We start from the raw sequence: 144,179 nt of genomic DNA, 5'->3' as shown, positions 1-144,179 counted from the left end.
ATTTCCTTGAAAATGATGCGTAAATGACAGAGAATTGCTCTGTGTAACAGCTCATGTTAAAAACGCATTGCAATCGGATGTAAATCGGATGCTAGGTGTGAAAAATCTTATTGTACTCGCATGACATTCAAGCGACTCACGGCGGTGAGAATCGGACTGATTTCTTATACGTTTAGTGTGACTCCAGCGGTAGATAATACTGAGTTTATTATTTTATTTCTACACAGAAAAGTCATCTGTAATTGCAATCTACCTGGAGAACCTTCTCAACTGCTTCTCAGCTGAGACAGTATGAGCTCCTCCGTGGTACTATGGTGGTCTCACACTTTCTACTGTATTGTGTGAGGGGGAGCTGCTCATCTCTTGTAATTTCACTCACTGATTTACTTCTCTTTTGGGATCTAGTAAAGCTGCATTTACACTAAAAGATTATCATTAAATGAATGTTTTCAAGAAAGCTTGTGTCACAATAATCTTTCAGTGTAAACATGCTGCCGATGTTGCAAAGCAAAACTTTGTCATTATTGGCAGTGGATTGTCCTATGTGAACAGCACTTGCACCACCAAGAACAATGGCAGCCTATACGCATTGGTTACTAGGTCTGCCTGGCTGCTAATGGCTACTGGCTTCCCAATCGACAGTAGTTCGGTTCTGGTTGGTCCATATATATACAGACCCTAAGGCCACATTCTCACGGTCAGTATCTGTTCAGTTTTTTACATCAGTATTTGTAATTCAAAACCAGGAGTGGGTGATAAATACAGAAGTGGTGCATATGTTTCTATTATACTTTTCCTCTGACTGTTCCTCTCCTGGTTTGGGCTTACAGATAATGAGGTAAAATACTGACCAAATACTCAATCTGTGAACATGGCCTAACTCTCAAAATTATATGTTATCTCGAACATTCATGCCATGTGTACCTGATTCAGCCAGTGTGGAAATGGTAATTATACTATGTGAGAAGACCAGTAAGCAATTGTTTTTATGCCAGAAACAAATGCCCTTTACTGACTGAAACTCACAGTCAACTTATGAAAGTGACATACAGTAAATCTGGGAGAGATGTGCAGTGCCCCAGAGTCCTGGTTGCTGCAGTAATGTCATTCCTCCACCAGGAGGGGTGATATTACGTCTGATGGCACTAAAGGAGTTCATCTTTCCAGGTATCACGGCATCACAACACACTTCACACTCCAATCCACCAGGGGGAGCCTTGCTCCTATCTAGTAGGGCACTCCTCCCAGAAGGGTAAAACTGGTGGGTTGGATAGAAAGTTAGAGAGAAGCTGGCTGGGCTTTGCCCAGGCAACACCTGTCAGGCAGACAGGGGGAAAGGAGGAACATCTGAGCTGCAGACAGAGGGTCCCTGTCAGGGGTGGGATCCTGACAGAGGCCTAGCACGAGACAGAAAGACACGGAGCTGCGCCTGCCCCACGTGTGGCAGTCTCCTAAGAAAGGACACGAAGAGAACTGTATTGTAGAGAGTGAGAAACGAAGTCACAGCACAAGAAGATAATACCGGGAGGAGTTCTACCCCAAGATCGTCAGCCTCCTTCTGAGGCACGTAGCCGGTGGCCGGAACACCGAGGGAGTAATTGACTCTACGCATTACTTCAGAGACTGGCAGGACAGTCAATTCCAAGTTGGCTGCCCGACCTAAATACCTAAGAAGACACGGTGGCAAATTGTGGGGGTCGGGGTGTCTCTAGGGTCCCTATAAACAAGCCTCAGGCCATCCCAGTCATACGGGTTCGTCCTATCCATACCATCTGGGGGACAAGAGAGAGAACATCAGAAACATCCACGAAAGTTGTGAGGACTATCCCGTGGTGCTCAGCAGGGAGGTACTACAACACACAGGCGCTAGAGGAAGGCTACTGATTTCCACCTGGTTAAGAGAACTCTGGATTTGCCTTCGGACCAGCCGGACTCTGCCTGCCCTGTGAACGGTACTCTGGACTGTGGACACTGAAGTCTTTAGTAAAAGGTAAAGAGACTGCAACCTTTGTGTCCTCGTTATTCATTGCGCCTTACATCGTCCACCATCACCACCTACACATCTGGGAAGCCCTGGGGACATACTTCACCTGTGGGAAGGTATACCATCTAGCTGCCATTTCATCACCCCAGTGGACCCCTAAGCAGCGTCGGTCCGCTTACCACAGGTGGCGTCACGAACACCGTACAAACTACTCCCTTTTAATTGGGCGCCCCTCAAAGGGCCACGGACCGGGTCGGGCCACCGTGACATCCCCAGAACTGAGACAGAGGGACCCGGTACCGAGTACCCCATTGCCCTTACGCGTGGGGGCGCTCCAGATGCTTTGAATCTTACCATGGCTATGTATGTGGATTTGATTAATAAAATAGCCAGATGCCATTTTTTAATCTATCCTTTTCTCAAAAAAAAAAAAAAAATATATATATATATATATATATATATATATATATATATATATATATATATATATATATATATACATATATATATATATATATATATATATATATATATTCATCTTTAATGCACTGGCTATAGGAAGGAAGCAGTGCAAGATTTGTTCATTAAACCCAATTGCAAAAATTATTTTTAGTCTCAAATACATGCATTTAAGTAAAACAAAATGTTACCAATGTCGACCAGTCAGCGTTAATGCAAATTTTAATGTTAATCTAAATTACAAAGTGAGGTCATACCATTTCCAGTGTCATGTGTTTTTTTTTGTTCTCACTGTGATATCCCTTCAGTCAGGACGTCTCAAGATCTCTGACCCAGCAGAGTACAGCATTCAGTGGGAATTTTTATAACCATTCTAGAAGCACAGATCTACATTTTTCATGTCCACGACTCTATTAGGACAAATACACATATGTCCCTAGGGAAAAAGTTTCATTTCTCACAGCAGGGCCATTTCCTGGAACCCGCTAACTTGGATTTGAAAAGCATTCTCATGAAAAGGCTATTTACCAGCTGCACAAGGTGCACTGAGTTATATCAGTGTTTCTCTGAATCCTTCCAGCAACGGAACACTGTGTTCTCAATCTTGTGCATTTCAACTTTCTAATATGTATTGTAGAGGTGAGTGAAGAAAATGCAATGTCCGTGACTACTGTGCATGTTCTACAGGAAAGTAACATTTCCCTCCCTGTTTATAGCTTAATAGATGAATATGCAGCATTTTAATTAGTACATTTACTAATGTGACCTTTAGTGACTATAAATACCTAGGAAAAAATACTTGGATTGTAAGGCCGGGGTCACACATGCGTGTTTTACGGACGTAAGAGCGCAGAAACTACGTCCGTAAAACTCGCATTAAATACGGCACAATTATTCTCAATGGGGCTGCTCCTATTAGCCGTATATTACGGTTCAGTATTATATGGCTTTCTACGGCCGTACAAAATCGCAGCATGCTGCGTTTGTCAGCGTATTGCGCAAAAAAATCGCTAATGAAAGTCTATGGGGGCGAGAAAAATACGGATTCCACACGGACCAGCAGTGTGACTTGCGAGAAATACGCAGCGCTGTTAGTGAAAAGTCGGTAATTCAATTGCCGGCTTTTCATTTCTCCTGCACAAACCCGACAGGATATGAGACATGGTTTACATACAGTAAACCATCTCATATCCCCTTTTTTTTTGCATATTCCACACTACTAATGTTAGTAGTGTGTATGTGCAAAATTTCAGCGCTGTAGCTGCTGAAATAAAGGGTTAAATGGCGGAAAAATTTGGCGTGGGCTCCCGCGCAATTTTCTCCGCCAGAATGGTAAAGCCAGTGACTGAGGGCAGATATTAATAGCCAGGAGAGGGTCCATGGTTATTGGCCCCCCCGTGGCTAAAAACATCTGCCCCCAGCCACCCCAGAAAAGGCACATCTGGAAGATGCGCCTATTCTGGCACTTGGCCACTCTCTTCCCACTCCCTGTAGCAGTGGGATATGGGGTAATGAAGGGTTAATGCCACCTTGCTATTGGAAGGTGACATTAAGCCAGATTAATAATGGGGAGGCGTCAATTATGACACCTATCCATTATTAATCCAATTGTTGGAAAGGGTTAAAAAACACACACACACATGATTTAAAAGTAGTTTAATGAAATAAACACAGCTGTTGTTGTAATAATTTATTGTTCTCTCAATCCATCAGGAACACCCTCGCTTGGAAAAATAATAAACGCACAAGATACATACCTTCTGCTGACCCGTCTCGTCCCACGAAGTAATCCATCTGAAGGGGTTAACAAATATTACAGGCACGAGCTGCGATAAACCACTCGCTCGTGCCTGTAATCCCCGGGTGCTGAAAGGAAAGCAGGATCTGTACTTACATTGAGTCGCGGTGAGGCGCCCTCTGGTGGATGTTCTCATGAACTGCAGCCTGGGAACTTTTTCCCACGCTCCAGGTCATATGAGGACATCCACCAGGGGGCGCATCACCACGACTGAAGGAAATGTAGGTCAATGACCTACATTTCATTCATTCGCCAGGGAATTACAAGCACGAGCACCGCTGCATTTAGCAGGGCTCGTGCCTGTAATATTAGTTAACCCCTTCAGATGGATTACATCGTGGGACGTGACGGTTCACCAGAAGGTATGTATCTTGTGCGTTTATTATTTTTCCAAGCGAGGGTGTTCCTGATGGATTGAGAGAACAATAAATTATTACAACAACCGCTGTGTTTATTTCATTAAACTACTTTTAAATCATGTGTGTGTGTGTTTTTTAACCCTTTCCAACAATTGGATTAATAATGGATAGGTGTCATAATTGACGCCTCTCCATTATTAATCTGGCTTAATGTCACCTTCCAATAGCAAGGTGGCATTAACCCTTCATTACCCCATATCCCACCGCTACAGGGAGTGGGAAGAGAGTGGCCAAGTGCCAGAATAGGCGCATCTTCCAGATGTGCCTTTTCTGGGGTGGCTGGGGGCAGATGTTTGTAGCCGGGGGGGCCAATAACCATGGACCCTCTCCTGGCTATTAATATCTGCCCTCAGTCACTGGCTTTACCATTCTGGCGGAGAAAATTGCGCGGGAGCCCACACCAATTCTTTCCGCCATTTAACCCTTTATTTTAGCAGCTACAGGGCTGAAATTTTGCACATACACAATACTAATATTAGTAGTGTGGAATATGCAAAAAAAAGGGGATATGAGATGGTTTACTGTATGTAAACCATGTCTCATATCCTGTCGGGTTTGTGCAGGAGAAATGAAAAGCCGGCAATTGAATTACCGGCTGTTCACAGATATCGCGCTGAATGAAATCTAAATACAGAATATATATATATGTGTCTCAATGACATATATATATATATATATATATATATATATATACTGTATATATGTTTTCCCGAACATTTGAGCACATAAATCCATTAGATGTCGGTTTTGCAAGCCTGCGCGAAAATCTCGCAGTACGGATGCCATACGGATTACATACGGAGGATGCCATGCGCAAAATACGCTGAAACACCCTGACTACGGATCAATATTTTGGGAACATTTCTCCGTATTACGGCCGTAGTACGAACGTATAATACGTGGCGTATTGTCTTACGCCAAGTGTGACCCCAGCCTAAGCCACCATGAAGCTGACATATTGGAAGCCACCATGGGAGTAATTGGCAAAGTTGTAGGCAAAGCAACAGCTATGGGGTCAAGCAACTAAATGCACCCATCACCACTTGGAAGAGAGGTACAATAAGTGATTATCAATGAAGATTACTAGAGACCATGAAAAAATAACCCTGTCTTGGAGTGGCCCAAGTTCAAAGTTTTACTAAAGTACCCCATGTTTGAGAGAAGAGCATGTGAGCTTATGCACCTACATCCCCGAGCCACACTCCTAGTAGTGGCATAACTTGCAGGAGCGGGACCATAGTGCAAAATCTCCAATATGGCCCCCAACTGTCACAGATTTTTAATAGTACTGATCTTCTCATATGGGCCAAAGGGACCTTTTGGGAAACCATAATGGGGTTGTCCACTACTACGACAACCCTTTCTCATACCCGACGTTCAGCCCCGATAAAATAAAATAACCTATACTCCCCTCCCGTGCCGACACCGTTCCTGCAGTGTCGACACGCTGTCCCAGAGCTCCCGTGCAGTTGTTGTGGCATGTGAGCCAGGTGCCCAATTAGTGCTGGAACCACTGTCCCCGCCTCCTGTCGAATTGAACATGAAGAGGAAGTCCAGGCTGCAGCCAATCTCTGACTTCCTCTTAATGTTCAATTTGTCCGAAGGCTGGGACAGTAACGCCAGTGCTGATTGGGTTCCTGGCTCACATGCCACAAAAACTGCTTGGGAGCTCTGGGACTGCAAGTTCTGACACTGCTGAAATGGTGCTGTCACAGGAGGTGAATATAGGCCATTTTATTTCATCGGGCCAAGCTTTTTTTATTTTCACAGCTCTATGTTATAAACTTCTGTGAATCACCTGTGGGTTCAAGGTGCTTAATACACATCTACAGTTTTCCTCCACATATTGGGTATCATTGCACTCAGGAGAAATTGCACAGCAAATTGTATGGAGAAGTTCCTTCTGTTACCTTTATGAAAATGCAAAATTTGGAGCTAAATATATTTATCTGGGAAAAATGTGTTTTTCTTTTATTTTCATGGTTCTACGTTATAAACTTCTATGAAGCACCTGTGGGTTCAAGCTGCTCAATATACATCTTGATAAGTTCCCTAAGAAGTCTAGTTTCCAAAATGGTGTAACTTGTGGGGGTTTCCACTGTTTAGGCACACCAGGGACTCTCCAAACGCGACAAGGCATCAGCTAATTATTCCAGCAAATTTTACATTCAAAGAGTCAAATGTTGCTCCTTTCCTTACGAGCCCTGCCATGCACCCGAACAGTTGTTTTCCTCCACATATTGGGTCTCTGCGCACTCATGAGAAATTGCACAACAAATTGAATGAAGCAATTTCTCCTGCTACCCTTATGAAAACGCAAAATTTTCTGCTAAAAATGATTTATCTAGAAAAAATGTTATTTTTTTTCTATTTTCACGGCTCTACGTTATAAACATCTGTAAAGCACCTGTGGTTTCAAGGTACCCATCTAGATAAGTTCACCAAGGGATCTAGTTTCCAAAATGGTGTCACTTGTTGGCGGTTTCGGCTGTTTAGGCACATCAGGGGTTCTCTAAACATGACGGGGCATCCGCTAATTATTCCAGCAAATTTTACATTCAATAGGTGAAATGGCGCTCCTTCCCTTCAGAGTCCTGCCGTGTGCCCAAACAGTAGATTTTCCCCACAAAAGGGGTATCAACATGCTCAGGAGAAATTGCACAACAAATTGTATGGTCCACTTTCTCCTGTTACCCTTGTAAAAGTTAAAAAAAGGTCTAAAAGGAATATTTTTGTGAAAGAAAAGTAAATCTTTATCTTTCCTTCCACATTCAAAAAATTCCTGTGACGCACCTGAAGGGTTAATAAACTTCTTAAATGTGGTTTTCAGTACCTTGAGGGGTGCAGTTTTTAGAATGGTGTCACTTTTGAGTATTTTCAGTCATATAGGCCCCTCAAAGTCACTTAAAACGTGAGGTGGTCCCTTAAAAAAATGGTTTAGCAAATTTTGTTGTAAAAATTAGAAATTGCTGGTCATCTTTTAACCCTTATAACGTCCTAACAAAAAAAAATATATATTTTCAAAAATTATTCTGACGTAAAGGAGACATGTGGGAAATGTTATTTATTAACTATTTTATGCAATATAACTCTCTGATTTAACGGCATAAAAATTTAATTAAAAGTTTGTAAAGTGCACAAATCATATCATAGAAATTTTATCATTGTCATGAAGTTCAATATGTCATGAGAAAACATTCTCAGAATCAGTGGGATCCATTTAAGCGTTCTAGAGTTATGACCTCATAAAGTGGTCAAAATTGTGAAAATTGGCCTGGTCAGGAAGTTGAAAACAGGCTTTGGGGTGAAGGGGTTAATGAGGTGTGGAACTGCAAGGCTAAACATAGAAAGAACCTAGTTACAGAGGTGGCAGGACATCACAGGCAATTGAGGACCACTTCCGAGAAGAAAAGCTTATAAGACCAGGGAAATTACGGTTCAATGGAAAAAAAGGACCATAGGAAAAGGTAGCAGCACCCTGATGTGAGTACTAAAACATGGAGTTTAGTCTCAACGTGTGGCCCCTGGGACTGACCTAACTGAAGACTCCGAGCACTGATATCATGGCATTACACATGGGCCTATTCCTAAGAAAACGCAGGCAATTCAAACATCTCCCCCTGTCCCATGCGGTACCCTTTGCCGCAAACAAAGAACAGACTTTAATTCTGAGAATGGAGCTTGTGTATTGTGTGAAAGATGGAGAAAGTGAATGCATAACCTGTTCACCAGATTGGTCTAATATATAAGACATTGTTTTTAAAGACCGGTCTGGCTTATTGAATGAAACGATTAAGTGGACCGGGATTGCACCAAGTGCAATGGAACCGATGATGGAGGCAGTAGATACAGGTATAATGTTTCGCAAACCCACCAACAACACTCAATTTCCTGTAGCTGACGCCAACATGGCAATGATGGAACACTCACATGACTACCACCGAGAAACAGTTTAAACATCAAGGAAAAAGTTCTAACACCTAAGCCAGCATGTCAAAAAGTATTCTGAATGCATGGTGGTACTATAGTGATGTTCTATAATCTCTTCCTTCTTCTTGTCTGCACCCTGTTTAAATTTTGGTATTGCTCTAGTATTGTAGTGTGTAAAACTAATCAATCAACAAGGAGTATTTTATATCTATAGCATACCAATATATATAATTACCAATAATATATCTTTACACCGCTGTATATGACTACAGAGTGAATAAACTGGACAACTAAACTGTTACAAAATAAAAACACTGTAAAAAGACCAATATTATAGTACATATAGTAGTATATACCAGTTTTGCTGTGCAGATATTTATATTGATGTAGAGGTCACATTTTTTGTGTTTTTTATGATTGGAGTAATTTACTTTTGACGTATTTTCCAATTGGCCCAGACAACCATGGACACTTCTTGACAACTTGTATCAGCAGAGTGTGTAACACATTTTACTTCATACAATTCGAACACAGTCTTCATGTATTCCCAAACTAATTCTGTGGCTCAAGTTATAATGCCCCCTAAGTGTTTCTCCAGTAACTATGCCCCCCTCTAGTAGTAATGTCCTCTTATTGTCCCTCCATTAATAATGCTCCCCTCCCCCCTAGAGTGCACCTCTAAGTAATGCCCCCATAATGTCTCCCCACTGTAATAATACACGCTTTCTCTTCAGCAATAATGCTTATTGTCTAGAGTGCTCCCGTCAGTACTAATCAGTAGTGTTGAGCATTCCGATACCGCAAGTATCGGGTATCGGCCGATATTTGCTGTATCGGAATTCCGATACCGGTATTCCGATACTTTTGTGGTATCGGGTATCGGTATCGAAACAACATTAATGTGTAAAATAAAGAATTAAAATAAAAAATATTGCTATACTCACCTCTCCGACGCAGCCTGCACCTTACCGAGGGAACCGGCAGCGTTGTTTGCTTAAAATAAGCGCTTTAACTTCCTTACGCGAAGTCCCGGCTTGTGATTGGTCGCGCGCCGCCCATGTGGCCGGGACGCAACCAATCACAGCAAGCCGTGACGTAATTTCAGGTCCTTCAGGATTTTAAAATTACGTTCCGGCGTTGTGATTGGTTGCGTCGCGGTCACATGGGCGACGCAACCAATCACAAGCCGTGACGTCACGGGAGGCTGGACACGCGCGCATTTTAAAATGCGCGCGTCTCCTGCCTCCCGTGACGTCACGGCTTGTGATTGGTTGCGTCGCCCATGTGACCGCGACGCAACCAATCAAAACGCCGGAACGTAATTTTAAAATCCTGAAGGACCTGAAATTACGTCACGGCTTGCTGTGATTGGTTGCGTCCCGGCCACATGGGCGGCGCGCGACCAATCACAAGCCGGGACTTCGCGTAAGGAAGTTAAAGCGCAAATTTTAAGCAAACAACGCTGCCGGTTCCCTCGGTAAGGTGCAGGCTGCGTCGGAGAGGTGAGTATAGCAATATTTTTTATTTTAATTCTTTATTTTACACATTAATATGGTTCCCAGGGCCTGAAGGAGAGTTTCCTCTCCTTCAGACCCTGGGAACCATCAGGGATACCGTCCGATACATGAGTCCCATTGACTTGTATTGGTATCGGGTATCGGTATCGGATTGGATCCGATACTTTGCCGGTATCGGCCGATACTTTCCGATACCGATACTTTCAAGTATCGGACGGTATCGCTCAACACTACTAATCAGACCCACATTCAAAAAATATAAAGTTTCTACTTACCTGATCTTGCCCACCCTAAGTGCCCCTCTGCACTGCAGTCAAGAGTAGGTTGGTGTAGTGTGGTAATTGTGCTGCCTGCACTGGGACATCAAAATCTTATAAGCTGACAGCCTACATCTACCTTTGGTCTTCGAGACAGAGAGTGGTAAGGCAAGAAGTCTTGCTCTTTGCTTCTTAACAGGATGGAACTGTATCAGCATCATGATACAGGTCAAGGTGGCGCTTGCCTAAGATCTGGGGCATCGGACAAGAAGTCTGGGGGCTCTGCACTGGATATTTAGCTTCAGTGGCACAATGACACAACAGACAAAGAGTAATAATGGCATGCAGTGGTAAGAAACCACTGGCATGCAAGATTTTTTTTTACAGGAATGAAGACAAATTCCCTAATATAGTGAGATCTAAAGTTTCAATGACTTTGATGTTTCAGAACTTTTCCAAATATTTTTTTTCTCTCTATACATTACTTGTAGAAACTGTGTTTCAGAAAAAAAGTGCAAATTGTAGTAATTCGTTGTCTCTTTTCAAAATAAAAATATATTTAAAAAAAAGATACTCCATGAGTATTTGTTATATTCAGTACCTGGTAGTCACTGTCATCTCTACAACACCAAAACTTGTTCTACTAATATCGGTGTATTAGAGGAGTGTGGTATATTGCAAATGGACTTAAAATAGATAGCTAGAGGTGTGTGAAGAGCCGATTATGTGTGAAAGGGCTCAAGAGAAGGCTGCCCGCATTGCTTCTATGGCATTATATGTAGGACAAGGGCAAGGCAATGGAGGCGTCACATAAGGCTAAATTTATAGACTAAAACAGAAAAAAAGTACAAATCTTACTAAAATAAAAACAACACTCGCCATTAGCAAGAAAAGGTGCAAAAGTTTGCAACTATGTGCCAAATTATCAATAAGACAATGATCAGGCTTAAGTAGAACCTGTCAGCACGATTTTGTAATGTACAGTAGAGACTTGGCAGTAATGGGGCACTAATACTGATTACATTGGTAGCTTTGGGGAAGAAATTTGCTTTGTTGTTCATTAATCATCATTTGAAGGTTTCTACTAACTAGATTTGGGTGCACAGGGGCCGGACTGTACACGGGGTCTTCTCCCCCCTATCAGGGATTAATCGGCCCCTTCACCTGCCTCCAAACTGTGAAAGACCTGCATCTTCTGTCTGAAATCTCAGCAATGACCTGTCATTCAAAGAAAAGAAGCAGGTGGAGGGGCCGGAGCATCATAAATAACTATCTTATATTTTTGTCACTTTGCCCAGTTCTGTGCAGCACAGTTCTTTTTATACTGCTGCGTTCTTATGTCTCTGTTCAGACAAATTGTGAATGGTGCAGCTGATCCGGTACTCCCGTGACAGCCTTGCCAGATGATGCAGGCTAAGTATAGAGGAACAGGGCCAGTCCGGGAGGGGACTACTGGGTTTTTGTTTTTTCAGTTTTTCATCTCCCTGTGCAGATTTACAAGGGGTTGTCAATGGGGCATGACTGATGACCTTTTTTTTCACTGACAGAATCTGTTACTAAAAAAATAGTGGCCTGCTGCAATTTCAATCTGAAATCGGATGCCACTCACCCATTCACATCTATGAGCGCGTGAAAACATCAGACTGCACTCGGATGACGCATCGGAGAACATGGACAAATGTGGCTCTCCATCTTCTCCTCGCAGTGTGTTCCGATTGTCTCATCCAAGAGAATCAGATCACACTATGCTCACACTGAGCAGTTTCAGATCTGAGTTTGATCAGAGTGTCATTAGCATAATCGACCCGATTCTCTCAGATGAGAGAATTTACGGTGCTGTGACCCCGGCCTAAATGTTAATCTTCTGCAGTAACCATTGTCAGCCAGGATTCCTACAACGAACAGCATTAAAAGAAACAAATAATGTGGTGGTGGTCCAAAATTCAGAAGATGTGTTGCCTTTGAGAGCATAACAATTTCTGACAAAGTAGTAAATGCATATCCATAAAGTACTACTTGCAGTCCATTGGGAATTATAACTAGTGTGCTTGTGTTTTAGTACTAGAAATGTGGCCAAATATAAGACAAGTTCCACAATGTTTATCTATATATGCAAAATAAATGATTCATCCATTAGAATAGTCCCAAAATAGCTAACTAAACGGTGTGACATCACTACTTATGTCATAGTTTGCAGATTTAATTGAGGTTTATTGTTGTAATTATCTAAAACAGTAAATGCTGTCATTTCAGATTTGTTTTGAATAATTAATGAAATGTGTCACTGCAATAACTCCTTGTTTCCTCTTTCAGGCTGGCAAAGTAAACGTGTGTGTAATACCTGCCAGCAGTGTTCATCACTAGTTATAACTGCTCATTATGAAATCATTATTTTTCCATTCTTGTATCAGAGCAGAGTTAGTTTATATGTTGATATTGATAAACCTTCAATAGATAACTAATACTGCCCTGGTTGATCCTGCAAATTGCAGTCTCTCTCTCAGCGGGCATCATGCCAACATAGCTGTGCTGTGTTTAGAACTGAGCTTCTGCTGTGAAGGATGAAGGATTGTCTTCAATACTTTGTGGACACTCATAAGAGAAAGCAATGGTGCCTTGCAGGGCTGCCATCAGGGCATTACAGCCGTAACTGGCGTATGGGGCCCGGTGGGCAGAGGGGGCCCGCATTAGGCCCTGTCTCATCTGCTCACTGGGCCCCTACCAGCAGCCGCAGGCTGAACCGGGCCCTTAGCGGCGGCCGGCGCTGCAGCAGTTTAACGCTATTGACGTGCGGGCCCGCGCCCGCACGTCAATAGTTAACAGCCGCCAGCCAATCTGAGGCTGGCAGCTGACGTCGGTCGCAGCGTGCATGTCGCCGTAGTCTGACGTCATTGTCAGTCGCCGGCGAGTGCACGCTTCAGCTGCGTGGAGAAAGCAGGAGCGCGGCCAGGTAAGCAGAACTTGTTTTTTTTTTATTGAGAGCTGCGATCCGGGGGGCCCAGGGCAGAACGCTGGACACAGGGGCAGAATGCTGGACACAGGGGCAGAACGCTGGACACAGGGGCAGAGAAGCTGGACACAGGGGCAGAGAAGCTGGACACAGGGGCAGAGAAGCTGGACACAGGGGCAGAGAAGCTGGACACAGGGGCAGAGAAGCTGGACACAGGGGCAGAGAAGCTGGACACAGGGGCATAGAAGCTGGACACAGGGGCAGAGATGCTGGACACAGGGGCAGAGATGCTGGACACAGGGGCAGAGATGCTGGACACAGGGGCAGAGATGCTGGACACAGGGGCAGAACGCTGGACACAGGGGCAGAACGCTGGACACAGGGGCAGAACGCTGGACACAGGGGCAGAGAGATGCTGGACACAGGGGCAGAACGCTGGACACAGGGGGGGCAGAAAGCTGGACACAGGGGGGGCAGAAAGCTGGACACAGGGGGGCAGAAAGCTGGACACAGGGGGGCAGAAAGCTGGACACAGGGGGGGCACAAAGCTGGACACAGGGGGGGCAGAAAGCTGGACATTGGGGCAGAGCGCTGGACACTGGGGCAGAGCGCTGGACACTGGGGCAGAGCGCTGGACACTGGGGCAGAGCGCTGGACACTGGGGCAGAATGGAGAAACGGGGCACAATTGGAGACACAGGGGGCAGGATGACAGACATGGCGGCATGACTGGAGACACTGGGGCATGACTGGAGACAGATGGGGCAGGATTGGAAACAGATGGGGCAGAATTGAGACACAGGGGGCATGATTGCAGAAATGGGGGCATGATTGGAGACGGGGCAGAATGGAGATACGGGCATGATTGGAGACACTGGAGGCAGGAATGGAGACAGATGGGGCAGGATCATGGGGCAGGATGGATACGATGGAGAAAGATGGGGCAGGATGAGGAGATCATATGGGGCAGGATGGATACTCATGAGGGCAGGATGGGAGAACATATGGCTGACGCCAGGAATGAGACTCACGGGCTAGGATGGTGAATATTATTATCATAGGGGCTAATTAAGGGATATTATTACTGCAATGATGTATTTATTTTATTTTTTGAGTATACTGTTTTAAATGGAGGGGCGGTCCTATTAGAGTGATACTATGTTGCCTTCTTCATGTGGTGTAATGTAGAAGTTGGGAAAATTAAGTAATGTGTTCTGCAAGCGGAACTCAAGATAACGGTGTTATTTCCTGCAGAGATGAGCCCTGGCTGGATGAAGTGATGGTGATCTGTGCTGGATGAAAGATGAAGGACTTCACCTAGAGACGTCACTGGTGAGTCAGTGTGTTACCTATACACTGACACTATACACTGTATACTATATACAGAGGTCCTGTGTATAATGTCACCAGTGATCACTGATCACTGTATTACCTATACACTATATACAGAGCTCCTGTGTGTAATGTCACCTGTGATCACTGTATTACCCGTACACAGACACTGCATACTAAGTACAGATCTCCTGCGTATAATGGCACTTATGGTGATAGTATTGTGGGGTTTTTTATTATTGATCAGTATTGTAGTATTCAGTCACTATGTGGTGGTAATATGTGGTCTGGTCATGATGTTGTGGTATTTGTTCCTTGTATTTGATATTATTCGATCACTGTGGTGGTAATATGTCTTCTGGTCATGGTGCTGTGGTATTTGTTCCTTGTATGTGGTATTATAGGTCATTTTAAAAATTGAAAAATAAATAAAAATATACCTAAATTGTATTGCATATTTTAACAAATATTTAATAGGTTACAGTAGAGTAGGGCCTGGCCAAAAGTGTCTACCTTGTCATTTTGGTGGCTTAAAAAATCTTTTGGCCAAAAGCTGCCGGCTATATGTGTGATCTGGTGATGGGAACTGTCAATGTGTGATAGGTGAGAAGTGGAGATTTTCCAAGAGAGAGCGGTGGGACTGTGGACAGTTTGAGGGGTGGAGTGTGGAGGCAGGGCTGGGGTGGAGCCTGGGCGGAGAATCAAGAGGGTACCGAAAATTTTGCCAGTATGGGGCCCCGAAATTTCTAGTGGCAGCCCTGGTGCCTTGTATGCTGGTAGCTAAGAGGAGAAATGTAATGCAGGATGAGCTGTATATAGAGAGACAGAAAGGAGAGATATACAGAAGAATTATCTTTATATACAGAGAAAATGAATGATATCCTGCAGGATGGGCTGTATATACAGGTGACAGAAAGGAATGATGTACTTCATGATGGGATGTATAGCGAGGGGGCAGAAAAGAGTGATATACTACAGAATGAGCTATATGTAGAAGGAACAGAAAGGAGCAATGTACTGTAGGAAGGGCTGTATATAGAGGGAACAGAAAAGGGAGATATACTGCAAGAAGGGTTGCATATAGAGGGGACAAAAAGGACAGATACACTGCTGATTGTGGTTTTGCGTAGACAGGCAGAGATTAGTTAATCTGTGTTTTTTTAACGCTACTGAGAAATCGGTGATGTGAGACTGCAAATATTGCTCTAATGCTGCATAATACACAGGATTATCTTCTGCTATATTCATCAACAGTGCAGCATTTCCAGTTTTACATTCACATATATTTCTGCAGCAGACAATGCAACTCTGCACTGGCTTTGTGGAAAAGTGCAAAACATTAGCTAGAACTAGCTAATGATGTAAAACCTTACAGGCACCTACACTAACGTAGTTCAGACAGTATAAAATTAGCTAGGCAGGGTAATGTACATTCTGTTATGTGAGGCTACAGTAGATGAGCCAAAGAGCAGAGGGAGATGAAAAAAGACAAAGGTGCGGGAAGGGAACTTTATGTTAGGGTTAGACTCTATGTTAAACGGGTGTTCTCCAGTTCAGAAGTTATTACCTGTTCATTGGATTGGGGACAAATTCCCGATTGCAGGGAAGTCGTCCCCAGTCTGACCGCTGGGACCTCCACCAATCCCAAGAACCATGACTCTGCCACTCCATTCATTCTTAATGGGTCCGGAGGTGATAGCCAAGCACTGCTTTCAGAGCCCCGGTTCTCAGGATTAGTGGGGTTCTCAGTGGATCTAGAAGTTATCCCCAATCCTAACAATAGGGGATGAGTTTCAGGCTATGTGCACACGTTCAGTATTTTTCGCGTTTTATTCGCTATAAAAACGTGATAAAAACGCCCAAAAAAACGCATCGCGAAAAAAAAAGCAGCATGTTCAATTATTTTGCGGAATCGCTTATTTTCCGCACACATAGACTTGCATTGCAACGCTAGAAATCCGCAAACATATAAAAACTTGAAAATACCTCATTTAACAATACCTTTGTTTTTACTGTACTTACTTTACTGTAAAAAATATGATTCTAGGATTAACCTTTAGCATTTCTGACTAAAAGTTGTTGCCATGCCAGAAATTGAAAATGTTGCGCAATTTGCTTCCTTTTGGATGTTTTCATGTTTTTGGGGGGCTTAGTTTATGCCAAAAACTGGCATGAACGGTTTGATAAATGTGGACCTATTGATGTTCTACAGCTTGAAGCCAGGGCTGGGACGAGGGGGAGGACCTCGACTAGGTTACCACCTCATACCAGTTAGGGGGGAGCTCATTTTTCTTAAAACAATCAATAACTTTTGTGAGACTGGTTGCTCTGCTGCTCCTTGAGCAGGCAGTAAAAAAGGAGCATGTTGTGCTGAACAAGAACATTGGCCAATGAATGCTTCTTCCATCAGACTGATTGAAGCGCTCTTAGTCCAGTGTTCCTGTCCTCCTGCATGGCACACCTCTTGGATGGGTAGGGGGAACAGGGAGAGCTACAGACAGGATGATCTGGTACCTACCAACTTAGCTGCATGTTACAATGTACTTACACACCTATATGTACTGCAGCTGTATCCCTGGTGATCCCTGAAATTGTTTGGCACAAGAGCGCAGCAGCCTACCACCATCAGACAGTAAAATTAAGCCTGCAGACCATCAGTGGCCTCTGATAGACTGCAGCGCTCACGAAGCATAAACGATGTCATGAGATTTCCAGTTGATGCAGTGCTCAGAGCAGGATAAAATTGCACTTTGACAAAGATTCACAATCTTTTGAAAGCTGCACAGATTCAATGCAGAAGTATATTTGTAGAGGGTCCCTATAGGCTTGCAGACCCTTTGCAAAGGATAATTTAAAGGGAATCTGTCACCTGATTCATGTAAATAAAAAATAGGCAACATGAATCAGATCCCAGCTGCACGACTGTAACTAGATTTATTTTTTGCTGAAATACTTCAGCATTTCAAAGAAAATATGGCTAGTATATCCAGCCAGGGACCAAAGCTGGAAACAAGACTAGTCCGGGGCTGTCCGAAGCTGGCTCTTCCCGGCGCTGCTCTAGGTGATTGATAGTTCTCTGCCACAGCAAGAGACCTGTCAATCACTTCTACTCTAGCATCACTGGGAAGAGCCGACCAAGATTGTAGCCAGACTAGTCTGTCTTCAGCTATTGTTCCTGAACTGACTTTAACCATATTTTATGTGAAATCCCAATAAACGCTGGAAAAATAATAAAATAACCTAGCTAAAATTGTGCAGCCAGAATCTGGTTTATGCTGCCCGTGGTTTAGGCCCAGGAGGATCCCACTGCTGACACAGAGACATAGAAAAAATGTATGTGATTAAGCCAATATCCTCCTTGGAAAGCATCTTGTGGACAGATGAGACCAAGATAGAGCTTTTTGGTACAAGCACATCATTTTACAGTTTATTGAAAACAGAATGAGGCCTACAAAGAAAAGAACATTGTACTTACAATCAAATATGGTGTAGCTTCAAAGATGTTTTGGGGTTGATTTACTGCCTCTGGTGCTGTATGTCTTGACTATGTGCAAGGCATCATGAAATCTAAAAAATACCAAAAGATTTTGGGTGGCAATGTACTGCCCAGTGTCAGAAAGCTGGGTTTGTATCTGAGGTCATGGGTCTTCCAGCAGCACAATGACCCTAAACACATTTCAAGAAGCACCCAGTCTGGTTCTAAATCCAATTGAAAACCTGTGGTGAGATCTTAAAGCTGCTGTTGGGAGAATGCACCATTCACATATGAGAGACCTGGAGCAGTTTGCAGAAGAGTTGTCAAAAAAATCCAGTAGAGATGTACAATAAGCTTGCTGATGGTTTTAGAAAATATTGATTGCAGTTATTCATTCTAAATGGTGTGCAACTAAATCTTAAGTTGAGAGTGCCAACAATTTTGTCTGGCCCATTTTGGGGGTTTTGTGTGAAATTATGTCCACAGGCTCAGACTGGCCCACCGGGAAATCGGTGGATCCCCTGGTGGGCCCCTGACTGACAGTGTCTGGCTTCTCAGCATCGCTGTATGCACGATTTAAGCCACGCCCATCCTCACTCAACAGAAGAGGAGAGAAAAGCTGAGCCCCTGTATTGCCGTGTATAATGTAGGGTGGGAATCAGAGGCTCAGCTACAGCATAGAAGTGTGCGGGCTGGATCTCTTCCCTCTCTGGCTAGCTAGGATGTAGGGGGGAGGCTCAGCACAGCCATTCCCCCATCTGCACTCACTAGCTGTTCCTGGACGGACTGGGTCAGGCTGATGGAGCATGCGTGCAATCACTGCTCCTGAAGAAAGTGCTAATGGAAGTGAATGATGGCCTCTGTCTGAGGCACTGCTGTCAGCCAAGCTCTAAGCTCTGTCGTCGGCACTGTCAGGAGGGGGGAGGGGAGGCTCAGGAGGAACACAGTGCTGGCCTGAAGTGAGTACTGGAGCTTCCTGTTTATGTCTCTATCCTGACTCTCTCCTGTCCTCCATCCCAACAAAAGCTGCTTTTTCCTGTTTGCCCCACACAGCTGTGCTCACCCTGCCCCCTCTACCCTGCCTTATAATTGATGATATCACAATACCTTCCTCCACTGCTATTCTGTGATGGTGACTGGGGGTCCATCTTACTTCTGTGTGTAGAAGGGTATATTTCCACGCTCAGTATTGGTAGCACTTTTGTACGCACGGTGATTCCACATGTGTTCATTGAACCGTGCGGAATCGCCGCATCTCCGCAAGATAAATAGACATGCTGCAGTCTGGAAAGACGCGCCGCATGTCCGTTTACGCAGGGAAGCCAGAGGAGTCCGTACATGCATAGTGGAGATGGGATTTCATAAAATCCCCACCACTATGCTGTAACATCTGGAGGCTTCGGATGTATGCAGCGTCCAACCCGCAGCGTTTCCTGACCGTGGAAACATACCCTAAGGTGTACAAATCGCATGTATACATTATAAAACTAAGTACAGTGTGTATGTCTGCAATGCATTTATGTGAATAAGTGAATGTGAACACTTGTGACATTTCTAGTGATAGTCAGACATTAAAAAGCATACATGGTTTAGTTAAAAGCGCCACAAAAAAATGTACCTTTAAAAAAATACCTGCCATTTTTATATGCAGAATAAATAATTAATATATCTATAATGTTATTTATAGCAAAAATATAATCATAAAAAAAGTTGCCACCACCCATGCCCCAAGAAGTTAATAAAAGTAGATAATTAAAAGGGTCGTCACATTTCAAAAATTACTCCATAAGCTCAGGGGAATAAAAAAAAAACAAAAAAAAAACACAGACAACTGAGGCTATGTGCACACACTGCGGATTTGACACTGCGGATTTGCAGCAGTTTTCTCTGAGTTTACAGTACAATGCAAACCTATGGAAAACAAAATCCGCAGTGCACATGCTGCTGAAAAAACTGCGTGGAAACGCAGCGGTTTATATTCCGCAGCATGTCAATTCTTTGTGCGGATTCCGCAGCGGTTTACACCTGCTCCTCAATAGGAATCCGCAGGTGTAAAACCGCAGGTGGAATCCGCGGAAAAAAACGTGGTAAATCCGCAGTGCGGTTTACCTGCGGATTTACCAAAATCAGAGCGGAAAAATCCACACACCATTCCACAGCGTGTGCACATAACCTGAGATTTAGGGTATGTGCACACGCTGCCGAAAGGTGTGCGGATTTTTCCACACTGATTTTGGTAAATCCGCAGCTAAACCGCACTGCGGATTTACAGCGGATTTTCTGTGTTTTTTTTGTGCGGATTCCACCTGTGTTTTTACACCTGCGGATTCCTATTATGGAGCAGGTGTAAACCGCTGCGGAACCAACACAAAGAATTGACATGCTGCGGAATATAAACCGCAGCGTTTCCGCGCAGTTTTTTTCTGCAGCATGGGCACTGCGGATTTTGTTTTCCATAGGTTTACATGGTACTGTAAACTCATGGAAAACTGCTGCGAATCCGCAGCCACCAATCTGCAACGTGTGCACATAGCCTAAAAGACTGCGCACACCCACCCTAGGAGCTCAGTTTTTTTTTTGTGTCCCTGAACCTACAGAGTAATAATCTTTTAAACAGGACAACCGCGTTGTCACAATCAAGCCCTTATATAAACTTAAAAATAAAAGAGTGGTCTCTGGGAAACTAAAAAAATACTGAATCTTGACGGCCTAAAAGTGAACAGGGGTAGCTAGGATTACATCAGTATTTGTAAGCCAAAATCGGGAAAGAATCAATCAGAGGAGAAGTATAATAGAAACACGTCACCACTTCTGTAGTTATCACCCACTCCTGGTTTCGGCTGCCAAATTCTGATGTAAAATACTGACAAAACACTGAACGTGTGAACGTGGCCTTAAAGGAATGGATCTGTCACATAACAGAGAAAAATGGTGACTGACAGAACCAATTAAGTACAGTACTCAGGTCTTTGTTGTTTCTGTTACAGTGTCCATCTTCTAAGAGGAAAAAATGTGCAGCATGTTGTACCTGTTTTTGTATTGAATATAAATGAAACTTACTACTGAGCCTCCTAACAAATACTACAACACAAAGGTGTACCTAGCCTGAGCATTGAAATGTAGAGTGGACCCCTGTAGTCAGTTCCACTGGTGGGCCCTAGGCACCCCAGTCCGACACTGCATGCAATCTACCGTATATTTGCATATTCATTAACATAATGGGTGAGTTTGCTCCAAAATACAGACTAAAGTAGTGCACAGCTGCAATTTTTTTTTACACGCAGACCATTGGTCCATGTGAAAAAAACAGACATATTTGAACCCAGGAACACAGCAATGCAATGCCTCAACTACTCAACTAGTGCAAAACCACTGCAACTGCTGCTCAGTTCCACTTGTTTGTCAATTAATTGTCAGCCTTCATCACCAGCAGGGGTGTACATAAAAATCATAGGGACCCATAGCAGATTTCCAAATTGGGCACCACTCCCCCTCCTCCTTAAAAAAAATAATAATAATATGTGGAGTCGCAGTAGAGCATATCTCACAACTTTGCAGCCCTTAGAAATTTTGCTCTTATTGCAGTCCCTTAGTGTTCCCACACACTAATATACCCCTTTCATGACCCCACAAAGTATGATGCCAACAAAAGTGCCTGCCCAAAGACAGTATGACAGTGAATTCCTCCACCGTACCCTCCTACAGTAACCCCCCCAGAGACCTCAACACAATATGATGGCCCCCACACACAATACAATGGCCGAGACACTGTCCTCCCACGCAGTATGAGGCTCCCATGCAATCTGACAGCCCCCAAACAACCCTCCATACAGGATAATGGCTCCCACACAGAATTATGGACCCTACACAGTCCTCCAAACAGTATAATGGTCCCCACACAACCCTCCAAAGAGTATAATGATCCCACAAAGGCCACTATACAATAAGATGCCCCCACATAGCCCTCCAAATAGAATAATGTTCTGAAATTCTGCACTGCAGGCACAATTTAATGACATCAGCTTTTCGACTGTCCTGAGATGTCAGATGCAAAAGGAGAATGATGAAGGAAGGAGCTGAATGATGCTTGGCGGGGGAGGGGGAGTGTCATCGCTGAGCCCTCCGACTCACTGGTCACCAACTAATAATCAGGAACAAGTATTTTTATAAACATTGGCTTGTCAATTATTGGCTCCTCTAAATGGGGCTTTAGTCTATCTTTTCACTGTTGTATTTCGGGGCACCTTTTGTGCCTTTCCTGACTAGGCAACCAAAATACCTTGTCTGGCTCTGCTTGAAGCTGCTGTAAGGGCAGAAAGGGCCTTCGAACTCTTGATGTAAAAGATGATAATGGTAAGCCCAAATCTTCACTATGGTAAGGACTTAATACACAAGAATGTTTTACATTGTTCAATGGAAAATAGTGAAATTGTCAAGGTGAAAATATACTTTCTTATATACCTTTTGTACTTTTATATATCTTATACTGTGAAACAATAAGTTTTCCCTATCTGCTAGCTAATGCAAATGTAATTGTATTTAAAGATGGCTGCCAGTGTTCATTCTTGATTTCAGTTTAGAATGTGAAGGGTTAAGTATTATTCTCCTGAAAAGATAACTCTGGAATGTGAAGAAAGAAGTAACCATCAGAGATGTCCTGACGAATCAGAGAGAGAGACTGAGCACTAGATGTATGCTGCTTAAACTCCGCCTAATGCATTCCTTTTTCCTAAACAATAGTACTGTGTATTCAAAAATAAAGTAGTTGCTGTAACTGCTCTGGACACAAGTGAACGCAAGAGCATCAGCAAAGATTGAATCAGCTACGTGTCTGAATCATTTCTTTTTTCCGGTACCAGATGTTCTGCGCTCACATTATAATTTGGAATGACTGGTGAATGAGGATTAATTGTCGTTACGACCCCGACAATTTTGGCAGCCCAACGTGGGGCGTGGACAGCGATCCGAGACTCTCTGGACCCATGCCTGGATGTCTGTGGATGATACCTGTAGTGGCTGACCTCGAGGACTGATCACCCTCCGCACACGGTAAGTGGCGATCATATACACTGTATGTGTCACACTTGCTAGTGTCTCAGCCGTTATTAGTTTGTCTGTGGTCTCCTTGGGTCTGGAGAGCGACCGGTCGAGTGGTGAGATCGAATGTGATCCTGTGCCACGCTCTGAACCAGCAACTGAGAGACGTCGCATCCTGTGCGACCTCTGTACACCACACCTCCTCCATCGGTCATTGTACTCCATTCAACCATCCTACCCGTGACTATTGTCTAGTAGTGAGGTGGACTGAAAAATTGAGCCAGTTGTAGATTGTGGGGCAGCTTAGAGGAAGGGATAGGAGACGCAGCCTCTGTGATATTGTACCAACTAGGTAATTTAAGACGTCCCGGAGGGGGACCACCTGTATTTCTGTGGAGGGCTCTCACTAGGAGACCACCTCCCAACGGTTTGGAATATCGTGGCAGGATAGTCTGTTAATCACTGGTGTTCAGGTTAGGGACAGAAAATATTGAGCGCGAGGCTCTTTTTCTTATACGTTGAGCGAGAGGCTCCGTGTTTTTAGAAAACCAGTGTTGAAGATCGCTGCCAGTGGCCTACTGCAGGAGGACACAGTATTCTGTAAGAGTCATGCTGCGTATCTTAAAGCAGAAGAAGTCTGTGCCCCACAAGTTAGATGAGGATGCCGTGGAAGTCAGGGCAATAGTTGAGTCACGGGAGGGCAAGAAGGCAGTCAGGAATGTTGAGAGATTGTATAAGCATGTAAGATTGCCCTCGTCAGGGAGATCGCAGCCGGCTATGTGGCCCAATCTCATAGAAAATAAAAGGGGCATGCTGAAAGATAAAGGATTGTTAGAACAAGCGCAAGCTCATCTGCGAGTTGCGCGAAGCTTAAAGAACAAAGGATGAAAATAGGTTGATGGAGAGGAAGGATCAGACAATATAGAACCCGTGTTTGGTTATAAAATGCCTTTGAACTGTGATCTTACAGATTGTAAAATGGCCGCCGTGCCACTGATGATGAAAATGCAGTCTCAGCCAGCGCCCTGTAATGGCGGCGGAAAGAGATCTCCAGAAGCGTAGGTGTGTCCTGTTTGTGTTGTGCAGAATCCAACCTGGGCGGAGACCTGCCTTGTGTGTGCGTACGGACCGTCCTTGGGGCTCCGCCCAGACCACGGAGGATTATAGGAAAGTTTTGTAGAAATTAAGTCTGAAACCTGCTGTAATTTGTGACTTTGTAGAGGATACAGAGCTTTGTATCAGTGCTGTGTAGTGTAGGGGAGGGGCGAAGCAGACCGCTGCGAGATTTCTTTGTCAGTTCTTCTCTTTTCTCCTTATCTGCGCTACGTGCCGGAGAAAGGGGGGGGGGCAGTTAGCTGGGCTTCGCTTCTCCCTCTTGCGCTGAAGAATGCAGTGAAAGTTCTTATCTCCGCGTTACTAGATGGGAGGGGGTGAGTGAATCCCTGCGCGATCTGCTTGAAATTTTTCCCTTCGGTGCTGTGGGCTACAGACAGGGAAACCATGTATTGCATTCCAAAGTTTTCTCTGTCCTTGGTTTAATACACACTGAGAGATTTGTATTTAAAGCAATAAGTACTGTATGAAATTGAAAGTGAAATATGTTGTGGATTCTGCTTGTGGGCTCCCTCTGGTGGTTACTGCTGGTACTGGGTGACTTTGGTGGGTTGCGGCCTTTGGTTTCCACCTGTCCATCAGAGGCTGGGTGTTTCCTATTTTACCTGGCCTTTCTGTCATTCCCTTGCCGGCTATCAATGTATTCAGATGTGCTCTGTTTGGTTCCTGCCTACCTGCTCCCAGATCTTTCAGGATAAGCTAAGTGCTGATTTTCAGTTGTTTGGTTTTTTGTCCAGCTTGCTTATTATGTCTCTATGCTAGCTGGTAGCTCTAGTGGACTGAGGTTCTCCCCATGTGCCATGAGTTGGCACATGGGTTCTTGTAATCTCAGGATGGTTTTTTTGATTAGGGTTTTTTGCTGACCGCTCAGTCCCCTTTTGTATCGTTCTGCTTTCTAGTTTACAGCGGGCCTCAATTTGCTAAAACTATATATATCATCTCTATGTGTGTGCCTTCCTCTCATTTCACCGTCAATACATGTGAGGGGGCAACTATATCTTTTGGGGTTCATTCCTCTGGAGGCAAGTGAGGTCTTTATTTTCTCTGCAGTACTAGTTAGCTCTTAGGCTGGTGCGTGGCGTCTAGAACCAACGTAGGCACGCTCCCTGGCTATCTCTAGTTGCGTTTGTCAGGCGTAGGGCAGCGGTCAGCCCAGGTTCCATCACCCTAGAGCTCGTCCGTTATCTATTTGTACTTTGCTTGTCCTGTGCTATCCCTAGCCATTGGGGATTCATGACAGAAATAGATCTGTGCCTAATCTTAGAGGCAAACTTGTAAGTAATTGAAAGATTGGTAATTACCTGTATCGAGTTGAGTGGTTGATATATAGCAAATTGAGGATCAACAGAGAAAATGAATTCTGATTGTTTTTTGCTACGTTGAAAAATGAAAGCTGTCTACTCCTATGATAAAGTCTGGATGTTTTGTGGTGCAGGAAGGTATTGAGAAAGCGTTTGAGAATAATGTGTCAGAAAGACAAACAATTAAAAATGATGATCTGGAACAGGGGGTCTCCCTGCTTGATGATAAGGTCCCTCCCCAGGAAATCAAGCCTCTTCTCCCGACCGTAAGCTCTGTGCCCCTCAATCCCAAGGCACCAATATATATACTGGGTTGCCAAAACTTAGTGCGCCTCCACCCTATGATCCGGCTGCGTGGATCTGTGATGTATGCGGAGTTACTAATTCTCAGTGTAGAGAGGTCTGTTACAATTGTGAAGCAAGAAGACCCGGAGTTGTAGCCCCCACCTTTCCCTTGCTAAACGCTGACAGCAATTCCCCGCTCCAAATACAGCCCCCCTTTCACAGCTGCAAGGACAGCAGCGTTTCTTATCAGCTCCAGCCCTCCCACCTTACACAAATCCAGTCTCATGCTAAAATATCCCTTTTAACCCTGTCTGGGAATCTCTCTCCCCAGCCCCACCATGCAAATTCTCAGATCAAGAGCTTGTTTTAATTAGAGTAGATGACAGACCCAATAAATATACTCTTATAAAACCTATCCCTGTGGGACCTTTCCCTGAAGTTACTGCTCAGTTTGTAATCTCTCCCTCATGTCCGGTAAATTTACTGGGGGCAGATTTATTATCACAGTTCTGCTCCAGAATACAATTCCAAGATGATGGTCAGATGGTCCTTACGTTATATAACCCCTATGCAGATGAATATAATGAGATCTGTATCCTACATGCCCTTCCCACAGTTATGATGGTCCTGATAGACCCAGATTCTCCCCCAATAATGCCTGTAGAACCAGTAAAAGTGTTTCTCAAACCTGGTGCCCCTTTTTCTAAAGTCCATCAATACCCTTTGAAATATGATCAGGAGCAGTGTCTCAAGGGGCAAATACAAATGTTATTCGATAATGGTGCCCTGATACCCTGTGTTTCCCCATGTAACACACCCTTGTTTCCCGTTAAGAAAAAGACCCCACCTGGCCAACCCCCTGTGTACCGGCTGGTACAAGATCTACAGGCATTTAATGCAGTTACTGTTCCAGAAACTCCGGTGGTGCCTAAGCCACATACTCTTTTGTCCCAGATATCTCAGGATGCTGCTTGGTTCATAGTTATCGATCTTGCCAATGTCTTCTTCAGCATTCCATTACACCCAGATTGCCAGTTCTGTTTGCATTCATTTATCAGGGATGACAATTGACGTGGACAGTTATGCCAAAGGGGGGCCAGTCATAGCCCAAGAGTGTCAGGCCTACCTTGCCACTTATGGCCCCTTGCAACCAGGAGAGGCTATGGCCACCCCACACGATGTATATAGTATCCTTAACCAAGTACAACCTAGCCACATGTCCATGGCTGGACAGCTGCGACTTCAGTGTGCTATTTTAAAAAGGTGCGCTGTCCTGAACCCCGCTACTCTTCCCCTAGTTCCCCTGGATCCAAAGGGGGGAGGAGTAGGTGACATGAGCAAGGACACTTTTTCTTTCTAGAATGGATCCAGAGGAACAAGATTAGGTTTCCAAACCATATGATTGTCTAGAATTGATGTCTCAGGAAACGGCTGGTCTCTAGTGTGCCTATTCTAATGCTGATTTTGAGCTTTTTGTAGATGGATCCCGTCACCAAGATGACCAAGGACGCTTCTGTACCAGATATGCTGTGGTCTCAGAACATGAGGTAATCAAGGCAGAGTCAATGCCAGCTCATATGTGTGCACAAGAAGCAGAAGGTAAGACTGTAAATATCTACACTGATTCCAGGTATGCTTTTGGCATTACACACTATTATGGGCCTATCTGGAGAGCCAGGGCTTTCCTGACAGCAAAATGGCCACCCCTTTAAACGTGCTGAGGCAGTCCAGCAACTTATGAATGCACTACAGCTTCCCACCCAAGCAGGCATCATAAAGGTAAAGGCACATACCAAAGGCACTGATGGACGGACAAAAAGGGTAACGCATTGGCAGACTAGGCTGGCAAGAAAGCAGCAAGCACTCCTGTAGCCTCTAAAGTACATCACCTAGACACCCCACCATCTCCATTTGTGTTGAAAGACATCTTAGCCCGGTTACAAGAACAGGCAAGTAAGGAGGAGAAAAATAGGTGGCAAAAGATAGGGGCTTGCTCTGATACCGTCACTGGACTATGGGGGGAGGGGTGAAAAGGTCTGCCTACCACAGGTACTGTACCCAATGATGGCACAGGTTCTGCACGGGAATGTGCACCACTCGAAGACGGCCATGTGTGACACCCTACAGAGACAATGGATTGCCCCCGGGTTTTCCACCTGCGCAGAAAGGCAGGTACAGAGCTGCATGATATGTGCCACGCATAATCAGAGTAGGACAGTGAAAACCCCATCCAAACACACTCCCCGGCCCTTTAACCAATTCCAGAGACTGCAGATTGATTATATTCAGTTACCTAGGGTAGGGACGTATGAGTATGTGTTGGTCTGCATTGATTTATTTTCAGGTTGGCCAGAAGCCTACCCAGTTGCCAAAGCTACGGCTAAGACAACGGTGAAGAAACTGATGGCTGAGATCATAAGCAGGTATGGAGTTCCTGAAGTCATTGAAAGCGGTCAGGGTTCCCATTTTACTGGAGAGATCATGTCAGAGGTAATGGCAGCACTGGGGGTAAGTCAAGCATTGCATAGTCCATCCACAGAGCAGTGGAAGAGTGGAGAGACTAAATGGAACTCTTAAGCTTAAAATCCAGAGGGCAATGACAGAGACTGGTAAACCATGGACAGAATGTTTCTCTCTAGCTTTGTTTTTAATAAGATATACCCCAAACAGGAAGACAGGACTGTCACCGTATGAGATTCTGTTTGGCAGGGGCCCCAATTTTGAATGTTTCTTTCCACAACAGTTGCAGATCAAGTACCAGGACTTGACTAGCTATGTGCAGGCCTTACATGGACACCTTGCCAAAGTGCATTTAACTGTCTTCAGTTCTTTTCCAGACCCAGACAAGGTTCCTGGACACCATCCCTTTGTGCCAGGAGACCTGGTGTATGTGAAAAAGTTTGTGCGCAGAGATTGTCTCCAGCCGAGATTTTAAGGACCTCACATGGTGATTCTTGTCACCCCCACTGCAGTAAAACTCGAAGGAAAGAGCACCTGGATCCATGCCTCACACTGTAAAAGAGACTGTTGTTTTTGATCCTGGAACTGAGGGCCATCCTCGCCCCTACCTCTTTGGTCCCTTTTGTAAAAATAAGAATTCTGGTCCCATTATTCTCTGGGTAAACCTGACAGCCCCGGCAAATATCTGGCGATTTGATTTCTGTAATGTAGTCAAGTGCCCCGAGACTGAACGGGTGGTAGAGGGGATCATCCAGTTTTATATGTGTGTTACCAGAAATGACAACAATAACCGTTATTATTGGTCAGATGCTGCCTGGAATACGGGAGATGATTGGGGATATAAATCTAGTGAAGCCATGTTCCCAAGGATGGGACGGGTAGGAGTTTTCGTGAGAGAATGCATCTAACAGCCCTTCCGCAACCACTTAGGGGCTGTAAATGGGGTAAAAGTTGTCACCCCCTCCTCCTAAATCTCGAAAGCCCCCAATCTGCTGACCTGCAGACATTTGTACTGGGAAGGCATTATAATTATGTATTTAGTAGTGGATACCATGAGAATTTAGGCCATATACAGCTCCAGGATATTAGTTTCAGACCAACCATGACCCCTGTTACCAGTACAGCTAAGACAGGCCCAGGTGAGCGTTTGAAAAATGTAGTCAATGAAGTGATCCCCATTCCAGGTCTCAGTTGGCAAGAAGTTCTCCATAGAAACACAAACAACCCCAAGGAAAAACCTATGGTTCGAATGGGTGAGATACAATGTAAGAGTCCAAAATATCTCTGTAGGATGTATTGCTTGTGCTGCTGCGAATACACACTTATACATATATGCATTGCTTTTCCCTGATGACAACACCACTGCCTGTGTCATGAATCTGTTGAAAGGTTTGAAGTCCACTGATTGCCCAGATTATGTCCCACTAATTCATGAGGAACCTAAACTAAAGGTTCCAGGAGAAGTAACCGTATTAGCTGACAATTACACCTGCTATAATTCCCACGACACCACAGGTACACTAGTAGGGATCTTCGAGACAGGTTTCTGCAAAGGGAGCAGTTCTCTAGATACTGATTTGCTAATCAAACATACAGAATATATGTACGACATTTATTGGTTATGTGGAGATGGTAAGCTCCGTCCCAGGTTGCCTAATGCCTGGATAGGTCAATGCACCCTTGTTAAACTAGCCATGCAGTTCAAGATTTTATTTTTGGGATCCAAAGATACCTGATGAACCTACCAGAAAGAGGAGAAGTCTCGATCAGCTCCACATGAGTTATGAAGAAGATCCACTAGTATATATTGATGCTATTGGGGTGCCAAGGGGGGTGCCTGACCAGTTTAAAGCCCAGAACCAGATTTATGCTGGCTTTGCTTCTATAATCCCACAGGTGCAGATTAATAAAAATGTTGAATGGATCAAATATATATATTACAGTGAACAAAGATTTGTTAATTATAGCTGTGATGCCTTTTAGGGTATAGTTGAGGATTTGGGCCCTAACACTTGTATGACTCGTGCTGTAACCCGACCTAAGAGAATTACACTGAATCCTGTCCAGACAAGATCACATGCAGTGACATAAGCTGACACAGGATTGTGGTTGGTGGATACTGGAGACACTAACTTTTGGGAGTAGGCTGACAGTAATCCTTTTGGGAAGGAGCTGTAGACCAGCATGTCATGTCGCCCCCACCACCAGAGAACCAACCACATCAGGTAGGGTAAGACAGATACAGGAGCATTATCCCTGGAGGCCCTCTGACTAGCTATGCAAAAACAATTGGCTGACCCTGAGAACCAACCTTTCTCATTTTACAAATAAATAATGATAATATGATGGACGTATAAGTGCACCTAGGCAGGCCTAGGTAGTTAGTGAAAGCAACTCCGACTGGCACCTTCCTCAATCAAGAAGTAGACCCACCAGAGTACGATGGTACTGATCCAGGGGAGATCCCTAAGTATGTCCCCCTCAAGAGAGTAGACAGAACCCCCCATTCTCAGATGATGCCAAGAGATTTAGTTTAGGGACAGTGGGAGAACTCCATGTGAGGTTAGTGAAGGGTTCAGCTGCCTGGAGGCCTCTCGCTAGGGGAGAGTTTCTGAGGTGTCTGGATGAAGAAGTCCACCTCCCCTTTTCCCATCACATGGACAGTCTCGAAGGATCTTTCATTAAGGGAAAAACTTAGTGTTTAGGGGGGATTGTCAAGGTGAAAATATACTTTCTTATATACCTTTTGTACTTTTATATATCTTATACTGTGAAACAATAAGTTTTCCCTATCTGCTAGCTAATGCAAATGTAATTGTATTTAAAGATGGCTGCCAGTGTTCATTCTTCATTTCAGTTTAGAATGTGAAGGGTTAAGTATTATTCTCCTGAAAAGATAACTCTGGAATGTGAAGAAAGAAGTAACCATCAGAGATGTCCTGACGAATCAGAGAGAGAGACTGAGCACTAGATGTATGCTGCTTAAACTCCGCCTCATGCATTCCTTTTTCCTAAACAATAGTACTGTGTATTCAAAAATAAAGTAGTTGCTGTAACTGCTCTGGACACAAGTGAACGCAAGAGCATCAGCAAAGATTGAATCAGCTACGTGTCTGAATCATTTCTTTTTTCCGGTACCAGATGTTCTGCGCTCACATTATAATTTGGAATGACTGGTGAATGAGGATTAATTGTCGTTACGACCCCGACAAAATAAACCCATTTTCGTATTTACTATTATTGAATTCTGAGTTAATATGGGGGGACCCTCTTTACTGTAAAAAAAGGGGGAGATGTCAGCGCTGCTTCTGGTCAGAAAGCAATACATAAAGTGCGCATGCACATATTGATTTCTAACTGTATTTCAAAATGAGACATTTAGCAAACGATCAATTCTTTGAGCCACCCCACCACGTCATCCTCTTTACTGCTCTCCTCTCTTTAAATGAGGATCCTGAACAGTATCTCTCACAGTAGAGGACCTGTCCTCTTCAGCATTACACACACCTAATTGATGTGATCGAGCACTGTCTAATGTTTCATTTCCCCTGCGGTGGTACTGCAGAGAAGTTGAACGCTTCCTCACAGACTACAGCTCATGGCTTGGGGTCCCAGCAGGGGCGGCGCTTTGTGATTTTCTTATGGTAAAGCGACTATTCTAACAAATAGGGATTGTCAAAAGTTGACATCCCCTTCAAGTTTAATTTACAAGTTTGAACAACCTCTTTTATATAAAACAAGATTATTGTTAGTTGTTGGTTAGAAAGCAATTTAAGATCAATTAAGCAGATAAATAAATAGAAAATCGTATATACTAAAAATATTATTGTAATGCTAGAGGCGTTTATAACTGTTATTCCCAAGGAGGGCAGGGATGGCAGCCTTTGCAGTAATTATAGGCCTATCTCTTTGCTCAATACCAACCTAAAGTTATGGGCAAAGATCCTAGCCGCCAGAATGAATAGTGTTCTAGAAACACTAATCCATCTTGACCAAGTTGGCTTCGTTAAGGGAAGGGAGGGCAAGGATAACTCTATTAAAACCCTCCTGGCTATTTCTCACGCTAGGCGCTCTGGCATCCCCCTTACCATTCTATCAACAGATGCCAAGAAGGCCTTCGATAGAATCAGCTGGCACTATTTGATTTGCACCTTACAAAAGTTTGAGTTTCCCCCTCCGTTTATAGAGGCTATTATGACCCTCTATACGATTCCAACTGCTAAGGTCAGAGTAAATGGTTTATTTTCAAATTCCTTCATGATTACAAACGGCACAAGACAGGGCTGCCCTCTCTCCCCTTCCCTTTTCGTGTTAGTGATGGAGACTTTGATTCAGAAAATTAGACAGGACCCCGATATTAGACGCTTAATGGTGGGCCAGTATGAAATCAAGACAGCTGCTTTTGCTGGCGATCTTTTACTCTTGATCTCGAACCCCAAAACAGCTTTCTCTAATCTCTTAGACTTATTTAATGAGTTTGGTATTGTCTCAAACTTTAAAATCAATATGAGCAAAATCTGAAGTTCTTTATATCTCGGTACCAGACAGACAGAGGCCACGATTCTCAAACAAACTACCCCTTTTAATTGGCCTCCTGAGAAATTAAAGTTCCTAGGGATTTATCTGTCTGCAGATCCCACTGCACTCTACAAATTTAACTTTCTCCCTTTATTGGCCAAGATACAAGCTTTGCTCAGATCTTATGATCTGCCTTATCTCTCCTGGATAGGGTGGATTAATGTTATTAAATTCTATATTCTTCCCCCCAATTTTTTTTTTTTAAGTAATGAACGTGGTCCACATTCCTCTCCCTAGTTCTTTCTTTACTTCCGCGAATAAATTAGTCGAATGTATGTATGGAGATCTAAAAGAGCCAGACTCCCCCCTAAAATCCTTTCTTTAACAAAAAACAAAGGTGGACTTGGCCTTCCCAACTTCAAGACTTACTACCACTCAATTCATCTTGCTAGATGGTTATTACTTTTAGTTAAGACTAATCCAGATCTTAAAACCTCTAATCTCGAAATTAACCTGATGGCAAATAAGGCAGAGATCTTTCTCTGGTCCTCCTGTGCTCCCCCCACTCACTCGATGTAATAACTTACAACACCCTAGCTATTCGGCGCTCTCTGGTTCCTAATAAAGTACCTCATTGCTTTTTCTTAGATAATATCCCATTGAAAATCATCCCTTGGCTTATTGACCCCAATTATGTTGATGCTTTTGGTCTGTGGGATTCCTTACCTAACTTATCAGTTTCACACCTTTCTCACCAAATCCCCTGCATAGATGCTTGGCCAAGGGAAGCCAGGAAACGACCCCGCGACCCTTTACAAAAGCACCATGTAAACTATTATTTCCAAATTTAAGTCAGGACTAAAGCATAACTCTGATTGGCTTTGGCTAGAATTTCTAGGGGGCCTTAGATCCCCACCTCCCAAACTCATTTCTAAAATGTATGCTAATCTCATCAATCCACCCACCCTGTTCAAGGCGCTCTACTTATCTTCATGGGAATCGGAATTAAATCTGTCTTTATCTCCCCAAGAAATGAACCAAATTCTGAGTAACACCCATGGCCTCTCAAGATTTATCTTGCTACAAGAAAATCCCTTTAAAATCCTCTCACGTTGGTATAGAACCCCGAAAGATTATTCCACATGGGTTTAACGTCCTCTCCTCTCTGTTGGAGATGTTCAAAATCGGTAGGCTCCTTAGCTCATATTTTTTGGTTGTGTCCTATTATCTCTAAATACTGGTCAGATATTAACATATATCTCCGTCGTTTAGGATTGATTACACAGGATCTAACACCTCAAGAAGTTTTGCTTTCGCTCCCTACAAACATGTTTAAACCCCAAAAACATGATTTACTCCCTCTTTTGTTAGCAGCGGCAAAGCAACTGGTTTCAACTCATTGGAGACAATCGTCCCCCCCACTTTGAATGAGTGGATAAACAAAGTACAAGATATTCATAGAATGGAAGAACTGTCAAGCTGGGATTCCCGCACACACGGAAAATTTCTACTCACTTGGCAGCCTTGGGTTAAAAACTACCACCCCCTCCCATGAATGTCCCATACACCCATCTATTGGTCACCCATCTTCCGAGCTTGCCACTGTTGCGGAGACCCTGGTTTACCACTAGAGCCAAAGTGCAGAGCCCGACCTCAACTAAAAATAATTATTCTAATTCAGTTATAGTTCATTGTCTACTCATGTCTTCTCGCCTGCTTTCTCTCTGCCTTTAACTATCTTTTGTGTCCTACTGACTCACTTTTACAGGTTTCCAGAGGACACGGTTTCGGTCTTTTGGAGACGCTACTATAAGCACTTGGATTTTAATACCTGAAAACTGTTCTCCCCCTTGTTTATACAGTTCTATGGTTTATCCCCGGGCCGTTTACAAGATGCTGATCCGGTTGTTTTTCTTTTTTTGCTTTAGTGTCGCACTTGTCATTTTCTGGATCAACTGTGTAGTACAATTTTTCAATGTTTACCTTGTGATTGGCCGTTGTGGGCCACTAACCTTGATTTTTGTTATGCTGTGTTATGAAAAATTTCTTAAACAAAGAATTAAAAAAAAATAATAAAAAAAATTAAAATATTATTGTAATGTATTATTCAAAGTTAAAAAAAAACTATTTTTCAATCCCTGCACACCTCTACTGGCTTGTCTATCAAGAAATGTTCTTATACATGGTGTACTTACATCCACGCAGTACTCCTTCTTCTATGTTCAGCTTCCACATCTTCATTCCTAGGTCTCATCCTACACCTTATTTCTCCCATCATGCATCTGTTGAGCAACACATGGGCAGCTAGATTCAAGGAGACTGATGTGTCATCTCCTTCTTACAGCTGCGTGACAGGAGTTGTCAAATTATCATCAATAACTGTGATTAAAGTTTCTGTTTCCCCTGGGGAGTACTGTAATTGTTACAATTTACAGTGCGTCCAGTAAAATAACTTTATAATCTACAAAAAAATGATCTGTAGATAACAGTCGCAATGTGTTTATGGAAACTTTCAGAAAAATACACTGGCATTGGTTTGTAAACATATACAGGCTGGGCCATTTACATGGATACACCTAAATAAAATGGGAATGGTTGGTGATATCAACTTCCTGTTTGTGGCACATTAGTATATGGGAGGGGGAAAACTTTTCAAGATGGGTGGTGACCATGGAGGCCATTTTGAAGTCAGCCATTTTGGATTCAACTTTATTTTTTTCACTGGGAAGAGGGTCATGTGACACATCAAACTTATTGAGAATTTCACATCCTTGGTTATTGAGTTGCCACACAGAAAGGACCTATGAGATGCATGCTTGGCAGTGAAAGAGTTCATTTAATTTGCACATCAAGCAAAAAGTGTCAAACATGGTTGTCCACCATTGAAATTCTTATTCATCAAGTTCCCAGCGTGGAATTAAATAAAAAAAAAACAAAACAAGTATACTCACCTTACTGATCCCTGCCATACTCCATATAATGCTGCTTGGGTCTCCTAATAGATTCTTTACTTCCTTTTTTGGCCAAGACAAACAAGTAACCGCTGCAGTCAATAGCTTCACATTTTCACTGTGGATAGTGATAGGCTACAGCAGTCACGCGTGATTGGAAAAGTATCTACAGAGCCAAACGTCACAAGACTTGATAAGCAGATCTGTAAAACCCTGTGTCCGGCGTCACACTTGGCGTAAGACAATACGCCACGTATTATACGTCCGTACTACGGCCGTAATACGGAGAAATGTTCCCAAAATATTGATCCGTAGTCAGGGTGTGTCAGCGTGTTTTGCGCATGGCATCCTCCGTATGTAATCCGTATGGCATCCGTACTGCGAGATTTTCGCGCAGGCTTGCAAAACCGACATCTAATGGATTTATGTGCTCAAATGTTCGGGAAAACATATATGCAGTATATATATATATATATATATATATATATATATATATATATATATATATATATATATATATATATATATATATATATATATATATATATATATATATATATGTCATTGAGACACATATATATATATTCTGTATTTAGATTTCATTCAGCGCGATATCTGTGAACAGCCGGTAATTCAATAGCCGGCTTTTCATTTCTCCTGCACAAACCCGACAGGATATGAGACATGGTTTACATATAGTAAACCATCTCATATCCCCATTTTTTTTTGCATATTCCACACTACTAATGTTAGTAGTGTGTATGTGCAAAATTTCAGCGCTGTAGCTGCTAAAATAAAGGGTTAAATGGCGGAAAAAATTGGCGTGGGCTCCCGCGCAATTTTCTCCGCCAGAGTGGTAAAGCCAGTGACTGAGGGCAGATATTAATAGCCAGGAGAGGGTCCATGGTTATTGGCCCCCCCGTGGCTAAAAACATCTGCCCCCAGCCACCCCAGAAAAGGCACATCTGGAAGATGCGCCTATTCTGGCACTTGGCCACTCTCTTCCCACTCCCTGTAGCGGTGGGATATGGGGTAATGAAGGGTTAATGTCACCTTGCTATTGTAAGGTGACATTAAGCCAGATTAATAATGGAGAGGCGTCAATTATGTCACCTATCCATTATTAATCCAATTGTTTGAAAGGGTTAAAAAACACACACACACGATTTAAAAGTATTTTAATGAAATAAACACAGCGGTTGTTTTAATAATTTATTGCTCTCTCAATCCATTTGCAGGCCCTCGCTTGGCAAAATAATAAACGCACAAGATACATATCCTCAGCTGAACCGTCACGTCCCACGAGGTAATCCATCTGAAGGGGTTAATTATTTTACAAGCAGGAGCCCTGTTAATGCAGCTGTGTGCTCGTGCTTGTAATTCCCCGGCGAGTGAATGAAATGTATGTCATTGACCTACATTTCCTTCAGTCGCGGTGATGCGCCCCCTGGTGGATGTCCTCATATGACCTGGAGCGTGGGAAAAAGTTCCCAGGCTGCAGTTCATGAGAACATCCAGCAGGGGCGCATCACCGCGACTCAATGTAAGTACAGATCCAGCTTTCCTTTCAGCACCCGGGGGATTACAGGCACGAGCGAGTGGTTTATCGCAGCTCGTGCCTGTAATATTAGTTAACCCCTTCAGATGGATTACCTTGTTGGACGTGATAGGTCATCTGAAGGTATGTATCTTGTGCGTTTATTATTTTGCCAAGCGAGGGCCTGCAAATGGATTGAGAGAGCAATAAATTATTAAAACAACCGCTGCGTTTATTTCATTAAAATACTTTTAAATCGTGTGTGTGTGTTTTTTAACCCTTTCAAACAATTGGATTAATAATGGATAGGTGTCATAATTGACGCCTCTCCATTATTAATCTGGCTTAATGTCACCTTACAATAGCAAGGTGGCATTAACCCTTCATTACCCCATATCCCACCGCTACAGGGAGTGGGAAGAGAGTGGCCAAGTGCCAGAATAGGCGCATCTTCCAGATGTGCCTTTTCTGGGGTGGCTGGGGGCAGATGTTTGTAGCCAGGGGGGGCCAATAACCATGGACCCTCTCCTGGCTATTAATATCTGCCCTCAGTCACTGGCTTTACCATTCTGGCGGAGAAAATTGCGCGGGAGCCCACGCCAATTTTTTCCGCCATTTAACCCTTTATTTTAGCAGCTACAGCGCTGAAATTTTGCACATACACACTACTAACATTAGTAGTGTGGAATATGCAAAAAAAATAGGGGATATGAGATGGTTTACTGTATGTAAACCATGTCTCATATCCTGTCGGGTTTGTGCAGGAGAAATGAAAAGCCGACAATTGAATTCCCGACTTTTCACTAACACCGCTGCGTATTTCTCGCAAGTCACACTGCTGGTCCATGTGGAATCCGTATTTTTCTTGCCCCCATAGACTTTCATTGGCGATTTTTTTGCGCAATACGCTGACAAACGCAGCATGCTGCGATTTTGTACGGCCGTAGAAAGCCGTATATTACGGATCCGTAATATACGGCTGATAGGAGCAGCCCCATTGAGAATAATTGTGCCGTATGTTATGCGAGTTTTACGGACGTAGTTTCTGCGCTCTTACGTCCGTAAAACTCGCCAGTGTGACCCCGGCCTGTAAGTTGAGAAGTGAGGCCACTATGGATTTGACTTATTTTTCCAACATATCCAACAGAACTTGGAGGCCTAGTAAAACATTGAACACTTTGTTCATCATGTTACTTAAAAGGGAACCTGTCACCCCCCTCAGGCGTTTGTAACTAAAAGAGCCACCATGTGCAGCACAAATGCTGCATTCTGACAAGGTGGCTCTTTTAGTTATGATGCCTGCACACGCTGAAATAAACGTTTATAAAATGTGCCCCCTCATACCCCCCTAAAATCGCCAGGGAGGCGGGACTTTCCTTTCTAATCAGACGCAGCACAGCCATTACTCTGGGCCTGTGCGTGCCGGGCACCGCCTCCTCTTCCTGCATTATCGTCCCCGGCGCCTTCGCATTAAGTTTTTTTTTTTTTCAGGCATGCGCAGTTGCGCTGCCCTTTGTACTTACAGCGCAAGCGCCGGAGACGATAATGCAGCAAGAGGAGGCGGCACCTGGCGCGCACAGCTCCGGAGTGACGGCTGTGCTGCGTCTGATAAGGAAGGAAAGTCCCGCCTCCTTGGCGATTTAAGGGTATGAGGGGGCACATTTTCAGTGATTATTTCAGCGTGTGCAGGAGCATAACTGAAAGAGCCACCTTGTCAGAATGCAGCATTTGTGCTGCACAAGGTGGCTCTTTTAGTTACAAACGCCTGGGGGGGGGGGGTGACAGGTTCCCTTTATAAAATTCCTAGGCAATATTTGGCAGGGTGGCAGGGTCATTATCCTACTGAAAAAAACCCACTGCCCTTAGTTATATCATTGCCATAATGGGTGTACTTGGTCTGCAACATTTTTTCAACATTGTTTCAGCAGTTGGTACACGTCAAAGCAGAGATGTATCTAAGTTTTTCGGCATCCGGGGTAAGAATTCAGTTTGGTACGCTCCCCGATTCCCTGCACATATGCGATTTGCACATTTACAATCGTGTGCCGATGAGCTGCTCTTCCTAATTCTCAGTGTTCAGTGTAAACAGAGAAGCAGGAAGAAAAGCTAGTTGCCATGTGACCATAAGTATGACAATTGTCGCATTTGAGTGAAGTGGCCAAATGATGGCAGCTGGAACCTGCAAGCAGAGATGAACCCTGACAGTGAGTATACTACACGCTGTTAGGATTGGCAATCTACAGGACTTCATTTTATAATTAAAGGGTTTATCCAGGGTTTTAGATGAAAGTCTGCAGTCACTATGAGGCTGCAGGCTTCTGAATTTTGATAGTTCATGCACTGTACACTTTCAGAATTCTGCCTTGCTGTTGACAAGAGTTGACGGTCATGTAAGCACATGTATATGATTTGTATACTTCTGGCCACATTCCGACTAGACGTGTACAACCTCACTCATTCATTTTCCTTGAATGAGGCCACACATGTCTAGTCGACACATGACCACATACAGTCCTGCTCACCATTATTGGCACCCCTTCATTTTTTTAATAGACTGTACAATATCTTCAGTAATAAATGGAAATGTACCAAAGTTATATCCTTAGGATTTTTTAAATAGTGGTCCAAAGTAATACAACAAAAAAAGCATTATTTTTCAACTTAGATGTTGCAATTTCAAAGAAGAAACAGAATAAACATCATGCAGCAATTAAAAGCATCCATAATTAATTAATTAATACTTGGTTGTACACCCTTTGGCATTGATGACAGCCTCCAAATGTTTCTTGTAGCCATCTATAAGCTTCTTGCACTTCTCAGCTGGTATTGTCTCCCACTCGTCCTATGCAGTTTGTTTAAGCTCTTGAATGTTTGCAGAGTTCTTTTTCCCAATGGCAAATTTCAGCTCACCCCAAAGATTTTCAATGGGATTGAGGTCGGTACTCATTGCTGGCCATTTTAAAACAGTCCATATTTTCTGTTTCAACCATTCCTGCGTACTTTTGGATGTGTGCTTAGGGTCATTGTCTTGCTGGAGGACTTATGATCTTTGACTCAAACCAAGTTTTCTTACACTGGGTAGGACATTTAAAATCCATTGGTAATTCTCTGATTTCATGATTCCTGTGATATGGTCAAGGCCTCCAGTACCAGATGCAACGAAGCAACCCCACAGCATTATCGATCCTCCACCATGCTTAACTATTAGTAGGGTGTGGTTTTCCTCATAAGCTTCATTGTGTCATCTGTAAATAAACTGCTGCTTTGCATTGCCAAAAAGCTCTATTTTTGTTTCATGTGTCCACAGAACAGTTTCCCAGAAGGATTGTGGTTTGTTAAGGTACTCTTTGGCAAAGATCAGTCACTGCTTTTAGGGCTCTACAGCAATGGTTTTGTCCTTGGCCTTCACCCATAAAGCTTTGCTTGGAATAGTGTTCAGCGTATGATACTTGTTGAAACCATGACCCCAAACTGTTCCAGGTTGGCATTCAGGTCTTTGGATATTTGACATGGTGTTTTTTCTACCATTCGCACCAACCTTCGAAGACATCTCTTGTCAATTTTCCTCTTTCCCCCACGTCCAGGGAGGTTGACAATTCCACGTTTGACAAACTTCTTAACATTGTGCACTGTTGAAACTGGGATACCAAGGTCTTTGAAGATGCCTTTATACCCTTTGGAAGTCTGGTGTTTGCTAATAATAGCAGTACGGATGTCCTCAGACAGCTCCATTGTCTTCACCATTGGGACAAAGGAACAAGGCCTATCATATGGCTTTTTAAAACACTGAAATCATCATTCATTGGCTAACTCATGTCACATGGGCAACGACAGTTAATCACAGATAACTCATTTGTGATTTACCGCAGGCGAGTCACAATGTGTTTCCATACTCATTTAATGTAAAGTGTGCCAATACTAGTGTCACAGCAAGCTTTAGGTTTTTTTTCCTATTTTTCACTCCCATTGTTTTTTTTTAATTATTGTTTATCATTTGTGCTTTTTTATTTAAGTGCTCAATGCAACTTTCACTTGATTCAGTTTTTCTGGAGATATTCCACATTATGTACTTAAACTTCACGTATGCCAATAACAATGAGCAGTACTGTATATGAAAATTGCCTGCACGAGAGAATCCTGACAGCGTGCAGTGCGCACTGTGATAATTCAGAAGTCTGCAGTTACATAGAAACACTGCAGACTCATCACAAACTTGGACAACCACTTTAATGCTCCTAACAAATAAAAACATGAGAATTAGTATAAAAAATTTTTACAACCAGGTACCTTATAGATGATGTTATATCCGATTGAAGTCATTCACTTTCTTTTCTTCTTCATCTTGTCCAGATGCCATGATGACTTTTCACAGCCACAGCTCATCTCTGCAGTTTTATCTTCTCTAGTCTCCTGCAGCACATCCCTACATACCTTTTAAAATAGCAGTCATTATAATGCTTCTGAATAAAAATATCTGCCCTACAGTGAGCCCCTGAAAAATTAATTGCCCACACTGCATCTTATGGCACATGGCCTTCACACTGCATCCTCCTTTCCATATTGGGCCGCTCTTCACGTTGTCCTCTTACACGTGCCCCCCTATAGGGCCCAGTCTCTATACCATACACCCTCATCACACTCCCCTCATTGGCTTACTGTCCCCCCTCATGCTATCTCCCACACTAGTCTCTATACTGTGCCCACTCACACTTTTCTCCCTCCATACTATCTCCTCACACTATTCCCCTCATGTTTCCTCCTCATATGGTCTCACATCACTCCTGGTAAGCATACTGTCTCTTCATATTTACCAACTTGCTCTACATACTGCCTCCTCACACATCCCCTCAACTCTCCATATCCTTGACCGCACCCATCCCATCACACTTGCTCCTCATACTGTGTCTGCACCCATCTCCGCAATCACCATACTGTTTGCACCCTTCCCCCCACTCGCCATACTGTGTCTGCACCCATCCCCTTAAAATGTTTCCTCACACATGCCCCCATCTCTCCCCCTGCTCCTCAAACTGCATCATCAAATTTCTCGCACCTCCCTATATTGTGTCTTCACCATTTCCTTCCTTGCTTCCCAGTGCCCTTAAATCTTCTCCACCCCCTTCCTGTTACACTAAATCTTCGGGGTCTTCACCTCCACTGGAGCACTTACTACCAATGTTGTTCGCACCTCTGCAGCACCAAGTGACATCAGCAGTGATCACATGACTTGATCACCCTGCTGACGTCTCCCTGACCAGGCGGTCAGAGCTTCAATTGTACTCATCTTTCAAACTTGAGTACAATTGATCACTGGGAGCCGGTGTATTGCACCTTCTCTGAATCAGCTGCCTCAGAACCTAGTCGACTCCCAGTTTGGAGTAGACACCTTGGACTGCTGGATCAGGCGGCCCAACAGCGACCCCAAGCTGGCTGCACCTGGGGCATATGCCCCTCGTCAAAGTAACATCCTTAAGAATGCCAGAACCAAATTTTAGTCTGCAGAACATTGCTCAGAGAATCATACTTGACTTTTTCTTATAGTACAACCTGGTGCCATTTCTTACACCAGATGTACCTACTTTGAAAATACTCATCTTAAAATGAGTAATTTAACCTTTTAGTCCATCATGTATTTGATCTCGGATGCGGGCTCAGCAGCTGAGCCTCTGTCTTTACTGGCAGATGATGACTGTATTATTCAGCTATCATCTGCTGCGAGTGAAGCAGAGCTGTCCCTGCGGCTGTTAATCTGTTAAATGCAGTTATCAATCTCTGTTAGTGGCATTTATGGGTGGGAGGAGTCATTCTAATCTCTTATCCACAGACCCCGCAACACAATTTCAGGGTGCCAATGGGTTTCAGTAACACTACAGCGCTGGATATGAAGCGTCATCTTGACTATCTTTAAGATAAATTATAAGGTGTAAATGTATTTTACACTTTCTGTAGCAGCAAATTACTTCAACTATTAAAAGTAATTCCGCTTCTATTTGCAGCTCTCTCCGTGCTATTCTAAAGTTAGCAAGAGCACTAAATTCTTAGTAGTTTGTCTAGCGGGATTTCAGATTATTCCAGAGACCATAGTAGTTAATGTGACCATATTACAGAACACAAAATCATTGCACTTAGTAAAAGCCATTGGAAATGGCCAAATTTGGATTTGCCAATTTTCTTTGATGTTGGAAAAAAGCGGGGTGACCGATAAAATAAATCTTTATTAGGGAAGGACAAGCCTAGACAAGGAGCTGCTTGGTATGTGTTGCTTTAGTGAACTCCTGACAACTTCTAGAACTGATCAGAAGCTATGCTCTATGTAATGCTTCTAGGGTAGAAGATGCTCATCACAGGTTCGGGAATGGGAACATTGTCCTCTGTGAACCGAACGTTGCCTGAACCACGGGCAGAATGAATCAGAGTTTGGCTACACGATTGCAACCAGGTACGTTTTCACTATCAAACACTAGAAAGTTTCAGGGAAAATCTAGTTTAAAAAAAAAAAAAAAAAAAAAAAACAGGGACAAAAGGGAGATACCGGACTAGCGGGTTCTCCCTGCTCCGCGCCGGTTATTTGACAGGTCTCTTCCATGTGTAATAGGGAGAGACCTGCAATCACTTGGAGCAGTGCGGGAAGAAGCCGGCGGGGGATGGCATTGAGGTCAGGTCTCTCCCTATAATCCTTGGCCAACTTTTTAAACTATGTTTTCTATGAAACCATGCAACATTTCAGAGTAAAACATACCAGGCTGCAATCCCGCCACCCGGCTTCGGCTCATGCTGCTTATATATGGAGCAGCATGAATTTAACAATGGGTCTCCTTTATAGGCTTCACTATTAGCCAACTAGCACCCTGCCCTAATGAGGGGCAACCACAGTAGTCTGGTGTAATAAAATGCAATTAGTTATGTTTCTATAGGTCAGAAATGTACTTGATGGATGGCCAATGTAGCTACACTGGCTGTCACTTACATAAATGGCCACAACAAAAAAGAAAAATTACCAGTCTGACTGCCACTTTTACTTCTCATTTTCTAATATGCTGTCAGTTCTTAGTAGAAATGCTTCTTAAATACACATTATATTTAAAGGGAACCAGTCACCAGGCGTTTCCCATATAAAGTGGGGCCCGCATACTAGAATGCTGTCTATGTGCCCCCAATGTGCTGTGTATAACACAACACAGAAAAGTATTGTAGTGCACCTGCAACGGCGCTTTGGCCTTTTCCTACACATGTGCATTACAGTACTTTGCTCTGCCATCGGCAGGGAAGGGAGAAGTACACCTGTACAGGAGCGTAAAGGAGGAAACTCTGTGGATGACGTAGGACAAGTCATCCACACATAGTAGGGAAGGAGAATGGTGATCACAAGAAAGGAGGTGTCAAATCAAGACCAGAGATGCCCATCAGACCGGACCGCCCCTTTGGAGAGTATAATAAAGCTCTTTTTTGTGCCTTGCACAGTGGATTGGGGACACATGCAGCATATTAGAATGCTGTTACAGGCGTTGGCCGTACTATAAAGGGAACCCATCACCAGGTTTCCCAATATAATCACCACATTACAATAATGCTTGCCATGGTCTATTCCAATCGTCAGTCGATGGCATATTACTATACTGTATTGCAGAGACAAGTCTTGCCGTTTGGTGCCACCATGTGGTTCTTTTCCGCATTTCCTTTTCTATCTCAAGTATGGCAGTTTTAAAAAACTGATTTCGCCCCTCACCTACTATTCAGGGATATAGCTATTAATCCTTACAAATATAGTTTAATACATAAATAATAACTCCAGGGAAAATATATAATGCTTTTGTTATGTTTTTGAGCCTTGATTTAACCAAGAAAGTGTGTTAATAAAAAAAAAACATTGATGATCCAATTTCAAAGACAATCCTCTCATGAAATGGTAAAATATCTGTATTTCAGTCGCATGACACATCATACATGGAGTATTAGTACAACATTTGCACTGAATTTACATATGACCATTCTGCCCAAGCCAATAAAATGACCAGACATCATCACGCTACTTTTTTTTTCTCAAGCGAAACGTGCCATTACCTGATCACAATACTAATGCACTGCGAGGACTTGTTTTCTTGTGGGACAAGTTGTAGTTTGAAAGACACCAGGCCATTTACCCATAAAATATACTGAAAAAGATTGGGGGGGAGAAAAAAAAAAAAAGTCCTGTGGGATGAAATTGTGAAAAAAATGCAATTCCACCATTAATTTCTGACCTTTGTTTTAACAGTGTTTATTGTATAGTAAAATCGAAAATGACCAGTTTCAATTTTTTTTTCTTCTTCTTTTAGGCATTTAATATATGCTTCAATTTTATATTTTGATAGATCAGACATAACATTTCCAAATATTTTTATTCCATTTTTTAATTTTTGAATGGGGAAAAGTGCGGAAACTAAACAATTTTGTTTATATATTTTTTAAATGTTTAACCTTAAATTTTAAATGGCTTAAACTACTCTCCTGAACATTTAAATTGAAACATCATATAAATGTATATGGAATTGTTGAAATCACAGGATGGATAGACAGGTTTAATGATGAAAAATGGAAAGAAGATTTTTGAAAACATCTCAGTTTATTCAGATTGAGTGCCACATGCAGAAATACAATCAGTTGCATGCCTTGGCTGCTATCAGTGAAGTTACTAATGGTTGCCTGAGGAATGTCCTGCCACAATTAATGCACTTAAGCACACAAGTCATCAAGATCCACTGCTGGCAGCGCCCTTTTGTGTTGCTTCCAAAGGACATCCCATAAGTGGTCGAATGTATACAAGTCCAGAGATGTGGTAGGCCATGGAAGTATGTTTAGGACATGCAAGCTACTCACAGTAGCGTGAGCAACATGCAACCCTCATTGATCTGAGCCAAAAATGTCCAAAAAAACAAAACAAAAAAAACTCTGTTATACAATTACAAAATAAAGAAAATGCACCCTAGTTTCTCCAGTGGAGGCAACTATGATTTTCCATTAACAGATTTTTTTTTTATTTTTTTTTAACAAAACCTCTGGATTTTTTTTTTCAAAGTCACCACAAAAAAAAAAAAAAAAAAAAAAAAAACTACTACACTAATTTGGTATTGCTGTAATCATACTGACCTGACAAATCATGTGTTACCAGGTCAGTTTTACCATACAACGAATGCAGTAAAAAAAGAATCCCAAAAAACAATGGAGAGATTGAGTTTATTCCCTGCATGATGATATTGTATTTCATGGAGAGTAACCATTTCAATTTAATCCTGAGCTATCGGAAAGCTAGAATCAGCCCTGCTAGTGTCACATTGCAGTCACCAACAAAATGTCTCCGCACTGTGATATTAAACTTCGTCTTCTCCCATCCTTTTGCAAACACCCAGAAGGTGAGGGGACGGGTCACATGAGACACATGCGAGCAGATCCTGCCCACATTTACTGCAGTCGTAATGTGAGCTACAACGCGTTTTAACAGTTTTATACTGTAGGAAAAGGGACTTTGGGAAGAATGACACAAAATTCAGTACGTATCATAGAATGAATGTTTATTAGAAAGTATTATACCAAAGTAAAAGACACATTGTGTTTATAGTGAAAAGGCAGTGTGCAGCGTCTAGGGCAAAATCCAATCTGAATACCAGATAAAGGACGTTTTCATCAGGTTGACAAAACCAGTTATCCACAGTATCTTAAGTGCAGAGATGGAGTCCAATAATTTAAAATTAAATTAACATTAAAAGGCTGTACATCATAGATCTTCGTGCACGTCCACAGAATCTTCTTCCTCTTCATCATCTGTGGGGTAAACACATAGTTAATAACGAAGCTCCAATCTTTTCTTCTAGATTTAGGATGATGTGAATGGGTTTATAAGCATGTCTTATGGTGACCATCTGCCTTTACAAAACAGTTTATAGATTACATTATTGAGTTGCATAAATCGAGCACTTACCATAATTACATTATATACAGGTCCTTCTCAAAAAATTAGCATATAGTGTTAAATTTCATTATTTACCATAATGTAATGATTACAATTAAACTTTCATATATTATAGATTCATTATCCACCAACTGAAATTTGTCAGGTCTTTTATTGTTTTAATACTGATGATTTTGGCATACAACTCCTGATAACCGAAAAAACCTGTCTCAATAAATTAGCATATCAAGAAAAGGTTCTCTAAACGACCTATTACCCTAATCTTCTGAATCAACTAATTAACTCTAAACACATGCAAAAGATACCTGAGGCTTTTAAAAACTCCCTGCCTGGTTCATTACTCAAAACCCCCATCATGGGTAAGACTAGCGACCTGACAGATGTCAAGAAGGCCATCATTGACACCCTCAAGCAAGAGGGTAAGACCCAGAAAGAAATTTCTCAACAAATCGGCTGTTCCCAGAGTGCTGTATCAAGGCACCTCAATGGTAAGTCTGTTGGAAGGAAACAATGTGGCAGAAAACGCTGTACAACGAGAAGAGGTGACCGGACCCTGAGGAAGATTGTGGAGAAGGACCGATTCCAGACCTTGGGGAACCTGAGGAAGCAGTGGACTGAGTCTGGTGTGGAAACATCCAGAGCCACTGTGCACAGGCGTGTGCAGGAAATGGGCTACAGGTGCCGCATTCCCCAGGTAAAGCCACTTTTGAACCAGAAACAGCGGCAGAAGCGCCTGACCTGGGCTACAGAGAAGCAGCACTGGACTGTTGCTAAGTGGTCCCAAGTACTTTTTTCTGATGAAAGCAAATTATGCATGTCATTCGGAAATCAAGGTGCCAGAGTCTGGAGGAAGACTGGGGAGAAGGAAATGCCAAAATGCCTGAAGTCCAGTGTCAAGTACCCACAGTCAGTGATGGTGTGGGGTGCCATGTCAGCTGCTGGTGTTGGTCCACTGTGTTTCATCAAGGGCAGGGTCAATGCAGCTAGCTATCAGGAGATTTTGGAGCACTTCATGCTTCCATCGGCTGAAATGCTTTATGGAGATGAAGATTTCATTTTTCAGCACGACCTGGCACCTGCTCACAGTGCCAAAACCACTGGTAAATGGTTTACTGACCATGGTATTACTGTGCTCAATTGGCCTGCCAACTCTCCTGACCTGAACCCCATAGAGAATCTGTGGGATATTGTGAAGAGAAAGTTGAGAGACGCAATATCCAACACTCTGGATGAGCTTAAGGCCGCTATTGAAGCATCCTGGGCCTCCATAACATCTCAGCAGTGTCACAGGCTGATTGCCCCCATGCCACGCCGCATTGAAGCAGTCATTTCTGCCAAAGGATTCCCGACCAAGTATTGAGTGCATAACTGAACATTATTATTTGATGGTTTTTTTGTTTGTTATTAAAAAACACTTTTATTTGATTGGACGGGTGAAATATGCTAATTTATTGAGACAGGTTTTTTGGGTTATCAGGAGTTGTATGCCAAAATCATCAGTATTAAAACAATAAAAGACCTGACAAATTTCAGTTGGTGGATAATGAATCTATAATATATGAAAGTTTAATTGTAATCATTACATTATGGTAAATAATGAAATTTAACACTATATGCTAATTTTTTGAGAAGGACCTGTAAGTGAACTGACTGAGGAAACCATCTCTCATATATATGTGTACAAGAAGGTAGAAAGCGTGTTATCCAGGGATTGTGCCAGAACTACGACTTCAGCCACCTTCAGTATTTGGTCCGCAGTTCACCTCCGTATTTGTAAGCCACAACTGGGTGATAAATACAGAAGTGGTGACGTGTTTTTATTATACTTTTCCTCTGATTGTTCCTCTCCTGGATTTGGCTTACATATACTGATGTGGAATACGGACCAAATACTGAACGTGTGAGCATGGCCTAAGGGCGATAGTCAAGTCTAGAATACATAAGCAGTACTTGGAGGAACACTAAACCTACAAATAGCTGCAACAATGAAAACAGAAGATAAGGAATGGTAAGCAATGTGACCAAGATTATCATTTTCTGCATGTATCAGAAACAAGACATGTACAAATCCGAGGGTAAGTGCTTCTGTACAAAATTATTACATATTACAGTCATTTTCAATACGCATTAAAAGAGGTCTTTTTTTTGTGACCTGTTGATTTCCAGTACAGAAAAGTAACAAACACTGCTGTAATTACCCTGCAATCCCCATTAACATCCAGTAACCACTGCAGCCAACTGCTCGGCAGATGACACAATACCTCCACCACACTGTAAAACACACTAATAAATTTGGGGCACAATCTGACCCATGGGCTTATGCTTATCGGGTGATGATTCACACAATAACCATCAAACACCAGCTCTTCTGAGGAACTAGGCAATGCAAAGCTGGAAGGGTCTAAGGACTTATTCACACAGTGCATTTTTTTTTTTTTTTTACAGTAACCAAAAAATTAATGAGATTTTAAAATCTTTCTCATGATTCATTTTTCCTTTCATTTTTGACATGTGATGCTTTTTTTTTTTTTTTTTACCAAATGCAACATGTTAATTTTTTTCAGTGTTTTTTCTACAATTAGATTTTAATGCATTATCTGCAATAAAACACACCAAAAACATGCCCAATTATTTTTCACAACAAAAAATAAATGAAAAAAGGCTGTGTGTGAACTTCACCTAAAATAAGAGAATCTACTTGATGCCCATTGTAATCAAGTATAGGGCAGCAGCTTTCATTCTCTTAAAGTACTCAACCAATCACAGAATAGCTTTCAGAGATTCTTTTCTGACAGTTTTCCCATAGTTTATGACATGTGACATCACTGCATTATCTGAAGCCAAACAAATTATTTTTCATTCTTTGATGAGTAAATATCCTATATGTGCATCCTGGACAGGGCCAGTTGTCCGGTATTAGGCCTGGCTGCAGAAGAGGATACGTGGAGGCAACACTCCATGTGCTCGTCTGTTGATGGTGTGGGGAGATTGGTGCCCTTCAAGGGACCCCTCGCCCCTAAGAATCAGCTCAGGCATGATATCCTACGTCGCAGGAGAGGATACGGGGAGGCAACACTCTCCGTGCTTGCCTGTTGATGGTTCGGGGAGATCGGAGCCTTGAAAGGATCCGTCGCCCCATTCGTGCATGGAAAGATTAAAAATCAAAAAGAGTTTTTGGTCTGAATAGCAGACCCATCTGTGTGCCTCCTAAGGAGGCTAAGCAAGAACTAGTTCTCTGGGAGCCAGAATGAGGGTGTACACTGCAGAGGAAGAGCTAACTTTCTTTGTATCACTTAGTGTCAGCCTCCTAGTGGCAGCAGCAGCACACACCCACGGTCTGTGTCCCCCAATGAGGCGAAGGAGAAAAATTATTTTTCATTCTTTGATGAGTAAATATCCTATATTATTAATTTTACCTGTCTCTACTGTTTCTTCGCATTTTCCATCCTTGTCTTCAAATCCTTCTGAACAAACGCATTTATAGCTTCCTGGAGTGTTCACGCAATTCTCATTGTCCCTTCTGCAAACCTTCTCAGAAGTATCACACTCATTGATATCTGGAAGGGAAAGAAATGCTAAGTGTGCATAGGTACAAAGAAAGATCAATCTACTTTCCCATTGCCACTCTCCAATTCCCAAACCAATTTTCGGTGAAGTTAAAGTCAAAAGCTTTATTAAAATGAATGGATCAAACAATATTGTAAAAGTGTAGTTATGTGTGCTCAGGTTTATGGTTACACAAAGTTATAAAAAGATTCCCGATTCATTATGAAACACATGCCTATTAATGAATTAGGCTCCTTTCACACATCAGTTTTTTGCTATCAGTCGCAATCCGTCGAATTTTGAAAAAACGAATCTGGTGACTGATGCCACAGGATCCGTTTTTTTCTCATAGACTTGTATTAGCGACGGATTGCCTCGCGTTTCATCCGTTGTTCGCCGGATCTGACGAAAATTGTTTGTTTGTCCGGCGGCCGGAGACAACGGACAAAGTAACGTTTTTTGTGTACATCGAAAAAAAAAACGGACAGCGACGGATCCATCGCCGTCCGTGGTTTGCTCGAATGGAAGCCTATGGGCGCTGGATCCGTCAAATGACAGAATCCGACGACAGATTCAGTTTTTTTTTAACTGAGCATACTCCTATTTAGCCAGATCCGCTAGTCGGATCGGTTGAAAAAACGAATCCGTCGCATCAGTTTTTCCACAATCTGCGACGGATCTGCCGAGCCAACGGATTATGATGGACGGCAAAAAACTGATGTGTGAAAGGGGCCTTAGGAGCGTCCAGTAACGAGGCACAAGCCAATTTTTAAATCTTACTCGAGTCAGTGAACGAAATAAGATTTCTGGTGCAATGTATGCCGCAGTTGGTTATGAAGTAGACAAGCTGTGGCGTCATGACTACCCAGATTCATCAATTTTGGCAAAACTCGTGTAAGAATACCAAAAGTAGCTTTTTTTTTTGCTATCTCAATTGGCCCAAAAGTATTGCAACTTATCAAAGTGTTTAATTCCAGAAATCTAGCAAAAACACTTTGAATCTGTGTCTAAATTAGTCTCTTCAAATATGCCACTCCATATTTATCAAATGTCACACCTTAAAACGAATCTATGAGCAAGATCAATATGGGAATACAGGTTTTTGAAATGCAAATCCTTCGACACCTTTCTTCTACCTAGAGTTGTGGTCATGGGGGATTCTCTGTTGAGAGGAACAGAGGCCGCTATCTGCAGACTGGATATAACCTCAAGAGAAATGTGCTGTCTTCCAGGCGCAAAAATTTAAGACGTGTCTGACAGGATATCAAGACTCTTCAGACCTACAGACGACCACCCATCTCTACTAATACATGTGGGGACAAATGACACCATAAGAAAAGACCAGGAAACCAGCTGCAGTGACTTTGAAAACTTAGGTAAGAAAGTGAAAGAACTGGGAGAGCAGGTGGTCTTTTCTTCCATCCTCCCAGTGGATGGCTATGGAACAAGGAGGTGGAATAAGATTCTGCAGGTGAACAACTGGCTATGTCAATGGTGCCATCAGCAAGGATTTGGATTTCTTGATCATGGAGTGAATTACCATACGATGGACTGCTTGCTAGAAAATGGGTGCACCTTACGAAGACTGGAAAACATGTATTTGGAAGTCGCCTTGCTACACTCATCTGGAAAGCTTTAAACTAGAACAATGTGGAAAGGGAAGCAAAAGGCCAGAAAAAGCCAAAAACCTGATAAATACTATTGAAAACTTTGCTATTAGAAGTGGAAAAGAAGAACAAAGACAAAAAAAATCTAAATAATAAAAATATTGGAGGAAGAGAAACCAATCACAAACTAAAATGTTTCTATACGAATGCACAAAGCATGGGCAACAAACAAGGAAAATTGGAACTACTAACACAGGAGAAGAAATATGATGTCATTGGAATCACTGAAACTTGGGACGATACACAGGATTGGAATACAAGGCTAGCAGGATACAACTTATTTGCAAGAAACAGACTTGATAAACGAGGAAGAGGTGTTGCATTGCATGTTAGAAAAGCATATATCTGCACAGAGATTGAAGCTTCAGAGACTGGGAGTTCTGTGGAAACTGTTTGGGTAAGAATACAAGGAGAGAACGGAAAGGACACCATTGTAGGCATTTACTTCAGGCCGCCTGTGCAAGCTGAAGATATAGATGAACTCTTCATGCATCAAATGGCCAAGATCTCCAAAAAATATGACAGTGGTCATGGGAGATTTCAACTATCCAGACATTTGTTGGGAATTTCCCTCAGGCTAAACTAACAGGTCAAGCAAAGTCTTATGCTCTCTTGCTGACAATTTTATCTTCCAAAAAGGTAGGGGAGAAAACAAGGGGATCCGCTACCTTGGATCTAATCCTTATAAACAGGGAGGAAATGGTTGAGGAGGTAAAAGTGGCTGGGACCCTAGGAGCTAGCAACCATGCTATTTTAGAATTTTGGATTACTAGAGGAGGAAGACCTCTGAAGACTGACTTCAAGGTTAGATTTCAGAAAGGCAGAAAGAGAATCAGAGGGATCCAATGGCTGGATATCCTTAAGGACAAAAATGTCCAGAAAGGATGGCAAATCTTGAAAAATGAGTTTCTCAAAGCACAATCATTAGCAATTCCAAAAACCCGGGAGGAATATGAAGCATTTAAGGAAGCCAGGATGGATTAACACAGAACTTAAACACATGCTAAAAAGGAAGAAAAATGTTTATCAAATGGAAAAAGGGTGGCACATCTAAAGAAGAATATAATGCTGTCTGTAGAACCTGCAGGGCACGAATCAGATTTACTAAAGCTGACAATGAATTAAGGCTTGCAAGAGACGTCAAAAGCAATAAAAAATGATTTTAGGGATATGCCAAAAGTGAAAGAAAAAAGTCAAAGATGCTGTAGGATTTTTACAGGATGAAAATTATGAAATGATATGAAAGGATGTTGAGAAGTCCGAACTTTCAAATTCCTATTTTGCATCCATTTTCTCTCAGAAAGGAAATGTGACATCAACTGATCTTCACTGTCCTATTAAAGGAATAGAAGAATCCAGGATATCTATAAACCGAAAGATAGTGAGGAAACACTTAGCTAACATAAATGAATTCAAGTCTCCAGGTCTAGATGAATTACATCCCAGAGTACTGAAGGATATAGCAGAAGAAATTTTTGAACCACTCTCCATAATCTTTGAAAATTCTTGGAAAACAGGAGAAGTCCCAGAAGACTGGAAAAGAGCAAATGTTACTATCTTCAAAAAGGGGAAGAAGGTGGATCCAGGGAACTATAGGCCGGTGAGTCTGACTTCTATACCAGGAAAGATCTTAAAATTATAATACAAATTATTAGACATGTATGCAAGTACCTGGATAAGAATGAAGTGATTAACCAGAGTCAGCATGGGTTTGTAACTAATAAGTCAGGTAGGACTAACTAAATTTCCTTCTATGACAGAATCACTGACTGGGTGGACCAGGGAAATGAGGTAGACATAGTATATCTTGACTTCAGCAAAGCATTTGACAAAGTATCTCACACCATCCTTATTGAAAAAATGACTGAGTATGGAATAGACAAGACAACTGTTAGGCGGATTCATAACTGGCTTAGGCTACTTTCACACTAGCGTCGGGAACAACCCGTCGCTGTGCGTCGGGCCGAGGTTCCCGACGCTAGCGTGGTCTCCGCCGCACAACGGGGGCAGCGGATGCATTTTTCCCACGCATCCGCTGCCCCATTGTGAGGTGCGGGGAAGTGCGGGGAGGTGGGGGCGGAGTTCCGGCCGCGCATGCGCGGTCGGAAAAAGCGGACCGTCGGGAGCAAAAAACGTTACATGTAAAGTTTTTTTCTCCCGACGGTCCGCTACCACACGCCCAAGCGTCGCAAAACGGACGCAACGTTTGGCAATGCGTCGCAAATGCGTCGCTAATGTTAGTCTATGACGAAAAACGTATCCAGCAAGAACTTTTGCTGGATGCGTATTTTCGGCAAAACGACGCATTTGCGACGTATTGCAGTTAACGCTAGTGTGAAAGTAGCCTAAGTGATCGGACTCAAAGAGTGGTCGTAAATGGCTACACATACAGTTGGAAGAATGTCTCAAGTGGGGTACCACAGGTTTCTGTCCTGGGCCCTGTATTGTTCAACATCTTTATCAATGATTTAGATGAAGGAATTGAGGGTACACGGATTAAATTTGCTTATGACATAAAGCTAGGAGGTTTGAAAAAACTGACCGTCACATCCAAACATAGACTAAGTGTGAACAGGTGCTGAACCTAGAGTCACCAACTCGTATATAGTCAAGCAAATAAGGCAGCACACTGCAGCGCTGAAACATGCAAACATGAAACACGAAAATTGAACTGCATTACTGTACTAGAAATATGAAAAATGAGAGCGTTTAGCGCATAAAAATGGCCAATTTTATGTGTACCTGGTAGCCACTTTACGGCATCTCTCTTATACCAGGTCCTACGCTTTCCTTTCCTCGCTGAGAATAAACGACTCCATCTGAATGGGTACCTATGAAAACCTCTTCTTAGACTAACATTCTCTCTCTCTGTGGAGGGGTAACGGACCTGTTGCAATTAAAACACCTGCGGCTAGGAGACGGAGTGCTCGGTCAGAAGGCTAAATAATACATTTGAAAAAACTGACCGTCACATCCAAACATAGACTAAGTGTGAACAGGTGCTGAACCTAGAGTCACCAACTCTTATACAGTCAAGCAAATAAGGCAGCTCACTGCAGCGCTGAAACATGCAAACATGAAACACGAAAATTGAACTGCATTAGTGCACTAGAAATATGAAAAATGAGAGCGTTTAGCGCATAAAAATGGCCAATTTTATGTGCACCTGGTAGCCACTTTACGGGATCTCTCTTATACCAGGTCCTACGCTTTCCTTTCCTTGCGGAGAATAAACGTCTCCATCTGAATGGGTACCTATGAAAACCTCTTCTTAGACTAACATTCTCTCTCTCTGTGGAGGGGTAATGGACCTGTTGCAATTAAAACACCTGTGGCTAGGACGTTAGGAAAAACAATTGTCATTTGGATTGTGAATGCAGAATTAAAAACCTGAGACTGTCAAAGAAGCGTCACATTAAATCAGCTGTATTTGAACATTTCACCATCACTCAAGATAGAAAACATTATGTCTGTCAGTGTATGACAAATGATCCAGACGAAAACAAATGCTGTGAAGCCAAGATCAGTGCATATTCAGGCAAAGATAAAAATGCTCTTACCAGAGCTTCTAATCTAAAGAGACATTTACAGCGCTTTCATCCAGAAGTACTGAAAGCAGTGGATGAGAAAGACTGCATCCAAACCAATGAACCAGTGCCCAGTTCTTCCAGCCAAACAAAGGAGCAGAGAACTTTGCAGCCATCAGTTGCAAGATATTTTGTCAGTGACAAAGTTACTGTGACAATGACAGTAGATACATTTAAAAAACAGATCATAGAGCTTGTTGTAAAGGATAGTGTGCCCATTTCATTATTTTCACGACCAGCTTTTGTGTGTCTGAATGTGGAAATGGCCCGCAAGCTTGGTGTTTCTCTGGAGAGAGAGAGTATTAGAAAATTAGTAATCAAAGAAGCTTTTAAACAAGAGGAAGAACTTAAAAAAAACTCTCAAGGGACGCTTTCTGTTTCTTAAAATGGATGCCTGCACACGTCACAGAGTGAACTATTTTGCCATCAATGTCCGATTTGTTTGTGACAAAAATGAAATAGTTGCCAAGACATTGGCAGTAAAAGACACCAAAGCTCATCACACCAGTGAGTTTCTCCAGGTCTTGGTGGAAAAGGTTCTGCAAGACTATGAACTTAAAAAAGAGCAAGTTCTTTCTGTCGTAACTGACAATGCTTCAAATATGATAAGTACTGTTAAGCTGATGAATGAGAGTAATGATGGTGACCAGCAGCTAGAAGAACATTCTGGGTCCACAGACACAGAAATGTTTGAAATAGAGGAACACAGTATTGTAACTGAGGAGCAAACTGAAGTTGCTTCAGATGAACAGCAACATGATAGTTTAGATGATCTTGTTGAAACTGTGTCAATACGTTCTTTCATTCATCACATGCGCTGTGTTGTGCATACGCTACAGCTGGCTGTAAGAAACAGTCTGCAAGAAGGACATGCTGCTGCACTGATTGGCAAGGTGAGAAAATTGGCTACTCTTGCCAGAACCCCTAAAGTTGACTCAATTTTGAAGAGACGTGCTGGAAAAGGGGCAATTATTGATCAAGCCACACGATGGGACAGTACTTACTTAATGATTCAGCGCTTGGTTGAACTGAAAACCTTTCTCGTAGACATGGCTAACCCTCAACTGACGCTAAATGAAAGTCAGTGGAATCAGGTGGCTGAGCTGGAAAAATTGCTAGAGCACCCATTTACAGTGACTAAAAAATTACAAGCAGAGGACTTAACTCCAGGTATTTTCTTAAAGGAGTGGAAGAACCTGATGTTTCGCCTATCCCAAAGAGGAGGGTTAATTGCAAGTGGCATTGCTACATCAATGAAACGGAGAGAGGAGCTACTATTACAAAATAACATTCTTTTGGCAGCTGTTAGATGATCAACAGCTAACTAAAGGAAAAGAAGCTCTGTTTGAAATAGCAGTAAGGATGAAAGGGTTGCAGAACAGTCAGGAGGAACAAGAAGAATTTAGTCATCCTGCCACATCTTCACCCTCATCAACTGATGAAGAATTTAATTTAGAAAAATATTTGGATCACAAGAACCGTGCAAAGTGTTCCCGCATAGAAGAAGAGTCATCCAAATCAAAGAACACAGCCAGTACATTTCAGCAGAATTTTTCATGTGCACTAAAAGAAATTGAGAAATTTGACTGTTCATCAAAAATAACAGTGCAACAAGCGATTCCTCTGTATCCTGACATTGTCAGAGATGTTGCCCGAGTGGTTACTGCTTTGCCACCAACCCAAGTTAGTGTACAGAGGTTGTTCTCTGCTCTCAAAATAATTAGATCAGATTTGAGGGCATCCATGAAGGAGGATCTGACAGAGGCAATACTTTTTCTGAGGACAAATTTATAGATTTCTTCTTATTAACTGCATAACAGTGTTTATTGCATATTTACTTACAAGAGTTTAGAAAAGTTTATAAAAGTTATTTGCTATATTCTAATTGAGAAACTGAATAAGCACGATGTTAATATTTTACAACAGTAAATTTATTGTTACGATTTGGCCATTTATGAAGGAATCGGAGTCGGAACCTGATAAAATCCAGGAGTCGGAGTCGCAACTGTGGCTTACCGACTCCACAGCCCTGGTTAGAACTTAGAAATGTTGTTACACTGATTAGAGGGACCAAGAGGGTGAAGAAGTGAGGTCACATATACCTAATAATCAGACATTGGTCCCTATAGATATGGGGTTCGCAAAGACACCGCATAATACCCACAATGAGGACTGTGCGCAGCAGCCACTAGCCGTTGCTTAAAGTCATTTTAATAATAATGACAATCATGGCAATAGTGATAGAGCAATGAAGCAATTGTCAGCGTTTACCCACCGCAGTGTAAGCAGACGCGCGTTTCGGGAAACAACCTTCGTCAGGGGTTTTTGCAGTTTTAAAGGTGAGAAAAGGTTAGATTCTGGAGATGTTTTTAGATGCAGGTACCATGAGCTAAGAGATTTCTGCAGTTTTAAAGGTGAGAAAAGGTTGGATTCTGGAGATGTTTTTAGATGCAGGTAACATGAGCAAGTGAGTGATTGGATATACTGTAGAATAAAGGAAAGTTCTGGGTCAAATATGACCCCAAAACAGCGAGAGTGCCGCTTGGGAGTTATGGTTGAACCACCCAAGGTAGTTGCAATATCGGGTATAGATACGTTAGTAGATGGAGGAAACACGAGAAGTTCAGTTTTGGAAAGATTCAGTTTCACAAAAGAGTAAGAGTAGGTAGTTCGACAGGTGGTGACAGCTGTGGATAAGTACTGGAGGAGATGTGAGGGGATAGGGTCAATAGGGCAGGTTGTAGGACAAGAAGAAGCAAGGAGCTTGTTCACTTATTCTTCTGTGAAAAGCTCGAAGATGGAAAGTGAACTTGAAGTGTGGGAGGGAAGGGGCTGAGGGAATTGTGCAAAAATGTCCTGACAGACGTGGTTGATTTTTTTTTTTTTTTATAGGAAATAAGTTACCAGATCATCAGCACTGAGGTTGGTGACCAGCAGTTACCACCATTAGGGCATTTCTACCCTTACCTGTGTATGGACCCAGTCTGCCCCCCCTTCCGTTTGCTTCTGCTCACCGGGCTCCAGGTGCAGGGGTGGGTTGCGGCAAACATCTCCAAAGGTAGCTTTCCTGGAACTCCATGGCCATTAAAAAAGAATGGCAGCACAACTCCAGTGGAGCCCTTTCCACCTTTTTTGTGATGTGCTGGTGATGGAGCCTGCGCGATTATGTCATCGGCAGGCGCCAACATGTATGCACGCTGGATACCAGAAGTGAAGCTGCAGGGGATCGTATAAAATTAAATTAAATGGAGGCAGGAAACAGCGAATGACGATGAAAAGCGGGTGAAGGATGGAGGATAGTAAATGATGATTATTGAGGTGGGGGGAGAGCAAATGATGTTGTATTTAAGGTGGGGTGGTGGGAGACAGCAAATGATGAATTGAGGGTGGGGGTCGGGGAACAGCATTATGATGAATTGAAGATGGGGGTTGTTAGAGCAAATGATGATGAATTGGGGTGGGGGAAAAAGCAAATAATGAATTGTGGGTGGGGTAGAGCAAATGATTATGAATTGAGGGTGGGGAGATTAAATAATGAATTGGGGGTGAGGTAGAGCAAATGATTATGAATTGAAACTGGGGTTGTGGGGAACAGCAAAGGATGATGAATTGAGGGTGGGGGAGAGCAAATTATGTTTACTTGAGGGTGGGGGAAAAGAAATGATGAAGAGGAAAGCAAAATTGTGCCACCCTGCACAGTAACAGGAACCCCCAAATTCAAGAAGTTGTGGAAAAATTGGGGAATGTGATCTTTAAGCAGTACTCTAGATAACTTATTTTCTGAAAAGAAGAATCCTAGTAATTAATACATTACTGTGGGCTTTTCCGGGGGTGTAATGGTGACATCTGCTGGGAACATGGAGCACTGGTGCTGGCTGAAAGATAAAGGGATCCAGTATTGCAGGTGGGGAGTATTATTCAATCCACAATGTATTTAATAGGGTTGGGAAGTCCTATACATGACATGCTACAGGGTGGTGGTTAGATCTTTTTGCTGCCATTGGGCACAACCATTGTATCCAGAGCATGCACCAGGCACTTTTATTACATGGCCATCTACTTTTCTATGAGCTAAGCAATTTAAAATTTTGCCATTTTTGATGAAATGCAGAGTATGTACTCCTGATGAGCATATTTGAGGAGAAAAACGTCGAGTGTTGAATATGCTGTATTTTGTTGCGAGCAATTTTTGCACATTTCTTGCATAGTTTGTGCGTCCTACACCCTCATGAGCAACATTGGGTGCAGTTCTGATTTTGGGCTGCCACTTGCTGATGACACTTGCATTGTTAGCCTGCTAAAAATGTGACTTATGGACATATGCAATCATACATATTTTGTATTTCAAGCCAAAAGGTTAACCCCATCCCTTTGTAATTTTGATTTTTTGCACCAAAAGATTGTCTAAAAAAAGTTGTAAAACAATGGTAAAATTTAATTTGCCAATAATAAACATGAAATGTTGCAAATTTTGCAAGTATTACGTCGCCCAACTGTGTTGCTAAATTAGTAAATTCAATCTTACCTGTACATTTGTCGGCTTCCAACACGTAGCCAGTAGCACAGGCTTTACATGTTTCTGGACCCTCACCGGTGCATCCGGCACAACTGTTATCGCATCCTGGCACGACAAACCGACTCATTGTTATATGTTGTTCTAAGACAATCTCCCTCACTGGCTTTGAAGCACCATGCTCCTCAACTACCCCCAGGTAGAACAGCTATCCTTCTCACCTTCATTACACAGTGACACGTCATATACAAGACCAGACAAGTCACTCATCCCACTAGGGTAGTGAATACCTTGCTTTGGCCCAGTTTTCAACTATTTTTCTATGCTACTATTGAACATCTATATGCCAGGATTGCTGAAACATAACTCTGATGGATGCCTTTGATATATACCACTCCATATGCATACACCAACATCAATATATATACACCAATATATATATTACACTGATCCACATTGTATGAGAATGAAATGTGCGCTTGGTCGATTTAATAAATGAGTAAATCAGACAAGCAGCTGATAAAGTATTCAAAAAACACTGAGGTGCCATAATCCTAAAAAATACAGTCTAACTAAAAGGGACATTACTAGGAATAACATATTAGAATATAAAAGATACTCACTTTTACATGAAAAAGATCCTTCTGTGTTTAGGCAATACTGATTCTCTTTACATGGAGGTTGTTCTGTTGAACATTCATCAACATCTAAAGAATGAAGTGATGAAATACATCAAAATATGTAATAAACACATAAGTCTAACATTCAACATTGCATGTGATTTATGTTCGATTGTGAATAAAATATGGCTAAAAGATTTACAAATCATTGCATTCCTGTTTTCTTATGCTTTAGTGGTTTCCTGATGAAGGAGTCATAGTACTCCAAAACACGTTGAATAAAGCCACTTTTTCATCTGAATATCAATTTGGACTTCAATCTTTCAAGCAGCGCAGAGTTAATCCACCTTTTTATCCCATTTTTTTTTTCTTACTCTGGCTAGTCACAAGGAGACCGGTGGATCTGCAGCAGGTAATATTTCTATAAGCCGGTGTCTGGGCTCTATCTGGTGAGTAAAATCTGATTAGAGGTATCTCTTAATACCCAGATAAGAACTTATTGCGCTTCTACTTTCCTTCCAGCTTTTTATTGATTCTTGTTTTCTTCATATTTTACACAGCGGCATAAGTATTTATGACTTGCAGGGCAGCCATTTAGGACATTACTACCCTTAGGCTAAGTGCACACGTTGCAGAATTGCCGCGGTAATTTCCGCGGTAATTCTGCAACTCCTGCCGCGGGTATATCGCATGCGGAATTGGCATGCGTTTTCCCGCTAAACACTAGCGTTTTCCAAGCGACCTGTAATATCGCTTGGAAAACTGATTGACAGGTTGGCCACACTTGTCAAACCTAGTGTTTGACAAGTGTGACCAACTTTTTACTATTGATCCTGCCTATGCAGCATCAATAGTAAAAGATAGAATGTTAAAAATGATAATAAAATTTAAAAAAAAATGGTTATTCTCACCTTCCGAAGGCAGCCGATCTCCTCAGCGGCTTCCGTTCCTATAGATGCTTTGTGTGCAGGACCTGCGATGACGTCATCGCAGGTCCTTCGTACACAGCATCCCTGGGAACGGAAGCCGCGTGCACCGCTGAGAGGCGGGAGGACTCCAGGGCCATCAGAAGGTGAGTATATCACTATTTTTTATTTTAAATTCTTTTTTTTTTTTTTTTTTTTTTACCCATTATACGGTGCCCAGTCCGTGGAGGAGAGTCTCCTCTCCTCCACCCTGGGTACCAACTGCACATGATCTGCTTACTTCCCGCATGGTGGGCACAGCCCCATGCGGGAAGTAAGCAGATCAATGCATTCCTAGGTGTGCGGAATAACCGCGATTCCGCAAATTTAATGAACATGCTGCGTTTTTTTCTGGAATGCGATTCCTCTCAGGAAAACAACGCAGCATGTGCACAAAAAAATGCAGATTGCATTCTATTAAATAGGATGCTTAATGTGAGCGTTTTTATAACGAAAAACCGCAAAAAAACACGAAAAATCTGCTACGTGTGCACACAGCCTTACTGGTGTATTGTGCACATCTCCGCGAAGGGAGCTTTCCTGGAACTCAAAGGCCGTCAAAACAGAACGGCAGTGCAGCTCCAGTGGAGCTTCTTCCGCCTTTTTTGTGACGTGCTGGTGAAGGAGCCCATGCAATTATGTTATCGGGAGGTCTCCACATGTATGCACGCTGGATACCAGAAGTGGAGCTCTAGTAGATCGCATGAGAGGAAAGTATGAAAAACTTATTTTACTAATAAAATTAATTAAATGGAGTGGGGAACAGCAAATGATGATGAAAAGTGGGTGAAGGACGGGGGATAGTAAATTATATATTGAGGGTGAGGGACAGGCGATTGTAAATTATGTATTGAGGGTGAGGGATAGTAAATGATCATGTATTGAAGAAAGGGAGGACAAATGATGCTGTACTGAAGGTGGGATGGTGGGAAATAAATGATGAATTGAGGGTGGGGGATAGGAGACAGCAAATTGAAGATGGGGGAGAGCAAATGATGAACTGAGGGTGGGGGAGAGCAAATGATGAATTGAGGGTGGGGGAGAGTCAATGATGAAGAATTGAGGGTGAGGCTGGGGAACAGCAAACCAAATGATGACTTGAGGGTGTGGTGTCGGGGAGAACAAATGATGATGACTTGAGGGTTGGGTAGAGTAAATGATTATTATTTGAATCTGCGGGTGGTTTACAGCAAATTATGATGACAATTGTTGGGTATGGGGGAGAGCAAATGATGAATATACTAGCTGTTTCCAGCCAGCTAACGCTCGGCACGCTCATTGCTATCTAGTTTAATCACTAGCAGCCATATATATTATATATATATATATATATATATATATATATATATATATATATATATATATATATATATATATATACATATATACACACACACATACACACACACACACAAAGGCTGATGGCTGTGTGTGTGTGTGTGATATGGTGTTTGATGGGAACTGGTTGGATTTGATTGGCGAAGAAATTATGAAGAAGTAGTTTTTCCAAGAGCGGGCAGTGGTACTGTGGAAGGTTCGAGGGGAGGAGGCCAAGCAGGTGTGTAGTCTCGGTAGAGTCTCAAGGGAGCCCGAAAATGGTGCCAGTATGGGGACCTGAAACGCCTAGTGGCATCCCTGGTGACTGGGGCCTGTACTTTAAGGCTCAGGAGGGAGTGTAATGTTTCAAAGAGTAGTTTTGGATTATTAGATAGTGATTTGATGAAGGTGGTAAAGTAGACTTGTTTGGCCAGATGGAGGGCAGGGTTATAGGTTTTAGCGATTTTCTCCACCGACACTAGGCACACCTCGAGCAGTGCTGGAGAAAACGTATTTGCAGCGTGTGCCAGGGATGCCACTGTCTGCGTGGGGTCTTTCTGAGTGTTGCAGGTGTGGCTTCATCCAAGGGGTTCCGAAATGTATAATTATAATGTGACAATGCAGAGTCTGCACTGGAGATGGGAGCTAAAGCTGACTGTACATTGTACATAAGCTGCTGGGTATTGATGACACGTAGATTTGTGTGTGTGTATGGTAAGTGGGAATGTCCTGAGGGTGGAAACAGTTCTTGACAGAGAAGGAAAGAAGATTGTGGTCAGAAAGTGAGAAAGGGGAGTTAGTATAGTCGTACTCTGAACAGAGTCGTGAGGCAACCAGGTCCAGAGTATTCCCATCTTCATGTGTAAGAAAGTTCGTAAGCTGTGAAAGGCTGAAGGAGGAAGTTAGAGAAAGAAGATGAGTGGCAGATGGGGAGAGCAGATCATCAATGGAGATATTAAAATTCCCCTTGATGGGAGTGGGAATGTCACAAGATGGTAAAAGTGTAAGACAGGTGGCAAAGTGACACAGAAACTGACGAAAGGAGCCAGGAGGGCGATACATAACCGCCACTTGCAGGGAGATGGGTTTGTAGACTGTGTGGACTTCAAAAGGAAGGAAACATAAGTGAGGGTACATTGTGATGAAAGGTGCAAACCTACACCTCCACCTCCTCTGTTCTCAGGTCAAGGGGTACATAAGGGATTGTAGCCCACCATACAAGAGAGCAGCAGCGGCAGTGTCAGACTGCTGGGATCCAGGTTTCAGTGAGAGTCAGAAGATCAAGCAAATTGGAAAGGAACAAATCTTTGATGTAGAGGAGTTTGTTGCACGATGACTGTATTTTCTCCATGGTTTTTTAAAAATAGTGTTGGCCTGCTAGAAATGTGACTTTTATGGACAAATGCAATCATAAATATTTTGTATATCAAGCCAAAAGGTTAACCCCATCCCTTTTTAATTTTGAATTTTTGCAATAGGTACCAAAAGATGGTCTAAAAAAAAAATGTTGTGAAACAATGGTAAAATTTAATTTGCCAATAATAAACATGAAATGTTGCAAATTTTGCAAGTATTACGTCGTCCAACAGTGTGGCTAAATTAGTAATCAATGCAGTCTTACCTGAACATTTGTCAGCTTCCAACACGTAGCCAGTAGCACAGGCTTTACATGTTTCTGGACCCTCACCGGTGCATCCGGCACAACTGTTATCGCATCCTGGCACGACAAACCGACTCATATTGTTATATGTTGTTCTAAGACAATCTCCCTCACTGGCTTTGAAGCACCATGCTCCTCAACTACCCCTAGGTAGAACAGCTATGCTTCTCACCTTCATTACACAGCGACACGTCATATACAAGACCAGACAAGTCACTCATCCCACTAGGGTAGTGAATACCTTGCTTTGGCCCAGATCCCAACTATTTTTCTATGCTACTATTGAACATCTATATGCCAGTATTGCTGAAGTAAATCAGACAAGCAGCTGATAAAGTACTCAAAAAACACTGAGGTGCCATAATCCTAACAAAATGCAGTCCAACTACAAGGGACATTACTAGGAATAACATATTAGAATATAGAAGATACTCACTTTTACATGAAAAAGATCCTTCTGTGTTTAGGCAATACTGATTCTCTTTACATGGAGGTTGTTCTGTTGCACATTCATCAACATCTACAGAATGAAGTGATGAAATATATCAAAATATGTAATAACACACAAGTCTAAAATTCAACTTTACATGTGATTTATGTTCTATTGTGAATAAAATATGGCTAGACGATTTACGAATCATTGCATTCTTGTTTTCTTCATATTTTACACAGCGGCACAAGTATTTTCGGAATGTGTACATATCAGTGTTGAATACAAACATTTAGTTATGAAGTCCTATAAAGGACTTTAAGCCCTTCTAGACATGTGTGGCGCTACAGGAACCATGTTCCCACAGAACGCTGTACGTATACTTTGCGACGATCACGTGATCAAATGGGGTGTTAAGTCTATAAGAGAGCTGGCACCTGCAGGAAAGCCCACAAAAAGATGGCCACAGGGTACCCAAGGATGGTGGCCCGTAAGCTCCAGCTCAAAGCAAGAGCTAACACGCCTCCTCCCTGCCTGCGAGATGCTGATCTGATGCCCTGCAATGTAAAAGTATAGCAGAGTATTAGATCAGCGATGAGGGCAGGAAAAGTTGATATCCTATACTGGGACAAGGCAAAAAAGATGATAGAAGAGAAAAAAGTTTTTAAATATTGTAAAAATATAAAAAAAATTAAATAAAATAAATAAATAAAAATCACAAAATGAAGAACGAAAAAAAAGAAAAAAAAAAAAAAAATCTAATAAATGCATTAAAAGTCAAAGCAAAACTAAACCAATAAAGTACACATATTTGGAATCACAGCTTCCGGAATGACCCCACCTTTAAAACTGCCCCACTAGTTAACCCCTTCAGTGAACACCATAAGACAAAGTATGGCAAAAAAAACTTTTTTCCATCATACCGCTGAACAAAATGTGTAAATAAAAAAAATGGAAGCGCTGAAAACATCATATTGTCCTGCAAAAATGCAAAAAATAAATACAGCTCCATCAATGCAAAAATAAAAAAGTTATAGTTCTCAGAGATGCAAAAACAGTTTTTTTTATAAAATAGTTTTTGTGTTAAAGTGCCTTAGGGCACGATAATCTCATTAACTCAAAATTGAAATTAAAGATTAAGAAACAACCACAAGACGGATTTCATCAACCCAAGGTATCATTTTATTCAGTATAACGGCGCCAACCTGACACTGTCTGTAGGTTACTGTGCACAATCCTGCTGACAGGTTCCCTTTAAGAAGAGAGCTGGAGGAGGCTAATCAGCCAAGCAGTGGAAAAACTGGGCTACAGCCCTATACTATTGTGTGATGGCCCATGGTACAGTACAGTGATATAGCATAGACTTCTTCCATTATGCCACTTTGGAGAACTGCCAATAGTAAGTGAACCTTGAGATAAATCATCTAAGTCAATATCCTATGCATGTCACAATTTGTCAAACTGCATAGTACAAAGTAACACTAACCTGCACAACCTTCATCTTCTCTGGTCCATCCTTCTTTACATACTATACAGCCATTACTAGATGGACCATAACATGTTTTACACGATTCATGGCATGCTGTATAAAGAAAAAGTGATGACTGTTACTTTTACAAAACAGTTTTAAAAAGGTAGAATTGCCCTTCCTATCGATAACCACAAATAAATATGTATTTGCTTGGACATTGTCAATTCAAAAATATTAAAGGGATCGTCAGGTTAAAATGAGTTATCACCTACAGCAGGTGAATTAAGTATTGAGTACGTCACCAATTTTCTAAGTGAATATATTTCTAAAAAGGTGCTATTAACAAGAACCCATCCTGCCTACACAGACAATGAAACCAAACTATCGATGTACATAAAATATAGTTATGTGTAATAATGAGAAATCACACAGGGAAAGAGTATTGAACACATGAAGAAAGTGCAAAACGCCATAGAAAGTCATGACACCGTCTGAAATCTATCAGCAATTAGAAAGCAATCCTGCCACTTAGTGAGAAATAATATAATCTGGTATAATATAACTGACTGCCTATAAAAAGGTGTCCCATTACCAAGGTGCTACACAAGAAACATCTCATGATGGGTAAAACCAGTGAATTGTCTCAAGACCTTGACAACCTTATTGTTGCAAAGCATACAGCATACTGATGGCATTGGTTACAAAAGAATTTGTAAACTACTGAAGATTCCAATGAGCACTGTTGGTCCCATAATCCAGAAGTGGAAAGAACAATTTCACCACAAACCAGTCATATGGTGCTCCCCGCAAGATTTCAGACAGAGGAGTACTGTATATACTCGAGTATAAGCTGACCCGAGTATAAGCCGAGACCCCTAATTTTGCCACAAAAAAACTGGGAAAACTTAATGACTCGAGTATAAGCCTAGGGTGGAAAATGCAGCAGCTACCGGTAAATGTCAAAAATAAAAATAGGTACCGATAAAAGTAAAATTAATTGAGACATCAGTAGGTTAAGTGTTTTTGAATATTGATATTGAATCAAGAGCCCCATATAATGCTCCATACAGTTCATGATGGGCCCCATATAATAACATAGTAACATAGTTATTAAGGTTGATTGAAAACTAAGTCCATCTAGTTCAACCCATAGCCTAACCTAACATGCCCTAACATGTTGATCCAGAGGAAGGCAAAAAAAAACCCATGTGGCAAAGAGTAAGCTCCACATTGGGGAAAAAAATTCCTTCCCGACTCCACATACGGCAATCAGACTAGTTCCCTGGATCAACGCCCTATCAAGGAATCTAGTGTATATACCCTGTAACATTATACTTTTCAAGAAAGGCATCCAGTCCCCTCTTAAATTTAAGTAATGAATCACTCATTACAACATCATACGGCAGAGAGTTCCATAGTCTCACTGCTCTTACAGTAAAGAATCCGCGTCTGTTATTATGCTTAAACCTTCTTTCCTCCAGATGTAGAGGATGCCCCCTTGTCCCTGTCTCAGGTCTATGATTAAAAAGATCATCAGAAAGGTCTTTGTACTGTCCCCTCATATATTTATACATTAACATAAGATCACCCCTTAGCCTTCGCTTTTCCAAACTAAACAGCCCCAAGTGTAATAACCTATCTTGGTATTGCAGACCCCCCAGTCCTCTAATAACCTTGGTCGCTCTTCTCTGCACCCGCTCCAGTTCAGCTATGTCTTTCTAATACACCGGAGACCAGAACTGTACACAGTATTCTAAGTGTGGTCAAACTAGTGACTTGTATAGAGGTAAAATTATGTTCTCCTCATGGGCATCTATGCCTCTTTTAACACCTTCCCGACCTCCGCCGTACTATTACTGCGGAGGTCGGGTTCCCCTGCTTTGATGTGGGCTCCGGCGCGATTCACCCGCCGCTATTAACCAGTTAAATGCCGCTGTCAAACGCTGACCGGAAATGATCACGTCGCCGACCCCCGTCACATGATCGGAGGTCGGCGATGCGTCAGAACGGTAACCATAGAGGTCCTTGAGACCACTATGGTTACTGATGCTGGCCTGCTGTGAGCGCCACCCTGTAATTCAGCTACATAGGAGCAATCTGATGATCGCTGCTAATTAGCCGAGCCGAACCAGTTGTGCCAGCTTCTAGCCTCCCATGGAGGCTATTGAAGCAAAATCAAAAGTTTAAAAAAAATGTTTTAAAAAACATGAAAAAAATAAAAAAAATATAAACGTTTAAATCACCCCCTTTCGCCCCATTCAAAATAAAACAATAACAAAAACTCAAACCTACACATATTTGGTATCGCCGAGTTCAGAATCGCCCGATCTATCAATAAAAAAAAAAAAAAAAAAAAAGGATTAACCTGATCGCTAAGCTGCGTAGCGAGAAAAAAAAAAATTCGAAAAGCCAGAATTATGTTTTTTTGGTCGCCGCTACATTGCATAAAAATGTAATAACGGGCGATTAAAAGAACTTACCTGCACCAAAATGGTATAATTAAAAATGCCAGCTTGGCACGCAAAAAATAAGCCCTCACCTCAGATCACGAAAAATGGAGACGCTACGGGTATTGGAAAATTGCGCAATTTTTTTTTTTTTTTTTAGCAAAGTTTGGAATTTTTTTTTACCACTTAGATAAAATGTAACCTAGACATGTTTGGTGTCTATGAACTTGTAATGATCTGGAGAATCATAATGGCAGGTCAGTTTTAGCATTTAGTGAACCTAGCAAAAAGAGCCAAACAAAAAACAAGTGTGGGATTGCACTTTTTTTGCAATTTCACCACACTTGGAATTTTTTTCCCGTGTTCTAGTACACGACATGCTAAAACCAATGAGGTTGTTGAAAAGTGCAACTTTTCCCGCAAAACACAAGCCCTCACATGGCCATATGGATGGAAAAAAAAAAAAAAAGTTATGGCTCTGGGAAGGAGGGGAGCGAAAAATGAGAACGCAAAAACAGAAAAGGGCAAGTTCGTGAAGGGGTTAATGCATCCCATTATTTTATTTGCTTTTGTAGCAGCTGCCTGACACTGGCCACTAAATGTGAGTTTGTCATCCAACCATACTCCCAGGTCTTTTTCATTGACGGTTTCGCCCAGAGTTTTAGAATTAAGCACATAGTTATACATCTTATTACTTTTACCCAAGTGCATGACCTTACATTTATCCCCATTAAAGCTCATTTGCCATTTATCAGCCCAAGCTTCTAGTTTACATAAATCATCCTGTAATATAAAATTGTCCTCCTCTGTACTGATTACCCTGCAGAGTTTAGGGTCATCTGCAAATATTGAAATTCTGCTCTGTATGCCCCCTACAAGGTCATTAATAAATATGATAAAAAGAGGGCCCAATACTGACCCCTGTGGTACCCCACTGCTAACCGCGACCGAGTCCGAGTGTGCTCCATTAATAACCACCCTTTGTTTCCTGTCCCTGAGCCAGCTCTCAACCCACTTGCACATATTTTCCCCTATCCCCATTATTCTCATTTTATGTATCAACCTTTTGTGTGGCACCGTATCAAAGGCTTTTGAAAAGTCCATATACACTACATCCACTGCGTTCCCTTGGTCCAGTGCGGAACTTACCTCTTCATAGAAACTGATCAGATTAGTCTGACAGGAACGGTCCCTAGTAAACCCATGCTGATACTGGGTCATGAGGTTATTCCTCTTCAGATACTCCAGTATAGCATCCCTTAGAATGCCCTCCAGGATTTTACCCACAGTAGAGGTTAAGCTTACTGGCCTATAATTTCCGAGTTCAGTTTTTGTCCCCTTTTTGAATATTGGCACCACATTTGCTATACGCCAGTCCTGTGGTACAGACCCTGTTATTATGGAGTCTTTAAAGATTAAAAATAATGGTCTATTAATGACTGTACTTAATCCTGCAGTACTCGGGGTGTATCCCATCCGGGCCCAGTGATTTGTCAATTTTAGTGATTTTTAGACGCCGCCGTACTTCCTGCTGGGTTAAGCAGGTGACACTTAATGGGGAATTTTTGTTATCACTGATCATATTGTCTGCCATGGGATTTTCTTGTGTAAATACTGATGAAAAAAAAAGTAATTTAGCATATTGGCTTTTTCCTCATCCTCATCCACCATTTCACCCAGACTATTTTTAAGGGGGCCAACACTCATTTTTTAGTTTCTTACTATTTACGTAGTTAAATAATATTTTGGGATTATTTTTTACTCTCTCTGGCAATGTGTCTCTCTGTCTCAATCTTTGCTGCCTTGATTTGCTTTTTACAGAATATAATGCTTCATACAAAATACGCCCCATATAGCTCCATACAGTTTATGATGGGCCCCATAAGATGTTCCATATTAAAATATGCCCCATATAATGCTGCACAAATGTTGATTAGGGCCCCATAAGATGCTCCATAGACACATTTGCCCCATACAATGCTGCACAAATGCTGATTATGGCCCCATAAGATGCTCCATAGAGATATTTGCCCCCATATAAAGCTGCACATGGCCCCATAAGTTGCTCCATAGAGATATTTGCCCCCATATAACGCTGCACATGGCCCCATAAGATGCTCCATAGAGATATTTGCCCCATATAACGCTGCACATGGCCCCGTAAGATGCTCCATAGAGATATTTGCCCCATATGCTGTTGCTGTGATAAAAAAAAAAAAGTAAAAAAAATAAATAAAAAAAATAAAAATAAAAATAAAAAATAATAAAAAAAAAAAAAATCGGAGCAACAGCCGTCACTCAGGCCCCCGGCACTTGCTATATTCACCTGTCCCACCGCCGAGCACCGCTGTGTCTTCCCCGTCCTCTGCACTGACTGTTCAGGCAGAGGGCAGCACGCACACTAATCGCGTCATCGCGCCCTCTGACCTGAGCGTCACTGCAGAGGACGCAGAAGACGGAACGGCACCGACGGTGGAACAGGTGACTATGCCCCCATTATACTCACCTGCTCCTGGCGCGGTCCCTGCAGGTCCCTGGTTCTCTGGGTGCCGGCAGCTTCTTCCTGTATTGAGCGGTCACATGGTACTGCTCATTACAGTAATGAATATGCGGCTCCACCCTACCATGTGACCGCTCAATACAGGAAGAAGCTGCCGGCGCCCAAAGAACCAGGGACCTGCAGGAACCGCGCCAGGAGTAGGTGAGTATTATTACACAGCTCCCCCTCCCCTGCCGACCCTTGGGAATGACTCGAGTATAAGCTGAGGGGGGCAATTTCAGCCTTAATTAAATGGGCTGAAATTCTTGGCTTATACTCGAGTATATACGGTAAGTTGTCCAAGAGCCAGGGACCACCTGTAGAGAGCTACAGAAAGACTTGGAAATAACAGACACAATTGTTTCAAAGAAAATAGAAAAGTAATGCACTCAACCGCCATGGCACGCTCACCACGCAAAACTCCATTGCTGAACAAAAAGCATGTTCAAGCGCGTTCAAAGTTTGCTCAACAACACTTACACACGCCTATGAAATACTGGGAGACTATACCCTGGTCAGAGAAGACCAAAATTGAACTCTTTGGATGAAATAATACACACCATGTTTGGGTTTATCATCAAAAAAACACCATACCAACAGTGAAGCTTGAGGTGGGAACATAACGATGTGGGGCTGTTTTTCAGCATATGGCATTGGCAAACTTTATATGAATGAAGGAAGGATGAATTGACAAATGTACAGAGATGTTATTGATAAAAATCTGCTGCCATCTGCCAGGATGATGAAGATGAAACAAGGGTGGACAGTTCAGTAAGACAATGATCCCAAACACACAGCCAAGAAAAATCTCAGTTGGTTTCAGAGAAAGAAAATAAAGCTGCTAGGATGTCCCAGCCAATCGCCTGACCTGAATAGAAGAAGCGCACAGAACCTACAGGATTTGAAGAGTATGTGTGTGGAAGAATGGGCCAAAATCACACCTGAGCAATGCATGCGACTAGTTTCATCATACAGGAGGCGTCTTATCACCAACAAAGGCTTTGTACAAAGTATTATATAAATGTCAGTAACGGTGTTCAATACTTTTTCCCTGTGTCATTTCTCATTTTTACACACTAGATGGTGGCCCGATTCTAACGCATCGGGTATTCTAGAATATGTATGTAGTATATAGCACAGCCCACGCAGTATATAACACAGCCCACGCAGTATACAGCAGTGTGGGCACCATATCCCTGTTAAAAAAAACAAATAAAATAAAAAATAGTTATATACTCATCTTCCGGCGGCCCCCGGATCCAGCTCAGGCCTTTAGCGATGCTCGTCGCGATGCTCCGGTACCAGTAATGCCTTGCGGTAATAACTCGTGATCATGTAACGGTCTCGCGAGACCACTACGTCATCATCTCGCGAGACCGCTACGTGATCTCGAGTCATTGCCGCAATGCATTCTTGGGACCGGAGCGTCGCGAGGAACGGGAAAGTGTGCCGCGGACGCCGGAAGGTGAGAATGGGTTTTTTAATTATTATTTTTAACATTATATGTTTTTACTATTGATGCTGCATAGGCAGCATCAATAGTATAAAGTGAAGCGGTGTTTAAATCCCGCCCCAATATCGCTGATTGGTCGTAGTATATAACACAGGCCACGTAGTATATTGCACAGCCCTCGCCGTATATAACACAGCCCTCGCCGTATCTAACACAGCCCACGCAGTATATAACACAGCCCACGCAGTATATAACACAGCCCACGCAGTATATAACACAGCCCACGCAGTATATAACACAGCCCACGCAGTATATAACACAGCCCACGCAGTATATAACACAGCCCACGCAGTATATAACACAGCCCACGCAGTATATTACACAGCCCACGCAGTATATAACACAGCCCACGCAGTATATAACACAGCCCACGCAGTATATAACACAGCCCACGCAGTATATAACACAGCCCACGCAGTATATAACACAGCCCACGCAGTATATAACACAGCCCACGCAGTATATAACACAGCCCACGCAGTATATAACACAGCCCACGCAGTATATTACACAGCCCACGCAGTATATAACACAGCCCACGCAGTATATAACACAGCCCACGCAGTATATAACACAGCCCACGCAGTATATAACACAGCCCACGCAGTATATAACACAGCCCACGCAGTATATAACACAGCCCACGCAGTATATTACACAGCCCACGCAGTATATTACACAGCCCACGCAGTATATTACACAGCCCACGCAGTATATAACACAGCCCACGCAGTATATAACACAGCCCACGCAGTATATAACACAGCCCACGCAGTATATAACACAGCCACGTAGTATATAGCACAGCCCACACAATATATAACACATACCACAAAGTATCTTACACAGACCACGCAGTATCTAACACAACCCATGTAGTATATAGCAATGTGGGCACCATATCCCTGTTAAAAAAAAGAATTAGAATAAAAAATAGTTATATACTCACCTTACGGCGGCCCCCGGATCCAGCCGGCCGCGACCAATCAGCGACGCGGGATTTCCGTGACAGATAAACAGACGGAAGTGACCCTTAGACAATTATATAGATAGATAACTTATTTATGGCCATCTATTATGGTATTTCATGTTTGTGCCTGTGTGGATTGGATGGGTTGTTACTGACCTGGTTCAGGTGATAATTTTGTGTAATAGTACCTTTAGAAATATATTTACTTAAAACAATGGTTACGTGTTCAATACTACTTTCACCCATAGCACCTATAAATGATATGCTTCTGCCATATGCAAGTTTTAATTGTAAAATACATGTTTGAGGGAGTACAGCACATAAAAGGTAAAAGGTGTGTACACTTTTACAAACCATTTTGCACATATGTATAGATGTCACCTAGAATGATTTATTTTGCATTGATCCCTGGTTACAGACTTCAAATACTACAGTCACGGTTCTGCTGGTGGCCTCTGGAACCTGCTAGCATTCTACCCTGTCAAATATACAGGATCCAGACAGCACTTGTAATGTAAACATATTTTAGGCCAAGTTCACACAGGGCGTTTTTGCTGCGTTTTTCTTCTGCAGCAAAATCTGATCATCTTGGCAAGAAAGAAGCTGCACCAAAAATGCAGGTTCAGGTGCATTTTTGGTGCCTTTTTGCCGCTATTTTTTCCTGAGTTTTGTTTTTATCTTTGTGCATGCCAATAAAGTTGAGTACAAACAAAAAAAAACAACTTCCTGTAGATAGGAAAGAATAGATAGAATGAATAGATAGATTGATAGAATAGATACAAGAGATAGATTGATACAAGAGACAGATTGATACAAGAGATACTGTATATTGATACAATAGATAAGATTGATAGAACAGATCGATAGATAGATACATTACCTGCATTATCCTCTTCCCTGGCATTTTCCCACGGTGCAGAGGTTATCCCCGTCAGGCTGTGAGGAGTGCAGGCTCGGTGACGTCACCGCTAGTTACGGAGCCTGCGCCCGCTCCCTCTCATTCATTCCGAAGTACTTACAGCGGGGGGTGGTCGCATTAGCAGCACTTCCAGGTGTAAGCTTTATCTCCCCCAGATACTGTGTGGGACACTCGTTATATCGGACTACGACCGATCAGGGAGTATACTTTTGGCTTTCTATTTTATTTTATTACAGAAGATTGATGGCTTCGCTTTGGAATGGCAGAACAATAAAAAGATGGTCAAAACTGGGTGGTGTTTTATTTCATTAAAACGTGTGTGTGTGATGCACCTTTTCTGGGCAGCTGCGGGCTGCTATTTTTAGGCTGGGGGGGGGGGCCTATATCAATGGCCTCTTACCAGCCTGAGAATACCAGCCCCCAGCTGTGTGCTTTAGCAAGGCTGGTTGTCAAAAATGGGGGGGACCCCACACCGTTTTTTTAAATTATTTATTTAAATAATTATTTTTTAAAAAAAAAGCGCAAGGACCCCTCTATTCTTGATAACTAGCCTTGCTGAAGCTCACAGCTGGGTTTGCAGCCCCCAGCTGTGAGTTTTGTCTGGCTGGTTATCAAAATTAGGGGGGACCCCATGCCTTTTTTTTTTTTTTTTTTTTTTTAATTTATTTATTTATTTATAGCGCAGGAGCGGCAGATGAAAACTCCCCTCCGCCGCTCCTGCTCTCACAGTAATTAGTGTTAGCAGGTGTGAGATGATGGGAGCAGTAGTCCCATCAGCTGACACCAGTGATCGGAGGTAAAGTTTACACCTCCAATCACAGCTGAGCGCTCCCGCTGTCTTCTGACAGCGGGGAGCCGCGGCTCTCTGACCGGCGGGGAGGATTTCCCCACCAATCAGAAGCCGTGTTTGCTGCACTGTCATGCATACGACAGCGTGTCAAACACTGTATTGTCGGACCCCCCCATTCAAGTGAATGGGGGGGTGCTGCTTAATGACAGGCTGCATGAACGCATCATGCAGCCTGCCATCTAGATGTAGCAGAGCTGGGTGTGATGTTGTCACATCCGGCTCTCCTTGACTTTTCTGCAGCAAATACGCTGCAAGAAAAGTCAACCTAGAGTATTTGCAGCGTTTTTTCACCACCCATTCAAGTCAATGGGTGAAAAACACTGAAAAAACGCTGAAAGAAGTGACATGCTCTATGTCAAAAAAACGCCGTAAAGCACAAAATACTGATCACATAAAAACCCAATGTGTGTGCATGAGATTTCTGAAATCTCATAGGCTTTGCTGGTACTGTAAAAAGCAGCTGAAAATTAGCATAAAGAAAGCAGCAAAAATGCCCAGTGTGAACTTACCCTTACTATGAGAAAAATAAAAAGTGCATCGTATCCATCATTTTATCCCTCTGCCAAACAAATTCATCTATGGGGCATATTTCTGTGGATCACACAATTTTTTTTTTAAAGACAGAAAACTTCAGACAATGTGAAAGAAAATAATGCTAATAAATCAGAAGAAACAAATGTGACTCCAGAATAGAAATAGCAATTACCAGAACAAGTACAGTGGGTGTCATTTTTCTCTACATTGAAGTATCCATCTGCACATTCAAGGCAAAATGTCCCAGTATACTCCGCATTACAACGACATGATCCATCTCCACTTCTGGTGCCGTCACCACTACAAAGTCCATTACCATGACACGGTCGCTCTGAGCCACCTAGACAACCTGGAAAAATGAGAGTAAATCAAAGAGGTATGATCTTAGTTTGTTAGTATTAGAAGACGAGCAGACTGGAGTTTAATCAATGTATATGAAGGCTTGGAGCAGCTGGATTTTCAATATGGATATGTGTACAGAAAATCCAAAGCAGAATATAGTTGTGAAGTTACTTGACCAACAGCTTAGGCTACTTTCACACTAGCGTCGGGCTCGGCCCGTCGCTGTGCGTCGGGCCGACGTTCCCGACGCTAACGTTGGCTCCGCCGCACAACGAGAGCAGCGGATGCATTTTTCCAGCGCATCCGCTGCCCCATTGTGAGGTGCGGGGAGGTAGGGGCGGAGTTCCGGCCGCTCATGCGCGGTCGGAAAAGACGTTTACGACGGAGCAAAAAACGTTGCAAACAACGTTTTTTGCTCCCAACGGTCCGCCACTGCACGACGCATCCGTCGCACGACGGGTGCGACATGTGGCAATCCGTCACAATGCGTCGCTTAATGTTAATCAATGGTGAAAAAACGCATCCTGCAAACACTTTTGCAGGATGCGTTTTTTCGGCAAAACGACGCATTGTGACGGAATGCAGTTAACGCTAGTGTGAAAGTAGCCTTATTCCACAGATCCTCACATACATGTGCACACTCGGCCAAATGTCCACTCAACAGTAAGAAGGGAGTAAAGAACTGTTGCCACCGCACACCACTGGTGACACATCTCAGGTGAGAGCAAAATGTAACATATAAGACCATTCTTTTACAAAACATCCTATTTTGGAGGAGAGTCACGTAACCCACATCCACAAAAGATGGCAAGGCATGACCACTACACAATCAACAAATTCTTAAAGTACACGACAGGTACTCCCCACGAGCACCTGGCTTCACATGACATGGTTATGCCATAAGCCTAAGGGCTTGTTCACACGATCCTTTTTTCGCTGCGGAATTTTCAGGTCCTGATTTGTGAAAACCGCAGTGCAAAACCTGCGATGGTTTTCACTGCGGTTTTCAGTCCTTTTTCTACTGCGGATTCCACTGCGGGTTTCCAGCTGCATTTTCCTATTGGTGCAGGTGGAAACCCGCTGCGGAATCCGCAGACAGAATTGACATGGTACTTCTTTTTTTCCGCTAAAAATCCGCGCTGATTTTCAAGCCGAAAAAAGGATAGTGGGCACAGCGGATTTCGTTTTCCATAGGGTAACATTGTACTGTACCCTGCATGGAAAACGTCTGCGGATCCGCAGCTGCAAATCTGCTGCGGATCCGCAGCGAAAAAAGGATCGTGTGAACATAGCCTTACAGCCAATCAGATGCTAATGGACAGCAGTTCTCATACTTCCTTTGGACTGAGTTTCATCCGAAAAAATTGTGAGCAAAGAAACCCATTAGCGATTGACTGCAGTGCTCATTTGGCATAACCATATCAGGCAAGCCACAGGCAGAACCAGCACCGACATTGCTACAACAGCACTGGTGTGGGAGTATCCGTTATTATATATGCTAGGGAATATAGTATTTAGAAGGGGTTGTCCGGCCTAAGGCTACAAGTCTGCAGTCACTCAATGTGACTGCAGACTTGTGAATCTTCATGTTGTGCGCAATGTGAACTGTAAGGATTCTCCGATGCCGTGAGGAGTGGCAGGCGCATGATCGGAAGTATGTGATTTGCATACATGCATTCACGTGCCAACTAGATGGGCACAGACTCGCTCAATACACCTGCAGTGAACGAGGCCGGACACAGTCTACTAGCAGCATGGCAGGAAGCATGCAAGTGCCATACACTGTGTGCAGAATTATTAGGCAAGTTGTATTTTGATCACGATACTTTTTATACATGTTGTCCTACTCAAAGCTGTTCAGGCTTGAGAGCCAACTATCAATTAAGTAAATCAGGTGATGTGCATCTCTGTAATGAGGAGGGGTGTTGTCTAATGACATCAAAACCCTATATAAGGTGTGCTTAGTTATTTGGCAACTTCCTTTCCATTGGCAAAATGGGTCAGAAGAGAGATTTGACGGATTCTGAAAAGTCCAAAATTGTGAGATGTCTTGCAGAGGGATGCAGCAGTCTTGAAATTGCCAAACTTTTGGAGCGTGATCACCGAACAGTCAAGCGTTTCATGGCAAATAGCCAACAGGGTCACAAGAAGCGTCTTGGGCAAAAAAGGCGCAAAATAACTGCCCATGAGTTGAGGAAAATTAAGCGTGAAGCTGCCAAGATGCCATTTGCCACCAGTTTTGCCATATTCAGAGCTGCAACGTTACTGGAGTAACAAAAAGCACAAGGTGTGCGATACTCAGGGACATGACCAAGGTAAGGAAGGCTGAAAAACGACCACCTTGGAACAAGAAACATAAGATAAAACGTCAAGACTGGGCCAAGAAATATCTTAAGACTGACTTTTCAAAGGTTTTATGGACTGATGAAATGAGAGTGACTCTTGATGGGCCAGATGGATGAGCCAGAGGCTGGATCAGTAAAGGGCAGAGAGCTCTACTCCGACTCAAACGCCAGCAAGGTGGCGGTGGGGTACTGGTATGGGTTGGTATCATCAAAGATGAACTTGTGGGACCTTTTCGTGTTGCAGATGGAGTGCAGCTCAACTCCCAAACCTGCTGCCAGTTTCTGAAAGACAACTTCTTCAAGCAGTGGTACAGGAAGAAGTCAGTATCATTCAAGAAAAACATGATTTTCATGCAGGACAATGCTCCATCACATGCCTCCAACTACTCCACAGCGTGGCTGGCCAGTAAAGGTCTCGAAGAAGAAAAAATAATGACATGGCCCCCTTGTTCACCTGATCTGAACCCCATAGAGAACTTGTGGTCCCTCATAAAATGTGAGATCTACAGGGAGGGAAAACAGTACACCTCTCGGAACAGTGTCTGGGAGGCTGTGGTGGCTGCTGCATGCAATGTTGATCGTAAACAGATCAAGCAACCGACAGAATCTATGGATGGAAGGCTGCTGAGTGTCATCATAAAGAAAGGTGGCTATATTGGTCACTAATTTTTTTGTTTTGTTTTTGCGTGTCAGAAATGTTTATTTCTATATTTTGTGCAGTTATATTGGTTTACCTGGTGAAAATAAACAAGTGAGATGGGAATATATTTATTTTTATTAAGTTGCCTAATAATTCTGCACAGTAATAGTTACCTGCACAAACAGGTATCCTCCGGATAACCAAATCTAAAAAAAAACCCACTCCAACTTCCAAAAATATTAAGCTTTGATATTTATGAGTCTTTTGGTTTGATTGAGAACAATTTGATTGAGTAATAAGATGTATAACTATGTGCTTAATTCTAAAACTCTGGGCAAAACCGTCAATGAAAAAGACCTGAGTGTATGGGCGGATGACAAACTCATATTCAGTGGCCAGTGTCAGGCAGCTGCTACAAAGGCAAATAAAATAATGGGATGCATTAAAAGAGGCATAGATGCTCATAAGGAGAACATAATTTTACCTCTATACAAGTCACTAGTGCGACCATTTTTAGAATACTGTGCACAGTTCTGGTCTCCGGTGTATAAGAAAGACATAGCTGAACTAGAGCGGGTGCAGAGAAGAGCAACCAAGGTTATTAGAGGACTGGGGGGTCTGCAATACCAAGATAGGTTATTACACTTGGGGCTATTTAGTTTGGAAAAACGAAGACTAAGGGGTGATCTTATTTTAATGTATAAATATATGAGGGGACAGTACAAAGACCTTTCTGATGATCTTTTTAATCATAGACCTGAGACAGGGACAAGGGGGCATCCTCTACGTCTGGAGGAAAGAAGGTTTAATCATAATAACAGACGCGGATTCTTTACTGTAAGAGCAGTGAGACTATGGAACTCTCTGCCGTAAGATGTTGTAATGAGTGATTCATTACTTACATTTAAGAGGGGACTGGATGCCTTTCTGGTAAAGTATAATGTTACAGGTTATATATATTAGATTCCTTGATAGGGCGTTGATCCAGGGAACTAGTCTGATTGCCGTATGTGGAGTCGGGAAGGAATTTTTTTCCCCAATGTGGAGCTTACTCTTTGCCACATGGGTTTTTTTTGCCTTTGGACTTAGTCTTCCATCAACCTTAATAACTACGTATATGACTATGTATAACTATGTATAGTTGTTGATCAATAAAAATAATCCTCTAAAATACAACTTGCCTAATAATTCTGCACACAGTGTATGACTGCCTGCTCCCGACACCACAACGCACGCAATGTGAGGATTTACAAGTCTGCAGTCACATGCAGTGACTGTACGCTGGTGGCTTAATGCCAGAAAACCCTTTTTAAGAAAGGGTTTAATCAAGTTTTAAATACACTTTGTGGTTCAATGTCGCAAAATCACTACTCTCTAAACAGGTCTTGCTCACAAAATGTTTATCATCAGCTTAAAGTCAAAAGACAGGAGAGAAATCAGACCTGTAGCTGTTTGCAACAATGTAAGCAGTCCTTTGTGCACCAAACAGAGCTGTTAAACAGACCAAGATGAGCCTTCATCACATGTAAGCAATGCTTTAATGGGTTATTTCCATCTCCAAGATCCTATCCCAAAATGTAGCAGGTGTAATAATAATATTAGCAAATGCCTCCACTTAGAAAATAGAATTATTTTTACCGTTAATTCGGTTTCTAGTAACCCACCACGACAGCACACCTGGAGGATGTTACCCCTTTCCTAATAGGGACAGGAAATGACGAAGAGGTTAAATAACCCCTCCCTCATCCTCCCCCTCAGTGTTATTATAAAGGACCACAGGAGAAGGAATGCTTCAAATTATATTTATTCTTTCCAGAACGTATATCAAGCAAAGGGAGGGATTACTCCTGCTGTCGTGGTGGGTTACTAGAAACCGAATTAACGGTAAGAATAATTCTATTTTCTCTAGTAACCCCCCACGACAGCACACCTGGAGCAGTACCCAAGAGTAACATTTAGGGAGGGACTATAGCTCTAAGGACTTTTTCTCCGAAGGCTAAGTCTTCTTTTGACATCAGGTCTAGCCTGTAATGTTTGGAAAATGTAAGGACCGAGGACCACGTAGCAGCTCTGCATATTTGCTCAATGGAAGCACCGGCTTTCTCGGCTCAGGAGACAGCTGTTGCCCTAGTAGAATGAGCTGTGAATTTCTCTGGCAGTGGAAGGCCCTGAATCTGATAAGCCTCCAAGATTGCTCTTTTGATCCAATTCGCAATTGTAGATTTGGAATTCTTCCTCCCCTTATTCTGGCCGAGAAGATGAATAAACAGATTCTGATCCTTCCTAATTTTCTCTGATGCTTGAAGATAATAAAGTACTATTCTCCGAACATCCAAAGTATGGAATTGTTCTTCTTCCTCATTCTTTGGTTCCTGATAGAAGGAGGGAAGAATTATCTCCTGCGACTAGTAGAAATCCGAGATGACCTTTGGGAGAAAGGATGGATCCAATCGCAGGATAAGCCTGTCTTGTAGAATTTTCATGTAGGGCTCATTGATTGACAGGGCGTGTAGTTCACCAACTCTTCTGGTTGTAGTTATAGCTACCAGGAAGGTGGTCTTCCAGGCTAGTTTATCCATACTTATCGATGACAAGGGCTCAAAAGGTGGAAGTGTAAGTCCCTTTAGGACTATATTGAGGTCCCAGGATGGGACTATATTTATGGGTCTTGGAGATATGCGGGATGCCGCCGTCATAAATCTTCTCATCCATCTATGGTCGGCTAAAGATTGGTCAAAATACGAGCTCAGGGCTGCCACCTGTACCTTGAGGGTGCTGGGTCTGAGACCTTTTTCCAGCCCTTCCTGTAAAAAATCCAGGATCCTGGCTAGGTTCGGCCTGTCTGGGTTAGGCCGTTCAGGAGCACTCCATGTGATAAAAAGGTCTTCCAAATTTTTTGGTAGATTGAATTGGTTACTGTCTTTCGGCTTTTTTGTAATGTTTTAATGACGTTCTTTGATAGCCCTGTGGTCCTCAGAATTGAGAATTCAGAAGCCAGGCATTCAGGTGTAATCTCTCGGAATCTGGATGAAGTATTGGCCCTTGGTAGAGAAGGTTCTTGACCGGAGGTAGTGTTATTAGTCCATCTATTTTTAGGCTGATGAGGGTCCCGAACCAGCTTCTTTTGGGCCAAAATGGAGCCACCAAGATCACCTTGACTTTCTCTGTTCTTATCTTCTGTAGGACTCTTGGTAGAATTGGTAATGGAGGAAAAGCATACGCCAGTGTAAATGTCCATGGTTGGGCCAATGCGTCAACACCTAGCCCCGGATTGGTTGGATCTAGTGAGAAAAACTGGTCCACCTTTGTGTTCTGACCGTTTGCGAACAGGTCCACTTCTGGCTGTCCCCACCTTCTGGCCAGTATCTGAAAGACTTCTGGGTCTAGGCTCCATTCTCCTGGATGGATCTTTGTCCTGCTCAGGAAGTCGGCCTGCATATTTATTTCTCCTTTTATATGTAGGGCAGATAGAGAGAGAAAATGTTCCTCGGCCCACGAAAATATTCTGGCTGATATTGTTCTTAGATCCTCGTGTTTTGTACTTCCCTGATGGCGAAGGTGGGCAACTGTTGTTACGTTGTCCGAGTATATTTTTATATGGGAATTCTGAACCAGAGTTACTGCTGCCTTGAGAACCTCTTCTACCGCTTTTAGTTCTCTGAAGTTCGAGGATCGTTGGCTTATCTCGGTTGGCCAGTATCCCTGGAATATGTGCTGGTCTACCATAGCTCCCCAACCTTTTCCGCTGGCATCTACTTTTATAGTCTCCGCTGGGTCCTGCAACCAGGGAACACCTCTGACTAAGTTTTCCTTTTGTAGCCACCATGTCAATGAGGACTTTACGTGCGGTGGTATTCGTTTTGTCTAGAGAATCTGGGGATTCGTCCCAGATTGACAGAATATGAGTTTGGAGTATTCTGGTGTGGGCTTGTGCCCATGCCACCATTTGGATGCATGATGTCATGGTCCCCAGAACCGACATGGCCCATCTTAGAGATACTATATTTTTGTCCCGAAACATTCTTATCTTTGATGTAAGCAGGGTCCGTTTTTGTTCGGGCAAGAAAGATGTTTGGTTGTGAGAGTCTAACAGGACTCCTAAAAAGATCTTTGTTGTTGACGGAACCATATCCGATTTTTTGGGGTTTACTACCCAGCTTAGAGACGACAAGATGAGACTGTCGCTTGAAGATGCTCCTGTAGAATTGGAACTGTGGGAGCCACTACCAAGAGGTCGTCGAGGTACAGGATTATGCATATATGCCGACCTCTGATGTAGGCCATTACTTCGGACATGATCTTTATGAAGACCCTCGGGGCTGAGGATAGACCAAACGGGAGGACATTGAACTGAAAGTGGTCTATGTCTTTCCCTCTGGTGACTGCAAATCTTAGGAATTTCCAATAAGATGGATGGATTGGGATGTGATAATATGCATCCTGTAAATCTATAGTCGCCATGACGAAATCTTGTCCTATTAGGGGTACTGTCGATCTGACGGATTCCATCCTTGACCCCCCTGACGAAGGCAGACGCCGAAACGCGCATCTGGCCTTGGCACATCCCAGGGACTATTTCCTTACATAGCAGGTAAATACCAGGTGGCTCCTTTCTTCCATTTGTTTTCTTGCCAGCACTTTGTTTCATATTACACTGGCTTCACTATTGTTCACAATGATATACATTGCCTTTTTTTAGCATTGATTTTGCTATTAGATTTTCTTGCCACCTCATTTTTTTGTTTCTGGTATTACAGCTATTTACATCATTATGATATATATATATATATATCCCACCCAAGAACTTCAGGAAAATGGCCGCCGCGATCCCCATCTGCGCACGCGCGGCCTCCTGCGGCCATTTTCCTGAAGCCCCGGGAAGCAGAGCGCTCCATCTGCACACGCGCGGCCTCCGGAAGATGGCCGCCACCACCGCTAACAACAGGATTCACCCCGCTCTGCTGCTTACCGGGCTGCTGCATCACCTCACCGGGGAAAGGGACCCCGCTCACTGCGCCTCCTCATCCCCGCACGTCTGCCGCCACATCTCTGCCACCACACCTCTGCCACCACGGTAAGCCTGCATTGCGACTATTAGACGCACCCCCCATTTTCCCCCCTTTTTTGGGGGGGAAAAAGTGTGTCTTGTAGTCCGAAAAATACGGTACATATTGATTCAGGGGTTTCAGGTTGATTATTATCCGATGGGTTCCATTTGATTTTTTTTTTATCAGGAATAGGTTGGAATAATCACCTTTGTTCTTCTCGTTCTCCGGGACTGTGGAGATCACATTGTTGACTAAGAGATCCTGTACTCCCGCTATCAATGTGGATTGTAGCTTTGGTGTAGATAATTTTGTTGTCTTTAACCTTTTTTGGGGATATGATACAAACTATCTTCATCCCCTCTCTGACCAATCTTAAAGCCCACTGATCTACGCAGATCTTTTGCCAGTATGGGAGGAAGTTCGAGATTCGACCCCCCACAGTGATGGCGTCATTGCTTTCTTTGATTTTGGCGTTGGGGAAGAAAAAGATTCCTGTCTTTCCCCCCTTTTGGATAACTCCAACGTCCCGTCTTGCCCTTCCCCCTATATTGAGGAGTATGTTCTTGCTGAGTGCAGAAGGGTCTTTTCCTAGGGTTTCTAGGTTCTGGTAAAGTTTTCTTTTTGTCTGAGGCTTTCTCCAGAAGATCATCCAAGGCAGGTCCAAACATATACTTTCCTTTAAAGGGAATAGAACACAGCCTCATCTTAGAAGTCATATCACCAGACCAGGATCTTAGCCAGAGTGCTCGTCTTACTGAGTTTGACAATGCAGATGATCTCACTGTCACCCTCACTGATTCTGCGGAGGAATCCGCTAAGAAGTTTATTGCTTTCTGGAAGATAGGTAAGGAGGCTAGAATATCCGCTCTGGGAGTACCTGAGGACAAGTGCTCTTCTAGTTGCCCCAGCCAGCGATGCATTGACCTAGCCACACAGGTAGATACGGAATTGATGTTCAGTAAGGACGTTGAAGTTTCCCACGACTTCCTTAGTAGTCCGTCCATCTTACGTTCAAGAGGATATCTCAATTGGGAGGCATCCTCGAATGGTAGCGTGGTCTTTTCGGCTACCCTAGCAATCTGGACGTCCACTTTTGGAACCTCCGACCAACATGAAGCCGTTAAGTCATCTACCGGAAATCTGTCCTTAATCTCTGCTAGAGTAGTCAGCCTGTTTTCTGGGGATTCCCACTCTTCTAGAACTAAATCACAGATATTTTTATGAACGGGAAACACCTGTCTTTTCTTAGAACGAAGTCCCCCGAACATCTCTTCCTGTGCTGACTGAGCCGTTTTCTCTTCCTCAATTTCCATAGTCTTCCTTACTGCTGTGAGGAGTTCTTCTATGTCAGTCGAAGAGAAGTAATATCTCTCTTGCTGGAAAGTTTCTGAGTCAAGGGATAATTCACCTTCCTCTGGGGGTTCGTCCGACATCTCCCCTTGGGAGTCCTCCTGCCCTTCATCCTGTGGGCTAAATTTCCTTTTCTTAGCTTCAGGAGGGGCACTAAGAGAGGGTGTAGGTTGGGAAAGGGTGGCCAGAGAGGTTTTAATCTCGTGCTGGATTAAGCCCCTGATCTCCTCCATCAAAGATGGCTGCTCTTCCCTAATAATTTTTTCTGTGCACTCTTTGCACAATACTTTCTTGTATGAAGAGGACAGCTTCTTCATACAAACTGCGCATTTGTGGGTAGTTTTAGATTTGCCTGCTGATGCGGGTTCCTTGTCCCCCTAAAAAAGAAGGGGAAAAGGAATCATAAGATCACAACCCGCATCAGGGAGTGGACACCCTGGGCCAGACTACTCACTGGGGCCGGGATGGTGCTGGGATCTGCAGATGCAGAGCGCGAGGTAGCGGACATCTCCATGGTCTTCACCACACAGTGGTCCTACCTGAGATGTCTTCCTGTCTGGGGCCTAATATAGGCGACCGGACCGCAGCACCTGTCCTCATGGATAGAGGACCTCCTCCTCCGATGTATGTGGGGGGGGAGACCGCCGACATAATCCACGCCATTCACATTGCGTTCCAGCTTGGAACGCAAAAGGACCTTCCAATCCACAGAAGCCGGCCGGCGTCTGACGTCACATCCTGCCGCCGGCTTCAGACCGGAAGTCCTCACGCCGCGCGCCGGAGGAGGACAAGGGCTGGAGAGCTCAGAGAGGCCTCCAGCCGAAGAATGCCCCCAGGCCTTGCCTTGAAGGTGCAGAATGGTGGCAAAGAGTCCTGAGTCGGAGGAGATGGGAGCAGCACACGGGAAAGAAACGCAAGTCTGCTCCCCAGCTGCCCGGCAATAATGCCCATATCCCCCGGTGACCGCTGCCGGCACAGTACACCTGGGATGACCTCTTCATCCCTAGTAGGGACAGGAAAAAACACTGAGGGGGAGGAAGAGGGAGGGGTTATTTAACCTCTTGGTCATTTCCTGTCCCTATTAGGAAAGGGGTAACATCCTCCAGGTGTGCTGTCGTGGGGGGGGGGGGTTACTAGAGAAATGTTGTATAGCTCTTTTGATTTGCTATGTGGATTGCTCCATGTGCAGTGCATTGTAGTAGCTTAGGTATGCATGGTCATGGTTATGACCACTTATAGTGATAGTTATTTAGTGGTTGTAACTACATGGGGTAAGCGACATGGCCAATCAGAAGAACTATACATTTCTAATTGGAGGCATTTGCTAATATTATTAATTATTATTATACCTACGACATATTGGGATAGGATCTTGGAGATGGGAATACTCCTTTAATTCACCAACAGGAATTAAACCTATTGACTGTTTGAGGAATTACAACACAAATAATAAATAAAAACTATCTAATGTTCCTTAATCCACCAATTACACCTCATATAGAAATAAAAGCATATAAAATGTCCATTTTAATTTATGGTTCTTTACCTAAGCAGTCGGGTCCATATGTCCCTGGAGGACAGCACACTTTAATAGTTTCTATGCAAAACCATTTTAGTAAATCTGGATACTTCTTCCTCCTGTCAAGTAACAAAACACCAAATACTAATTATAAAGTAAAGAAATGTGTTTTCACATAATTAACGTTTACCAGTTAACTACAGGAAAGATGAGAAATGTCTGGTAGTTGAGGACTCCACTGTTCTTCCTCACTGCACAGCTGTAGTGGGACTCCAAAGTTCAAATAATCACTTTTACCTAAAGGAGCCTCTGTACTAATACTAAAAGGAAAAAGATAGACTGTAAATATCTAAATGATTTTCATGGTTAGCATATGTACCTGTGATATTTTATGGGGTCATTGACATGTCCGTGATCTTTTGTGGACCGTGCGGTCCTTGGAAAATCATGGAGACATGCTGGATCAAAATCGGCATTGCAAGTCTATGTGTCTGTGAAAAAAAGTACTGCACTCGGATTTTCACAGTGTCAGAATGGAGAAGGTGAAGAAACTTTTTTTTTCTCCGTGTATGAGAAAAACTGACGAAACTTGAACCAGAATGATCAAAAAAATTTGGTTTGGTTTCTTATAAGTGTAACAATCAGACGTCTGAATGCGGCAGGGACAGGCAAACTAGGCACATGCTTAGGGCCCCCACTCACAAATGGGGCTCCCTGCTTCTGCAGCCCCTTTACGAAGTGCACAGCATTACTTACAGTGAATAGTGTTGTAAATTCTCTCTAGTGTCACTGCACAAGTATCTCCATCTGCTGCGTATCTCCCTCTGCCCCAGCAGTGTCAGGTTAGAAGTTGAAAGTGAGGTGGATGGGCCGTCTCACAGCACAGCAGAGTTCAGACGCTGGAAACAGGAAGATGTCTGCAGTTCTCTCTGTGTTTTCTCCTACTCATCATGGCTGACCCTAAACCACAGTAATGGACCTGCACAAGTGAAGCAGCTGGATCTGGAAAAGTATAACTATATATGTGTATCTGGGTGTATACATACACAAAAACACACACTGTATAGTGTGTGTGTGTGTGTGTGTGTGTGTGTATATATTTATTTTATGTTTACTGTATGTGTGCAGTATATTGTGTAAATACATGTATAAACTATATATATAGTATGCTGGCATACATATAAAGTGAATCTGTTTCTGTGTGTATATACTTTATATAGGTGTTTGTACATACTGTGTGTCTATATGGTATGTTTATATATGTATAAAGTACCGTATATACTCGAGTATAAGCCGACCCGAATATAAGCCAAGACCCCTAATTTTCCCACAAGAAAAGTGGGAAAACTTAATGACTCGAGTATAAGCCTAGGGTGGAAAATGCAGCAGCTACCGGTAAATGTCAAAAATACAAATCGATACCAATAAAAGTAAAATTAATTGAGACATCAGTAGGTTAAGTGTTTTTGAATATCCATATTGAATCAGGAGCCCCATATAATGCTCCATACAGTTTATGATGGGCCCCATAAGATGCTCCATATTAAAATATGCCCCATATAATGCTGCACAAATGTTGATTATGACCCCATAAAATGCTCCATACAGACATTTGCCCCATACAATGCTGCACAAATGCTGATTATGGCGCCATAAGATGCGCCATAGAAATATTTGCCCCATATAACTCTGCACATGGCCCCATAAGATGCTCCATAGAGATATTTGCTCTATATGCTGTTGCTGCGATACAAAAAAAACAACAACAAAAAAACACACATCCTCACCTCTCGTCGCTCAGGCCCCCGGCACTTGCTATATTCATCTGTCCTCCGTTCCACCGCCGTGGATTCTCCCACCCCCTACATCTTGGCCCTGATATGCATGAGTGATGCCGGTAGATATTTCTTGGCTGCCTTTATTCTGAGGCACCGTTCATTACAGGTTATTTCATGCTTTCCCTGTGGTCCACTCTGCTATGCTGGCCATATTACCAGGCTTCAGGTCTTATTTATCTACCTGATTTTCTTTAATTCTCCCTCCATTGTGGTTCCCAGGGGTGGTTTGCAGGTTGCACGCCGCGAGCATCATTCTTTTGCGGCACTTGTTCACCCTTTCAGGGCCAGTGATATATTTTCACTCTACGAGCCATATACTTACCCTTTTGGCACTATTCAGGACACATATAGGGCCTATTATGTGGTATTTATAGGGCTTACTTTGGCCATGGTTATAAATTTGTTGCTAAGTTCATGCTGATTTACCCCATATTATGTGATACTGATTTATGTATATTTAGTCCATTGGTATAGGACATACAGCGTGTGTTTGCACATTTTTTGCCAATTGTATTTGATTAATGTTTGGGGGTGTTTTTGTACTTATACTGCTTTTAATTGATTTTATGGTTGTAATGTGTTTTTGCTTGTAATAAATATTGTTCTTTACATTTTTCATAAGAATTGTAGCAGGTGTGCATGTTTCATTGCATGGGTTCTTTTTCTTTTTCTCTTTTTTTGATTCCGTTCCACCGCCGAGCGCCGCTGTGTCTTCCCCGTCCTCCTCACTGACTGTTCAGGCAGAGTGCGGCGCACACTAATCGCGTCATCACACCCTCTGACCTGAGCGTCACTGCAGAGGACGCAGAAGACACAGCGGCGCCGGCGGTGGAACGGGGACAGGTGAATATCGCGCACTGCCCCCGTCATACTCACCTGCTCCTGGCGCGGTCCCTGCAGGTCTCTGGTTCTCCAGGCGCAGGCAGCTTCTTCCTGTATTGAGCAGTCACATGGTACCGCTCATTACAGTAATGAATATGCGGCTCCACCCCTATGCTCCCGGAAAACCAGGGACCTGCAGGGACTGCGCCAGGAGCAGGTGAGTATTATTACACAGCTGCTGCTCCCCCTCCCCTGCTGACCCCTGGGAATGACTCGAGTATAAGCCGAGAGGGGCAATTTCAGCCTAAAAAAATGGGCTGAAATTCTCGGCTTATACTCTAGTATATACGATATATATACAGTGTGTGTACATGTATAGTGTATATATGTTATGTGCTGCATATATAGTTCTGTAATTGTAGTGCCTCCATAATAGGGATCAACTCTAAGCACAGTTTGTGTCTCATGTATGCGTTTTACATTAGAACCTGTTGTCACCGTTTTTCTTTAATGCGCCCAGTGAGTTCTGCCTTTATTCCCTATGGAGCTATAGACTGTAAAGACAGGAATGGAGTTCAAATGAATTCCACATGTGATTTTTTTTTCTTCTGAAAGTGTCCGTCTGTTCCAACATCCACAGAAAAGTGGACACTTTTAGAATAAAAAAAAAAGGAAAATAAAATCAGACAGTCAATTTCAGAAAAAACAAACAAATGGAATTCATTTGACCTCTGCTTGTGTCGGTGCAGTCTGTGGCCCCGTAGGGGATTTATGTGAATCCTATTTTAAGGGAATTCAGGCAGAGCCCCTGGTCGCACTGCAGAAGCGCAGTGTGAACAGGGCTTTATACACTATTGTATGGAATAATGCAGTCTGCTATACTATTCCAAACGGTCCCACTACAGCAGACAGACACTTTTGTTTAATATACATACATTTATACATAAATATCCAGCCATAAACTGCAGACTTGCAGCTAAAGGCTGGAGTCAGACGAGCGTATGGCATCTGATACAAGAACATCCGATGCGATATGTTATGACCCTTGACTCCTGCTCTGCTGTGATTCCGGCCTAAGGGTACTGTCACACATTGAAATTTCCATCGCTACGACGTTACGATTCGTGACGTTCTAGCGATATCGTTACGATATCGCTGTGTCTGACACGCTACTGCGATCAGACACCCTGCTGAGAATCGTACGTCGTAGCAGATCGTATGGAACTTTCTTTCGTCGCTTGATCACCCGCTGACATCGCTGGATCGTTGTGTGTGACAGCGATCCAGCGATGTCTTCGCTTGTAACCAGGGTAAACATCGGGTAACTAAGCGCAGGGCCGCGCTTAGTAACCCGATGTTTACCCTGGTTACAAGCGTAAACGTAAAAAAACAAACCGTACATGCTCACCCGTCGGTGTCCTTCAGGTCCCTTGCCGTCTGCTTCCTGCTCTGAGTGCCGGCCGGAAAGTGAGAGCAGATCACAGCGGTGCTGCGCTCTGCTCTCACTGTACGGCTGCACTCAGAGCAGGAAGCAGACGGCAAGGGACCTGAAGGACACCGACGGGTGAGTATGTACTGTTTGTTTTTTTACATTTACGCTGGTAACCAGGGTAAACATCGGGTTACTAAGCGCGGCCCTGCGCTTAGTTACCCGGGGACTTCGGCATCGCTCCAGCGCCGTGATTGCAACGTGTGACCGCAGTCTACGACGCTGGAGCGATGATTATACGACGCTGCGACGTCACGAATCGTGCCGTCGCAGCGATGAAAATTTCAATGTGTGACGGTACCCTAAGACCAAGTAACCCTTTTAAATAAACAGAAAAGTAACAAAGAGTCTGATGAATGTTATCATTGATGTCAATAGCACTAAAGAACACATAGCCAACAGCACTATTGTGCCAAAGCTGAAGGACACGTTATGTAGGAAGTCACTGATAAAATGCTCCACTAGGAATGTGTACTGGAATGATGAGCACTCCGCAACTTATACAGACATGTACACACCATCACCAATGGTATACCCAAGACCCGGTGGAGGAGGAGAACATCTTCAGTTTTCATGTGTGGAGGCACAAACTACTGCACTACAATTAAAATGCAAGAACCTTTACCAACCAGTAGAATTCACTGAGCACTCATATTAAATGGTTTATATTGAACAGCACCAGATGTGGACAGTTGTACAGATAGGGTATGTTTCCACTATGATAGGGTATGCTTCCACTATGTTTCCAGTATTTGCAGCACTTTGGACACAGCTCCGTCCAAAGCACTGCCGGCTTTTGTACGCATGGTGATACCGGATGTGTTCCTTGGACACATGTGGAATCACGGCATCCTATACATAGACTGTGTCATTTATCTTGCGGAGACTGAGTGTCTCCACAAGATAAATAGACATGCTGCAGTCTAGAAAGACGCGCCACATGTGTGTATACACAGGTCTGCCACCTGCATCTTTGAACGCATAGTGGAGATGGGATTTCATAAAATCCCATCCACTGTGCTGTAACATCTGGATGATGTGGATTGGACACTGACTGTATGCAGCGTCCAATCCGCAGCGTTTCCTGATCATGGAAACATACCCTTATAGTAAAATATTGATTGGGTGAAGGAGTTGTCTGGTAGGTGCTTGATGGGCATTGAACAAGGGACTGTCACTAATCCCAGTGCATTTGTAATGAAAACTTCTGCTTTCATTGGTTGCACACAAAGCATATATCAGCAGTGCTCTGAAGAGTCTACATGCTTGATTTTAGAAGTGATGGCTTCCTTTTCCTACACAGGTCTGGATCTACAACACTACATTAGGGTAACCAGTATTCCCCCCACTCATGTAGTCTTTTCTTTTCTGTAAATGCCCTCATCATGGCAGAATGGATTAGCACACCAGGCACATTGCCTGCCAGTCCCCACCTTCCCTTAGCTGTGCTACTGGACAATGACGAATTACAGGGACACCCTATTGCACAGTTGGCCAAGCCTACAGGTCGGTAGCAGCTCCTTCCTCACAGGGAACATTTTTGGTTTTGCATTTTCATTCATTTTTCCCACACCTTCTCTTCCATAGCCATACGAGGCCTTGATTTTTGCATTACAAAGCTGTAGTTTAGAAAGACACCATTCATTTTGTATATTTCACTAACCAGACTTTTATGGATGAAGCAACACCAAACAGAAGTTTTTTTTGTTTTGTTTCTTTTTAATTTCCTCCTTTTTGAATTGGGAAAAAGGGGGAGTGATGCAAACTTTAATGCTGGCATTACTTTTTAATAACTTGTTTTTACTTTTCACTTCTTTTTAGCCCCGTAAGGGACCTGTAGCATCAAACTAGCATTGCAGTATATGGTAAAATGATAGTTTCCTATTAAAGCCAGTAACAGGGCTTCACAGGAGTACAAGTATAGTAGCTAAAGAGGCCTCCAATAGGCCCCCAATTGTGATGGCAACCCATTAGCACCTCACCAGTGTGATGCGAGAGGACTGATGGGTGTCCAACCAGAGATGCGCTGCTTAAAAGCGGCTATATCGGGTTGACAGTGGTAGTTAGGTGGTTAAACAACAGCAATCAGAGCTAGCTCTTGTCATTGGTGCTGAAGGCAAGTGCTGACTGTGTAACACAGCCAGCATCTGCCCTGTATGTTATGGGCTCCAACCTTCTGAGCCCGCTATATACACACACACACACACACACCACATCTGATGTAGGAGGTACATGTAAGATCTTCTGTATTTCGGGAAGAGGTTAATGTTGCTATGCAAGCCACAGGCACTAGGAGCTGCAATAAGAAGATATCCTTAGCACAGTTCTCTTTGACTTTGTATTTACGTTTTCTAAGGGAGAAAATAAAGCAGGAAATAATTGACAAATTCATTACAAAACTTACATTTTGAACCACCATTTCTCAATTTTTTCCTCATGTTCTTCTACCATGACATTGCACTCAAAGTCACTGCTGTCACAAAGATTTTCAATAATCTCCACAAGGCGGATTTCACTACAATAAGAAAAATATTATACATAGACATTCTATACACAGACATTCTGATATCAAGACTGCATTCACACGTTGCCGCAGCGTTGCGCTTTTTCTCTTTTGCTGCAATCATGGTAGATGCTAGTCCTCAACAGAATTTTTTGCTGTCAATTGCAGCAACAACAAAAATAAACACTATGTGGACACAATGTTGAACTCAAGCCAAAAACAGAGAAAGGCAGAAGAACCAATCAGATGCCCCAAGTAATAATCAAAACACAAGATTATCCAAAAGATCAGATATAAGGGGGGAGAGGTAGGGTACAGGCATAAATGGGCGCACATCACAAGCAGGTCAAGACAATGGTAACATATACACAATTACTTGGGGATAGATAATACCGTGGGGGTCAGGCTCCTGAATGGATGTGCATCCACCCCGTTGTGAGTTTTGGCAAAGCCTTCGCCAGGGGGCCGTTGTCTTGATTTATGAGCCATGAAATTATGGATATTATTGTATTGTCAACCTGGGTTAATATCTAAACACTGTACTTTGATACACTGGGATTGTACAATTGTCCTGTTGAGACCCATTGTTGGGATTTATGAATTTGAGATATAGATATAACACCAATTGGCAAGCACCTGCATGTGATGTGCGCAGAATTTCCATTTATGCCTGTACCCTCACTGTTCTCTCACTTAAAAAGATGAGAGAGGCCTGTAATTGACATCATAGGTAGACCACAACTATGAGAGTCAAAATGAGAAAACAAATCCAGAAAATCACCTTGTCTGATTTGGCAAGATGGAGTGTGACGTCACATCCGGCTCTCCTTGACTATTCTGCAGCAAATATGTCAAAAGTCAACCTGCATATTTGTAGCGTTTTTTCACCACCCATTCAAGTCAATGGGTGGAAAACGCTGAAAAATCGCTGAAAGAAGTGACATGCCCTATGTAAAAAAAAACGCTGCAAAGCACAAAATACTGATCACACAAAAACCCAATGTGTGTGCATGAGATTTCTGAAATCTCATAGGCTTTGCTGGTACTGTAAAAAGCAGCTGAAAATTAGCATAAAAAGAGGCCCTAAAAAACGCAGCAAAAACGCCCAGTGTGAACTTACCCTAAAGGGACTCAGAATGACTGTTCAAACCTAGTGCAGGCGCTCGGTGCTACACGGCGGGGCCAATCATTTATATACACTTTCCATCCTGCTTGGCTTCCATCTATCTCCACACAGCCAGAGCTGGCAGTGAAATAAGAGGGATGGAGATCGAGGGAAAACAAGTAGGTGGGAAGGTGTTAATAACGGATTGGCCCGCCATGAAGCACTGAGCGGTGGGCCTTAGGCCAGTCTCACACGTCCAGATAATTCCGGTACCGGAGTTATCCGTGTCCTCACGTGGCACATCAGTGTGGTACATGTGCGGCAGCCGTGTGCCGACTGAGGACCACACGGACCGTGCAGGAGACAGCGCTAGAGTTAAGCGCTGTCCCCTGCTTTTGGTGCTGAAGCCGGCATTCATTCCTTCTCCCCAGCAGCGTTCGCTGGAGAGAAGGAATAAAAAAAAAAAATCAAAATTTTTTTTTTTGTGTGTTTAAAATAAAGTTCCTGCTCACCTCCCGCCTCCCACCCCCTGTGCGCCCACCCGCTTGCATTAAAATACTCACCCAGCTCCCGCGATGCTTCCTCTCAGCGTCGGCAGCTATGGGAGGTGGAGCCGCATATTCATCCGTGTAATGAGCGGTACCACGTGACTGCTCACACAGGACAAGCACAGGGGGTGGGAGGTGACCAGGAACTGTATTTTAAACACAAAAAAAAAAAATAAAAAAAAAATTGATTTTTCATTCCTTCTCTCCAGCGAACGCTGCTGGGGAGAAGGAATGAATGCTGGCTTCAGCACCACACGCAGGGGGGACAGAGCTTACTGTAGCGCTGTTTCTCCTGCGGCAGTTCGTGCACACGGAGGAGAGTGCACACTGTTCTCCGTGTGCAGCGGACCGTGCTGCCGGAGAAACACAAACATGTCTCCGTGTTTTGCACACGGACCACGAAAAATCACTGACATGTGCAGAGACACATTGATTTTAATGTGTCTATGTGTGTCAGTGTCTCCGGTACGTGAGGAAACTGTCACCACACGTACCGGAGCCACTGACATGTGAAACAGGCCTTAGATGGAGCAGACATTCTGTCCTGACAGGGTCCCTTTAACGGCGGTCGGAGTAGGAATAGATTTTCCCACTGCTCAGAATGTTTTTGGTAAATAGAAAATGTGTGTAATCTTTAGAAATACTCCAGTACCTAGATTCATATCTGGAAAGTGTTTTTTCCTCCCAGGCAGTATTTCCTCCTCCAAAATTACTTTTTGATGTATGTTCTAGTCCCTGCAATGATAAAAAAATTCATAAATTAAAAGTTACACTCAGAGATAAAAACCTAAATTAAATGATAACACTAGAGGTTCAGTTTTTATAGGGGCGGTGTCCATAACAAGGCTGCGGGCTTCGTTTTTACAGCTGGTTTGGGCTGAGGGCACTAATGTTACGGGCTCCCGATAGAAGTTTGCAGGCAGAGGCGCAGGCAGCAGATGGAGGCGCAGGCAGCGGTTGGAGGCACAGGCAGCAGATGGAGGCGCAGGCGGTGGTTGTAGGAGCAGGCGGCGGCAGATGGAAGCGCAGGCGGCAGATGGAAGCGCAGGTGGCAGATGGAAGCGCAGGCGGCAGATGGAAGCGCAGGCGGCAGATGGAAGCGCAGGCGGCAGATGGAAGCGCAGGCGGCAGATGGAAGCGCAGGCGGCAGATGGAAGCGCAGGCGGCAGATGGAAGCGCAGGCGGCAGATGGAAGCGCAGGCGGCAGATGGAGGCGCAGGCGGCAGATGGAGGCGCAGGCGGCAGATGGAGGCGCAGGCGGCAGATGGAGGCGCAGGCGGCAGATGGAGGCGCAGGAGGCAGATGGAGGCGCAGGAGGCAGATGGAGGCGCAGGAGGCAGATGGAGGCGCAGGAGGCAGATGGAGGCGCAGGAGGCAGATGGAGGCGCAGGAGGCAGATGGAGGCGCAGGAGGCAGATGGAGGCGCAGGAGGCAGATGGAGGCGCAGGAGGCAGATGGAGGCGCAGGAGGCAGATGGAGGCGCAGGAGGCAGATGGAGGCGCAGGAGGCAGATGGAGGCGCAGGAGGCAGATGGAGGCGCAGGAGGCAGATGGAGGCGCAGGAGGCAGATGGAGGCGCAGGAGGCAGATGGAAGCGCAGGAGGCAGATGGAAGAGCAGGAGGCAGATGGAAGCGCAGGAGGCAGATGGAAGCGCAGGAGGCAGATGGAAGCGCAGGAGGCAGATGGAAGCGCAGGAGGCAGATGGAAGCGCAGGAGGCAGATGGAAGCGCAGGAGGCAGATGGAAGCGCAGGAGGCAGATGGAGGCGCAGGAGGCAGATGGAGGCGCAGGAGGCAGATGGAGGCGCAGGCGGCGGTTATGCTCTACGCTTCGGGCAGATTTGGTTGGAACGCTATTGGAAGGATGCTTTAAAGTAAAGCTGCTAACTGCATAGACCAACACTCATATGACAATATCATTCCTTCATTTTATCTGCACACTCAACTGTCATATTAATAGCTTGTACTGCACAACATAATGGGGGTCCAATAAAGAGTCACGTTCCTAAATGGTTAAAATAGCAAAAAAAAAAAAAAAACTTTGTAATTTATCTCTTCATTCTCCAGAGGGAATTTCAAATGTTATAGTTTACAGCTCGTTGCCTAGGTTACCGGCCGGTTCTTTAGAGCAGTGGTCCCCAACCTTTCTTATCCTGAGGTTTGCATTGATGGCTAGATCACTTTGTCCTCATTTTCAGCCCACATCACATGTGTCTGTCTCTATTAATAAAAGTGGCGTATATAGCAATACCTCAATTATAGGGTGCTAGTGATCTGGCAGTGGGTATTTTAGATTTTTGATTTTGCTGACAGACTCTCTACCTGTTACAATTTTGTTCTATATATTGCACCTTAGACTTCAGGATTGGAGTCTGTATAGCCATCCCTACGTTCCCTTTACTTGTTGCCTGAGCCGCTTCTCTGTACAATTATTGAACCATCATGAGATAGTCCTCTCTTTGGGGTTTTTGGCAGCACCTATTGGACAATTCATGATCCTGTTTTCTTGCATGATGTACTAACCTTACCGGACGTGGCACTTGGGTGTCACTATCCCCTTACCTTATTCTATGGATTTATTTTAATGATTTCTTTCTGCATATTATGTGCAAAAAATTAATTACGTATTAATGATTAATTGCTCTCTGAGGCCCATTCTTTTTCGGTTACCTTTTCTTGTAAATCTGTCATACAGTCCCAAATATCAGGACCTGTTTATTTAATGCTAATTTTATGGTCTCTTACAGGTGGGTTGCCCCCAGGGTAATAATGTAGACCTGCCCCCAGAGATCCTGCCAGGCATGCCCCTCCGGTAAAGGCCATAAAAATGAAGTCCCCCCCATCTCTAAACCAGAATCCTCAGAGCAGCGGCAGGAATAAGACAAGTACTGGCCACTATTCACCCGGTGCCCGGTATTCTGTGAGCACTGCCCCACACGGTCACATCCCGCTGCCAGCACCTCCGCTATCGGGAATTCTCACCAGATTCAGATTGTGAGCCCCATTGGGGACAGCGATGATAATGTCTGTAAAGCGCTGCGGAATATGTTAGCACTATAGAAAAATAAAGATTATTAAGATTATTAGATCCTCGGATTACTACATCCCCCTCCCCCGGCCAGTATACGTGCAGCCGGATCGCTCCCCTGCGCAGGCTGCTGACAAACGCCACCATCTGCTGACCCGCTCTACACAGCTGGCAGTTACACCTAGCGCTAACGCCCCAAGCTGCCAGGCCAGGTCAGGAGCAGCACACTCTGACATCACCTCTGCAGCCAGTCACAGAGGACAGGAGCAGCACACACAGATATCACCACTGCAGCCAGTCACAGAGGTCAGGAGCAGCACACTCTGACATCACCACTGCAGCCAGTCACAGAGGTCAGGAGCAGCACACTCTGACATCACCTCTGCAGCCAGTCACAGAGGACAGGAGCAGCACACACAGATATCACCACTGCAGCCAGTCACAGAGGTCAGGAGCAGCACACTCTGACATCACCACTGCAGCCAGTCACAGAGGACAGGAGCAGCACACTGACATCACCTCTGCAGCCAGTCACAGAGGACAAGAGCAGCACACACTGATATCACCTCTGCAGCCAGTCACAGAGGACAAGAGCAGCACACACTGATATCACCGCTGCAGCCAGTCACAGAGGACAGGAGCACACACTGACATCACCGCTGCAGCCAGTCACAGAGGTCAGGAGCAGCACACTCTGACATCACCTCTGCAGCCAGTCACAGAGGACAAGAGCAGCACACACTGATATCACCGCTGCAGCCAGTCACAGAGGACAGGAGCAGCACACTGACATCACCGCTGCAGCCAGTCACAGAGGTCAGGAGCAGCACACACTGACATCACCGCTGCAGCCAGTCACAGAGGTCAGGAGCAGCACACACTGACATCACCGCTGCAGCCAGTCACAGAGGTCAGGAGCAGCACACACTGACATCACCGCTGCAGCCAGTCACAGAGGTCAGGAGCAGCACACACTGACATCACCGCTGCAGCCAGTCACAGAGGTCAGGAGCAGCATTATTAGTGACATCTATGCCACCAGTGTCGGAGCCTGGCATTCACCATACATGTGAGGGCTGCGCTCCCCAGTGTACCAGCCCCATGTGCTGAGCAGCAGTGACGCATTGTTTACCTCCCGGAACCTGTCCACTATCTTCCTGCAGGAGTCACACGGGCTCTGCTCTGCGGTGGAGGGAGCGGCGCAGCACAGCACCAGCAGTAACGACACAGCAGCTGTGAGCATGGCGGCAGCGGGTCACCCGGCAGGACACATGCACAGACGAGGGCTGAGCGCCGCCACCCGCGCCGAACCCGACCACATCACATTCATTCAAGAGGCACCCCAGCCTTCCGCGTCCTGCCCGCGATTCTCATTGGTCGATACTTTTAGTCAGTCAGGATGTGGACCAATTGCCTTTCGCCACGCTCGGGCCAATCAGCTGTCCACGCGTACTGGCGCTGCCGGTGTTCAGTGCTGGCTTGCAGTCCCGGCATGCTCTGCAAGCCACAGCAGATTTATTGTATACCTTCTGGCCGGGTAATAAAGCCGACATGATGCTCTCGCCACCACGGGCGCCTGGCCGGCGGGTGTGGGGAGGGAAGTGATGGGTTCACATATATGGCTGTACCGTGCGTGTCATGGACGGGGGCGCAGCTCCCACACCTCTCCGGCAGGGGACGCTGTCACATAGGCAATGCTAGAAAGGGGCGTGACTTGTCCTCCAATATGGCGGCGCCGAAGCGCTCTGGGAGACCGGCTCTCCTGCTGCTGTCACTAGTGTCCGTGGCCGCCGTGCACCTCATCGCCTGCCCGTACACCAAGGTGGAGGAGAGCTTCTCCCTGCAGGCCTGCCATGACGTGCTGTACCACAGGCTGGCGCTGGAGCAGGTGAGCGCCGCTGGGGCAGCCATGGCGGCCGGGGCCCGTGTAACCCTTGTCTCTGCTTCCAGTATGACCATCAGCAGTTCCCCGGGGTGGTGCCCAGGACCTTCCTCGGGCCGCTCCTCCTCGGTGCCGTGTCCGCCCCTGCCGTGTACCTGCTCTCCGTGCTGGACGTGGCCAAGGTGTACGCGCAGCTCGTAGGTATGAATGGGAATTACGGTAATATCACATATAGTAGGGCCCAGAGATGGGGCGGAGGGGCCATAGGTGTGATGGGGGCCACAGTGCTACAGCATTATATAGTGGGGCCCAGAGATCGGGCGGAGGGGCCAAGGTGGGGCCATAGGTGTGATGGGGGCCACAGTGATACAGCAATATACAGTGGGGCCAAGAGATCGGGCGGAGGGGCCAAGGTGCTCATAGGTGTGATGGGGCCACAGTGCTACAGCATTATATAGTGGGGCCCAGAGATCAGGCGGAGGGGCCAAGGTGGGGCCATAGGTGTGATGGGTGCCACAGTGCTACAGCAATATACAGTGGGGCCCAGAGATCAGGCGGAGGGGCCAAGGTGGGGCCATAGGTGTGATGGGTGCCACAGTGCTACAGCAATATACAGTGGGGCCCAGAGATCGGGCGGAGGGGCCAAGGTGGGGCCATAGGTGTGATGGGTGCCACAGTGCTACAGCAATATACAGTGGGGCCCAGAGATCAGGCGGAGGGGCCAAGGTGGGGCCATAGGTGTGATGGGTGCCACAGTGCTACAGCAATATACAGTGGGGCCCAGAGATCGGGCGGAGGGGCCAAGGTGGGGCCATAGGTGTGATGGGAGCCACAGTGCTACAGCATTATATAGTGGGGCCCAGAGATCGGGCGGAGGGGCCAAGGTGGGGCCATAGGTGTGATGGGGGCCACAGTGCTACAGCAATATACAGTGGGGCCCAGAGATCAGGCGGAGGGGCCAAGGTGGGGCCATAGGTGTGATGGGTGCCACAGTGCTACAGCAATATACAGTGGGGCCCAGAGATCGGGCGGAGGGGCCAAGGTGGGGCCATAGGTGTGATGGGAGCCACAGTGCTACAGCATTATATAGTGGGGCCCAGAGATCGGGCGGAGGGGCCAAGGTGGGGCCATAGGTGTGATGGGGGCCACAGTGCTACAGCAATATACAGTGGGGCCCAGAGATCAGGCGGAGGGGCGAAGGTGGGGCCATAGGTGTGATGGGGGCCACAGTGCTACAGCAATATACAGTGGGGCCCAGAGATCGGGCGGAGGGGCCAAGGTGCTCATAGGTGTGATGGGGCCACAGTGATGCAGCATTATATAGTGGGGCCCAGAGATCGGGCGGAGGGGCCAAGGTGGGGCCATAGGTGAGATGGGGGCCACAGTGATGCAGCATTATATAGTGGGGCCCAGAGATCGGGCGGAGGGGCCAAGGAGGGGCCATAGGTGTGATGGGGGCTACAGTGATACAGCATTATATAGTGGGGCCCAGAGATCGGGCGGAGGGGCCAAGGTGGGGCCATAGGTGTGATGGGGCCACAGTAATACAGCATTATATAGTGGGGCCCAGAGATCGGGCGAAGGGGCCAAGGTGGGGCCATAGGTGAGATGGGGGCCACAGTGATGCAGCATTATATAGTGGGGCCCAAAGATCGGGCGGAGGGGCCAAGGTGGGGCCATAGGTGAGATGGGGGCCACAGTGATGCAGCATTATATAGTGGGGCCCAGAGATCGGGCGGAGGGGCCAAGGAGGGGCCATAGGTGTGATGGGGGCTACAGTGATACAGCATTATATAGTGGGGCGGAGGGGCCAAGGAGGGGCCATAGGTGTGATGGGGGCCACAGTGATACAGCATTATATAGTGGGGCCCAGAGATCAGGCGGAGGGGCCATAGGTGTGATGGGGGCCACAGTGATACAGCATTATATAGTGGGGCCCAGAGATCAGGCTGAGGGGCCATAGGTGTGATGGGGCCACAGTGCTACAGCATTATACAGTGGGGCCCAGAGATCAGGCGGAGGGGCCAAGGTGGGGCCATAGGTGTGATGGGGGCCACAGTGATACAGCATTATATAGTGGGGCCCGGAGATCGGGCGAAGGGGCCAAGGTGCTCATAGGTGTGATGGGGCCACAGTAATACAGCATTATATAGTGGGGCCCAGAGATCGGGCGGAGGGGCCATAGGTGTGATGGGGGCCACAGTGATACAGCATTATATAGTGGGGCCCAGAGGTCGGGCGGAGGGGCCAAGGAGGGGCCATAGGTGTGATGGAGGCCACAGTGATACAGCATTATATAGTGGGGCCCAGAGATCAGGCAGAGGGGCCATAGGTGTGATGGGGCCACAGTGCTACAGCATTATACAGTGGGGCCCAGAGATCAGGCGGAGGGGCCAAGGTGGGGCCATAGGTGTGATGGGGGCCACAGTGATACAGCATTATATAGTGGGGCCCAGAGATCAGGCGGAGGGGCCAAGGTGGGGCCATAGGTGTGATGGGGGCCACAGTGATACAGCATTATATAGTGGGGCCCAGAGATCAGGCGGAGGGGCCAAGGTGGGGCCATAGGTGTGATGGGGCCACAGTGATACAGCATTATATAGTGGGGCCCAGAGATCAGGCGGAGGGGCCAAGGTGCTCATAGGTGTGATGGGGGCCACAGTGATACAGCATTATATAGTGGGGCCCAGAGATCAGACGGAGGGGCCAAGGTGCTCATAGGTGTGATGGGGGCCACTGTGATACAGCATTATATAGTGGGGCCCAGAGATCAGGCAGAGGGGCCAAGGTGCTCATAGGTGTGATGGGAGCCACAGTGATACAGCATTATATAGTGGGGCCAAGGTGCTCATAGGTGTGATGGGGCCACAGTGATGCAGCATTATATAGTGGGGCCCAGAGATCAGACGGAGGGGCCAAGGTGCTCATAGGTGTGATGGGGGCCACAGTGATACAGCATTATATAGTGGGGCCCAGAGATCAGGCGGAGGGGCCAAGGTGCTCATAGGTGTGATGGGGCCACAGTGATACAGCATTATATAGTGGGGCCCAGAGATCGGGCGGAGGGGCCAAGGTGGGGCCATAGGTGTGATGGGGGCCACAGTGATACAGCATTATATAGTGGGGCCCAGAGATCAGACGGAGGGTGCCCCCGTGTGCTGCCCTCGGACGATGATCTTAAAGTGTAAACAGGTTGCCGATCACCTAGTGAGGCAGCAAAACATTTGTTCGTTGGGTTAAATGTTCTTTTTGGCTCCGCAGCACATCTCCATAAAATTGTGGCATAATTGGAACCTTGGATACCATAAATGTAGTCAGGAAATGTCAGATGCATCGCAGCAGCGGCCATGCTCTGTTTTGCATGTTTATTGGACTTAGATACTCTTCTTCTACTTTGGCCAAATCTTGAGACCCCCACAAACAATATACTAAAGATGGACGAAATCGTTGCTATTATTCGACTGTCTATTGGGGCCTCAACTCTGCCAGCAGATGATATTGGGGAGGGAAGGAGTCGGTATGTCACTTTTCCAGTGACAGATTTTGGGAGGTAAGTGTCTGTGGCTCTGTCATAGACGGCACAGGGAGCCTGCCCGAGCTAACCGTCCCTGTGTATCGGGGAGCCAGGGGAGGTGGCTGTTGGCTGAACCATCATTTGACCGACTGCTTATCTGTAGTTCTCCTCATCTGCACGGCCCTGATAATTTACAGTATGTTGCATGTATAGTTTTCTCCTTTTTATATCCACAGTACGAGGTTCTTTGGGTTTAACCGTCATATTTGCTCTATGGCAACTGCAGAAGGAAGTGAAGAAGCAGTTTGGATCTCATGTGTCTACGTATTTCTGCCTGCTGACCGCCACTCAGTTCCACGTGATGTTTTATTGCACTCGCACCCTCCCTAATATACTAGCTCTCCCTATTGGTAAGTCTGGTGAGATTTTTTTTTTTTTTTAATTATTTATTTTTGGTATTTGATGGTGGTTTCCTAGCTTTTATTAGTTTTCTGTCATACATTCATTGTTTGGCGTTCTCAGGATTTGTCTGGTAAACTGGAATCCCATGCTGTGTAGTGCGTGTGTTGAATCCGATGTCTGCAACACGGATGTGTGAATGAGGCCTAAAGGAACAATTGAAAAATTAAGTGTATTCCTTATCTATTTTTTTTTTTTTTTTTTCAAATACATTCTTTATTTTTTATTTGCAAAACAAAAGACAACCCTTTTCCTGTTTGATTTCAGCCAGATATAACTTTGTCTCAATAGATAGATAGATGATCACTGCCCGGTTTACACTTTCTCTAATCCGTTGGAGTGGATACAAATATGAACTTTCAAAGGGGCTCTCCAGGAATGTAACAATATGGCCCCATCACATAATTCAGAAGTTTCTCAAGTGTTGGTATGGGCTGCAGTCTTGGGTATACACAGCCCATAAGACCTTAGTGTCAACAGACAGGAACTGTGTCAAAGGCACACGTATCTCCGTGAGCCAAGGATTAGATTGACAACACAAGAAATGGTCATTAAAAAGGTGACGGCCCCCCTTGCCTCCCGATGTGGTATTGAGTCGAGTAAAGCGCATTACCTTTTTAGGGGACAATACAGAAATGGAGCCAATGACAAGGCTTACCAGGTAGTAGTCATCATCAGCCGATTGATTGTAAGGGGTACTCAAAAATAAATAAAAAATTGGGCTTTTCACTCTGAGACATCAGTTTCTTCAATTCTAGAGTCATGGAGGGATGTGACAGTCTAAAATTAGATGTTTCAATTGCTTCTGACAAGAACTGTGTGGTCCTAGCTGAGCATCTTGTTTCACCCTCTCGACTATTGGTCTTTCTAAGATGCTGCTTTTTGTTTGCATGGAAAGTGACTATTGGCCTGAGAGTGGACACACAACTTTCTTCTGGTAGAATAGGTCTTAGTTTATTTTTTGTACTTTGCCAAAAAAGCCATGTACCTTAGCCACTTTTTAATGAGATTTTTGCTTTGTACCCATTGTATTAAGTCAGCAGGTCCCAAATGCTAGTGAGGCGCTGGTTGCACCCTTGTTCATGGCTCTTTCCCACCGATGTGTTTTCCATATAGCTCTGCCTCCTCTTCCTTTATTGACAGCTCTGACTTTAAGGGGTGGAGATAGATGGAAAGCTAGATGGTAGGCAGGAGTGCTAAACTGCTCTGCCACACCCAGGCTGCACCAAACTCCTCATTAGCATATTTGAATTTAGAACAATTTCTGGCAAATAGCCAGTGGATTGGGATAACAAAGGTAGGAGTTGTTTTTTTCTTTTTTAGGGTGATGTGCTGAAAGCCTCCCTTTACCCGGCTTACAGTACGTACATAAATACATTTCCTGAGTGATAGAGCTGCTAGTCAATCTCCCCACTGGGTCACATTCACACAGTGTATTTGTTGCAGTTTTTTGTGTATTCTGCCCTGGGAATGGAAAACAGCACAAAACAAGTTAATGGGATTTTGCACAACCTCTTTGGCACTGGGGAATCTGCCACAGAGTTAACTCTGAATGCATGTTGTATAGGTTGTAGGATTTAGAGGCTGCACTTGGGGCATGGGAACCTGTTTGTCAATGTGCTTATGAGCAATATTGTCTGCTTTGTTGCTACTCTGCCCATGCCCGATATGCTGTATATCTATATCCCGTGCGTTCTCTCCTAGTCCTGCTTGCTGTCACGTTCTGGATGAAGCAGAAGCCTGGTCCTTTCATTTGGTTATCGGCTTTAGCCATTATTGTCTTCAGATCTGAGCTCTGTATATTGATGGGGCTCATGCTGCTTCTGTCTCTGAAGAAGGGGAGCGTGTCGTTTTTTACAACTCTCCTGCATGCAGTCCCAGCTGGAATTACATGGCTAAGTAAGTTTTTAGTGTCACCTGTACTTATATTTAACTGACGTTTTAACAAGACATCAATAAATTTTAGTTTTTCATGCTTAGAAAACCTGTTTAAGAAATATACTGGTTAAGAAGCAATGTTATTCAGTAGCTAACCGCTCCACTTCTCTAAAGCGCCATATAACCTGTCAGGCCCAGAAACACTACGCAGGTGTAGATATAGGGATAATCAGCAGGTAAATGGTGATGAAGGCTGTTTTCTGCAGCTACAGGGAGAATACAAAGTTTTATTCTCCCTGCTGCGATTCCCTTCCAGACATCAGGGCAGTGTAAGGAGTGGTTAGTGTCACCGCTCCCTACAGTGCATGCCCTGTAATCACTCCCCAGTGTATGAGTGTTGGCTGTGAATCCTTGTGCTGGGGGATGATTACAGGACACTCGGTGTAGTGAGCGGTGCCACTAACTGCTCCCTGCACTGCCCTGAGGCCTGGAAGTGAACCGCTGCATGAATAATAAAACTTTCTCCCTGTAGCTGCTGCTCCAGTAAGCTAGCTGCACAAGAGTTAAATCACATATTTCCCGTCTCCCATGACAGCACACCTGAGAGAGGGGATCCGCCCAGTCAGGACAGGAAACCTACTGAAATAAAAGGGCGGTACCTCTCCCTCGCTTCAGTTGGGTTTCCTGTCCTGATGGGAGCCCTAGTTCTGGAATCACGGCGGTTTTGAAGACTCACCCACTCCTGTCCCGGCACTGGAAGAACAGGCAGAGAGCCTGTATGCCGGCCTTCAGGCTGTGGAAGCGCCGTTCGCAGGTCCTGGGGCCTTCGCGCACGTGCGGGCGTCGGGTCAGCACAGTCCGGAGTCCTGTGGCTCTTCTGCGGCTGCCACGCCGCTCTCTGCCCCCTCTGCTGCTGCCTTCGGCCCTGGGCCTAGATTCCGGGTGCGCGGCAGGCGTGACGTCAGTGCTGCGCGCCGGATCCAAGATGGCGGCGCCCATAGATAAACGCTGGCCGGGTCACAGGGATCTTCTGGCGGTCTCCTGGTGGGCGCAGAGGCGGGGGAGGAGCAATTTCTGAACCGGATGAGGCGGTGAGCAGAGTGGATCACCCTTCAAAAGGTGGTGAGTCCACAGTGGAAGTGCTCACATCTACAGAGTTCCACTATGGAGGATTGTATGGAGCAGCACCCACAACAGCCATTGCTACAGCAGCAGCAGCAGCAAGAGATCTTACCAGGTGCTATGTCTGGTCACCAGCATACTAAGAGGAGAAGCGGCAGTCGTTCAGATCGAAAGTCGCAGGACTCCTCAGCTTCTAGGAGGGATGTTGTCCGTACTCCAGATCGGCCTCAAAATCCGGTACCCTTGAGTGTCAGCGGGTGGTGAGTGATCTTCGTGAATGTCACATTGGTGGTAACGGGCTACATTTCTCTGCTTACTTGTCAGGCGCCGAGGAAGGCTAGTGCCAAGTCAAAGAACAAAGAATGTGCCCTCTGTAAAATCCCGCTAGCAGTCCAATGGCAGGAAAGCCTCTGTGCGGACTGTATCCAAAAGACTATTCAGGCTGAATCCCCTGGCTTTGCCTCTAGCCTCAGGACCATGATTAGGGCAGAGGTTAAAGGGTTTTTAAAATCAGTCCTTAAAAAGAAAAGTAGCAAAAGCCTAGAGACTGTTTCGGATTCTGGTGTCTCTCAGTCTGGCGAGGAATATCAAGAGGAACCTCTGTCTCCCTTTTCATCCTCTTCTATGTCCTCTGGCTCCTCTTCAGATAGCGATGTTGGGGGTCGACCATGCTTTCTAACTGAGAACACAGATAAACTGGTGAAATCAGTTAGGGCTACAATGGGCCTTAAGGATGAGAAAGCGTCTAGATCAGTAGAGGACGTTATGTTTGGAGGAGAAAAGGAAGCGTACTTTCCCAGTTAATACTAAAGTAAAAGCCCTTATAGAAAAAGAGTGGAAGAAGCCTGAGAAGTCTGGTAGCCTTCCCTCAGCTTCTAAGAGACGGTATCCTTTTGAGGAAAAGGATTCAGAAGTATGGGATAAAGTCCCTAAGATTGATGGTGCTGTGGCTAGGTCATCTAAAAAGTCATCCCTACCCTTAGAGGATTCGGGCGTCCTAAGAGACCCTTTAGACAAAAAAGCGGATGCTTTTTTGAAACATACCTGGGAGGCAGCCGCAGGAGGTCTAAAACCGGCAATAGCCGGAACATGTGTTGCCCGCTCCCTTATTGTCTGGCTGCAACAAATAGAGGATCAGTTGAAATCTAAAGTGCCGAGAGAAGAGGTCCTAGCCAATATGGCAATGGCACAAGGAGCAGCAGCTTTCATAGCAGATTCCTCAGCAGACTCTGTAAGACTAGCAGCTAGGGCAGCGGGATTGTCTAACGCAGCAAGACGTGCCTTGTGGTTAAAGGGGTGCCCAGGGGACTTACCCTCAAAAAATAGACTTTGTTCCATTCCGTGCAACGGCAAATTCCTCTTTGGTCAGAAGCTGGAGGACATTTTAGAAAAAGCAGGCGACAAGAAAAAAGGTTTTCCTCGCTTTCCGGTGGATATCAGAAGGCCTTATTTTCGGAGAGGAAAATTTAATAGATCTCGCCCTCCAGGAGATAGAAGGAACTGGGACTATAGAGATAGAAAAGGATCTGGGTACATGTTTAAGGGACCCTGCACATCGGCAAAAAAGCCCTCCCAATGACGCCAAGCCAGAAGTAGGGGGAAGGCTCTCTTTCTTTCTTCACGCCTGGATTAGTATTTCCCCCAGTCATTGGGCGTTAAGTGTGTCAGCGACGGACTAAAAATAGAATTTATTCATCCACCTCGACAGACTTTTGTGTTGACACCACACAGAAAACTTCCGGAGGAACAGCTAGCTCTGGAAACAGAGGTATTGGGGCTAGTTCTAAAACGGGTCCTAGTAGAAGTTCCAAGGGAAGAGGAGGGAAAAGGTTTTTATTCCCCTCTCTTTTTGATACGAAAACCAGATGACTCGCTAAGGACTATTGTCAACTTAAGAAAACTCAATCGGTCAGTAATAAATTACTCCTTCAAGATGGAGTCGGTAAACTCAGCAATAAAGATGCTGTTCCTGGACTGCTTCATGGCAGCTATAGATTTAAGACGCTTACTACCATGTCTCAATTCATCGGGACTATCAAAAATTTCTGAGGGTAGCAGTGTTTGTCCAAGGGCAACTCAAACACTACCAGTATGCTGCCCTTCCATTTGGTCTATCGATAGCACCAAGAATATTTACAAAATTAATGTCATAGGTCATGTCCTTCCTCCGTTCCCGGGACATAGTCATTGTTCCGTACCTAGACGACTTCCTTGTAATAGGCAGATCAGTGGATCACTGTCTTGCACAAATAGAAGAGGTGACTACGACCCTAGCAGTGTTAGGTTGGAAAATTAAATGTCGCCAAGTCGAGATTAACACCAGAGAAAGTTCAGTCCTTCCTGGGGTTGGTTCTGGACTCCACACGCCAACTCTGTCTCCTGCCGGAGAGCAAGGTATCCAAAATACAAAGTCTTGTGGAATTGGCGATACATCAGCCTGTAATGACACTGAGGAAGGCGATGTCCCTGCTAGGGTCACTAACATCCTGTATTCCCGCTGTAAAATGGGCACAGTTTCACCTGAGGCAATTACAGTGGGAGGTCCTGTCAACACAAAGATTGTTAGAAGGGCGTTTGGAGGGAAAAGTTCACCTTTCAGTAGGCGTCAGAGATTCCCTAATCTGGTGGTCAGTAAGGGATCACTTGAGCTCAGGGGTTCAGTGGCTAACTCCGATAGAAGACGTGATCACAACGGACGCGAGTGGTACAGGATGGGGTGCACATCTAGGGACCCTTTCGATACAGGGATCCTGGGCCCATACAGAAACACATCAGACATCCAATGTACAAGAGTTATGGGCTGTAGAAAGGGCAGTAAGACATTTCCTTCCTATCCTTCAGGATCGTCATACCAGAGTTATGTCCGACAACTACGCAGTAGTAGCCTATATCAACCATCAGGTGGGAACAAGGTCCCTTTCACTTATGGGGGCAACATTTGTTCTTCTTCAGTTAGCAGAATCTCACCTACTGTCCCTCACAGCTCTGCACATAAAGGGGGTCGAAAACACGAAAGCGGACTACTTAAGTCGCAAAAAGCTAAGACAGGGAGAATGGTCGCTGAGTCCCAGGGTATTCCAACAGATAGTGCAGGCCTGGGGCAAACCGGTAATAGACTTATTTGCCACTCTTCACAACAGGAAGGTGGAGAGGTTCTGCTCGTTAGACCCGAGGGGGAACTCGGTTGCAGTAGATGCCCTTCAAATACTGTGGAAATTCAGCCTCGCTTACGTGTTTCCACCGATGGCATTAATTCCGGTAGTAGTAAGGAAGATCAGAATGTAGCAGGCGAGAGTGATTCTGATTGCTCCATTTTGGCCGAAAAGACCATGGTTTTCTCTCCTAAGACAAATGTCGGTAACCGATCCATGGATTCTACCAGAGGTTCCGGACCTGCTTACCCAAGGACCAGTATGCCACTCTCAAGTGAAGGGCTTCCATCTGGCAGCCTGGAATTTGAGAGGGCATTACTAAGCCGACATGCATTCTCGCCAGGGCTAGTCTCCACCCTGTTGAGAAGTAGGAAGCCGATTACATCGAGAATTTATGGTAGGACATGGAAGAGGTTTCTAGAGTTTTTAGGACAACCTTTGTCGGATGAGGCTCCTGTGGGTGCTATTTTAGAGTTTCTACAAGCAGGCTTACAACTAGGGTTGGCAACCCAATACGCTTAAAGTGCAAGTGTCAGCGTTAGGAGCTTTATATCATTGTAATTTAGCCTCCAATAAGTGGGTAGCCCGTTTCATTAAATCATGTAGTAGGTCTAGACCTGTAGTATTTCAGAAAATTCCTCCCTGGGATTTGAATCTGGTTTTACATGCTCTAACTAAGTCATTTTGAGCCTTTGCAAGAGTTATCGGTAAAATTTCTCACTCTAAAAACAGTGCTACTAGTAGCTTTAACGTCTGCACGTAGGGTGAGTGACTTGCAAGCCCTGTCCATTTGTCCTCCATACACACAGATATATGACGACAGGGTGGTTCTAAGACCAGATCCGGCTTATCTACCTAAGGTAGTTCTTAAATTTCATAGGAGTCAGGAGATTGTATTACCCTCATTTTGTGTTAACCCTAGAAATCCAGGTGAGGAAAGGTTTCATACTCTTGATGTAAGGAGGTCTATGTTACAGTACATATCCTTAACCAGTCAGTGGAGGAAAGATCAGTCTCTATTTGTAGCTTTCCAGGGTAGCAGGAAAGGTCATGGGGTGTCCAAAGGTACTATTGCCAGATGGATTAGGGAGGCCATTAGCTTTCCTATGCTGCATGTGGCGTTCCGATCCCTGAAGGCATCAAGGCTCACTCCACCAGGGCCGTGGCTACTTCCTGGGCTGAAAAAGCAGAGGTATCGATTGATCAGATATGTAAGGTCGCTACCTGGTCCTCACCGTCTACTTTCTTTAAACACTACCGACTGAATTTATCTTCCTCTACTGACCTTACATTTGGTAGAAGGGTGCTGCAAGCGATGGTCCCTCCCTAAGGTGTTCCTTTCTCCAAAAATCTCTCAGGTGTGCTGTCATGGGAGACGGGAAAACACCAAGGTTACTTACCGGTTTCCGTTTTTTCCGGAGCCCATGACAGCACCTGTATATTCCCTCCCTTCTTTTTCACCCTTTGGTGCGCACTTTTAATTGGGTGTTTTTTGTTATTATAATGTGGTGGTAGATTGCCATGTGAACTAACCAAGGGGGCCTCTCATGCTCTGAAAACCAACTGAAGCGAGGGAGAGGTACCGCCCTTTTATTTCAGTAGGTTTCCTGTCTTGACTGGGCGGATCCCCTCTCTCAGGTGTGCTGTCATGGGCTCCGGAAAAACCGGCTACCGGTAAGTAACCTTGGTGTTTCCAGCAGATGACCCCCTATATGTAGCTTTTCTGAACATAACCGTCACGATAAAATTACTTTCTACGAGTATTTTCCCACTGTAATAGAACGGTCCACTTTTACTGAGACTTTCTACTCTCCTTTAGTCAGAGCATGCATGTTGTCCTAACTGCTTATAGTCCTCTCCAACATGTCTGCAAGATAAATGTGATTAGGAGAGCGCGGTGAGGAGAAACGCAGCAGTGCTCGAGTAAAGCATGCCTGGCTGCAATGACTGAGTCCATGTCTGGTTTGTGCTGGCCATATTTTGGGCAGGATGACTCAGCTGTCGGGTTCATAATATAGTAATTTACAATATTATTTTACACAATATTAGTGATGAGCAAACGTGCTCGGATAGAGTGCTAATGGGGAATAAAATATTAAGTTGAGTCGCCGCAGCTGTTCAACAGCCACAACACATGCAGGGATATCCTGTTTGTTAGACAATCCCTGTCTGTGCTGCTGCTGTCGAACAGCCACCAGGCATGCAGCTGCTGCGACTCAAACATAGTATTCGAGCAAATCGGAGATACTCTATTAGCACCTGAGCGGGCCCGAATAACACCTTATCAGAACACGTTCGCTCATCACTACACCTTGATCTCATTTTGATAATCTACTGTGACTATTGAATTTCCAACACTATTTTTCTGTATTGTTGATTATACTAGGTGTAACCGTCTTGTTGGACTCCTTGTTCTGGAAGCGTATTCTTTGGCCTGAAGGAGAGGTTCTATGGTATAACACTATTTTGAATAAAAGTTCAAACTGGGGCGTATCCTTTCTAGACAGTGTAAGTCTTAAATTAAGTGTTCTACAAAACAACAACAAAAATCCTGTACATATAGTATTGACTAATCCTAGACTGTCAACCTCATAAATGGTGCTTACTAATCGCCTTTCTTCTCTGCACCTTACTATATCTGTGGGTGGGCAGCAGAGCACCCCCTATAATTTTCCTGCCACTTGCACTCCCTGGAGGGCTGTAAGTTATATTTTTGTAACTTTCCCCTCTGGTTGCTGGAGCACCACCTACTCTTGCCCTCCCTAGCCTGCAGAGAAAGTAGTCCGTGTGCATGTGCAGTCCCATTTCTCCTTCTCTGACAATTGGAGAATTGGCACATCCAAATAAGTTGAAAAGTGCTCCTGCAACCACCAGAACAAAGCTGTTTAATGGTGGAATATGGCAGCGAGTACTGCTCTTCATCTCCCATTGAAGTGAATGTGCTGAAGAACTTAATAGCAGCCACTAAGTATTGCTCGTTGCTGCTGCATTCCACCTATACGGCGCTTAGTTCTGTTCCCCGTTGAAGTGCAAGAGATACGAAACGGCCATCGTCCAGAGTGTTTCTTGTGTGTACCTTCCTGCGGGCATGTATTTAAGTGTACCAATAAAGGAAGTTTTTATTTAGTACCGGCGAGTGCAACCATTTATCTTTTTTGGACCTTAGTTCTGGCCTCCTACCACAGTAGTTTTCATATTGAGAGAGGTCCTCAATAGTGATGAACGAGTGTACTCGTTGCTCAGGTTTTCCCGAGCACGCTCAGGTGACCTCCGAGTATTTAGGACTGCTCGGAGATTTAGTTTTCATTCCGGCAGCTGAATGATTTACAGCTACTAGCCAGGCTGAGTACATGTGGGGATTCCCTAGCAACCAGGCAACCCCCACATGTACTCAGCCTGGCTAGCTGTAAATCATTCAGCTGCCGCAATGAAAACTAAATCTCTGAGCAGTCCTAAATACTTGGTCACCCGAGCGTGCTCAGGAAAACCGGAGCAACGAGCACCCTCGCTCATCACTAGTCCTGAATAGTGATGAGCACAAGTGATCCTTACTAGAGTTTACCTATGGTGCTCGGGTATGCAGAGTATCATGGTGATCGAGTCACATGTTTTAGTCCCCGCGGCCGCATGTTTCACACACTGACAATCCCTACATGTTTTGTGGCTGTCTAACAGCTGCAAAACATGCGACCGTGTGGACACAAACATGTCCCTTGAGCACCCGCAATACTCAGTACAAACTCTAGTAGCGAGCAAAAAAAAGCACACAATCTGACTATATATACAGTATTTCATGATCATAAACCATTTGACTTGAAGTTTTTGCTATGATTTATTTGTGGGCACAAGCTTTTCCTTAACTGGCTCCTAAGACCTCACCGTTCTTGTGGTATTTTTATTCCGCAGTGCCGCGAGCAATGGCATTTAGTTTCTTCTTTCTGCCGTTTGGCCTCTTTGATAAAAGGATGCGACTTCTGATTGCGCCAGTTGTGGCTTTCATATTCTTATACTCCTTCCTTCCTCACAAAGAACTTCGCTTTATCATTTACACATTTCCTCTGTTAAATATAGTGGCTTCTAAGGGCTGTTCATATCTGTAAGTATAAAGGAAGCTTGCCAAGTGCTATTGCTTTGTGCACGACTAACATGCCATCTGTAGTAAAGTAGGGAAATTAGTTTGATTGTATTTCTTTTTTTATACCAATGCAGACTTCAGAATCATCGGAAATCATGGATATTCAAATGTAGCACTTTCTTTATCATAGCCCATCTTTTTGGAAATGCAGCATACTCTGCCTTCTCTTTGTATGTGTCCCATTACAACTACCCTGGTGGGACTGCAATGGTGGAGCTGCATAAGTTGGTGGACCCATCCACAGGTGAGCTTTGCTTTCATGGCACTCGCTATAATGTCAGGTTACTGTATGATTGATTTATTTGTGTAAAAGTGATTCACGGTCACTCATTGATTTGGGTGGGAATCATCAATGTAGCTGTGACTTGTGATTTCTCTGTGCATAATCTGCTTCAGGTAGCTGAAAAATATTCACTTCACTGATCTGCATTTGGATCTGCCGCATATCTTCCTGGTGTGTGGGCATGGCCTGATACTACCCAATGTCTTGGTCGTACTGCTATGTAGCAATAAGAACAGACCATTCTGGCGCCAAGACTGCCTAATGTCCTGATTAGACCGCCTTGAGTCCTAACTAGACTGCCTTAACTGTACCTAAATGGACTATATGTGTGCAAAAATCATATCTTTCAGATGTGTCTGTACATATAGATGTGGCTGCTGCACAAACGGGAGTTTCAAGGTTTTTACAGTCTCATTCACATTGGAGGTATGTTTAAGTAAATAAACGTTTGTGTAAATTGTAGGTCTATAAAGTGTCTCTAATTTTTCTATCATTGTGAGTGACTTGTCAGTAATACTATGGATACATGGTCATGTGTCATCCAACAGGAAACATCTGTGCAACTTGTGACTTCCTGTCTCACGACTGTTATAGAGCTCTGATTTTTCTGTTAAAGGGAATCTGTCACCCTAAAATTCGCCTATAAGCTGCAGCAACCGGCATCAGGGGCTTATCTACAGCATTTTGTAATGCTGTAGATAAGCCCAAGATGTAACCTGAAAGATAAGAAAAACAAGTTAGATTATACTCAACAAGGGGCGGTCCCGGTCCGATGGGCGTCTCGATCCGGGTCCAGCGCCTCCTATCTTCATACAATGTCATCATCCTCTTTGCTTCCTGCCACGCCTCCGGAGCAGGCGTACTGATCTGCCCTGTTGAGGGCAGCGTAAAGTACTGCAGTGCGCAGACGCCGGGCCTCTCACCTTTACCGGTACCTGCGCACTGCAGTACTTTGCTCTGCCCTCAACAGGGCCGATCAGTACGCCTGCGCCGGAGCCGCGTCAGGAAGCAAAGAGGAGGATGACATTGTATGAAGATGGGAGGCGCCAGACCCGGATCGAGACGCCCATCGGACCAGGACCGCCCCTGGGTGAGCATCATCCATCTAACGTGTTTATCTTCTCTTTCAGGATACATCGGGGGGCTTATCTACAGCATTACAGAATGCTGTAGATAAGCCCCTGATGCCGGTGGCCGCAGCTTATAGGCGAATTTTGGGGGTGACAGATTCCCTTTAATCAGTTTAGTACAAGTGTCGCATGTGAATTGAGACCAGCAACATAAAATCTAATACATTTAGTAACACATACAACTGTGTCACAGTACGTCGCAACGTGACATCAATATGTTGGTGCGGTTTCAGTGTCGTCGTGTAGCCCTAGCTAATATGTGAAGGAGCTGTGATTATTACGGAGTATGTAATGTTCATCATTAGGGTTGAGCGACTTTCATTTTTTTAAGATCGAGTCGCTTTTTGCGAAACCCGACTTTGTCCAGAGTCGAGTCGAGTGCAGTCGGCCGATTATCGCTAAAAGTCGGGGATCGACCGAAACACGAAACCCAATGCAAGTCAATGGGGAAGCATAGTCGGCAGTGAGTGGAGGCCAGGAAAACACCTACAGTGCCCATTTTAATGCCAAAAACATCCATTCTTGTTTCTGAAGCTTGTCAATCTTAATTAACTTTATAATAATAGTTGGGCATTGGAAATTGGGGGTCATTTGGCAAAAGTTGTGGGGGGTAGGGCTGGTTCAAGGTTTTAGTGGGCCCAGGAAACGTGGACTACGTCACGGCGGTGGAGCAGTGAGAGGTAAGTATGTAAAGTTTGCAAGTGCTGTGATCCTAAGCAAGCAGGGGGGGCCCACTCGTTGGCATTGGCACTGGCACAGGGCCCCTCAAAGTACAGCGGTGTGTTTGCACGGCGGGGGCGCCTCCCACCAGCAGCGACACTTTTGCGTACTCTGAGGGGCCCTGTGCCAGTGACGTCGCCAACGAGTATGCCCCCCCCACCTGATGAAGGAACCTGCACTTTAATCTGCACCTTTCTCTTTGTCCCTGTGTAAGGTGGTATAACATGCGGGAAGGGGAACCTTACTTTCAGCAGGGTCAGATTCTGGCTGTGTAGAGTGCAAGGGGAATGTAGTGGTCTAGGTCAATGTACCAGCAGACTCATCTAGCAGTGGCTGGGCAATGGGCAGGATGAGGAGGAAACACAGATATAGGGCCAAATAATAAAGTAGGCTAAATGCAGTTCAGAATTGGTAACAGGACTAAACAGGCGGCATTGCTTTGTTCAGTGGAGGAGCAAACCCAGGAGCAGCAGACACTGTTTTAAGGGCCCAACCACACTAGTAGGCCAAATGCAGTTTAATATCTGCTACTATAGGCCTAAAGACTGAAGCTCAGCTTTATACAGTGGAGGACAACACCAGGGAGCGGCAGACCCCCGTTAGTAGGCCGTAACCACCAAGCTTTTTAAAAAACAGCACTTAATGAGAGCCAGAAGGTTGAAGCTCAGCTTTATTCAGTTGAGGTCAACACCAGGGAGCGGCAGACCCCGTTAGTAGGCCGTAACCACCAAGCTTTTTAAAAAACAGCACTTAATGAGAGCCAGAAGGTTGAAGCTCAGCTTTATTCAGTTGAGGTCAACACCAGGGAGCGGCAGACACCGTTAGTAGGCCGTAACCACCAATTTTTTTAAAAAACAGCACTTAATGAGAGCCAGAAGGTTGAAGCTCAGCTTTATTCAGTTGAGGAAAACACCAGGGAGCGGCAGACACCGTTAGTAGGCCGTAACCACCAAGTTTTTTAAAAAACAGCACTTAATGAGAGCCAGAAGGTTGAAGCTCAGCTTTATTCATTTGAGGTCGACACCAGGGAGCGGCAGACACCGTTAGTAGGCCGTAACCACCAATTTTTTTAAAAAACAGCACTTAATGAGAGCCAGAAGGTTGAAGCTCAGCTTTATTCAGTTGAGGAAAACACCAGGGAGCGGCAGACACCGTTAGTAGGCCGTAACCACCAAGTTTTTTAAAAAACAGCACTTAATGAGAGCCAGAAGGTTGAAGCTCAGCTTTATTCATTTGAGGTCGACACCAGGGAGCGGCAGACACCGTTAGTAGGCCGTAACCACCAAGCTTTTTAAAAAACAGCACTTAATGAGAGCCAGAAGGTTGAAGCTCAGATTTAGACAGTGGAGGACAATTTTAATTAGGGACTGCAGACAGACTTCCGCGGTGTGTCTGTTGTCGCCCAAACACTTCATTGCCAATACAGCCTGCTGACGCTTGCCACTAGCTGTCCCATAATGGCACACCTGTTGTGCAACAGTGGCAGCTGCGGATGGAGTGGATGTGCGACTGCGGTCTGTGGACGAGCTCTCGCTTCTGCAGGAGAAGGAGGAGGAAGAGGAGGAGGGGGGGCGAACGCCTACAGCCAACTGTTTCCTTGACCGTGGGCTAGGCAGAACTGTCCCAATATTGCTGTCCCCTGTGGACCCTGCATCCACCACATTCACCCAGTGTGCCGTGATGGACACGTAACGTCCCTGGCCATGCCTACTGGTCCATGCATCTGTTGTCAGGTGCACCTTTGTAGTCACAGACTGCCTGAGTGCATGGACGATGCGGTCTTTAACATGCTGTTGGAGGGCTGGGATGGCTTTTCTAGAAAAGTAGTGTCGACTGGGTAGCTCGTAGCGTGGTACAGCGTAGTCCATCAGCGCTTTGAAAGCTTCGCTTTCAACTAACCGGTAGGGCATCATCCCTAATGAGATTAGTCTAGCAATGTGGGCGTTCAAACCCTGTGTACGCGGATGCGAGGATGAGTACTTCCTTTTCCTAACAAGAGTCTCATGTAGGGTTAGCTGGACTGGAGAGCTGGAGATCGTGGAACTAGCGGTGGTGCCGGTGGACATGGGTGACAGAGAGGGTTGGAGATGGTATTCTTGCCGGTGCCCTACATGCAGTGTTTCCTAATGCGAACCTGGTGATTCCCTGACTGCTTTGGCCTGGCGACGAAAGCTGCACAGATACTGCAGGTGGTGCGGGAAATGGTGGGTTTACAGTGAGGGAAGGGATGTAGCATTGCTGACTTGCTTCATTGGCCGAGGGTGCTGCAAGTTTTAGGGACGTTTGGTAGTTAGTCCAGGCTTGCAAATGCATGGTGCATAAATGTCTATGCATGCAACTTGTATTTAGACTTTTAAGATTCTGACCTCTGCTTAAGGTAGTTGAACATTTTTGACAGATGACTTTGCGCTGATCATTTGGATGTTGTTTAAAAAAATGCCAGACTGCACTCTTTCTACTATCGGATACCTTTTCAGGCATTGCAGACTGAGCTTCTTTAACCGGATGGCCACGCTGTCCTCCAACTGGTTTTGGTTTTGCCACGCGTTTTTGGCCAGATACGGGCCCGGCAGATGGAACCTATTGTGATGTTGATGCCTGCTGCGGCTCCTCCTCCTCCGCTTCAGAACTACTGCCGCCTGCACCCTGTTCCCCCAATGGCTGCCAATCGGGGTCAACAACTGGGTCATCTATGACCTCCTCTTCTATGTCATGTGCAACTTCGTCTGTGTCACCGTGTAAGCCGGTGGTATTGCGTTCGTGACGGGGCACCATAGTCTCCGCTGGTTTTGATTCTGCCTCAGTACACTGCGAGGGCAATGTTCTGGTCTGAGTCAAAGGAACAGCATAGTAATCTGGCAGTGGCTGTGCATCTGTGCACTCCATGTCCGATTCAACTTCTAATGGGCATGGCCTGTTAACTGTTTCACTGTCTAACCCAGGAACGGTATGTGTAAAGAGCTCCATGGAGTAACCTGTTGTGTCGACTGACGCATCCTTCACTGTTGTTCTGGGTGAAGGACACAAGGAAGCGACTTGTTCCTGACCGGGAGCATCCACTGACGATGCACTGCTCTGACATTTGGCACTTTCCGAGGAGGAGGCAAAAGAGCTAGAGGCAGAGTCAGCAATGAAAGCCAATACTTGTTCCTCCTGCTCCGGCTTCAAAAGTGGTTTTCCTACTCCCAGAAAAGAGAGCGTTCGAGGCCTTGTGTAGCCAGACAACGAACCTGGATCAACAACTCGAGACTTAGGTGCTGTACTGTTTTTACCACGACCACCTGATGCTCCACCACCACTACCATCATTACCAGTTGACAATGACCGCCCACGGCCACGACATCTTCCACTAGACTTCCTCATTGTTTGCAAAACGTAACCAAAGTAACGGTATTTGTTACTGTAAAACAACTTATAAGGTGAACTCAAACTTCTGCAGGATTTATATATACCTTTATAGGTGCCTGACACTGAAAGGAAAATCAGGCCCAATGTTACACACTAGGTTTTCTGTGCCCCAATAATTTGAGACAGATGGCACACACAGGACCAGCACTCAAGCAGAAATGCCAATCTTAATCTCCCACAATTTTTTTTTTTTCTGGGAGAATTTAAAAAAAACAAAAAAAAACAATATTACACACTAGGTTTTCTGTGGCACACAATGAGAGACAGATGCCACACACAGGACTGGCACAGAGGCAGACTTGCCAATCTTTATCTCCCTGCAGTAATCTCAGGAAAGTATGGCAGGCAGCTATAAAAAGGACTGCTGCACACAAAAGTGGGGACAAACACACAAGATAGCTGTGCAGAAAGGAAGGAACAACAGGATTTGTGCTTTGAAAAAAGCAGTTGGTTTGCACAGCAGCGTACACACACAGCAACGCAGCTATCAGGGAGCCTTCTAGGGCAGCCCAATGAGCTACAGCGCTGAGGAAAAAAAAATGTAGCTTCCACTGTCCTGCAAACAAAAGGTGGTGTTGGACAGTGGAAATCGCTACAGCACAAGCGGTTTGGGGGTGAATGTACCCTGCCTAACACGGTCTATCCCTGCTTCTGACGAAGCGGCACCTCTCACTACGCTCAGATCAGCAGCAGTAAGATGGCGGTCGGCGGGAACGCCCCTTTATAGCCCCTGTGACGCGGCAGAAAGCAAGCCAATCACTGCAATGCCCTTCTCGAAGATGGTGGGGACTGAGATCTGTCATCACGCTGCCCACACTCTGCGTCCGCCTTCATTGGCTGAGAAATGGTGCTTTTAGCGTCATTGAAACGCGACTTTGGCGCGAAAGTCGCGTACCGCATGGCCGACCCCACACAGGGATCGGGTCGGTTTCATGAGACGCCGACTTTGCCAAAAGTCGGCGACTTATGAAAATGAACGATCCGTTTCGCTCAACCCTATTCATCATAATAGAACTGGTTGATCAGCGCTCATATTTGCATGTTTCACTGATCATGAAGGTTCATATAAATAATCATTTGTTTTCTTATTAAACACCTATGGCATGTTTGATGTCTATGAACTCGTAATGACCTGGAGAATCATAATGACATGTCAGTTTTAGTATTTAGTGAACATGGTAAAAAATATCCAAAAAAACGGTTGTGGAATTGCCCTTTTTTTTCCAATTTCACCACACTTGGAATTTTTTTTCCTGTTTTTGAGTACACGATATGGTAAAACCAATGGTGTCATTCAAAGTACAACTTGTCCCACAAAAGACAAGCCCTCATAATGGCCATATTGACAGAAAAATAATAAGAAAAAAAAAAGTTATGGCTCTGGGACGAAAGGGGGCGAAAAACTGAAATGCAAAAAGGGCTCCGTCTTGAAGAGGTTAACAATGATTGCCCACTATAATATGCCAATTGGCAAGAGTTTAACTGTGAGCTATAATGTGCTAGGATGTTGATTATCCTATTTTTGTGGACAGAAAAATCATTGTCAGCAGATCCCCTAACATAGAAAAGAGTGTGTGCCGCTTAATATGGAAATAACCCAAATTTAGAAAAAAATGCAAGCCAAAATATATTAAAAGCATCATGTTTATTTAGAATCTATGAAAATAGAACGAAAATGACGTATAATAATAATGAGACAATACAGCTATGAAAAGCACACAAAAAAAACCACAGGCCGCACCACCAAAAATATCATACATTGATGTAATGGCTATGTGACCGTCTCTGTAAACAAGAAAAGCCATTGGGCATTATGTCAAAGGTGTTCTCCTACAATTATCCTTTGGATAGGTGATATGTTAAGCCATAAATGTCTGATGGCGTGGGGTTCCCCAATCAATAGCACAAGGATCCCGAGTGGCACGATTTTTAATCTGCACAACCCAGGATAGAAGCAGCTTGACTGGAGCTATGCTTGTGCTCTCCTGCTGCATTGTGTCTACACTTTATATTTCAGTGGATGGCGGACAAATGTTGATTGTGGGATAATCTGTCAAATAGCATATATGTATTTTTTTTTTTTATAGGTATGATAAAAGAGAAGACCTTTCAGCTAAAGAAAAAGCAATGGCTGGTTATACTCATATCATTATGGAATATGAAACTTCTAATTTGCAACTCTACAGAAACACTCACAGAATATTGAAAGAAATACCTGGATTTGATGGGCTTGGTGTCAATGCTTCTTTTCCACCAATCTTTCTCCGATTACTACCAAAATTAATAATCCTACAAAGGACCCAGTTTACATAAATCGTTCTTACACCATTTTACTTCTTTTTTTTTTTTCCCTGTCATGTGAACAAATATTTCTTTATTACATCAAATAAAAACTATTTTAGTAGTTCTGTGTGCAACTGATGAAAGTATCTACTACTCTGTAACGGTGGCCATACACTATATGGATTTTTCACATTTTTCTGGTACGCGTGGTGACAGTTTTCATGCGAGTCCATGTCAGTGGATGTCCACGGACCGTGTCCGTGCGCAAAATATGCTGACATGTCCATTTTATAGAAGCAGCACAGGTAGCAAAACGTCCCATACATTGACATCCGTGCGTCATCAGTATGACACGTACCGGCGCCTGGAAATCAGCGGTACAGTTTGTGCTGTTTCCCGATGCCGTGTGGCGACGACAGCTCTCATCATTCTCCCTTGCTTGCACTGCGATCAGAATGTTGTATTCAACTGATAACAGTGACAGCAGGCGGCGGCTGATGGAACTATTAATAAATAAATGTAAACTCTTTCTGACCTCGGACGGGATAGTACGTCCGAAGTCAGATCTCCTGTTTTGATGCGGGCTCCGGCGATGAGCCCGCATCAAAGCCCGGGACATGTCGGCTGTTTTGAACAGCTGACATGTACCCACAATAGCGATGGGTGGAATCGCGATCCACCCGCCGCTATTAACTAGCTAAATGCTGCTGTCAAACACTGACAGCGGCATTTAACTACCGCTTCCGGCCATCGGGCCGGAAATGAGCGCATCACCAATCCCCGTCACATGATCAGGGGTCAGCGATGCGTCGGCATTGTAACCAGAGGTCTCCTTGAGACCTCCATGGTTGCTGATGCCGGCTTGCTGTGAGCGCCACCCTGTGGTCGGCGCTCATAGCAAGCCTGTAATTCAGCTACCTAGGAGCCATCATCAGATTGCTCCTATGTAGCTGAGCCGATCCAGTTGTGCCAGCTTCTAGCCTCCCATGCATGGCATGGCAAAAGTTAAATAAAAAAAGTACAAGTGTAAATCACCCCCCTTTCGCCCCATTCAAAATAAAATAACAAAAAAATCAAACCTACACATATTTGGTATCGCCGAGTTCAGAATCGCCCGATCTATCAATAAAATAAAAAGATTGCCCTGATCGCTAAACGGTGTAGCGAGAAAATAAATTCGAAACGCCCGAATTACGTTTGTTTGTTTTTTTGGTCGCCGCAACATTACATAAAAATGCAGTAACGGGCGATCAAAACAACGTATCTGCACCAAAATGGTATCATTAAAAACGTCAGCTCGGCACACAAAAAATAAGCCCTCACCCGACCCCGATCATGAAAAATGGAGACGCTACGGGTATCGGAAAATGGCGCAATTTTATTTTGTTTTTCTATTTTTTTTTAGCAAAGTTTGGAATTTTTTTTCACCACTTAGATAAAAAAGAACCTAGACATATTAGGTGTTTATGAACTCGTAATGACCTGGAGAATCAAAATGGCAGGTCAGTTTTAGCATTTAGTGAACCTAAAGCAGAAAAGCCAAACAAAAAACAAGTGTGGGATTGCACTTTTTTGCAATTTCACCGCACTTGGATTTTTTTTTTCCGTTTTCTAATACACGACATGGTAAAACCAATGATGTTGCTCAAAAGTAAAACTCGTTCCGCAAAAATAAGCCCTCACATGGCCATATTGACGGAAAAAAAAAGAGTTATGGCTCTGGGAAGGAGGGGAGCAAAAAACGGAAAATCCCAAGGTCATGAAGGGGTTAATATAAAGTGCTAAAGCAGACGGCTGGAGGCTGGTACTCTCAAGCTGGTAAGGGGCCATGGATATTGACCCCCCCCCCCCCATCTCCCAGCCTAAAAATAGCAGCCCTTAGCCACCCAGAAAAAGCACATGTATTCGATTCGCCAAGTGTGTCATCTGTGTGCACGTGCGGGACGTTTTGTGGGTAAAAAAAACGGACACACTGTCCATGGAAACATGGACGTGCACCGACCCATTCACTTGAATGTTTCTATGTGTGGAAGTTTCTCCGATACATGTGAAAATGGTCCGCTTATGTACCGGACACACGGACGTGTGAAAGAGGCCTTAGAAAGGTTTGGGACCACTAATAAAATGGTAGGCGATTCAACCTTTTCATGTTATAGGCTGTATTTGCTCTAATTTTCTCTGCAGCTCAAGATGTAATATACACTGCTCAAAAAAATAAAGGGAACACTAAAATCCCACATCCTACTGTAGGTATTACTGAATGTTATTCCAGTTGTAAATCTTTATTCATTACATAGTGGAATGTGTTGAGAACAATAAAACCTAAAAATGATCAACGTAAATCACAACTAATATCCCACGGAGGTCTGGAGTTGGAATGATGCTCAAAATCAAAGTGGAAAATGTAGTTACAGGCTGATCCAACTTCAGTGGAAATGCCTCAAGACAAGGAAATGATGCTCAGTAGTGTGTGTTGCCTCCACGTGGCTGTATGACCTCCCTACTACGCCTGGGCATGCTCCTGATGAGGCTGTGGATGGTCTCCTGAGGGATCTCCTCCCAGACCTGGATTAAAGCATCCGCCAACTCCTGGACAGTCTGTGGTGCAACGTGACATTGGTGGATGGTGCGAGACATGATGTCCCAGATGTGTTCAATCGGATTCAGGTCTGGGGAACAGGCGGGCCGGTCCATAGCTTTAATGCCTTCATCTTGCAGGAACTGCTGACACACTCCAGCCACGTGAGGTCTGGCATTGTCCTGCATTAGGAGGAACCCAGGGCCCAACCGCACAGCATATGGTCTCACAAGGGGTCTGAGGATCTCATCTTGGTACCTAATGGCAGTCAGGCTACCTCTGGTGAATGCATGGAGGGCTATGCGGCCCTTCAAAGAAATGCCACCCCACACCATTACTGACCCAGTGCCAAATTGGTCATGCTGAAGGATGTTGCAGGTAGCAGATTGCTCTCCACGGCATCTCCAGACTCTGTCACGTGCTCAGTGTGACCCTGCTTTCATCAATCCTGATGTTCTGTGGCAAATGCCAAGTGTCCTGCACGGTGTTGGGCTATGAGCTCAACCCCCATCTGTGGACATTGGGCACTCAGACCATCCTCATGGAGCCAGTTTCTAACTGTTTGTGCAGACACATGCACATTTGTGGCCTGCTGGAGGTTATTTTGCAGGGCTCTGGCAGTGCTCCTCCTGTTCCTCCTTGCACAAAGGTTGAGGTAGCGGTCCTGCTACTGGGTTGTTGCTCTCCTACGGCCCCCTCCACGTCTCCTGGTGTACTGGCCTGTCTCCTGGTAGCACCTCCAGCCTCTGGACACTACACTGACAGACACAGCAAACCTTGCCACAGATCGCATTGATGTGCCATCCTGGATGAGCTGCACTACCTGTGTGGGTTGTAGAGTCCGTCTCATGCTACCACGAGTGTGAGCACATCCAACATTCAAAAGTGACCAAAACATCAGCCAGAAAGCATTGGTTCTGAGATGTGGTTTGTGGTCCCTACCTGCAGAACCACTCCTTTTATTGAGTGTGTCTTGATAATTGCCAATAATTTCCATCTTTTGTCTATTCCATTTGCACAACAGCATGTGAAATTGATTTTCAAAGTGTTGCTTCCTAAGTGGACAGTTTGATTTACCTGGAGTTATATTCTGTTGTTTAAGTGTTCCCTTTATTTTTTTGAGCAGTGTATATATCACTGAATAAAATATTCCAGTTGCTAATCTTTATTCATTACATAGTGAAAGGTGTTGAGAACATTACAACATAAAAATGATCAATGTAAATCAAAATTAATATCTCATGGAGGTCTGGAATCAGAACGATACTTAAAATCAAAGTAGAAAATCAAATTACGGGCTGATCCAACTTAAGTGGAAATGCCTCAAGACAAATGATGCTCAGTAGTGTGTGTGGTCTCCACGTGCCTGTATGACCTCGCTACAACTCCTGCACACAGTCCTGATGAGGCGGCGGATGTTCTGCGGGATCTCCTCCCAGACCTGGATTAAAGGATCAGTCAACTGGACAGTCTGTGGCGCAACATAGCATTGGTGGATGGAATAAGACATGATGTCCCAGATGTGCTCAATTGGATTCAGGTCTGGGGAGCAGGCAGGCCTGTCTATAGCATCAATGCCTTCATCATGCAGGGACTGCTAACACTTCAGCCACATGATTCCTAGCATTGTCATGCATCAGAAGGAACCTAGGGCCCACTGCACCTGGCTATGGTCTCACAATGGGTCTGAGGATATCCCAGTACCTAATGGCATTCAGGGTACCTCTGGCTAGCACCTGGAGGGCTGTGCGGTCCTACAGAGAAATGCCTCCACACACCATTACTGACCCACTGCCAAATCGGTCATACTAGAGGATGTTGCAGGCAGCAGAACATTCTCCATGGCATCTGTTTCTGACAGTTTGAGCAGACACATGGATGTTAGTGGCATACTGGAGGTCATTTTGCAGGGAACTGGCCCTGTTCCACTTGTTCCTCATAAAAAGGAGGAGGTAGCGGTCCTGCTGCTGGGTTGTTGTCCTCCAACGGCCCTGTACTAGAGTCTGCTCCATTTTCTGAATACTGCTCTGACTGACACAGCAACCCTTCTTGCCTTGCATTGAAATGCCATCCTGGATGAGCTGCACTACCTGAGCAACTACTGTGGGTTGTACTGTAGACACCGCCTTATGATACTGTACCTCTAGGGGTGAGAGCAATGACAAAATGCAAAAGTGACCGAAAACAACAGCCAAAAAGGATGAGAACAGAGCAGAGGCGTAGCTAGGGTTTCAGCTTAGAGGGTGGCAAAACATCTGAGTGAGCCCCTAACCAGGTACCCCTGACTACAACTGACAGTAATTTATCTTAATTGTGAGTATAGGGAAAGCAGATAACCGCACTGTTATTGAAAATAAATCTATATACAAAAATGAATTATATTACTGCCATATGGGGGCCATATAGTCGTAGATACCAGGCCTGCAGACCATATAAGAGAGTACAGCACAGTTACAGATCGTGAATTACAGCTGGTGTTCTTTCTTACGGAATCCTTCACTTTTCCCCATCTTTTCCATCTGACCCAGACCAACAAGACAACATCTCCAGCCAGGACTAGTCTGTAGAGATTACAACAAAGACACATTGGACTTCTCACATTTCCAGTACCATCCACATCTATCACAAACCTGCACCTACTACTCATTATGCTGATACCCCAATACTGAGCCACTGCTGCTATATGTGTCCTACAGCACCTGCTGGGTGGTGCAATAATGGCTCCTCTTACCGCCCCACAAAATACTGCTGTCTAGATAGTAAAATTGCCCCCTAGAAAATATTAGTGTCCTGTGCTAGTGCCCTCCACATTTTGTACCTAGAAAGTAATAATACCAGATATGCAACTATGATGGTCAGAATACTCTGAGTGCCCCTATAAACAATAATGTGTAAGTGCCCACTTAACATTTAATAATGTCCCCTAAGTTCCCCCATGTACAGATTGGCTGCTATGTTACATAACACAATAGTAGCCGTGCTATGCAATGTGTGCCATGGTGTAACGTTAGCACCACGAGCCTTTGTTTTTCACTACACACTATGGTGGGCCCACGTCTTCCCAATACACAGTATAATGCCCATGCAGCTCCCCTTCAGACAGTATGATTATCCCACAGCTCAACTATACACCGTATGTTGTCCCCACTTCTGCCCTATACACAGTATAATGAGCCCACAGCTCCCCTATACATAGTATAATGCAGACAGACCTCCACTATAGAAAGTATAATGCTCCCCCATATACAGTACAATGGGCCAATGGCTCCCCTATGCAAAGTATAATGCCTTCACAGTTCCTCTATACACAGTATGATGGTCCCACAGCTTCCGTACATACAGTATGATGTCCCCCACAGCTCCTTTATACACATTATGATGGGCCCACAGCTCCCGTACATACAGTATGATGTCGCCCAGAGTTTCCCTATACATAGAATGATGTCCCCACTGCTCCCCCAAAACACAATATAATAGTTAATAGCATTCTTACACCGTGCGGCTCCCACACTGAGAGCCCCACTGCTAGGAGGAAATTAACTTTATTCCTCCCAGCAGCCTCACTCTTCCAGTCATAGGGGTGGCACTGGCTTGGTTTCAGTCACCGCTCTGTGTATAGAGAGCAGCAGCTGTACCTGCCCTCCTGACCCTGACTGACAGCCGGCTCAGCACCTACCACCTGGTAGCTACACTACTGGACCACTATAAACAATATTGCTTAAGTGCCCACTTAACATTTAATAATGCCCCAGAGTCCCCCCATGTATAGTAACAATGGCCCCAGCATCGCTGATGTCAGCAGGCGGTCATGTGACGACTCTTGACTTCATGTGACATAAATTCCCCTTAAAATTTTTAATCTTTAATAGAATATCTTAAAAATACCACTTCCCAGTGAGAACAGAAAACACTATTGTCATGGAATACAAAAATGCTAGGTGCACCTAACCTAGTAGATGGCCCTCCACTATCCTGCTGTCCCTGCCTAGCAGTGGAGGTTGGCACCCTGATAGAATGTTTGGCGCCCCCACTCCGCGGCGGCTAATACCTGCTGGCCCTGTTAAATCACTATCCAGCAATAGGTGAGAAAACAATGAGCGGTTTAAAGATATGAAGAAAGCAGGAGTGGAGAGACTAAGGTGCACACTAGTCAGAAACAATGTCAGCCTCCTTTTTTTTTTTGTTTTTGAAAACCCACTAGAGACAATGTACTGGGGACGTATAACCAATTTAGCTAATAAAATATTGATATGATTGTCCTCAGTACAATAGAAAAAAAGGCATACAAACTTTGTGCATAGCTAGGGGGAGAAGAACATATTTTTGTTTTAAGAACAATAGGAGGAAGAACATAAAATATAAATGACCTGGTTCAGTCCAGATGACAAACTGTGCATACCCACACCATCTAGCAAATGTTACACATTAGTTCTGATGACTGCATATATATATATGAACACTATTGCATAAGCACCTGCAGTCAAACATAACTCAGTATAGGTGCAAATGAACGATAATAGCAGGTGATCAATAACTACACCTGACGCACAGTATAGCGGACTATAAACATAGATGATATGAAAAACAGCCAAGAGCAAGAAGGGGGGGGGATGGGCGTCCTACTGACAGCTAAGTGTTTTATCTTTGGGGAGTATTCCCCCCCCCCCTTCTTGCTCTTGGCTGTTTTTCATATCATCTATGTTTATAGTCCGCTATACTGTGCGTCAGGTGTAGTTATTGATCACCTGCTATTATCGTTCATTTGCACCTATACTGAGTTATGTTTGACTGCAGGTGCTTATGCAATAGTGTTCATATATATATATGCAGTCATCAGAACTAATGTGTAACATTTGCTAGATGGTGTGGGTATGCACAGTTTGTCATCTGGACTGAACCAGGTCATTTATATTTTATGTTCTTCCTCCTATTGTTCTTAAAACAAAAATATGTTCTTCTCCCCCTAGCTATGCACAAAGTTTGTATGCCTTTTTTTCTATTGTACTGAGGACAATCATATCAATATTTTATTAGCTAAATTGGTTATACGTCCCCAGTACATTGTCTCTAGTGGGTTTTCAAAAACAAAAAAAAAAAGGAGGCTGACATTGTTTCTGACTAGTGTGCACCTTAGGGTACCGTCACACAGTACCATTTTGATCGCTACGACGGCACGATCCGTGCCGTCGCAGCGATCGTATGATTATCGCTCCAGCGTCGTAGACTGCGGTCACACGTTGCAATCACGGCGCTGGAGCGATGCCGAAGTCCCCGGTAACCAGGGTAAACATCGGGTAACTAAGCGCAGGGCCGCGCTTAGTAACCCGATGTTTACCGTGGTTACCAGCGTAAACGTAAAAAAACAAACAGTACATACTTACATTCCGGTGTCTGTCCCCGGCGTTCTGCTTCTCTCCACTGTGTAAGCGCCATAGCCGGCAAGCACAGCGGTGACGTCAGACGTCATCGCTGTGCTCGCTTTCCGGCTGGCAGACGCTCACACAGTGGAGAGAAGCTGAGACGCCGGAGGACAGACACCGGAATGTAAGTATGTACTGTTTGTTTTTTTACGTTTACGCTGGTAACCACGGTAAACATCGGGTTACTAAGCGCGGCCCTGCGCTTAGTTACCCGATGTTTACCCTGGTTACAAGCGAACACATCGCTGGATCGCTGTCACACACAACGATCCAGTGATGTCAGCGGGTGATCAAGCGACGAAAGAAAGTTCCACACGATCTGCTACGACGTACGATTCTCAGCAGGATCCCTGATCGCTGCTGCGTGTCAGACACTGCGATATCGTAACGATATCGCTAGAACGTCACGAATCGTACCGTCGTAGCGATCAAAATGGTACTGTGTGACAGTACCCTTAGTCTCTCCACTCCTGCTTTCTTCATATCTTTAAACCGCTCATTGTTTTCTCACCTATAGCTGGATAGGTATTTAACAGGGCCAGCAGGTATTAGCCGCCGCGGAGTGGGGGCGCCAAATACTCTATCAGGGTGCCAACCTCCACTGCTAGGCAGGGACAGCAGGATAGTGGAGGGCCATCTACTAGGTTAGGTGCACCTAGCATTTTTGTATTCCATGACAATAGTGTTTTCTGTTCTCACTGGGAAGTGGTATTTTTAAGATATTCTATTAAAGATTAAAAATTTTAAGGGGAATTTATGTCACATGTTCGTTGATTTCCCTTTTTGTACTTATTAGTTTTTTCTTATGCTTTACTGACTCTTGACTTCACTCAATTCTTTTCTATTGAGAGAAGCCAAACCTTTCGAATTGACAAGTGCAATTAGCAAACGTGGTCGCATGATCGCCTGATAACGCCAGTGATATTGATGGCTCATGCAGCAGGCCCTCCCTGTCATGATTTGGCAGTCTGCAGTCACATAGAGAATGCAGACGTTTATTCCAAACCTTTATTAACGTTATAATAATAAATTGCTTATTATTAAAGCACCACTCCAGCAAGGTCTTTTTTTCACATTTAGAGTGGTGCTTTAAGTGCAAGTTCCCTGCCCCAGTCATATACTCATCCTCTTGCATATTCACCTTTTTTTTTTTTTTTTGCACTGCTCCAGTCCCGCGGTTCCATTTGTGAGCGCAGCTTGACTGGCCAGAAGTTAGAAGCTATGTCACAATCGATCAGTGTAAGTCTATGAGAGCCAGAACGAGGCCAGAAAGAGGCTCTCACAGACTTTACATTGATTAGTGACCTCTGGCTCCTTCCATGAAACACTGGAGCAGCCGGCAGGTCACAAACTGCAGGAGATGAAGCGGAGGCAAAAACAGATGAAAATGCTGGAAGGCGAGTATGAGACAGGGACAGGGGACTTGGATTTTAAGCACCACTCCCGCGGAGAAATATAAAAAAAATGCTGGAGTGGTGCATTAAATGAGATGCAGCTCATGGTAACTATACGGGGCTCATTATACTAATACTCATAAAAGGCCCAGCTGGTAAGTATAAACAGCCCCCGACCTTCCCATCTCCAGCCTCCCCAGACAAGAACTATTACATGTAATGGAGTGCATATAATCTCATAACAAAACAGTATAATAATCAGCCCCACAGCGCTCTGTCCCCACTCCCCCACAATACCCCATGATATCACATTCATCCCCCAGTGCCCTGTCCCCCCTCTCCCATCTCCACTTCAGCCCCCACAATACCCCATCATCTCATATTAATCCACAAGAGCCCTGTCCACCCTCCCCTACAAAACCTAATCCACTCACATTCATCCCCCAGTGCCATGTCCCCCTTCCCCACCTCCACTTCAGCCCACCACAATACCCCCTTTGTCTCACATTCACCCCCCAGTGCCCTGTCCTCTATCCCCACCTCCACTTCAGCCCCACACAATACCCCATTTCTCACATTCACCCCCCAGTGCCCTGCCCCTCTCCCCCACTATACCCTCATCCTTTCACATTCATCCCCTACTGCCGTTCGTCTCCCGCAATACCCCCATCCACTGACATTCAACCACCAGTGCCGCCCCCTCCACTTCAGCTCCGACAATACCCCCATCCTCTCACATTCACCCCCAGTGCCCTGTCTCCCCTCCCCCACCTCTCCTTCAGCCCCCACAATACCCCCATCCTTTCACATTAATCCCACAGTGACCATGGCATGCCTACATTTAATCAATCCCCATTTACTGATGAAGTTTTCAGCAGAACCAGGAATTGTCTGAGTGAAATGCTAAGTGGGCATAAGGACCCAGCGTGCCTGAGCCAATAAGAAGCAGCTCCTCAGGTCAGTCAGCACCGTATCCTGCATCTGAACTGGAACAGATAAATGGTCTGTGGTCACCATCTGCAGAACCACTCCTTTATAGTGGTTGTCTTGCTAATTACCCATTATTTCTACCCGTTGTCTGTTCCATTTGCACAACAGCAGGAGAAATTGATTCATAGTTGGTGCTGCTTCATAACTGGACAGGTTGATTTCACAGAAGTGTGATTGACTTGGAGTTATATTAATTGTTCCCTATATTTGTTTGAGCAGTGTGTTTTGATTGAGGTCCTCTGTATGTTTGCTTAATATACTTCAGTTCTGCCTAAGTTTTTATCCAACTTGACCATATAAGTGAATAATTGAGAGAAAACATTCCAAATAGGGTGAAATGGTGTGTGATCAGTTTCTGAGACATGTAACAACCCCAAACCTCCCCGAGCTGAGCCCGGGTCCTGATACTATTTTTCCCTCTGAGAACATGGAAGAACTCCTTATGGCGGTAAGAGAAAAAAACTACACGTACGGTGCAGGAGGAGATGTTTGGTGCTCCCCGGTCAAGAAAGAAGCTGGTTCGTACCTGTTTGCGGTTTTGCGGAGATGGGGTTTCCCTGATCACTTCCTTACATGGATTCACGCCCTCTATAGCTCCCCTTCAGCATATGTACGATACAATGGCTTCTCTTCTTCCGTTCCAGTGGACCTCCAACCACTTGGACTACTTGGGAGTGCAACTCACTCCAGAGTACAATGCATTATACGCAGCTAATTACCCTCATATGCTTCGTAAAATTAGATTAATGCTCCAGTCATGGAGCAAACTTCATATTTCCTGGCTCGGCCGAGGGCGTGCATTAAAAATGACTATACTCCCTAAACTACTTTACCTATTTCGGGTTCTGCCAGTCTCGGTTCCTACTCAATACCTTCAAATAGCCCAGCGAGCGATTAATACCTTTGTTTGGAGGGGCGGTCTTCCCAGAGTTAATAGAGCCACTCTTTATCGTCACCGCCTAAAGGGTGGGTTGGGGGTCCCAAACCTCTCGAAATACTATCAAGCAGCCCAACTAGGTCAACTGATGTTATACCATGCCTACTCGGAATCCCCCTTGTGGCTAGCTCTAGAGGCCTCTGAACTCCATTCGAATACCCTTGATACAATACTCTGGACTCTCCCTTCGCAGCGTAGATAAATTACCAACCCCATCATGATACATTCTCTTAGAATTTGGGACTCTTTAAAATATTCTGCACACTTAATATCACCATTTCTGCCTTTGGCCCCCCTGTGGAGTAATACCCAGTTCCTCCCGGGCGTGGAATCCCTCAGGGATTTCCATCTATGGGTGGCAGCGGGAATAACGAGAGTCCACCATCTTTTCAACATGGATGGGATAATCCCATTCTCTGTTTTGAGCGAAAAACACCATCTTCCACCTAGAGAAATATTTCGCTACCTACAACTTAAAAATTTTGTTCAATCTCTTCTAAGAAATTCCACCCCCCCTTACTCTTTCACCCCTTTTGAACAGAGATGCCATCAAAATCCACATGCCCCAGGCATCATATCTCTTCTCTATTCACACATCAACTCACCAACTCACAGGCGGTGCCTAGGCTACACCTCTCGCTGGGAGTCCAATATTGGTTCTTCTCTGACGGACTCAGAGTGGGCTCAGATTTGGTCTTCCTCCACTGGTGGTATATTAAACACCCTCATGCTAGAAACTAATCATAAAGTACTAACCAGATGGTACCTGACCCCAGCCAGGGTAGCAAAGGCAGTCGCTAACTACTCTCCAAACTGTTTTCGTGGATGCAAATCCATAGGTGATATGATTCATATCTGGTGGCTATGCCCAATTGTACGAAGGTTCTGGACCAGGATATACTTCTTGATTCTCTCTATAACGAATATCAATCTTAGGAAAAAACCCTGGGAAGCTCTACTAAATAAGCGTATCGCTAATTTGCCCAGACATTCCCAAGCCCTTATTGCAATGATATTTTTAGCAGCTAAACAAACTATAGCTTCGGCTTGGAAAAAAACAAACTTGGACCTCTCTGGAGTTAAATCTCGTCTATCGTGGTACATGGTAAACGAAAAACTATCTGCCATACTTGCCGACAAGGTGGACAGATTTGAACTTTTTTGGCTCCCATGGGCGGAGTATGCTTGCCATACTCCCTTCGCTATTCTGGTATCTCGGCTGTCCAACTATAGTCTTCAGGCTTCTGATTAAATTACCCAATTAGGTAAGGATTTAACATAATCTTTCCTCGGGTCTCCCATACCTTCCCTTCCCCCCAGACCCTCGACTCCCACCTTGATGTTTCTTTCTCTCTGTTGTTCCTGTGATAAGATTACTGTTAGTTTTCTGGAACATAATTGAAGGACAGTTACCCCTTCTTTATGGTGCAATGTAATTGACGAAAATATAATTGTTCCTCCTTTTTTCTGTACTGTATTTGTGAATTTCAATAAAAATTTATTGTTCAAAAAAGAAAGAAAGAAGCTGGTGTTCCCCATACGTAAGAACATCCGGGAGTTGGGTTTGGAAGAATGGGATTCCCAGGAAAGAGGTTAAGCGCTCCCTCAGAATGGAAGGACAGATTTCCAGTGGATGAGGAAACTGCGGAATGCTGGTCTGATGTGCCTAAAGTATATATTCAAGATGCATGGGTGGCTAAGAAGACTACCTTACTAATTGAGGATTCCTCCCAGCTAAAGGATCCTCTAGAGTGCAAAATGGAGGGCCTCCTGTGGAAATCCAGGGAAACCTCAGCAGCGCTACTGAATAGTCTCTACGTCCATAGCAAGATCCATGTCTTGTTGGCTTGTTCAGCTAGAGGAACATCTTGCAGCAGGTACTCCCATAGACGACATTGCTTCCTTGCCCCTTCTCCAGAATGCTACAGGATTTCTGGCAAATGCCTTGGCAGAGTCATTCAGTGAGACAGGCACTCTGGCTGAAATCATGGGGTGGTGACGTAGCCTCAAAGATTAAGCTGTGTTCTATCCCCTTCAAAGGGAAGTACATGTTCGGAGCAGCCCTAGATGACTTATTGGAAAAGGCTTCGGACAACAAGAAATCCCTGACTGAGCCATTAGAGCCTCTAAAGAGTAGAAAGTCAGTAATAAATTCCATATACCACAAGATCTGGAAGACATATCATGGTGTGCACCGGAACAACCAGATCCTCAACAGCCCAACGTCGCCAAGATCCTGGACTTTCTACAAGAAGGCCTTGAGAATGGTCTCTGTTCTGCCCATTAATGTGCAGCAAGTTAATTCAGAATGTAGTACCAGTTGTCACCCTTAGAGGTCATTAGGTACACATTTATCCTGTTCTGTATCCAGGAGCTTATCGCTTTAAGTCTGTGTTCTGACTAGAACCGCCCCCCTGGTTTCCCGGGCAAAGTAGCCATTTTCCCCCAGACCTTGAGTCTTAAGGCCCCGTCACACATAGCGAGATCGCTAGCGAGATCGCTGCTGAGTCACAAGTTTTGTGACGCAACAGCGACCTCAGTAGCGATCTCGCTATGTGTGACACGTACCAGCGACCCGGCCCCTGCTGCGAGATCGCTGGTCATGTCGGAATGGCCTGGACCTTTTTTTGGTCGTTGAGGTCCCGCTGACATCGCTGAATCGGTGTGTGTGACACTGATCCAGCGATGTCTTCACTGGTAACCAGGGTAAACATCGGGTTACTAAGCGCAGGGCCGCGCTTAGTAACCCGATGTTTACCCTGGTTACCAGCGTAAATGTAAAAAAAAAAAACAGTACATACTCACCATCTGATGTCCGTCAGGTCCCTTGCCGTCTGCTTCCTGCTCTGACTGAGTGCCGCCGTACAGTGAGAGCACAGCACAGCAGTGACGTCACCGCTGCGCTCTGCTCTCACTGTACGGCGGCACTCAGTCAGAGCGGGAAGCAGACAGCAAGGGACCTGACGGACATCAGATGGTGAGTATGTACTGTTTGTTTTTTTTGGTAACCAGGGTAAACATTGGGTTACTAAGCGCGGCCCTGCGCTTAGTAACCCGATGTTTACCCTGGTTACCCGGGTGCTGCAGGGGGACTTCGGCATCGTTGAAGACAGTTTCAACGATGCCGAAGTCGTTCCCCTGATCGTTGGTCGCTGGAGAGAGCTGTCTGTGTGACAGCTCCCCAGCGACCACACAGCGACTTACCAACGATCACGGCCAGGTCGTATCGCTGGTCGTGATCGTTGGTAAATCACTATGTGAGACGGGGCCTTTAAGCCCCCGTCTCACTAAGCGAGATCGCTAGCGAGATCGCTGCTGAGTCACAAGTTTTGTGACACAACAGCGACCTCAGTAGCGATCTCGCTATGTGTGACACGTAGCAGCGACCAGGCCCCTGCTGTGAGATCGCTGGTCGTGTCGGAATGGCCTGGACCTTTTTTTGATCGTTGAGGTCCTGCTGGGTAGCACACATCGCTGTGTTTGACACCTTACCAACGACCTCGTTGACGACTCAGACACTGAATCGTCATAATAGCTCCCATGTGACATCGTTGTACAGGTCGCTACAGGTCGCTGGTGAGATGTCAAACAGTGAGATCGCAGCTGCGATCGTTGGAAGATCTCACTGTTTGACATCTCACCAGCGACCACATAGCGACGCAGCAACGATCCCTGACAGGTCGTATCGTTGTCGGGATCGCTTTAGCGTCGCTAACACACATGTTCCTGGCTCTCTCTTCCTGCAGATCATTGCTCTTGATAAGCAGATTCTGGTGAGGCACAAATGTGTGTTATGTTTGAACAGTTATGCAGCCACTGTGTAGCAGAGTGTGTAGTTAGGCATGTTGTGCTTTATTTCATATTGCTGTTTCTCTGTATGCAGGTAGATGTTTGCCTGTATAAAGTAATACAATGCTGACAGCCTGAACTTGCCCTAAGATAGCCATGATAACTGTGTCTGTCTTATCCTGTGTTCAGTGTTAGCACTATAATCTCTCTGTTATTCATGTTATTGCATCTTGTAACATGCTGTAATATGCCAAGTACTGATGCACTGTTATTTCCTTTGTAGTTTTTACCTGATCATCCATTATATCGAATATCTCACAATATCATCTACTATTGTTGTTCATCATTCACCATCTCAATAAATATAGACTTAAGAACCTATACAGTCTGTTTACTGAGGCAATGGATGAAGGTTTAGCCGTATGCTAGAATCCACACAGCATCATACGTGGAGGAAGGCAGAACAGTAAAAACGGAATCGCTGGCCGCAGGCGGTGGTTGTACAGGCTGTATGGGACCACTACCACCCAAACTGCTCTGCATACGGGTATTACAGCAGCTGCCATACAGACGCGGGGAACAAGAGTCCAGGACCCAGTAAAAACGGACCACCGGTCGCACGCGGTGATTACACAGACTGTATGGGACCGTTACCATCCAAACTGCTCCGCATATGGGTATTACAGCAGCCGCCATACAGCCGCAGAGAATAGAACCCAGGACCCAGTAAGAACAGATTAGCCCTTCAGTGAAACTGTATCTCACAATATCATCTACTATTGTTGTTCATCGTTCACCATCTCAATAAATATAGACTTAAGAACCTATACAGTCTGTTTACTGAGGCAATGGATGAAGGTTTAGCCGTATGCTAGAATCCACACAGCAGCATACGTGGAGGAAGGCAGAACAGTAAAAACGGAATCGCTGGCCACAGGCGGTGGTTGTACAGGCTGTACGGGACCACTACCACCCAAACTGCTCCGCATATGGGTATTACAGCAGCTGCCATACAGACGCGGGGAACAAGAGTCCAGGACCCAGTAAAAACGGACCACCGGTCGCACGCGGTGATTACACAGACTGTACGGGACCGCTAACACCCACACTGCTCGGCATACGGGTATCACAGCAGCCACCATACAGCCGCAGAACGAAGCCCGCCAAGAAGTGCTACGCCATTCCCGCCGAGCAGAAGCTCACCTGCACAAAGACTCAGTTTCACGCCGAAATACTCAGTAGTACGCAGCTAAATACACAATGTCTTGACATGATACATCCTCACTCAAAATGAGGTCACAAGCAGACAAGTCTTCAATAAAAGAGCTTGCAACTGTTGCTCGTGCCGAAGCTGAAGTGGCCAAAGTGAGGTCCTCTTTCGCCAAACAAGATATGCATCTAAAAATGAGACAAGCAGAACATGAAGCAGAACATAAAGCCGAAACCGCACGTTTGCAGGCAGAGAAAGAAAAGGAGAGCGCGCGCCTGCGAGCGTCTCTAGAAAGACTTGCGGCAGACAAAGAGACAGCAGCTGCAATAGCTAAGGAAGAGTACTTGGAAGCTATGGAAGATCCTGATGATGAGAGACGCAGCAACGTTCTTGGAACACATCTAGAGCAGCAAGATCCAGCGCGTCGCAGAGTACGTCCAGCAACATTCTGGCATGGATGACAGCCCTGACACACTACATCGACCACCCTATGCTGATTACCAGCGACCCATCCCCGAACTTCGCTACTATAGACAAGAGGCTGCCCAGCATGGAGATGTCGACCACAGCTACCGTTCCACTGATCAGAAGGTACGGCTCCCGTCCCACCTTAAAGAGACACCTTCACCGGAAAGGTACTACGCAGACTATCCGAAGCCAGGAGCGTCTCACAGGTATGGTATCCATCTTGAATGCGGCAGCCAGGGTCATATTTCTGTCCAGCCACTTCACCGATGCCTCCATCTTGTGCCAGTCATTACACTGGCTACCCATTCGCTACAGGGTCCAGTACAAACTCATCTCTCTCACCCACAAAGCCCTCCACAGTTCTGCACCGCCTTATATCTCCTCTCTCATCTCTGTCTATCGCCCTACACGTGCCCTCCGTTCTACAAACGACCTAAGACTAACATCCCCCATAATCCGAACCTCGCACCTCCGTCTCCAAGACTTCTCTCGTGCTGCGCCAGCTCTCTGGAATGCACTTCCCCAGATGATCAGACTGATACCTAGCCCCAACCTATTCAAGCGCGCTTTAAAAACCCATCTCTTTAAACAAGCCTACCACATCAACTACTCAGTAAACTAACTTTGTCCAGTTCCCTCCTTCCAAATATTACTCTTAATCTGCACCCTACTATTCATCTGTCTCCACACCCTCCATGCACGATAACTGCACTTGATACTTGACTATTGCACTTAAACACACGGGCTGATGACCGGATCATGCAGCTCTATATGAAAATCCCTATTTATTATAATTTCCAGACCAGAAATAACGAGCACTTTTCACCTATTGTGTCCCCCCCCATTTTCCTGTAGATTGTAAGCTTGCGAGCAGGGACCTCACCCCTAATGTCACTGTTTAAATTTTTAAATTGTCTTAACTTGTACTGAATTTGTCTGTAGATGTCCCCGCTTAATTGTAAAGTGCTGCGGAATATGTTGGTGCTATATAAATAAAAATTATTATTATTATTATTATGGTGGTACACCACACATTAGACATGACTATAACACATCGGCACGTACCAGCACTGACCAAGCCACCATGGACTTTGCAAAGTTCTTTGCCCCCTGAGAACTGGTTATTAAAGGACTTGTAAAGTTCACTGATAAAGCCGAAAACTATAGATCATGGCGTGCCTCGTTCCAGAATGCCATTCAGGGACTGGACCTTTCTAGTAGCGAGGAATTAGATCTCCTGGTAAAGTGGCTCGGAAGTGAGTCGGTTGAGCACGCCAAAAGACTAAGAGACAATAATATAAGGTATCCACACATAGGTCTACGTAAAGTGTGGGAAAGACTTGATGAATGCTATGGGTCCATAGAAGTCATAGAGAATGCGTTATACAAAAGAATTGATGATTTCCCTAAGATAGGGCCTAAAGGTTATCAGAAGTTTAGAGAATTGATTGATTTATTGATAGAGTTACAGGTTGCCCAGAAGGAAGGTCACTTGCCCGGATTGGCAATCTTAGACACTGCTAGGGGTGTCAATCCGATAGTACAGAAACTCCCTTACAAGTTACAAGAAAAGTGCGTTACACATGGTTCACGGTATAAGTAAACTCATAACGTACCATTCCCTCCTTTTACTGTATTTGTGAAATTTGTCACCCAACAAGCTAGGATCAGAAATGACCCTAGTTTTGACTTCACTCTGTCATGTTCCACTGCCCCTGGTGTCAAACCCAGTAAGACACCTGTGGCAGTCCACAAAACTAATATTGTTTCCACAGGTCCTCCTCACAATACAAGTAAGCCTCCTCCAGAAGAGAACAAACCTCAAGATGTCAGTAAGCAGTGTCCTCTACACAGGAAACCACATCCTCTACTGAAATGCAGAGCCTTCAGGGAGAAGTCTCTGGAGGAACGCAAAGGTTTCCTCAAGGAAAACAACATCTGCTTCAAGTGCTGTGCCACAACCTCTCATCTCGCCAGGAACTAGCATGAAATGTGCAGAATGCAGCAGCATGGATCACAACACAGCCCTGCACCCTGGACCACTTCCACGAACATTATCGCAAGCAGAGGAGCATGATGGGAAGCAAAAGAACACTGAAGAAGACACACCTGTGGTTACCTCTGAATGTACCGAGATCTGTAAGGGACTCACAGGAGGAAGATCCTGTTCAAAAATCTGCCTTGTCCGAGTCTACCCAGCAGGCCGCAGGGACAAAGCGTTCAAGATATATGCAATCCTAGATGACCAAAGTAACAGGTCTCTAGCCAAGTCCATCTTCTTTGACAACTTCCGCATTGCAGGCCCCGGTTCTCCCTACTCCTTGAAGATGTGTCCAGGTACCGTTGAGATAGCGGGGAGGAAAGCAACCGGATATAAAGTGGAGTCCATAGATGGCCAGACCTGCCTATCACTAGCGATTATCCTGGAGTGCAACCAGATTCCCGACAACAGGTCAGAGATACCATCAACAGAGGTGGTAGCACATCACCACCACCTGAAGCGTATAGCCCACCTGATACCAGAGTTGGACGCAGAATCCCCAATAGCTTTACTCCTGGGAAGAGATATACTACGAGCCTACAAGACTAGAGAATATATCAACGGCTCCCGGAATGCTCCATACGCACAGAGGCTCGACCTTGGATGGGTCATTATAGGAGACGTCTGTCTAGGAGGAGCACACAAGCCGGCCTCAGTCAACAGTATGCTTACCAGCACACTTGAAAATGGACGTCCGTCTCTCTTCCAGCCATGTCACAATAGTCTACTGGTGAAGGAATTACCAAACAGCACTTCCCTACCTTGCCCTTTCTCAGTTCTTACCGACGAAGACCATGCCTGTGAAGGTGAACAAGACCACATAGGATGTACAGTCTTCCACAGGACTAAGGAAGACGACAAGGTAGCGATGTCTATAGAAAACAGGAAGTTCTTGGACATCATGGATAGTCAAATTGTCAAGGACAAGTCAAACAGTTGGGTCGCACAATTACCATTTCGACCTCAGAGAAGACGCCTACCCAACAACAGGGAACTGGTCTACAACCGATTCATCTCCCTCATACACAAGTTTCAGAAGTCACCTGAGACGAAGGAACATTTCTTTACTTTCATGGGGAAGATATGCCAGAACAACCACGCAGAGATTGCACCTGCACTTCAGCACTCAGAGGAGTGTTGATACTTGCCCATCCTTGGAGTGTACCATCCTAAGAAGCCAGGGCAAATAAGAGTGGTATTCGACACAAGCGCCAAATGCGAAGACGTCTCATTGAATGATGTCCTATTGTCGGGCCCAGACCTCAACAACAGACTTCTAGAAGTACTACTCTGTTTCTGCAGAGATACGGTGGCATTTATGGCTGATATACAACAGATGTTCCACTGTTTTTTCGTAAAGGAGGAACACAGAAACTACTTGAGGTTCTTCTGGCACTGCGACAATGACCCAGTCAAAGCGATCTCAGCAGTAGCATACCTCAAAACCATAGACCAGAAGGAACAATGCCATATTGGATTCATGAGGAGCCAGAGTAAACTGGTGCCACTACGTGAACACATGATACCCAGACTGGAACTCTGTGCTGCTGTCCTCGCAGTTGAGTTGACTGAGCTTAGTTCAGATGGGATGAATCTGGAGATCAAAGATGCAGAGTTCTACACCGATAGCAAGGTGGTACTGGGATACATCTGCAACAAAATGAGACGCTTCTGTCTACGTCAGCAACCGGGTACTGAGGATAAGACGATCCACCTGCCCTAATCAGAGGCACTATGTGCCTACTCACCACAATCCTGCAGACCATGCAGCTAGATCCGTTGCACCAAGTCATCTTAAGGACACTATATGGTTCACAGGCCCTGCCTCCTTGAACCATTCTATGCCTCAAATCAGCAGGTCTGGTACATTCGAACTAGTGGATCCAGATACCGACGAAGAGCTCCACCCTCGAGTGTCTGCTCTACATACAGTGATTTCAAGTCAACACCTCGAATCTCATCGATTCATCAGGTTCTCAACCTGGAAGTCACTTG

The 144,179-nt window shown here is 44.5% G+C and overlaps 2 protein-coding genes across 4 annotated transcripts; one reads left to right on the top strand and one right to left on the bottom strand.

Moving 5' to 3' along the window:
- Positions 1–46,853: 46,853 nt before the first annotated feature.
- On the bottom strand, positions 46,854–101,052 carry CRELD2 (CRELD disulfide isomerase 2). Of its 3 annotated transcripts, none has more exons than XM_077264871.1 (12): positions 100,918–101,052; positions 97,018–97,100; positions 94,614–94,724; positions 88,088–88,179; positions 76,989–77,165; positions 67,060–67,155; positions 65,580–65,663; positions 65,105–65,200; positions 61,205–61,288; positions 60,594–60,689; positions 50,685–50,825; positions 46,854–47,120 (listed from the first exon to the last, which is right to left on the bottom strand). In XM_077264871.1, exons 1-12 carry the CDS (start codon positions 100,942–100,944, stop codon positions 47,074–47,076), a joined length of 1,134 nt encoding a protein of 377 aa, XP_077120986.1. In that variant the 5' UTR covers positions 100,945–101,052; the 3' UTR covers positions 46,854–47,073. The 3 variants fall into 3 exon arrangements, with proteins under 3 accessions (XP_077120986.1, XP_077120985.1, XP_077120987.1); XM_077264870.1 differs by lacking the exon at positions 100,918–101,052 and adding an exon at positions 100,524–100,880; XM_077264872.1 differs by lacking the exons at positions 60,594–60,689; positions 61,205–61,288; positions 100,918–101,052 and adding an exon at positions 100,524–100,761.
- Positions 101,010–123,478, top strand: ALG12 (ALG12 alpha-1,6-mannosyltransferase). The gene is made up of 9 exons (XM_077264869.1): positions 101,010–101,279; positions 101,342–101,474; positions 105,024–105,197; positions 106,951–107,145; positions 113,785–113,888; positions 115,271–115,494; positions 115,608–115,777; positions 116,167–116,242; positions 123,162–123,478. Exons 1-9 carry the CDS (start codon positions 101,010–101,012, stop codon positions 123,385–123,387), a joined length of 1,572 nt encoding a protein of 523 aa, XP_077120984.1. The 3' UTR covers positions 123,388–123,478.
- Positions 123,479–144,179: the final 20,701 nt, after the last annotated feature.

This window comes from Ranitomeya variabilis, chromosome 5, assembly GCF_051348905.1.
Source record: "Ranitomeya variabilis isolate aRanVar5 chromosome 5, aRanVar5.hap1, whole genome shotgun sequence".
NCBI lineage: Eukaryota > Metazoa > Chordata > Amphibia > Anura > Dendrobatidae > Ranitomeya > Ranitomeya variabilis.
Note: the sequence above shows the minus strand (reverse complement) of the source record. Positions and strands in the feature narration are given on the sequence as shown.

Coding starts and splice junctions, on each gene's coding strand:
- ALG12 (XM_077264869.1), top strand. CDS start 101,010: ATGGCTGTACCGTGCGTGTCATGGACGGGGGCGCAGCTCCCACACCTC. Junction 105,198..106,950: donor TATACTAGCTCTCCCTATTG/GTAAGTCTGGTG, acceptor GTTCTCTCCTAG/TCCTGCTTGCTGTCACGTTC. Junction 115,495..115,607: donor TCTAAGGGCTGTTCATATCT/GTAAGTATAAAG, acceptor ATACCAATGCAG/ACTTCAGAATCATCGGAAAT.
- CRELD2 (XM_077264870.1), bottom strand. CDS start 100,634: ATGCTCACAGCTGCTGTGTCGTTACTGCTGGTGCTGTGCTGCGCCGCT. Junction 67,156..76,988: donor CACCCACTGTACTTGTTCTG/GTAATTGCTATT, acceptor TTCTTTATACAG/CATGCCATGAATCGTGTAAA. Junction 47,121..50,684: donor CGAAGAAACAGTAGAGACAG/GTAAAATTAATA, acceptor TTTACCCCACAG/ATGATGAAGAGGAAGAAGAT.